Source organism: Centruroides vittatus, unplaced genomic scaffold, assembly GCF_030686945.1.
Source record: "Centruroides vittatus isolate TY-2023 unplaced genomic scaffold, ASM3068694v2 contig_885, whole genome shotgun sequence".
Classification (NCBI taxonomy): domain Eukaryota; kingdom Metazoa; phylum Arthropoda; class Arachnida; order Scorpiones; family Buthidae; genus Centruroides; species Centruroides vittatus.
This window is the reverse complement of record NW_027122577.1, coordinates 202,930-347,108: the sequence shown is the minus strand read 5'-3', so window position 1 is coordinate 347,108 and position 144,179 is coordinate 202,930. Positions and strand designations below refer to the sequence as shown.

The 144,179-nt window shown below is 30.3% G+C and overlaps 5 protein-coding genes and 2 long non-coding RNA genes across 13 annotated transcripts in view; 4 read left to right on the top strand and 3 right to left on the bottom strand.

Annotated features, from left to right (window-relative positions):
- LOC136983724 (phospholipase A2, membrane associated-like) overlaps nucleotides 1-1,666 on the top strand; it is a 9,705-nt gene extending 8,039 nt beyond the window's left edge. Inside the window, exons 3-4 of the mRNA XM_067280550.1 lie at nucleotides 410-528; nucleotides 1,304-1,666. Of these exons, the coding sequence (XP_067136651.1) occupies nucleotides 410-528; nucleotides 1,304-1,434 (250 nt within the window). The 3' untranslated portion in view covers nucleotides 1,435-1,666. The remainder of the gene's footprint in view (nucleotides 1-409; nucleotides 529-1,303) is intronic.
- An 8,223-nt stretch (nucleotides 1,667-9,889) lies between these two features.
- On the top strand, nucleotides 9,890-58,450 carry LOC136983740 (probable ATP-dependent RNA helicase DDX17). 5 transcript variants are annotated; one of them, XM_067280578.1, is made up of 15 exons: nucleotides 9,890-10,030; nucleotides 19,970-20,150; nucleotides 28,912-29,017; nucleotides 33,163-33,296; nucleotides 35,317-35,382; nucleotides 35,558-35,699; nucleotides 39,977-40,137; nucleotides 40,227-40,399; nucleotides 42,040-42,085; nucleotides 48,724-48,788; nucleotides 48,866-48,927; nucleotides 51,084-51,143; nucleotides 54,931-55,167; nucleotides 55,241-55,395; nucleotides 58,362-58,450. In XM_067280578.1, exons 1-15 carry the CDS (start codon nucleotides 10,014-10,016, stop codon nucleotides 58,368-58,370), a joined length of 1,614 nt encoding a protein of 537 aa, XP_067136679.1. In that variant the 5' UTR covers nucleotides 9,890-10,013; the 3' UTR covers nucleotides 58,371-58,450. The 5 variants fall into 5 exon arrangements, with proteins under 5 accessions (XP_067136679.1, XP_067136678.1, XP_067136677.1 ...); XM_067280577.1 differs by lacking the exon at nucleotides 58,362-58,450 and adding an exon at nucleotides 55,717-57,263; XM_067280576.1 differs by lacking the exon at nucleotides 58,362-58,450 and having other exon boundaries at nucleotides 28,921-29,017; nucleotides 55,241-57,263.
- Nucleotides 18,296-19,361, bottom strand: LOC136983726 (uncharacterized). Its single transcript, XR_010882081.1, has 2 exons — nucleotides 19,276-19,361; nucleotides 18,296-18,566 (listed from the first exon to the last, which is right to left on the bottom strand). It is a non-coding gene; the product is annotated as an uncharacterized lncRNA (long non-coding RNA).
- A 10,154-nt stretch (nucleotides 58,451-68,604) lies between the features above and the next one.
- Nucleotides 68,605-92,497, bottom strand: LOC136983743 (septin-2-like). The gene is made up of 11 exons (XM_067280581.1): nucleotides 92,346-92,497; nucleotides 83,105-83,252; nucleotides 82,878-82,991; nucleotides 79,856-79,937; nucleotides 73,968-74,108; nucleotides 69,968-70,085; nucleotides 69,789-69,878; nucleotides 69,604-69,700; nucleotides 69,323-69,534; nucleotides 69,143-69,232; nucleotides 68,605-69,078 (listed from the first exon to the last, which is right to left on the bottom strand). The coding sequence occupies exons 1-11, from the start codon at nucleotides 92,373-92,375 to the stop codon at nucleotides 68,902-68,904; spliced, it is 1,299 nt and encodes a 432-aa protein (XP_067136682.1). The 5' UTR covers nucleotides 92,376-92,497; the 3' UTR covers nucleotides 68,605-68,901.
- Nucleotides 92,473-128,722, top strand: LOC136983744 (diphthine methyltransferase). Of its 3 annotated transcripts, none has more exons than XM_067280584.1 (8): nucleotides 92,473-92,499; nucleotides 98,782-98,927; nucleotides 107,665-107,972; nucleotides 112,055-112,215; nucleotides 113,423-113,495; nucleotides 118,345-118,410; nucleotides 121,777-121,943; nucleotides 128,483-128,722. In XM_067280584.1, the coding sequence occupies exons 2-8, from the start codon at nucleotides 98,790-98,792 to the stop codon at nucleotides 128,686-128,688; spliced, it is 1,119 nt and encodes a 372-aa protein (XP_067136685.1). In that variant the 5' UTR covers nucleotides 92,473-92,499; nucleotides 98,782-98,789; the 3' UTR covers nucleotides 128,689-128,722. The 3 variants fall into 3 exon arrangements, with proteins under 3 accessions (XP_067136685.1, XP_067136684.1, XP_067136683.1); XM_067280583.1 differs by lacking the exon at nucleotides 92,473-92,499 and adding an exon at nucleotides 92,852-92,909; XM_067280582.1 differs by lacking the exon at nucleotides 92,473-92,499 and adding an exon at nucleotides 93,067-93,135.
- Nucleotides 128,723-134,834: 6,112 nt separating this feature from the next.
- On the top strand, nucleotides 134,835-135,479 carry LOC136983782 (uncharacterized). Its single transcript, XR_010882090.1, has 2 exons — nucleotides 134,835-135,050; nucleotides 135,138-135,479. It is a non-coding gene; the product is annotated as an uncharacterized lncRNA (long non-coding RNA).
- Nucleotides 135,480-143,220: 7,741 nt separating this feature from the next.
- LOC136983725 (tRNA-specific adenosine deaminase 2) lies at nucleotides 143,221-143,872 on the bottom strand. Its single transcript, XM_067280551.1, has one exon. The coding sequence runs from the start codon at nucleotides 143,829-143,831 to the stop codon at nucleotides 143,262-143,264; it is 570 nt and encodes a 189-aa protein (XP_067136652.1). The 5' UTR covers nucleotides 143,832-143,872; the 3' UTR covers nucleotides 143,221-143,261.
- Nucleotides 143,873-144,179: the final 307 nt, after the last annotated feature.

Genomic DNA, 144,179 nt, shown 5'->3' with positions numbered 1-144,179 from the left:
GATATTTTTCTAAATTTATTGAATTTATTTCATTACAATAAAACAATTTTGCTATTTTAGAGAAATTATAAACATATATGCATTTAATCCTTTACAGTTATAGTAATATTTTTATCGTGCAATGATAAAGATATTACTTTAAATCATTGTTTAAAGTTATAATTATCGTTTTATTATATATTTGCATAATATAAAATAAAAATTATTTATTATGTTAGTTTTCACAGTAAGATTTAAATCGGAATGATTATTAAATCTCTCCTTCAAATTTGTAAATTTTTTTTTTCTCTAATGGTAGATTATATCAGAACATTTACAAATTATTGATAAATGTTGTTGTTATTTTTAGTAATGTTTTCATTACTTTTACATTTATTTCAAATATATATACTTTTTAATTTTTCAATAGTTGTTGTCGTCGTCACGATCTTTGTTACATAGATAAACTCGGAAAAGAATGCAATTCCATTTTCAATCTCTACGTCGCAAATTATAAATGGAACAGCTCAGGAGGAAAAATTTCTTGCTGTAAGTTTTTCTTTGTCTACGAGTAAATTTAAAATATAAAAACATTTTTAAAATTTTAAAACATATTTAATACTAACACAGCCATTTTTCATGCTTATAGTAGATTAGGTCAATCTCACAATAGATATGGCCGATTAGTGAAAGATGATTCTCGATGTATGAAAATTTCTGAATCGACCTATTCGAGGCAGTCAATCCCGACTGACCATTGGCCATTGAAAATTTTAACTAAAACAAGTGTAATACTAATATATTGTTAAAACAGCTTCTATTGATATTATTAAAAAAAAAATTAATTTATAAAGATTATTTTACTTATTCTTCTTAATAGTTAAGGCTAAATTTATCCTACAAGTCAGAATTTAGATGTTTATTTTTTTTAATTCCTAATTGAAGAATTTAAGTGATTCTTAAATGATGATTTAAGGTATGAGATTGTATAATAAGCTCTTTTGGATTTTGATTAAGCGTACATTTTTATGACGTTGTTTATAATAACTAATGTCTATAAACAGGCAGAACAGTAGTTTGATTGAGGTATTTTTTGTAAACATATTCTGTTTTTAGATTACAAAATTATATTTTTAGACACGATCTTTTTCAAAAATCCGAACAATCTTTTTACACAACTTTGTTTTTATTCAAGTATAAATTTCAAATTATTTTTGTATAATTTGAATATACTAAAATGGCTAATGAAAATTAATGACTATTTATTTCTTTATTATTACTTATATTATTAGAAATTAAATCTACTTTTACTTTTTTTATTTAGCAATTGAAGACACTAATTCTTGCAATCGAGCAACATGTGCCTGTGATCGAGAAGTAGTATTTTGTTTAGCCAAAAATATCAAGGAATATAAAGAAGAGCACAGATATGTTAGATCTGCATTGAAGACTTGATGTAATAAATTAATATTTGAAATATTAAATAATCATAATCATTTAATACAAAAATATATTTTAAAAAATTAGAAAAATAAATTTTTAACATCCATTCGAATGAAAATTTCTATTCAACTTCTTAGCACTTTGTTCGTATATGAAATTAATATTTTTAATTTTATAAATATATTCAAAACATAATGCTCTGATTTTAAATGTATATATTATAATAAAATGTTATTTAACAAAATTATATTTCTGATATATTTTGTGTTTTATTCAATTAATTTTAGTGAAAAAGGTCCCATCTAATCCCATCTAAAGTTAGCCTATATTAAATTATTTCGACCTTGTATATTTTATAAATTAATTTTGATAATTTAAAATGAAATGACGAAATCGATTTTTGAGAAAATATTAATACTTAAAACATCATTAACACACTGTTAATATTTGCAAATTATTTTATTAATTAATTTTTATATACTGTATTTTAAATCGACATATCTTTAGTTCAACATAAAATTTTAAATATTTATTATTAGTAGTGGAAGAGGAATCATGTACAAAAAATACTTGGTTGTACTATATATTAATTGTTTCTCTTTCAAAAAAAAAAAAAAAAAAAAAAATCCAGCAAAGAGTTGCCTAACTTTCCGGCAAAAACATTTAAAATCGTATGTAGTGCCATCTGTTATGATAATTTATTTTAAAATAATTTTTATATAATTAATTATTATAAAATGATAAAAAGCTTAATTTTGGGGGTAGAAATAAATTTTATTTTAAAAAAAATTGTAAATGTAATAACGAATAAAATCTTCATTAGGCTAAGTCCGACCCTACTTGAGATATGACACGAGACTCCCTCTATCTCCCCACCCCTTAAACCATCAAAATTCGATAGCTTTAATCCCCTCATACACAAACCTCCTTGCAAAATTTCGAAAATTTTCCACAAAAGGCACAAGAGCTATTAAACGTCAAAGAGGATGAACAAAATCGTGCCATACACATACATACACTAACATCGATTCATACAGAAAAAACATCCGGACTCTTTTGTATTTCGCGATATTTCAAGGTGCCTGAGTCCAAAAATGTAAAAATCTTGAGAGGTCTTATTTTTGACCTATCGCCATGCTCTCCTCTATTATATAGGCCTACGGCAGCCGAGAAAGTAACAGTCGCTTGAGAACATTCTTAAAGAAACATATGTCACAGACACGATCAGCGGTAGATCTAGAAAATTCGTGTAAAAAGTAATATGAAAATGATCTGTAGTAAAAGAAACATGAACATTTTAAGCATTCCTAAATCTTTTCTACTGTCATTAGCTTAGTTTTCGCTTCTTAAAAGTAGACCACACAGGAGATAGAAAAAAAGAATTCTCCTCGAACGAAATGACAGAAATATAATCCCCTTCCACATCGCCACTCGAGCGTTTTCTAAACATAATTTGAACTAAGGTCTGTAGAGTCGTAAGTGTGTCAATAGTTGACGCATTTTGTAAAGTTTTTGTTATTTAAAACCTTTGTAATATATTCATTTCATTTTTTTTTTAAAATATTGTAACCTTAACCCTTTTTTTTCTTTTGTGTTGCGTTAGCACAACGCTTACTCTACATTATTGTTAGAAAGCTACATTAACATTGTCAAAAATATACGTTTTATTATGTAAATTTTTAAATAAATTAAAAAGCTAATTTAAGATGCATTTGTTTTCTTTTGGCTAAAAAGTTATAAAGTATGAAATATATTTGAAAATGTATTTAACAACTTATTACATTAATTGAGACTGTATTAATTATATAATAAAATACAAAATAAAAGTGTAAATTTGATATTTAAAGCACTAAATAGAATATAACTTCATACTTTTGAACAGCTATTATCTTTGTTTTTAGCTTTTTCTGCCTTTTAAGCACTAAAGAAATTTTTTTTACCAGATCCATCATGGATTGGTTAGGCTCATAATGAGGGGCGGCAGAATGAGAGATAAGACCCAACATATCCAGGACAGATCACTCATGAAAAATTCCCATAGTCCACACCCCGATTCGATTTCAGGTCTCTCAGACTATAGATCTTTAATGTCTCGACTGGCTGTTCCTCTGTACTTTAATACTAGGGATATTACGGAATAATAGGGATATATAAAAGAAAAAAAATTCTCTTAAGTCTTAATCAATATGGCTTTAAAATATTTATTTCATATAATTTAATATTATAGTTTACATCTTTAATTCATTTTGACTCATGTTTATAAACTGTATAATTTATCAAGTATCATCCACAAAATCGACAATGAATTAAATTTCAACACATTCTGTGATGAATTCCTTAAGTTCTTACATCATTGTTGAATTTAATTCGCGATGAAAATATATGTATAGACGATGTTTTTTTCTAATGGTGTATAGTTTGGATTAACAAGGAAGATTAACATCTAAAACGTTAAAAACGTTTTAAAAATAAACTTATTTTATGTATTCAATTTTTTAAATAATTTTATATATACAGAGTGCCTCCTAAAGGTGATCGTGGCTAATAAGCTCAGAAAGGAGTGCCAGATTATGCAAACACTGCTTGCTTTCAAACATTATCGAAAATGATTTATTTATTGGTGCATTAGTGAATTTCTTCTACCACCCCAAAAAAATCCAGCAACGAGTCGTTTATATTTCTCGGCAACGTTTAAAACTGCGTGTGTGGAGCTATTTGTTATGATATTTTATTTTAAAACTTTTTATATTTTTAACTATTATAAAATGGCAAAAAGCTTAATTTTGAGGATAGGGATGGGTTTTATAAAAAAAAAAAAAAAAAAAAAAAAAGATGTAAATGCTAATAACGAGTAAAATCGTCATTAAGTCCGACTCGACTCGAGATATGGCACACGAACCCCCTTTATCTCTCCGTCGATCTTTAATTAACCATCAATATTCAATGACATCAACCCCCTCCCCCTAATACACAAACGTTCCTGCAAAATTTCAGAAATTTCCGACAAAAAGCACAGCAGTTATTAAGCTTTAAAGAGGATGAACAAAATCGTCCCCCCTCCCCACACACTTGACATTCATACACGCAGAAAAAACTCCAAATGGTTTTTTTTTCTTTTTTTTCATTTCTCGACGTTTCAAGGTCCCGAGTCCAAAAATGTAAAAATCTTCGGAGTCATTTTTTGACCGATCGCCATACTTTCCCTCTATATATAAAAGAGCAGGGAAAGTAAAAGGGACAAATTATCTCAGCTCCTATTGCAGATAGAATTACAGTTCCAATTGTAAAGTTGTATATAAGTCGAAATTAGTATATACTATATTTTGTTCTATTAACAACAAATAAAGAGTGCGTGCCACGTCCTCTTGAAAACCTGAAGGGTTATGCAAGTTCTGCTTCTCTGTAGTGCTGAGCTACTTTGTGTTTGCTTCTCGAGCTTCAAGTATAGTAATTTGTAATAAATACGGCTGTCAGTGAAGAATACATTTTTGTTTCGTTAAAAATCTCACAGGACAGAAAGAAGGCTATAATTTGAAACTTATCATTTAGTTCCTCTGTTAGTTCTTCTTAGTTCCTCTGGGAGCTACAGAATGATAGCTCCCAGAAGAACTAAAACAAACGAAAAAGAATAGCGAGATTGCGGCCGAAGTTTTCAACGCGAAAACGTGAACGGCGGACGTTCAGCGCCACCATCATGTAAGCCTAGAAGTTTGACAATGGCGTTTAGAACGTCAGTGGAATCATGCTCGACGTTCCAAATGCCATTGTCAAACTTTTAGGCTTACAGGATGGCGGTGCTGAACGTCGGACGTTCACGTTTTCGCGTTGAAAACTTCGGCCGCAACTTCGCTATTAAAACAATTTTACCTGATCATATAGTGTTTACGTACTTTGTACAGAACGTGACGAAGTGACATTTTGATTAGATATGTATTTTTTGATCTGGAAAAACTGTTTTATTTTTTCCATTTATTTTGTCCCCTCTGGATGCAGTAAAATGCTGTTCCAAATTATAAACTTTTTCCCTCCTGTGAGATCTTTGAGAATTATTTCTGTAGAAAGGAACATCAATGCACACCAACGTTTGCCTTGATTTTATTTCACTATCTTTATTTTTTCAATTGCCATAGACACATTTTGGGAACTTTTTTTCTCTTTTCAGTATGACGCATTTTTTCTTTTTTTCTTTTTTAATCGACAAAACATTCATTCTGCAGTAAGCTTGCGTAAAGCTTTGGCATGTCTATTGGCCATTTTTTCTGCGCCTATATCTAATACTAAATCTTCTAATTCTAATACTAAATCTAATACTGCTTAAATCTTTTGGTTTTGAAATCATCTTTGAACTTCAATACTGTTTAAGGCTTAACTATTTCCACTCATTCAAATTTAAAATTAAAATTTCTTAAATCTAGAAAAACTCTTTAAAAATATCCTCTTAGTGCTAATAAGGCGAAATGAAAAAGAAAAAAAAATTGACCGTGTGGATAAAACTAATGGCTTGCTTTCTGCTCTTTTCTGGGTTTTCTTCACGCGTCTGGCATCTAAGTAAGGATTAGTTCCTATAGATTCTCGGGGGGACTTTCCATAAAGTCTTTCTCGGAGGCACATCCTTGGCAGATTGTCCATATGTTGGGTTGCCTTATCCCATAAAATAACCCTAAAATGACACTCCCGTTGGTAGATAGCCCTCGTGTCGCATTGCCTTATATCAACCAACCAAAACCCGTTTTCGTTTAGATTAGATAATCGAGACTTTATTACATTTAATATATACTGGGTGGTCATTTTAATCAATTCACTGGATTAATTCAAAAATACGCGTCCTGCATAATTTGTTACATCAAAAATGTTAGACTTCAAGGAGACCGCAAGATGAAATTATCAGTTTCATCATAGATGGCACTACAAGAGGTGAAAGTGATGTCAACTTCATTTTCTTAAATCATAATTTTTTTGTTGTATATTATCATTGTACATAAAAAACAAATTTTTATCAAATACATTTTTTCGAAAGTTGCATTTATCGGAAGTTATGAGTGTTTGAAGTTTTATTCGGCCACCGCCACATCGTTCACGCGTGAATCTATAGATGTGTGTGAATTTCACTAAAAAAGGAAGAAAAGTCATTAAAAATCACTAGGAAATTATTATTATTCGATGGAATCATTCTTTTTCGTCAATAATGAACTCATACAAAACTAGTGCCACAACATACTAAAACCTCCATGCTTATGATAAAGAGAAAACGTTGGTCTCGATTCCATCAAATAATAATAATTTCCTAAGGATTTTTTAAAGCATTTTTCTTCCTTTTCTCAGTGAAATTTACAGACATCCACAGATTCACACCTGCACGATGTGGCGACCGTATGAAACTTCAAATACACATAATTTTGATAAGTTTATATTTCGAAATATATTTTAGATAAAAGTTTGTTTTTATGTACAATCGTACTGTGTAATATGCAATAAAAAATGGTGGTTTCCATTTAAGAAAATGAAGTTAACTCCTGGTAAAATTATCATAGATAATATCATCATAGATGAAACCGATAGCTCCATCTTATGTGAATTGATTAAAATGGAAATGGGGTGTTTGGAAAATAAGCACCCTCATTAACTCCTGAAACCCGTTGGGAGAATGCAAAGCGATGTTAAATACATATGAAAAAAAATAAAAATAAAAATAAAGAAAGAAAGAAGTCGAGACAAAAGGCATAGGTATACGGCTAAGTTGTAGCCGAACCTTAGAAGATAAATAAATTTGTTGGTACAAAATAAATTCGTTTTTAAATATATTATTTATTTATTTACTTTTGGCTGTTTTTGACCTGTGGACACTAAGAGGATTTTTTTCTAAGCCCATCGTGGGTAGACGACCGATTGGCCGAGCGGTTTAGGTAGCAGCCTATCGCTCTGAAGAACCCGGGATCGAATCAGGACGGGTCGAAAAATCCCCAGGAATTTTTCCGGTGTGGTCCGTCCAGATATGTCGAGCCCCGCCCTCATTACCCGGTTTTCCCATTGTGGGCCTGGCCACAATGAGGCCGCCGGGGCTCTTTTAGCAAGCCCATTATGGCTTGCTAAAAGAAGTCCTCTTAGTGCCCGCAGGACAGAAAGAGTAAAAACAGAAAAGAAAAAAAAATGCCCATCGTAGGTTCGACCACAATGGGAAAGTCGGATGGTGAGGAAACGACTTGACATAACCGGCAGGGCCGGATTTACATAAGAGCATTTGGGGCCTGTGCCCAGGGCCCCCACAAAACTAAAAAAAAATTATGTTTAAACATAATTTTTTTTCTATTACCGCGACAGCCTAGTGTGGCCTAATCATGAGGGCAACAGGCAGAGAAAACCAAACCCGGGAAAAAACCTAGGAAACATCGGAAAATTTCGGGAAAAAATTTCACATAGGTATTTTTCAGTTAAATTAAAATAATTAGTTTTACACAATAAAATATATGTATGTTTACAATAACCTTATTTTTAAATGAAATTTACAACTTCCTAGTTCAAATCTAATTGAAAGTACAGTATTTTGTGTAAATTTTCTAAATCATCAAATTTGTCTACTCTTAAAGGGGGGACCCCACCGAATTTGTGCCCAGGGCCCCTGGATTGGTAATTCCGGCCCTGATAACCGGTAATGATTACCCAAGGAAAATTTTTGGGGTGCTTGCCCAAATTTGATCCCGAATCCTCTAGAGTGGTAGGCTGTCGCCCTATTTGTCTCGGTTATCCGCTGTTCTAGGTAAAAAAAACTTCTATCTAGAACATATCTAGGCTGCCAGGGAAAAAGAGTACAAGTCAGAAAATGGTCAAAATAAGAAAAGTCCACGGCCGGAGTCCTGGAAAGGATTTCAATCTTTTGGTCTAAGTAGTTTAAGTCAGACTTAAACTACTTAGACCAAAAGATTGAAATATTCTTATTTTGACCATTTTCTGACTTGTACTCTTTTTTTCTAGGAACCTAGATATTTTGAAATATAAACTTATTGAAGTTATGAGTATTCGGAAGTTTCATTCTATAAATTGCATTGAAAAAAGGAAGAAATTGATTTAAAAATCATTAGAAAATTATTATTATTTGTTGGAATCGAGACCAACCCTTTATCACAGGCATAGCGGTTTTAATATGTTGTGGCTAGGGTTTCACAAACGGGTTCCCGGTTGTTTTTCTAACCCGGGAAATTCTTCTCATTCCGGGAAATCCTGCAAATTTCTTAAAAGTTCACTTTTTTTTTTTAAATTTTATGTTAAGGTTGTGCAAATTGGGCCAGGATACAAACGAGTACAAAGTCTGCAAGTATGAAGTTTTTCTTCATAAATCTGATTATTAAAGCCAAACGAATTGCCGAATTATCGGACTATAAAGCTTGATGCCGCTATTAAAGCAGCCGAGGAAGACAAATCAAGAATACTAGAGAGCAAAAAAAGTACTACAATCTCGAAAACGAACTAGAAATCTTCCAGGCTACAGGTAAAAAAAACACATAACATCTGTTTTAAATGCATTAAACGCGATTCCATTCATATCAATTGAATCGGAAAGAACATTCTCGGTAGCAGGACTTTTCATTACTAAAATAAGAATCAGATTGAGTTATAGGAGTATTGACCATCTTTGCTTTTTAAAATCTTATTATAAAAAATTTACAATAATATTTGTATTATGTTTTATTTAAATTACGAAAATTACCTTTTAAGTTCATTTTTTTAAAATTTTCAACTCAATTCAAAGCATTTTTATTGTTGTTGTTATATGTAGTTCCCAGCAAACTTTAATAAATTTTTTCTATTTGGAAAATTTCTACGTAATTCAAAGGTAATTTTTAATATATATCTTACACAGCATTGTTAATATGATTTTGGAGGTTGCAAACGTATTAAATTACTTTAAAAAATGAAAAATAATTACATCAGTTGATTTCAAGATATTTTGTATATCTTAAAAATAATTAATTCTATCTCGGGATTTCGGGAAACAGTTCACTTTTATCCCGGAATCCCGGGACAAACAAAAGACCGAGAAATGAGAAACCCTAGTTGTGACACTAGTTTTGTATGAGTTCATTAATATTTAAGAAAATGATAGAAATAATTCTCATCTAGAAACTTCTAAAATAATGATAAAAATAATATTTTACGTAAGAGATTAATTTATAAATATTAAATTCTAATTATTGAATATTAATTAAATCTGATTTTATTATTCGATCTCTATTAATATCATTGCGATATTTTGTCATACTGCCATTTCCGATTCTATTGCAGTAAAATTCGTCCGAAAGAACATATAGTCCACAATTTGTGTTAAATAACTCTAAGAAAGGTATGTTATTTATTCATTTTTATAGCTATTTATTGATATTCGTAAATAACTAATGTATTAAATTTAAGAAAATTTCAATAAATTGGTCATTATCGATTTTAAAGCATAATTTTATGATTTGCGGAACGATACTCGTTCCTTTTATTGTGCCGGTTCTGTGGGGTCTGTGGCGTTGTTATAGCGTTCGTCGACATCAATCAGATTTTTGGAAATTTTCAGTAAAATTCTATCACTAGAATCATTTTACGAATTCCTAATGGCAGATAAAAGAAAGTGAGTGTAGTTTTTGTTTGATCCGATTCTTATTTTATACTTATTTTAAAGGTTTTTTTCAGGTTAGGCTTAATCATTCATTACGGATGTAATGATCTGGCATTGTTAAGTTGTGATTGGTTGATTTGTGACACGTGGACAATTTCTTTTTTCTGAATATGTTCCTTGTTTCGTTATTGTTCTTTGATAGGATTGAATGAAAATTTAAAAATTTGTTTCGTTTTGTGAGATTCTGAACGGTATTAAAACTTCATTTTTCAGTTTTTTTGTCATAATACAGCATATTATCATATATAAAATTACATAAGATGAAAAATCTTTTGTCCTGTAAAGTTTTATGAACTATGTTCATAATTTTAATATAATCCGAAAATTATTCTAATTATAACAGCCCAAATAATTTTATTATTTGGGCTGTTATAATTAGTAAGCAATCATCTATCAAAGTTGAATAACAACTATGCTAAATTGTGTCATGGTGTTGAAGCACCACTTGATTATAGTAGTTGATGACCATAATTATACATCTAGCTGAAAAGAATGCTGTTTTGAATTCATTTTATGAGTAATGAGTTCTTTTAATTATGTATGGTAACTTGGTATAATATATTCAAATAAAAAAAAATACTTTTATTTTTTAATATTTAGGTTATTGTCCTTGTCTACAGCTTTCTTAACAGATAGACTAAACCACCTAAATTTTTTCTGAGCATAAACCTTTTTATTTTATTAACGTTTTTAACCTGTTTTCTATATAGGCCATTCTCAGGTTTTAGAATACAATATACGTGTTGCAAAATGGAATGTACCTTTTTTGAATTTATAACATTTTTACGGAAAAAGAAAAATGTTATTAATTTGAAAAATGGTACACTCCATTTTGGAACATTTATATTGTATTCTAAAACCTGAGGATGGCCTATATAGAAAATAGGTTGAAAACGTTAGTAAAATAAAAAAATTTATGCTCTGAAAAAAATTTAGGTGGTTTGGTGAATTGATATGATTCAGTTTACAATACATCAGTAATCATTGATTTCACAATTGCTAATATTAATGATTTAAGTTTCTAAAATAATAATATAACAATTGAAACTTGTAATTCTGTCATTGTTCAACAGGATTGCTCAAGGTTGCTGTAATGTGCTTTCCTCAGAGATAAGGCTTGTATTTTACTCAGCTTTAGGCTTGCTAACTCTTGAAGAGTTGATTTCAGGAATTTTCTGTTTCAGAAGTAAAAAGTTTTTGAGAGATTTGATGTTTTTTTACTTGGAAATATCAAAAATTCTGCTGTCTATTCTTTAGTCAGTTTTAATATATAGCCCAAAAATTTATTGGGGTGTACTATAGATTACCACCTATGGAATTTCAGGACTTTGATTATATATTTGAACTCGGGACCGAGACGAGTTCAACGGTACCCTATTTTTAGACCGGAGACGAAAAATAAAAAAATTATCATGTTTTTTAAGTTACCATACTTTTTTAATGCTCTCGTGAAGATGGCACCATAGTTGCTAGTACTGCCATCTTGTGGTAAAGTCTGCAAACCATGACATCGGACTACGGTCATCTCCAGTAGGGTTAAATACGTGATATGAGAGCGGAGAAAGCGATGCGACTTCCGATCATTGCGCGATTGCCAGTTTGATTAATGTTACTTATGGCAGCGAACATGGCAGCCATTCCCACTGTTCGTGCTCCCGACTGACCTCCCGGAGAGGAGCCGCCGGCAGGCCGCCATGTGCTAAACGTCACTAGTTATTGATTCACGGTAGTTCTTGAACAAAGTAAAAAGGGGGGGTCGTCTACTAAAGGCAATTTTAACGACAAGCAATGCTACTCCCGATTGCGATAGTGAAGCCGACTTAGCGGAGAGAGCGACGCGACTCCCTATCATCGCGCGATTCCTGGTAAAAAGTATGATAACTTTATTATTTTTCGTCTCCGGTCCAAAAGTAGGGTATCGTTGAACTTGTCTCGGTCTCCTGAGTTCAGATATATACTCAAAGACCCGAAATTCCATAGGTGGTAATCTATAGTATCCCTATTGATTGTGTTGTTGAGTAAATATGGAAAGAATAGATCTCATTTTAGGAGTCTAAGAATTTTAAAAATCTTTGCCAGATTTCAAGACTTTGTAAATATGGGATAGTAGGCAACCTACTCAGCTTTGTCATAGACCAGTATTTACATGCAAACATATAATATGGTAAGGGCTGGGTTATAAATTTTATACTGTAACCATATCTGTAATTGTATCCATATGAAACCATGTGCTGTATTACACAAAAGTTTCATCAAACTTTTGTGGTATGGATATGGAGAACTAAGCATGCACCAAGCTACCATTAGTTGATACAATGAGAAGTCTGAAGCAACTGATGAAAAACAATGGATTAAGTCAAAAGTAACTTTTGATTGACTCCTGTTATTTCTGGACAATATAAAATTTAAAGTAAGGGTTACTTTGGTCACAAAAAAATAAATGAATAAACAATTGTAGTGATAGATCTGGCAACATCAGCTGGAGATATTTTCTCTGATTTACATCAAGAGTGCACATGCATACAGCAGATTACTTTGTACACCATAAAAAAAATTTAATTCCTTGTGGATATGGTTACAGTATGGAGTCTATAACCCAGTTCTAACTGGTATTCACATTACTGTTTTATAATGTTATGAGGGTAATCCCAAAAGTAAGGTCTTCTATTTTTAAAAAAATACAAAGAAATGTTTATTTTTAATAATGTTCATATCATTTTAAAGCTTGAACATTTATCTATTTTTCTACCTAATCGCCATTTTGGTCGATGCATTTTTGTATGCCCGTGTCATCCCAGCTCGCCGCCATTTCATGTTAAACCGATTGAAATTCATCACCAATTGATGGAAGTGTATGGCGACCAACTCGCCGTATACTTCCATCAACAGCCTCAAGTGGTGTAGGGAGTTTGCAGTTGATCGTACTGAAATTCATGACAAAGAAAGAAACGGGAGACCATCCATTTCTGATAAGTCGCGAAGGTTGAGCAAACCGTGCCTGAAGATCGGCATATCATTCTGAATGATCTCTGCGTTTTGGTTCTTGGGGTTTCTCCAAAGCACCATTCATAGGATTTCAACGGAAAAGTTGCAATATCAGAAGGTGTATGCAAGATGGGTCTCGTGACATGGCGGCGAGCTGGCATACAAAAATTGCTACAGCGCCTACAAAAATGCATCGACCAAAATGGTGATTATGTAGAAAAATAGATGTCATTTTAAAGCTTGAACATTATATGAACATTATTGAAAATAAATGTTTCTTTGTATTTTTTTAAAAATAGGAGACTTTACTTTTGTGATTACCCTCGTATTTGTTCAGTAAAATAATGGCTTATTCAAAACCTAATAATTAGGTTGTGAATAATGAGATAGCTTCAATGAGAACAATTATTGTTCTCATTGAAGCTGCTTGTCAACATAAACTTTGATTTTTCAAAGTATAATGTGGTACAAGGTCTTATTAGGTATTGAAAGTAGAATGATTTCCCAATAATTATTGTCTTTAGTTAGATGACCTTTCTTTAGATGTTTAATTTGTAAATTGTCCACTCTGCATATAATTTTTCTTCCTTTCAAATGTTGAGCATTGATAGAAGTATGTTTGTTGTGACAGATCTGCTGTCAGCACTTCAGGCACAGATTAGTATGCTTGAAGTTTTTTTGCTTGTTTTGTGTCAATATTACATCTTTGCTTGTAGGTTACAACATAGCTATTGAAATAAGTTCTTTGGGTAAAATATGGAGTTGCATTTAGTGTGTATCTTTCAATCTAATGACATTACATTTTCCATTCAGACTGTTGTTAGAATGTTTTTACTGCCAACATGTTTTCTTATTGTTCTGAATATTTAATAAAGAATGTGTTCCACATTCTTCTGATTTGAAAAATGATCTCTGAATTTTGGCACCATTATCAAAGATATATCAATCTGTTAGTTAGGAGAGGTTCATTTTGCCTTTCAGACAGTCCTAATGTGGAAATATTGTGCATCTTGCTTAATTCTAGTGACCTTTGTTATTATTTTGATTTCATATTCCTTGTCTATCCATTGCTTGTTCCAAACTAGTGTTATCATTTCGTGTCTTAGTATTCAGTTTCTATTATGATGTCTCTTTTTCTCACCTTTTAATTGTTCTTGTAGTTCAGTGTTCCGCAACCGGTGTGCCGTCACATGGTGAAAGGTGTGACGGCATAACTTTTACATATTCTGTTAATTTCAAGTTTTATTTATATATTTTTATTACAGTTGTTGAATTTCTTATTCTTGTATTTTATTTTCTGCTGCAGCACTGATGAAATAAGATGGTGTTTGTTTATTACTTATTACAAGCCATGCATTTTTAAGAAATTATATGTAAAATAAATTTGCTCACAGATGTTGATGTCTGTTTAATAATAATAGTAATAGCTTAGTGGCATTACGTAATTCTATTAATAGTATCATATCATACGTTTTTGAAAAGAATAACATTTTGGTGTGTCGTGTTGAGTCATGGATGTGCCGCAAGTAGAGAAAGGTTGTGGAACACTGTTGTAGTTCACTGTTTTCTCCTCCTTGGAAAGTCTCCTTCAGCTTGTAAACCTGGACAATGGTGGAATGCATCTTTTATGATGAAATTCAAATTCTATTTCAGAATGCATCATTACAGTGAAGTTCACTGTAATGATGTATTCTGAAATTACCATTTACTAGCTCTCTACTCAAGTCTATTTTAGCAAATAGTTTGCTTGCAACCTCTGCTAGAATTAACTGGGAGAATGACATTATCATAATCTAAATTATTCTTGAAGTCTGTGTGAACACTATCTTTACCTTTATTCTTGCTATTTCCAATTAACTTAGTTAATACAGATAAGATATATTCCAATTATCATTGTATAAATATAATATAAAACAACAGCTGTTATCTCTCTTACAGTTAGGATTTTCCATGTCATAATACATCTTCAGCCTTGTATTATTTTTATTAGAGGCCTAAACTACTAGATATCTTGCAGTAATCTGATAGTATTGCTCATCACAGTGCAGGATATCTCACACCTAGGGTCACATCATGAGTAGTAACACAAATATATTGGTAGTGTTGTGTATTGCAAAACCTTGTTTAGTAAATGGTTTCACTGAACAAATTCATACTGTGTGATATTACATTTGTATTGCTATTCATATAGGCCAGTGGTTCCCAACCGGTGTTCCGTAAGCATCTCCCAAGTGTTCCGCAGATTTAGTCGCAAATCGGAAAGTGTACAATTGTATTCAAACCGCCGAATATCAAAAAATTAAAATCATAAAATTTTCATAAACTTAAATATATATGTACGATTCGTACTTATGGAGTGTACTACTGTTTTGAATAAGATAAAGGCAATGATAAAAACTGAATGAAATATGTAAAAAACATCAGGCACAAGTTTCCCATTAAAGTTATTTAGGTATATTTTTTCCTGTCTTAGAATTGACGTTAATAATATGAGTAGAGATTTTGAATTATAACTGCTCAATTCTAATAAAATAACTGATGACAAGCTTATGTATTTCATATTAACTTAAGTAAGTGTTCCACTAAAGAAAATTGCTCACAAAAGTGTTCTGCATCCTAGAAAAGGTTGGGAACCACTGATATAGGCATTCAGGGCTGCTTATTCTGGTTTTCTTATTTTTGGTATATCTGATGACAGTTTATTACCCTGTTTCCCCGAAAATAAGACAGTGTCTTATATTAATTTTTTTTCTCCCAAAGATGCACTAGGTCTTATTTTCAGGGGGTGTCTTATTTTTCCATGAAGAAGAATTCACATTTATTGTTAAACAAAAAAATGAACATTTATTATATACTGTATAGTAATTGTCATCACAAACCAGCATAACCAGACAAACTGTGAATCCTATCAAGAATTTCTTGTTATTACCATCATTTCCATGTATAACAATCTATGGTACAGTACATTTACCGATCCTGATATTTATGAACACAAAGCAAGATTTATTCAGTGACAGTAATGTCATTATCTTCTGGAACATCATCATAACAATCCAAACCCTGAATTTCTTGTGACTCCATTTCTTTCAGAATCATTGGCCTAAATCTCATGTCTAGCAATAGCACTGTCCTTAAATGAGTACTTCTTGTCAATGTAGCCTGCTCATAGTGCATTTGCAATGCAACTGTCAGTGATTTTTCTCCCATGAATTCTTCACCCAAGTCACAACCTCTTGCAGTTTAGGCTTCACAAAGTTTCCAAGCTGATTTCTCTCCATTCTATTTTCAATGTAGTCATTAATTTCCATGCGCAAATTGTCCTTAAATGGCTTGTTTATTGCAATATCAAGAGTCTGGAGATAGGCCGTCATTCCTGCGGGAATCACTATTTGATCTATTTTTCTTTTGTGAAGAAATTTCTTCATGTCTTTAGCACAGTGTGTGCTGGCTGCATCCCAGACTAGCAGACATGGTAGGGGTAGATATACACGATAGTCGTATCTGAACTTTGTTTAATTGGGAGATGGTCATAACCTGGGGTATGCTTGCATTGCCTATTAAGATACTTGCACTAATGGCATAACCTGGAAGTGGAAAAATCAATATTCTTATTCTGTTCTAATATCTTATTATTCATATATCATTCTTCTGCTTTATAGACACTAAAAAAACTTTTTCCAGTTCATCAATAGTTCAGCAAAATAGGATTGCTGGATGGTGAGGGACAAGGTCTAATCACACATGAAAAATTTCTGAGGCCTTAACCCAGAATCAAACCTAGATCTGCCAGAACAGCAAAGCTTTATCATCCTAGCCATCCAGCTGTTATGCAGATTATTTTTAAAAAAATGAAAGATCTTTGTTGTTGGAAAAGTAAATATCCAAATTGCTTTAAAAAAGTTGTTCATTTTCTAATATAAAAGTATAAATGACAATATTTTTTTAGAACAGTTGCAAAAGTCAAATAAAAATATGAAACAAAGAAAAATTCTCTGTTTGATTGGTAACTTGCAGCTTAATTATTCAAATAAAACTGAATTCTGTAATAAGGCAGTTTTCTGGGCAAATTTTTTCACCAAAACAGAAATGTTCATAGTGATAGCACATGACCTAACAAACTGACAAGACAACACAAGTCATTCAAGACAACCTGTGATGCCAAAAATGGATGTGATTATAAATTGAAGAAAAACACTGAGATCGGCGTTATACTTAGTATGTCCTTTTTCTGCAAGCACTTTCGACACACTTATGGATGTCGTCATCAGGCGAAAACGAAACTTAGTGAAAAAATTGAACAGAAAATAATTCGACAAAGAACAGAACGCTTAATAATTTGAATTAAGCAGTCTGTTCTTTGTCAATTGCCGATCTCAGTGTTTTTCTTCAATTTAGAATACAATATTTGGCATGGGAAACATCCTATTGATCATCAATGGATGTGATTAATGTCAGGTGAGGAGGGACTAGTGACTAATAGTTCATGAGAAGGGGAGAATCATTACATGAAAGTATGAGAGTTTTGCCATATATATTGATAAAAATCAAAAGTACAAAATAGCAAATTGTATGAAAGTAGAGGACTGCCTGTGTGTCATTTCCTCCAATGTAATAGCACAGCTTTAATCTGAAGATATGAACATACAGTAGAGCATTGATTATTCAAACACCAATCAACTTTTTTGAGTCACTGTCCTTGGTACTATAAAATTATTCCCAATGTCCCCCAATCATATCCCAACACTCCCTAACCCATTTTCCCTTGTGTGAGAAAGGCTTGGAAATATTCTTAGGAAAACTTTTCTATAAACCACATACTTTGTCTTTACCATACCATTGTTTTCAACATCTGGAAACATTAAATGCATATTTTTTCTTGCCTGTTTTAAAGGGGAAACAAAGATTCAATGATCCCAACCTTTGCCTATGGTCATTATTCAATATTCTACCTCCAGCATTTCCTGCCACTCACTTGCTTATTTTGCCCCCTCCCTAGATTTACTCACTGCCCACAGGTGAGTAGTATCACATTTTGGGAACAATTGGTTTAAAATGTTAAGTCTTTAGATTTTTTTTACTAGTCTTTTAATATGGAATCATTGATTTGAATGCTTCTTTCCCCTCATACCAACTTTCAAAATAACTCTATACTAAGTATAATCTTAAATCTGTAACCATCTCTTGTCTAAATTAAAAAAACAAGTTTTCTCAAAAGCCAAACAAAGGACAAAGTTTTTCCTTTAAAATAGGAGTGTTTATTGGCAATGTTTTGTACAGTTTCAAGCCATTCAAACAAAGCATTCTTGATGATATTATGTTGTAATAATATAAACACTAAAATAAGTTAGTGTTATTGAGAATACAGAATGATCTCAATTTATTCGTTAACCACTTATATTGAGACCTTGATGGACAATTATTGCTTTTTGAAAGATGTTTTATTCAGTAACACTTCTTTTTACAATATTTGGCCAAATTATTAGTTCGTTTCTCTTCAGTTGCACTATAAATTAAAGTACATAAAATTTAATTATATTTATAAATTATTCTAAGAAGGTATTTTTAAAAATTTTATGATATTACGTACATTTAAACTGTTTACATATAAAAAAAAATTGTCTTAATTTTTTCTTTTTTTCATTAATAATAATTGAAATTCTATTTACTAGGGTACATCAAAATTTGTTGTAGTACAAGATATAATCTCTGCTCTTGCTTATTCAGACCCAACACTAAACCATTACTTAGCCAATACTTTTAATTAAAACCTTTAAGGAACAAATCTAAAGTTTTTAAAGTCTTTTTCCTCTAATTTTCAACATCCTAAAATACTGAAAGGATAATCACATGTTAAACAGCTGTGAGATAAGCAGAGGGTCAGGGGGAAAACCTCGCTGACCACTTACGCTGCACGGGTTGGTAAAACCCGACCTCGTTGTCGTTGGATGGCTAGGAGGGCAAAAGTGAGTGGTGAGGTGCGTCAGTAAGTCGACAGGCATCCTTACTTTGACAGGAGACAGGTTTGACAAATAACAATAAAGGTTTATTAACTAACAAAAGCGCACATACAATAAAATACACATAAAATAAAGATATGCAGATAACTACTGCTAAAATGCGGATAAAATATCCCTGTCGCTAATCGCGATCTAACCAATAAATTAGTCACGGGCCTAACCTCGAGTGGGAGAGAGTTTACAAAGTCAATATACCTCAATATGTGGTCCGATGACCGTATTCGATGACCTCCTGGACTATGGAAGCTGGAATCAGTCTTATGTCCGGGACTGGAGACACTGGATTCAGACCTTCCTGGACGATCGCGCCCTTTCCAGAGTCGATCAGGTTTTTATACAATCGTTGTTGGCATTGAGCCAGTCTATTATTCAATGTTCGATGACTAATTGGCTGACTCAGGATGACTGGGACTTTTGTTTTCTCTTTCTGATCGGATCGGATGTGTAATCAACATCCGATCGATTTTCCTTCGAACTTGCGGCTCATGAACCCCCTTTTAACTCTCGAATTTATGCCCTGAAAACCTGCGAGCTCACACAGCAAAGCTTATTTTAAAAAAAATCATTTTCAGTCTAATAGACCATCCTGAGGATATGTAAGTATTCTAAGTACTAAAACTTAAAATACCTTCACAATGGAACAGATTTTATTAAACATTAGACTTTAAATTTTAAACAAAAATGATGATTTGATAGAATAAAGCATTGGCTCCTTAAGTGATAGTTTGGTGTTGAGTTTGTATGATGATGATAGAATATATGTTGCATTATTTTGAGATTTTTGCTTAGGCTAAGTTTTCTCTAATATAAATAACATATATTCAGCATGAACTAAAATAGATAAAATGTTTGTTTTATAGTAACCAATATTGACATTCTTTCATTTTAGCGGTTTTCGTCGTAATCAAAACATGAATCAAAGCAAATATGGTTCGTTCACTCGGCATAATAGTTTGAAAAATAAACAACCCGGTGGCAAATTGACCAAACCTGATTGGAATCTGTGTACATTACGACCTTTCCAAAAAAATTTTTACAGAGAAAATCCTAATGTTACTAAAAGATCATCTGTGAGTATCTATATGGTTTAATGCTGTAAATAAATAAGTTTATAAAATAATATAATTTAGTTGTACTCTTAGCTAGTTCAGTTTATTACATTTAAGTTTGAGATAAAATTTTTGTCAATTCATATAATACTTTGCTTTTAGATGTAAGAGATTATTGATGTTATTTTAAAAAGTTTAAATAAAAGCTTTTCAAAGTATAGATCTTTTTAATTAAAAAATTTATATCTGAAAACTTTAAATATAATTTTGTAATTTCTTATTAACAACTGACTGTTATGTAGATCAAGATAAATATTTTGACAATGATGTCTTTGAAGATTCAAAAGAATGAATCAAACTTACAACAGTGGAAAAGAGAGTATAATAGGAATGGTGGTGATTGTGAATTGGTTATGAAGACTCATGAAATATTAATTAACCTTTTTTATTAGGTTCTTTCAAGAAATGGAGATGATACATTTTATTTCATCAAAGATTGGAGTTTGTTTCAAAAAAATTTTTAGAGAACAATGAATAATGCTATATTATAAAAGAAATTCATCATTTAATGATTTGAAATTATAGAGGGGGTGAGGTTATATATTTTCTCTTGGTACATACAGTAAGATCCCACTTAATGCTGATTCGATATAACGCTGTCTGCTCGAAGCCTAAAAAATAGCTCAAAATTTACGCTGATTTTAATTTTTGTGGCATTTTGTTGATTCGTACATTATACAATTATTTACAAACACGAACCAATCAGAAAAAAGTGCACTTTCTTTAAATCTGTGTTTGTTTGGTGCAATTTTGGAAAAAATATATTATCATTGATGCCATAGGAAATATCGACTTGGCTTGGCACGAATTAACTAATAAATGCGTGAACAGTGTGTGGAAGAAGTTATGGCTGAAGGTATCCAAGAATTCTCAATGAGAAGAGCCTATTGCTGTATTGTTAGGTTGACCAAATTTTCAACCTAATTGATACAGCATGACTAGGAGATGTGTACGAGCAGGATATTCAGGAGTTACTGCAGGTTTCTGGTGAGAGCCTTATTAACGACGACCTTCAAGAACTGGCAGAATAAGGAATTCGTGTAGAACTGGAAAATAGAGATTCTGAAAATGAAGAACCCAAAGAATTTCTCTACAGATTTCCTTAGTAAAGTTTGGTAGCAATAATCAAAATCATTGATCAAATTGTAGCGAATGATTCAGATTTTGAAAAAAGTGCAAAAGCAAAACAAGATGTTTTGGATGCAATCGTAAGAATTTCAGAAGAGCCAAGACCTTCATCACAAAAAATGAAGTTTACATTTCTGTGTGCATATGTTAATGTATTATTTAACATATTATTATGCAAATTAATATAAAAATAACCTTAAATTAAAGTAAAATCTGTTTATTTTTGGTCGCGTGTTCACCTATCCCTATTTACTCTATGTTAAAATGACTTCGTTTAATGCTGTTTTGCTTAGCGCTTTGTCATCTAGGAATGCATCCCCTGCGTTAAGCGGCGTCTTACTGTACTTCAACCCTTGATCTTTTCTATTTAGATCCAGATTTGCACAAACACACTACGCAGTTCTCTCCATGTTTCCTCTCATTCTCAAAATGTTTGCATATATGCACTTTTTTTATAGCATCTCCTAGTTTCCCTTTTGTAAATAGTTCATGCATGTGCACTAAGGATTTTTAGCTACTATAATTTTGAGGTACAGAATATTTCCAGGATCCAAAATTTCCCTGAAAATTATTTTACATGAATTAACACACAAATTAAAACAGTTTATGAACAAATTAATGATAATTACCACATTGGAAAACTCAAAATAAAGCATATAAATCATAAGTTTACTGTATAATTTTTCAAACTGATAATTAAAAAAAATTTTTATAACATTAAGCATTTTCATTGTACAATCGTATGTATGTTATGGCCAAAGCCCAAAATTGGTCAAATTGGGAAATGGCCAATGTCTGATTTTGGGATTTGGCTGGGTAGTTTGCAAAATGGCATGGGGCAATCAGCCAAAGTTGGAAGAAAGAAGTTATGAGCAGATTTTGATGGGTCTGTATAATTTCTTACTTTATATTGATTACATAGGTCTGCAAATTTCAACTAAAAAAGCTGTTTGGACTTTGAGATGTGATTTTTACTAACAACTATTGAGAGATTGTTTTTAGTTGTATTCAATGTTTCCATCATTTAATGTTTTGATACAAAGGCTTTACAAAGTTTTGTCAAAAATTCATAAAACCATATTATATACATATGTATAATAGTGTTTTAATTTATTTTAATGTGAAAAAAATTAACATGTATGGGTACAAAAATACTACACAAGTCACTAATTAGCTTTAGCTATCAGTTCTGATTTTTTTGCCCTAAAACTGTGTTTCATGGATCTTCTCTTATGTTCTGCATCTGGAATGTCCCTAACAGTAATCTGCCCTCATACTGACATCCCATTGTCCCTGGTATCTTCTTTCCATCTCCTTAATGTTCTGATGGAATCTTTTGCCCTGTTCTTCACTTACAGCCCCTAGATATTCAGGAAAGTATTCCAAGTGCGAATGTGTACCTTGAGGCTCGTATTGCAGCCCAGTTCATGGTATTTAGTTAACAAGTTCTTTACTATTTCTTTATAATTGGAATCTTTATCGTTTGTCTGCATTCATGTCATTGTCATATTCTAAACATCCTGGTTGGAACATTCAATGGAACCTTGGCTTTAGCTGTTTCTCGGTTTTTCGTGTACCAGTGTTAGTTCAGACCACATGTTTTTTAGTTCATTTATAACTTGTTTTGCAAATTCTCTCCCATTATCTGATTGAAGCACACTTGGAACACCTATAGTGGTGAAGGTATCAAGTAGCTGGTAAGCAACTACTTCTGCTCTTTTGCTTTTCAGAGGTTGCAATAATATAAACTTGGTTAAATGGTCCTGATAATTGAGTATAAACTTGTACTTGCCATCGGGGTTACTTTGCATGTCTATAAGATCTACTTAGCATCTTGAGTTAAATTTTTTAAATATCAAAGGTTTAGAAATTAGACCTTTCTTAAGATTTGACAATTTGGTCTGACATGGCTTCCATAAGTGGGGGTATAATGTAATAACTTCTTTGGTGACATTTTTGTACTTAGTTTGTAGCTCCTTTCGCATCTGTGTGCAACCTTGATGTCCAATTATCAAGTGGGTATTGTGCAATATGTCGAATAAATCTGTATGTACTTAGTACAAAATACCACTATTGTGTCTTGTTACTGGCACAATAAGTTTTTCTTTGCCGTGAACTTCAATAACATCATATTTTCTTAGTTGATGATAGTCAACACTTTCTTTTTTCTGCATTGCTTTACCTGTTTAACGTCCTCTATAATAGTGCTATATTTGTCTCTGGTGAGGATCCTACTATTTGCTTTTTCTTGCAGTAATGTATTCAAAGTATCTGAGAACCTGATTTTCATATCAAATGTTGGTTTTGCATTTACATGTAGTCCAACTTCACCCAGCATATACTCATTCCATCAGAACTAGCCATGGGACAGCATATGGAATAACGATTATGAATACTTGAAATTGAAATACCGTCACATGGGATACAGCCTCAGTAAATCGTGTTCTGTTGCTAATTTAGCACATTCCTTTAAAGGAAAATGTGTTGTAGCGAACAATCCTTTATTAACCTCAGCATAACTACTGTATGCCCCTTTCAGAAATGTGTCATCACATGTACCCCACAACACACACGTGCTTTACAATTTAACCTTTGAACTGAAAGCATTCATATAGAGTAGTATAGAAATACAAGGAATACAGTACTCACAATGAAACTACTAAGTCAGAATAATAATAACTCAGGCAGGACCTTCTCCAAAAAGCAGCAGACATAGAGTATTATTGTCGCAATGTGGTAGTTTCCTTGCTAGCACATGCCCACCATCATCACACCAGAAGCAGATAATGTGCCACATACCAGACAATCTTGTATCAGCATGTCAAATTTTGACCAGCCACTTTGCAAAATGGCCAGTCAAAGTAACATACACACTGATCATTTCAAGTACATCGGACTTTAGGCTTTGACTGTAACATATAAAATTATAAATTTTGATGTAATATGTTGATTGACAGAAATAAAATAAAATTGAAGTTATTGCCAATTGTATGAATGACCTATTTTTACTTTCCTGGCTGTTATAACAGATGGAAAGTATGGCAGTCTGGAAAACATGACCCCCCAGATTTTTGCATTTTTGGGCTTAGGACACCTTGAAATGTTGAGAAATGCAAAAAACTTTGAGGGCAATTTCTGTATGAATGGTATTTGTGTGTGTTTGGGGCATGATTTAGTTCACCCTGTTTGAAGCTTAATAATTCCTGTGCTTTTTATTTCTGAAATTTGCATGGAGGTTTCTGTATTAAGCCTGGTATACTTACATGAGGCAATGGACGATGGAAACTGTTGACGGAAACAGTTGCCGTTCTGTCATCTTTCTGTGTTGCATGTACTCACATGCAGAAATTACCCTACAATTGAAACGCACCATCTGCCAGCCGTAAATATAAACAAGCTATTACAGTAGTTAGGCCACATGCCAGTAGTCGAAAATGGTGTCTACCAGAATTGCTTTGTTATATCAATTAAACTTTTTAAGTTTGCCTTTGATCTTATCGCAAATAAAAATAACCTCAAACGAATAATTTGGATATGAAAAATATTCTGAAGTTCGATCGTCGAAAGTTAGCTTTCGTCACCGAATTTCGATTACACCATTCCCAATACTTTACGCAGTAAGTACGTCTATTTGACGTTAATATTTAAATCGGATAGTAATATAGCGTATAAATGAAATATATTAGCATATTAGTGTACAAATAAAGCTTTTTAGCTTGCTGACTGCCATAGTTCGAATGCTATCGTCCAACATGATCTTTATGACGACATTGCTAAACAGCCTTCCTATTGGTCTAATTTTTTCTGTTTCACTTTTTGCGACAGCAAAAGTTGAAAATTTTCAACTTCGTATTCTGTCGGCTTTGACAGAAAAAGTGACATCATTTTGCCATTCTGTCGACAGTTTTCATCGTCCATTGCCGCATGTGAGTACCAGGCTTTAGAGAGATTGATGCTATTGAATTTTGGTGGTTGAGGGGTGGGTCAATAATGGGGGTTGTGCATATCTCCTGTAGGGTTGAAATTAACAACAATTTTACTTGTTAATTTTGTTTATAAAAAATTATAAATGCTAATAAGTTTTTTGCCATTATATAATACTTAAAAACAAAACGTTTTTAAATAAAATATGATAACAGATGGTGCCACCAAAATTTTAAATGTTGCCAGGAAAGTTGAGCAACTCATTGCTGATTTATCAGCATGGGTGGTACTAATTGATGGACGACTTTATTTCCAAAAATGCAAAATTTCTTTGACAATAATCATGGTTTTTTTTTTTTTGAAAATTTATTTAACAAATGCATCAATATTTTGCAGAGAAACTTTTTAGAGGTTTTACTTTTTCATTATTTATATTTTTTGAAAATAAGATCATACTTTCAGATTGTTAAAATATATTTCAAAATTAATACTTTTTGTTTTATAATAAATCTATAAAAAATATATGAAAAATAAAGGAAGATAAGATTTATAAAATTATGATAAAATTTCTATTTAGGTATTTAATCAAGACAGTTATGAAAGTTTTTAAATTCAGTTTATTGATTGGCAGATTTTTTTGTTTGGGGAACAATACTTTTTAATTTGAGCCAACATCAAACATGAAATTTTACCCGTTAAATAGTATCAAAAATAGTTTTAAAATAAAAATGAATTTTTCTTTTTTTTAAAAGCTGTTTTGGTTTCAGTTTTTTGTAAAAATAGAAACTGTGGTAGCATATAATGTAAGTAACATGTCATGTAAGTAGGCAGCAATGTAACAAGTGACTGAACTGATTGGAAACAAAAGTAAACAACATTTCAATTTCACTTTTAAAACACAAGATCCCTGCATTTTTACCAATTTTTCTCAATGTTTAGACATTGAGTTAAGTAAACATCAAAAACTCGGTTAAGTAAACTTGTTTATTTAGATGCTCTGTTAAAATTTAGAAATTTAAGTGATATGCTTCTACATTTTTTTGTAGTTATTGTTGTGATATTGTTAACCAAATAAATACAAAAAAAAAAATATAAAAATATTTCCTGTACTGAGGGCATATTTTTAGTTCTACCAAAGCTAGAATATTTTTGTTGTATGTGTAAACAAATGTAGTAAAAAATTTTGAATCATTAAATATTTGCTTAATACAGGTATACCTCGTCTTATGTTGGTAATTGGAAACCAATTACCAACATAAGACGAGCAACGTAGGAGAAGCAACGCAAGTCATAGTTTTGACTTACATCGTAACTAAACGCCAATAATGAGCACTTAAAGATCGCTAAATAAGACGACAACACAGAAACACAGATGTTTTCATGTTTCGTTCTCTAGAATTTATGATGATTATATTAACATTTACTGTAAATATACATATTTTAACCAGTTGTTTGCGGAGTACTGATATTGGAGTAACCAGTTTTCATTAAACTGTTGCGGTGTACTCCAGTTGGAGTAAGTGTCAATTTTTTTCGTAATTAACTAGTTGGTGGCGATTTAAGCACTGATTGGCTTTTATCTACATAGACTAAGTCTGTTTCAACGAATAAGATATTTGTTACCACCCCATATTTTTAAATTTAGGCACAAAACTCTTCCATTCCATGTTAAGTCTATGGAAGACTCTTCTTTTGTTCATTTGACAATAAAATCCTAGTTAGCATGCCCGTTAAGTTCTAATTGGTATATTATAGCTAAATGACTATCCTTTGACCAATAAGCATCGACTTGGGTTTGTGGGGTGGGAAGTTTCTTGGAAAAAGTTATACCAACTTCAAGCTACATTGTCAGCTACAAACGTAAACAAACAATTATAAATCATTATTCTTATCTATTTTTAGCGTGAATTTAATAAAGTTTTATGTATATTTAAGCTATTTAACAAATAAGCTTGTTTTTTAAACCATTTAGTCATAAATCTTTCAAAAAACAAAGTACTTCCGGTTATGGTGGTACTTCCGTAATACATAAGATATACATGTATAGTCATTATTATAATAAAGTAATAATCACTTATTATAGTCTACTATTAGTACAATAGTTTAAATAACGTATAAATAGGATCAAATACACATCAATAATAAAAGTGTATTAATCTATATTTAGAAAGGCCACCACCCCCCCACGCCGATCGGCGTTATAATCTATAGGCTGTATTATTTCTCTACGTTGATTTAGAAAGCTGCAGTTTTTTTTATTTGACAGAAAATAGACATGTCTAAGTAACGTATAACAAATTAATGGAATATTTATAAAAAAACGATTTTTTAAAATATTTTAAAATCTTAAATTTTATTAATTTTTTTAAACATACATAATATTTTGAAGTTAACAATCGTAAAGTGTAATATGTACGTGATAGAAAACTGAAAACAGATTATATCTACTACAATTTTTAAGCGAGATATCGCAAATTGAAAAACCACTTTAAAAACCCCACAACCTGTACGCAACAGCGGTGTTGTTTCGGATTATCGAGTGCTCAGCTGACAGGTTAATATGATTTCATGTGCTTTTAATGCTTTTCTAGTGATATTACGACTTCAATATTTGTGGCAGACAGATGTAAAGTCAAATAAAATGACTTATATGGAAAATTAAAAATCAAGTTTACTTTTTTGACAAACAACGTATAATCGGGAACGACGTAACTCGAGGTATACCTGTAGTAAGACATAAGAAAGAAGATTAGCTTCTTTAATGATTTTCTTATAATGAAATAGAAGTGAACTAGGATGAATAAAATTTTTTTAGCACATCCAATAAGAATTTATACTCTTAGGTTGGCATCTAATGTAAACAAACACCTTATAGGTTGCTGGAGATATTCAAGATTTATTTTTGTTAACCTAAATGGTAAATGGCTATATAGTGTTCAAGCAATAAAAAGGCTTTATTAAAAAAAATGTGCTCTCTGCAGTTTGGATGATTGGTTTCATTATAAGACAAGTAGAAGTCTGAAACTGGTGTTCTTTGGGACAAATGGCAAATATTAATTTCTAATCGTGTTTTAGGAAGGGGGCAATACAACATAAGTTTTATTGAAGAGAGCAATGATTCATTAGAGGTTGAGAAACACTGCTGTATATGATGGGATAAAATAATTTTGGTATTTTTTATCTGATTTCTTTGAAAACTTTTTATTTTTAAAACATTTTGCTTGTATATTGTAAGTTTTTCAAAATAAAACTTGATATTACTTCTGTAATTTTTAATATTGAATTAGTAGAATTTGTTAATTTGGCACCAGAAGATCAGAGTAGTACCATATTATTGGGCATTTTTGCAAAATTCAAGTTAGATGTGATGTGAATGTTGCTATACATTTTGTATCAGTACATACTATTGTATGCTTCTGATTTGTTTACACATATATAGTGTGTTAAGATTGATTGATTGAAAAACCTACAAAAATGTTAATGAATATATTATTGCCTGGGGTTTTATGCATACCATGTGCTCAGACAAATTCCTATTTGCAAAAAATACTGTCATGTTGGATTTTCATTAAACAATTCCAGATTATTTGCTACTTTTCAGAAGGTGCCATATTAATGAACTTCTACTGTAATATGAAATTCCTAAAGTGAGGTGTAATCATTTTTTGAGTTCTTTCAGGTGGAAGTTGACGCTTTTAGAAGAACTAATGATATAACTGTACGAGGAGAAAATATTCCGAAACCTTTAACTACATTTGATGAAGGAAATTTTCCAGGTAAGAATTTCTTAGGTAAAATTTTTAATTCTTCCATCATTATTGATGTATGCTATACATAATAACAGTTATATATATATATATATATATTTATCAATGAAGTCATACTAGTAAAATAAGAATAAGTGTTACTAGTAGGAAGAAGAAAAACTGTAATTTAAATTGTTTATATATATATATATATAACAATAATTTAAATTACAGTTATATATATACAGTAGAGCATTGGTTATCCGACTTAATTGGGGACTGTGGTTGGTCGGATAACCGAAAAGTATGAAAAAATACATTATAAGCATAGTGTAATTAGGCCTGGTTTAAATACTAGCCTCCTTTTCATGGTCGAGCCAGGTGCCAGCTAAAACACGCAAAAATTTAACAAAAATAATATTAAAGTAGCCAAGACATAGCCAAATATTGTAGCGCCACATCACTAGCGGACAATTGAATTTGCGACTAGAACGCGGTCAGTTAACCGATAAGTCGGATAATCGATGCTCTACTGTATATATATACATACACTAGTGATGAACGATTAATCAGGAATTGGAAAAATTGGACATTTTCTGGTAATTGGAATCAAACAACTCTTGAAATGATTTCCAATTCTTCCACATTTAATAAAAAAAATCAATCAAATTAATTGTATAACTATAATTCTAAAAAATTAAAAATTTGTACAATAGAGTTCTTTTTGCTCAAAGACTATTAGTACCAACTTTGAGGGACTTACAATCTAGACCAGTGTTTCCCAAACTTTTTTGTGCTATGCCCCACCTAAGCCTTTATAAAACTCTTATACCCCCCCCTAACATATATGTTGAACTCTTTTGGAAGGTCTCTCGTTGTGTTTGTTGAAGTTTTTCTTGCACTTAATTGCCACACTGTTTTATTGTAACTACGATAAAACCCAATCCTTTCATCAAAGTCTCTGCACTTTCCAGTCATTGCCAAATGCAACCTGGAACACTACAACCCACGTCTGCCCACCTCGAGGTCTGGGCAAAGAATGTCCTTTCACCAGCCTCAGGGCCTCATTCATCTTTGTTCTCAGTGGTTCCCAGAATTGTTAATCCCACTCCAAGGGAAAAGGGTTATGAAAGTTCTAGAAGGAAAGGGAAACAAAGAACAAGGAAAATTAAAACTAACTTAAGTCAACATTTACAATAAATATGGTGTACAGTGGCTATACGGTTAACTTAAACTCTGGACGAGTCCATTTTCAAATTACCCCCCTTAACAATCAAATTGCCCCCCTGTGGGGCATGGGCCCCACGTTTGGAAACACTGATCTAGACAGTCAAGTTTTAAAAAATGTTTATTATACTTGTACTTTTGCTCCTTTATCCTTTAACTTAATTTTCTTATTTATAATACAAAAATTATTAGTTTCAGTTGAAGATTAAAAATTTTTTAACTTATGATATTAACAATTAAATATTAGTTTATTGGAAACTTTCAAACCACAAGTTGACAAAGCAGTACTTACACAATGCGCCCCTTACATGAGGTGATATCTGTTATAGTGCTCTTTTCTTTTGTGTATTTGGAGCAATGAGAGATTGCACTTGGTCAGTACTGATTGTCCCCATTTTGCCATTTTAGGGGAAACAGGGTAACGAGAGTTGTCACCCAGCCAGTATTGGATCAGTTTGACCAGTAATTTCAAATCAAGGCTGGTACTCGACAAAAATATTCAAGTATTGGCAAAACAGTTTAAAATATAAACAAAATTATATTTTAATTGAAAAAATATATAAAATTATTTTAAATATTTAGTGTGTGTACTTTCTCATTATAATTATGAAAGCCTCTGTTATGATTCATAAATGATGCTGTAATATGTTAAATTTTCAAATGCAGTTTGCATGATTCTAAGTAAAAATACTTGTTTGTGCTAAGTCTGCTGCTTTTTTAAGTTTCAAAAATTAATTTTTTTAAGATGAGTCAGTCTAGACATTTGTGGCTTGAGTGAATGAATTCAAAAATTTGTTGATTTATGATGATGATTTGTTTAGCTCATTCCATCATTTGCCAAACCACATTTAGTGTTAAATATTATGGAATTAAAGCAGGGTATGCTGATTGCAAGAAGCATGAAAAAAGAAGTGCATCTTCTCATTTACCCTTTTTGTTTCCTTGATCATTGCATCAGCCAATGAAGCAGTTTCCTATGATGATGACCCTAGATAACATGATGGGATAATTCTTGAGTAAAAGAGAATTATCTGTAATTTCTTTGGGAGTAGTGTTGGAATATTAACTTTATCTGAAATAACATTACAAATTTATTTTGTAGTACACAATAAGTGTGCATATCCATGTATAAATGGAGAATTTTTGGGTTTCTTTTGAAAGATTGGCAAATGATTGGAAAATCCAGAATCATTCTTAAGCTTTGTTTATTAATTAATGAATACCATGCTATTAATTAATCTAAAACTGTTCAGTCAACTCATGTTAATATGAATCATTAGGGGGTTTCCCTAGTGATTCGTATTAACACAAGTAGTTTGCTTTATCAAAAGTTCATATTAACAAATTTCAGGGTCAAGGCCAAGGTCATATAATATAGAGTTAAGGCTTAACAGACTATTGAATTCTCAAAAATATAATAGAGTACTTTGAATTAATTTACTAAATAAATTTAATTTTATTTAACTTTATGTTTCTGTTTATAAACACAGAAACAAATTTATGTTTATGTTTTATGTTTCTGTTAATTATTATTAACTATTTATGTTTCTGTTAATAAAAACAGAAACAAATTCTAAATGATTTTTTAAATCAAACAAAATGAGGAGGATACTACTGTATATTTGCCATTTAAGTATGAAATAGTATATCAGTGGTTAAACAAAACAAAGCTAAAAGAAATTTGTAATTTTTTTTTTTTCTGTTGAAAATATTTTTTGTGCAAAAGGAGTTAAAAAGGGGAGGACCAAATTTGGCACAAAGTAGTCAAACCTGGCATTATCATATGCACTCCCATATATGCAAATTAGCACTCATGTGCATGAAACTGTGCCCATTTAAAGGAGGTGGGTGTTCTTAATCTTTAGTCCCTATTTTCTAAGTACGGTAGAATGGTCTAAAACCAGATGTTTGAATTGTTCTACAATCAGAGGTCGAACCCATTGGTCTTTACTAGGAGGAGAAAATTTAGTCTACTGAAAATAAAATATTTATTACAATACTAATTTTTATTGTTCATGACAAAACCTGTAAAAAGCAATCATAACTGGAAATAGGGTTATTTCTTAAGGGTTATGGAGTTAATTTACAGTTCAGTTTAATGAATTCTGACAACACTTTTGTTCACTTTATTGCGTGAAAATTAATGATGTGACAATGGCATTTTGCTGGGGCAGTGGCAAAATTTGCTTTATCTGTTTGTTTTAAGGCGAGTTGACTGTATTCAAAAGAATTGGAATCTGGAGTTTTTGGCATAATCAAAATCTGGAGAAATTTTGGTATCGTCTATCATTAAAAAGAATTAGCATCAAAAAATATCACACAGATTTTTATTGTTCAGAGCCTTTGGAGATCTGATTTATCAAGAAATTGATGAGAAACTTAAAGGCTGAACCTAACAATTGAGTTGTAGATCATTTTATTATTTTATTTTATAGAACAAAATTTTATCAATAGGGTAGAATTAATTATTTGTATTAAAATTTTTAATAAAATTGGTAATTCCTCATTATAAGAGGCAATATAAACAAACTTAGATTATTTTTTTAAAAATATTAACTTTAGTGTTTAGTATATTTTGAACCAAGTCACATTTCTTGTTATATAATTTGCATTTAATGTTTATTAGTAATAATCTAATTTTTGATTTTTTCTGTGAGGTAGCATATCACCAATTATATATATATATATATATCTTAAAACTTAATAACAAAATTGAGTTTCGTCTTAACTTTTAATGTCTTAAATTTTACAGGAAAGTGACTGATTTTAAATTATTGATGTTTTAGTGTATTTAATTTTACTGTAAATAGTAATTATTCTTCAGTTTATTCTATTTTTAATATAAAAACATAGAGAAAGCTGTTTTTCATAATTCAAATATTTCAAATTGATTTGATTTATAATTTTGATAAAAATATTTTAATTGAAATAAATCTTTTTCCTTTCAGAGTATGTATTGAGAGCAATTAAAGAACAACAGTATGAAAAGCCTACAGCTATTCAGGCACAGGGCTGGCCTATTTCATTGAGTGGAAGAGATCTAGTAGGAATTGCACAAACAGGTTCAGGAAAAACTTTGGCTGTAAGTTTAAAAATATATATTTACATATTAAAATGTGACAATGTATTGACATATTAGTAAAAATCTTAGTCAAAGAGTTATTGTTAAATGAAATATTAAAGATTTTTAAATTATGAAGTATTGATTATATATATAAAAACTGTTTCAGTTTCTAAGTTTTTGATTGCTTACTTATTTTGAATATTTTACAACTGATTTTCCAAAAATTTATATATAAGTTTTTCTTAACAGGGCTTGCTGGTATTTTATTAATTATATGATGTACAAAATTATATTAAAATTTTTATATTAATAACTGAATTTTTTTTCTTTTTAACGTTTTTTAAAAATTACTCATTTGTTTTATTATGTGTTGTAACTTGATGCCGTATTATTGTTTCTGAATATGAAATTTATTCTGTGATTCTTTTCATAATTGTATGTATAATTTTTCTGTCAAAATTTTAGTAGTACCAATGAGATAAACTCAAGTTTACTTATAACAATTGATTTAAACTTTTATTTTAGATTTTAAAAAAAGTACGTTATGCATTTTAAATATTGAGTATTAAGTATTGTTAAATATTAAAATATAACTTACATAACAATCATTTTTATAGTTTGAAATGAAATAAATTTTGAATTAAACTTTTTATTTGACCAAACTAATCTACAAACAATTACATAGAGCATCGTTTATCCAAAAGCCGGTCAACCAAAAGCTTTCTAGTGGAACTGTGTCGTGTCGAAGCGAATGTTTTTGATACTAGATTAACTTCTAAAATATTAATTTTTTTGTTTTTATATTTTTCAATATATTTATTTTGTACAAGATAAAGAAATAATTTTTAATGATACAATAGCCTTGATTATTATTATAAAAATTTTCATTTGGCTTAAAATCGACAAAAATTCAACACGAAGTAATACGCAACAGAAAAAAAATTTCAACATTGGATAGGTTAATATATTTTTTCGTACATAATCAGTTATCCAAATAACCCCAGTTCCCATTTGATTTGGATGAATGATGCTCTACTGTATTTTAATTTTTTTCCAATTTATTATGATTGCCTGTTAAATCATATCTTTCATTAATATTCTATATTCAAATGAATAATTTAAAATTGAAAATGAGGTACAATATATATAAAAAGTAAAGTTTAGCATTATAGTTTATCATTTTTAACTTTTATTAGTTTTATAATTTCATAATTAAAGTATATGTACAGTACATACAAACACTACAAACACAACCATCTTTGATTAGCTGTGGACACCAAAAGTGTAGTGCAAGTTCATTTTCATTACTAATGCAACATCAGAATTCTCAGTATGATCTGAAGTAATATTACTATAAAAGATGTTTAGCAGAAAAATATTTGATTGTATTTAGAAGGCTTAACAGTTCCAATGTATAAAAATGAAAATCTATGGTTCAAACCAGACAAGTAGTTGATTGATAAATTAGTAAGAGATCAACTACTCAACAGAAAACATTGTCTAAGGAATCTAGATTGGTGAAAGTATTTTAATTATTTACAAGCTTTATAACACAGTTGTAACAAATTATGTTATTGAATGATTTAACTTAATATTGCTTTTTATTTGTAAAGCTAAAACAAAACCCTTTCTGACCAATGAAAAAAAACTATAATAATAATAATAATAGCTTGTCCTGGTTTTATTTTATTCTTATAAAAATATGTATCTTTGGCTATTAGTTTTGGACTTATCCCATTTTTTAGGAATCTTGTCTTGTGCTATTTTTCTCTTTATTTTTTTAATACATTCCAACTCCAATATGTACTGTAAATTTCAGGGTTTTTCCCCTCCTTTTTAGTTGGAGTAATACATTTAAAATAATAATTTAAAAGGTTTTCTCATTAAACTAAATTTTCTTTTAAAATATGATGTTGTAGATAAGTAGTATTGTATATTTACAACAAATGATTGCAACAAATTACAGATGACAGAAAAACTTTATTGAATAGTTATTAGTTATAGTTCAGTAAAATTTAAAATTATTTTTTTATTGTAGTATATGCTCCCAGCAATTGTGCATATTAATCATCAACCTCGTTTAGAAAAAAATGATGGACCCATAGTAAGTTATTTCAGTTGTCTGCTAAAATATGAAATATTCTTTATATGTAATTCTTAGATAATTCTTTAAAATAACTTAGTACTACTATAAATGTTTTTACTTATCATAATTCATATGTAGAATTATATTGTTCATTTAAAGTTATAAACATTAAATTCTTAAAAATTTTCTTTAGGTATTAGTTTTGGCACCAACTAGAGAACTAGCACAACAAATACAACAGGTAGCTGCAGATTTTGGTCGTACTTCATGCATTCGAAATACTTGCATCTTTGGAGGTGCACCCAAAGGACCTCAACTTCGTGATCTGGAAAGAGGTAAATTTTGCATAAATCTTGACCTTACCAAAAGCATATTGTTTCAGGATTATAAATTTGTCTTGGAATCAAAATAAAAATCTGGTCTACAGCATATTTGTTCATTTGACAAAGGAATTTTAATTTTTATGACACTGCTTGATTAAAAGTGTTAACTTTGGTTTTTACAAAAATCTGTGAAATATATGTATAAAATTGGTTATGTGAAAAATGTAAAAATAATAATTATTCCAAAAATATACTAATGGAGTGATTGATTTGGTCTGTGAATGACTCGTATATTAATGCTTTTAACAATTGCTAAAGCCTATAGAATAATTTGCTCAAAAAAAGCAGCTTATTACTATTTTGTATTAGTAAATATAAAGAATTTAGCAATATAAAATGTATTTTAATATGATTTGAGTTTTAAAAAAATTTATGTAGCAATAATATAATTAGATCATAATTTGAAAGAACTGTTGTTTGTTCAATAGGTTTTGTTGTTGCCAATTTTAATTTTTCTTTTCTTAGGGTTTGTGTGTATGAGTAATATATATATATATATATATATATAACACATCACTCAATAAGTCTCCAGTCTAACTAAGAAAACAATATTTTTTTTTTTTTAAGAAATTCAACTTTATTCATCAACATGCTCCTTTAACTTTTCGATGCCTTTTTTTTGTAGAACAATTTGTCTCTGCTCTCAAAATAGGCCTCAGTTTTGGCAATCACTTCTTTGAGCCAAATTTCTTTCCCTGGGGCATTTTTTTTTTCATGTCTGCAAAAAGCCAATAGTTGCTAGGGGCCAGATCTGGAGAGTACAGTGGGTGAGGAAGCAATTCAAAGTATAATTCATTCAATTTAACCATTGTTTTCATCGACTTTTGACATGGGGCATTGTCTTGGTGGAACAGCACTTTTTTCTTTTGCATGTGAGGGCTTTTTTTTTTATTTCTACACTCACTCGATCCAATAGTGCCATGTAATATTCGGTATTGATAGTTTTACCTTTTTAAAGATAGTAGATGAACAAAATACCATGCGCATTCTAAAATACAGATGCCATAACCTTGCCAGCTGACTTTTGAGTTTTTAGCCATTTTGGATGACTTTCGCTGGCTGCTGTCTACTCAGCTGACTGTCTTTTTGATTCAGGTGTGTAGTAATGGATCCATGTTTCATCCATTGTCACATACCAACACAAATCCTTTTTATCTTGCTTGAACAGCTCCAAACAGCACTCAGAATTGTTGACACGTTTTTGGTCCCTTGTGAGCAAATGTGGCACCCACTTTGAAAACAACTTACGCATGCTCAAATTTTCATGTAAAATTGTAAACACACTACCTTCTGATATCTTTGAGGTGTCAGCTATCTCACGCAACTTCACTTTACAGTTTTTCAAAACTATTTTGTGGACTTTTTTGTTTTCTGGAACAACTGCTGATTTTGGGTGACCAGAGCGTTAAGCATTATCGGTGTTTGTATCACCATGTTTAAATTTAGCATACCAGTCAATAATAGTTGATTTCCCTGGTGCAGAGTCTCCATAATGCTTATCAAGCCACTGTTTGGCTTCAACAGTATTTTTCCCCATCAAAAAACAATGTTTAATCAACACACGAAATTCTTTTTTATTCATTGTTTTGAAAATTACAAAACTGGGGTCACTAAAACCACTGTAACCTGTAAACTAATTGTCAGAATGTCATGAAATTTTGACATGTATTGTTTGAAGGTTGGTACTATCCAGAAATCATATAGTTCTGTCAACAGTGTTGCCATATATGTGTCAGACTGCAGACTTATTGAGTGATTGTGTGTGTGTGTGTGTATATATGTATATATATATATATATATATACAGCGTGGGCCAGCGAAAATGAAACGGCAGAGTGTTCGTGTTCGTCCAAGCAAAGTGCTCGGACAGGTCGATTTTACTCTCGAGGGGACATCTTTTGCAATAAAGTTTTTGCGATTCTGAATATTAACTAAACAAACATTTTTTTCGAAATAAATGCTTGTTTAGTTAATACAAAATAAATGAGTTTTTAAAATTTATTGTTGTTTGTTGTATTCAGAATCGCAAAAACTTTATTGCAAAAGATGTCCCCTCGAGAGTAAAATCGACCTGTCCGAGCGCTTTGCTTCGACGAACACGAACACTCTGCCGTTTCGTTTTCGCTGGCCCACCCTGTATATTAAGAATAAGTAGTTTCTTATTTATTCTTATTACATAAAAATATAAAACCATATATCACTTGCTAAGAATTTCATTAAAACTGTATTTTCAAAAAATTTAGTGAATAATCAGTATCATTAAAATTAATTTAGTAAATTTTTTTGAATTACATTATAAGTGTATATTATTATACTATTTATAACAAAAATGTTAATTGCTTATTCAAATCAAAAGTAATGATTCAAATTCATTTGTAGTAGTATATGGGTACTACTATGAGTCACATCATTGTTTTCAAAATCACCAAAAACACGCCATTCTTTCACCATTCATAGTTATTTTTTAAACAACAATTGAGATCAAATTTTCAAAAAACCTTTAATTTTTATATTAAGTTAGTTAAAATTACCTTGAAAATGACTACAAAGTATTAAAATTTCAGCATGTTTTAGAAACTGCTAATTTTCAGACAAAAATTCATCAAAATGAGACCAAAAAAGATTACAGAAAGGTATTTTGTCAACAATTGCCTGTTTACTTTCCCACATCTTTGGTTCCTTTCTAAACAAATTTGAAATTGCTCAACTTAAATTTTTTTTTCTGTTATAATCTTATTGAATCTATCTGGAAGAAAAACTTGAAGATCATCATCATTAGAAGCAACTAAAATAACTTCAACTTTCTTACCACATTTTTGATTTTTTCATTTCAAATATTGGATATTTGTATTTATAATCTTAAAGTAATTCTTTAATTAGAGTAGATTGAATAGCTTAGTAGTCTGTTTTCGTCTGGTTAAATTTATCTTTGTTATAAAATAAAATTTTTGGATAGATTCTAATGATGATTGATATTAATAATTTAATTAGTGGTGGTAAAAAAAGCTGCATTACTCTGTTTTTTGCAACTGTTGGTTTTGTGAAAGGTAGTAACACAGTTAACAGAAAATGTATCTGAAATTATGTAAAAGTAATTTAATCAACTGCTAACTGCAGAAATGTAATGTTTTTTATTAATTTTATGTAAATACAGGGCTTAAACTGTACAATAAAGGTGCATCCAAGTGGCCAATTGAATGACAAAAAAGCAAAACAGAAATGTTGTTAAAACTTTAGAATTAGAATTTAATATTTGGTTATTTCTCTTAGTGTTAATTATGACTTCACATCTTTGGGGCATTGATTGGCTGAGTCCTTGAATGTATTTTTTACTCAGTTTGTGAGGTCCATACACGAATTAGTGACTCTTGGAGTTGTAGAAATGATGCTGACTTCTTTTTCATTACTTCTATGCCTATCTTATTATAACAATTTCCAATAGGGTTAAGGTCCAGACTGTTCCTGGGCCAAGTCAAACTGTGAATTTCATGGTCACTTTTACATTTTTGAACCTGTGTGCAATTTGAAAAAATACAAAACAACAAAGCTTTTAGTTAAACTAAAGTTAAATGCCTAGGAAAGATATTGAACATACACCTTACCAATTTGGCCCTATGACATGGAGCAGAATCATCCTGGAATATGCAGTTGGAAATTGACCAAAACTGTTCCCAGATGATGGGGAGTAGACTTTAGCATTGACAGTTCCTTGCACAAATTGTAAGTGACCAACTCCTTGATTGGAAATACAGCCTCAAACCATTTGGAAAACAGGATGCTTGATGGTATGGAAATAGTCTATATGGTGTCCTCCCTGTTACATCTAACGATCTGCTGTCCATCTGGACCAGTTGTAGACATTGTAATCTTATTTCTCTTTTGGATATATACAGGAATGTATTTAATATTATTTAGGATCTGTGTTGGTTGTTGGTATTTGAAAACTGCCAAAATGAGGTTGCCTGGGACAACTGCTAATTTCTATATGTTATTTTCTTATCTCTTTTCACTAATTCACTTTGCTTGAAGTCTACTTAAATACAGTACACAAAAGTAGAAAATAAAATAGGCACTGGAAGATTTTTTTTTGTTTGCAAATTTAAACTTAATTTATATATATGGTATTTTTTCTTCATTTAATGTGATTTTAATGAATGGAATTATTTGTTAGAAATTCTTAATTGAATCAAATATGAATTGCAATTAAATATTTTTTAAATGTATTTATAGGTATTGAAATTTGCATTGCTACACCTGGTCGACTGATTGATTTTCTGGAACTAGGCAAAATTAACTTCAGACGTTGTACTTATCTTGTTCTGGATGAAGCTGATAGAATGCTTGACATGGGTTTTGAACCACAAATAAAGAAGATTGTTGAACAGATAAGAGTATGAATTTTTTTTACTACAAAATTGTGTTAAATTTTGCTGATTTTTTTCAATAAATTTGACCAATTTCTGAAAATTAAATTTTGCAGCCTGATCGCCAAACATTAATGTGGAGTGCTACTTGGCCAAAAGAAGTTAGAGCTTTGGCTGAAGAATTTCTTCAGGACTATGTTCAATTAAATGTTGGGTCACTTCAGCTTTCTGCCAATCATAATATTTTGCAAATTGTTGATGTTTGCCAAGAAACAGAGAAAAGTGACAAGTAGGTTAAATTTTTCAGGAAAATTTGCTAAATAGTAAATAAATTAGTCATAGCCTACAAAATTTTATGTAATTTATCTTTTGTTAACTAATTGTTAGGCAAAAAAATTTTTCACTTAACTTAATAAATTAAGTTAAATTCATGAAAACTGGCTACAGGTTATGAATTTTTTCTTGCAATTCACTAAATACCCATTATTTCTTATATATATAAAAAATTATTAAGGGTTAAAAAATTTCATACATAGCCAGTCAGAATTATTTTCATCCATGACACAATTTATATAAAATCTGCTAACCATACGAGTTTGACGTTGCACTAAAAACAAGAAGTGTTCCCATTATTTTTCATCTGCTTTCAAGATTTAATTGAAGATTTAAAATAGTTGCTGTACATTTTGAATTAATATATGCAGTTTATAACAAACTTTTTTTTAAGGATAGTTTGTACAGATATCCCCATATAACACAGTAGTTAGGTTCCGAAAAAGTGCTTTTATTCAAATTTTGCTATACTAAACAAAGTACTAGTGCAAAACATAGGGTTGGGTTTTAAAAGTTAGCAAAAATATACTATTCTATTTTGCAATTAAGAGAGAGATGTTTATTAAAACAATTAACTAACAATTGCAATCAAAAGCATTGCATGTTAATGTTAATTTTTTCTTTGCTTATCTTTAAAAAATTAATCTTTTTATGTAGTAATTTTTAATATAATCTATAAAACAAAGCATGACAACAGTTGGGTTCATTTAGAGCACTATCATCAATGTTAGCAGTATCTGGTTTATAGGAAGCTAAAAAACAAGGAATAAGAAAAATTTTACAATCAGTTCTCATTAAAGAAAACTGGGTGAAAGGCATGAAACATTTGCTCATGGACTTTAGAATATTGAAATTTTCAAATATGAGGCAATACACACACTTGCTTCAATAAAAAGATATCAGTTGGTGGTATTTATTTAAAAACTGTGAATTTCTTATGAGGATATCTTTAATTCTGGAACCATGTTATACAGGGGATTTCCCAATTCTCAAATCATGTTGGGAGTAAAACTGTGTTGTAGGAATGCTGTGTTGTGTGAGAGATACTTATATTTTTTAAATTGTTTTTTGTGTTTATGGTTGTTTGAGATCATTTCTATTCCAGATGTTTAAAATGGCAGCATATATTCCATTATAGTGTGGTTCTGTTTTCTAAAATTTTACTATCTTAATTTTTTAGAAATGACTTTTTAATTAAGATTTTTGTTTCATAATTTTTTTTCTCAAGTATCCATCTCACCAGTCAGTGCAATGCAATTGCAATGCAGTCAATGCAAATGATTTTTTGTTTTATAAACATAAGGGTTGTCATAAATTATATAATGCATGATATGGGTGAATGTGTAAAACTGGCCCCACTCATCAATTGAATAAATCTGATTGCTTTAAATGTCAATGTTGATTATACAAGCTTCCATAAGGTTTTCATGTTTTTGTCTTGTCCCTTTTTTCCCAAAATAAATATTACAATAATTTACTCAATGAAGAGGGCTGGTTTTACATGGAACATCCTGCAATTAATTGAAGTTATTCAATTAATTGCAATTAATGTGATGTACTATATATATTTAAAAAAAAATAATTGTTTCTTTGCAGACTATTTAAGTTGTTGGGAGAAATTATGTCAGAGAAAGAGAACAAAGTGAGTTATAAAACATTTTCTAATTATTTAATATTTAGTTTAACAATTAACATCAAGATAATGATTAGGATCAGATAATCATCATAATCATAAAAATTTTATTTGATTACATTTGTTTTTATCAGTTAATATATTATTTTATTCAAATTTTTGTACTTTGTGAATGCTTAAAGAAAAATAGATCATATTTTTTTCAAATATTAGAAAAAATACTAAGTACAAATTTTGTATTTAATTAAACAAAAGGTTAATAAAATTTTAAATGTTAATGAATAAACCTAATATGTAAATTGTAATAGTTAATGCATACTATCAAAATATACAAAGCCATTACTTATTAGCATAAAGATTAAATTTTTAATTTATTCTGATCCTAAATTCTTTTATTTCTTTGGTAGATTAGGTTTTCAGATAAAAATTGGCAGTTTGATAAAATTTATCAAAAATTGTCAGCTATCCACATAGACACTGTAGTATTTATGAGAGAGGTGCAGACAAGTCCTCTGTAGCATATAATAAGTCAAGGCATTAGCCTACAGTTGTAGTTGTTGCAACTTCACATTCCCCATCCCTTTCTAGCTATGCACAAGTCCACAATAAACTACACAAGATCAAATCTATAAAAGAAAATTGGACACATAAGAAACAGTATGATGATAGATCTGAGGTCATTCTTACTTGTTTAAGAATTGGACATACTCGACTGACTCATCAATATCTTCTGAAGAGTGATGACAAGCCAGTATTGCAACTGCCCCCTAAGTGTAAAACACATACTGTGCAATTGTTCTGTCTTTGAGAGGATGTGTAGACAGTATTTTCGAAATGCAAGTCTGACAGAGGTTTTGGGCCAGAGGCCAAATCTGGACAATCTACTGGACTTTCTGAAAGTCATTAATATGCATAAAGAGATTTGATTATTTATTTATTATATAGTTTTACCTACTTTGTTTTGCTTATTTATATTACTGTATATATTTGTTGTTTTTTTTTTTGTCGTTAATTTTTGTCATATGATTGTTATTTGTCTAGTTTAAAATTTTTCACTGTTTGCCCTGGCACAGCTTAGCTTGTGCCAAAAAACCAAAACCAACCAACAGTATTTAGAACTAAACCATAGTACTTAAGAATTAAATACATTTTAATGATCATATTTAATCTAAAAATTTTGTTTTTTAAACTTAATGGAATTTTTTATATAAGTTCTTTATCAAGTCTCAATTATATTTTGACATTTTGTTTTAACATAATAATAATTTAATAAGTAAATACAATCTTCATAATGCTATGATAAATTATTGATTTTATTGTTTGGAAAACTAAAATTTCCAAAACTGGAAAATTTTTCATAATTTTATTTACAATCATTGATTTAAACTTTAATAATTTTATCTTCCAAATTACCAAAAATGACTTTTAATTTAAACTGAGTGGAAAATGATCTACCATATCATTTGCTAATAAAATACATTTTTTTTAAAATACAATTTATGAGGTGCATATTCAAAATATTCTGCCAACATTGAACCAAAACTGGTTGTAATACTGTGATGTTCTGATAGATGGTGATGCACAGGTGTGACAGGTAAAATTGCTGACCTCGGTCAATGTATCTAAAACCAACTGATTATTGATTTCAGGAAACTTTTCTTAATGAGCACAAGTAGTTTCATATGGGGGCTTGGGGTAAGAGAATGGGGGGAAGTTGAGAGACGAACAACCTTGATGTGATTCATTCAATTAGTGAGTAATATTAAGACAAACACATTTATTAATGACTGTCACCCTAACATACATAGACTGACTAGTGAATACACTAATCTATCAATTAACAGGTGAGTATTGAGAGAGAGAGAGAGAGAGAGATTAGTTGGTTTGTGAGGAGTAAATACCTTTTGATGTGATTCCTTGTGGTTCATTACAAAATGTTCATTAATACCCTAGTCATTTAACCTTGTACAATAGTCAATGGCAAACAGTTCTGTGACATAAAAAGGATGGACTTGGGAAGAGAGGAACTCTTCTTCCTCAGGTAGTCATTTTTTATCTTCTAGCTGTGATCTCATCTCCAACCATTGACTCTTGACCTGATTTGGTAAAATCTCAATTGTTATCCAATCTGAGATATTCTGCTAACTTCCCTGAATGAATCAAACTCAAAGGAAGATGTATAATTTAAACAGAAGTTAAAGTTGAATTTAACTTTAAGTTTTACAAAATATTAATAAAAATATCACTATACAAAAAACAAGCTCTGGATTCTCACATGTACATTGAGAGTTAGTATGCCAAACAATGAGAAATTTTGTGTGTTTATAGTTGCAAAGTGTATTTGTTTGTTGTCATGTACATGGTATCTGGTGATTTTGAAAATGGATCCAAAGAAGGAACAGCAAGTTTGCATCAAATTCTGTGGAAAGTTCCAAAAATCCACAACAGAGCCTGAAAATGATTCAGCAATTTTTATTGGATACAGGTCATTGAGATGAAAAGCAATGTGAAAGATCATGCTGATCTGTTTCTTTGATATCAAGGGAGTTGTACACAAAGGATTTGTTCCAACAGGCAAACTGTCAACTCCCAATTCTATTGTGTTTTGCAGAAATTGCATTAAAATTTGAGAAGGCAATGCCTGTCTCTGCCAATAACAACTTTCTGCTTCATCATGTCAATGATCCAGCTTACTGAGAACTGAATGCCTAAATGTTTTTAGCCAAGATTGACATGGTTGTTATTCCTCACCTTCTTACCAGATTTGACCTTTTGTGATTTCTTTTTATTCATGAAAACAAAATTGAAATTGTCATTTTGACATGATTGAAGATATTCAGAAGGAATCACAGATGGTGTTGAACCTGTTAAATGTCAATGATTTTCAAGAAATGTTCCAGTCATAGATGAAACACTAGGATCATTGAATGTGCAAGGGAATAACTACAAGGGTGATGGCAAGCAATAGGAGTTAAACTGTCTCATTCCAAAAAGTAAATGATTGAAATTGTCTTCTGCTCTGAAACAATTATATGAGGTAGTATTCAAAATACACCTGACTAATGCTGTAAAACTTAGTTAAACTAAGTTAAGTAAATTTTGCCTGCATATCACTTTTAATTCTTTCATTCAGAATGAATAAATTTTACTTTGTGTAAGATCTTTGCTAATCTTCAATTAAACAATTTATCATATTGTAAATACAAATAATTGGCAATAAACCATTTAACATATTTTCACTTAACCCTATTAAGTCCAAATTAATTTCAATTCCAGACTTATTCCATCCCAAAAAAATGGCCAAATTTACATTGGATAAAATTTTATCTTTATATCTGATTATCAATTGTCTCCTCAAATCTTTCTTAATTAGAAACAATAGACTCCCTCCAGGTGACCAGGATTAATTAGTATAAAATTATTACCTTATCACAAAGTTAAGAATAGTGATAAATTAGTTGTGTGTGTGAATTATATAATTCCTAATATGTATAGTTTTTAAAATTTGTAAGGTTAGAAAAATGCTATTTGTTTTTAGAAACAAAGAAACTAGTATAATTAAATTAAAATAAATCCTGTGTTCCAGCATTTTGTTAATTTATGTATGAAATTAAATATTTTAATTATATGAGTAAATAAATTTTTAAATTATGATTTTTAGTATAGAAATGTGAATTATTTGACTAATCATATCGAAAAAAACTGTTTAGAGATTGTTTAATATTTTTGTGTGCTAAATTCCAAATCTTTGTATTATTTTTATACTAATCATGTAAATGCTGCTTCTTAGAGTTAATGAAATATTGCCAAAAATATTTGTTTGAATACTGTAAAATGTTATCTGATAGTTTGAATCTTTAATTTCTCTACATTTGTGTTTCTAATTTATACTTACAAAAATTGATACTCTTCTGTTAATTTTTCTTTTTGTTAATACTTTCTGTTAATTTTTTTGACTGATATCAAAATAGGCAAGGGCGTCGCCAGGGGGAGGGGCAGAGGGGCAGTTGCCCTCCCCTAGAAATTCGAAAAAGTTATTTAAATGCTAAGTTTTAATTAAAATAATCTTCTTAGGCTTCTTGTAAGTTAAAGAAAATGTTTTATTTGAGATATTTCTTTTCCAGTACATAGTAAATGATTAAAACTTTATGAATCGTTTCTATTTTACCTACATACAATTCATATCCTCTATCAATTTACATCATCTTGCCCCCCTTACCCATTGGCTGGCGTCGTCCTTGAAAATAGGCTATTTTATTGCTTGGATTTATTAATCAGTCTTTTTATTAAATATTACATTTTTTCTTCATGCTTAGTATCATAATCAGAAAAATTTTCTTCCATGCAGTTTTACTTCTCTTGCAAAACTTTTATTCTATAATTAATATTTGATAAATTAACTATGAATTGATTGATTTTTTTAATTCAATTTTTTTTTCATTTTATTAAATAATAGAACAATTCTATATTAGTATTTTTTTATAAGAATCCTGTAGATCATCAAAATCAGGTTATATAAATTAAAAAAGACACTATTTAATTATCTGTTTAATCTTTAAATTTAAAATTATCAATTATGTTTTCACATTTTCATTGATTGCTTGTTGAAGCATAATGTTCTTTATTTCACAAGTGAAAGTCATCAGCATATCTTTTCCATTTGTTGCTTCAAGAGTAGTTTTTATTCTTGAAACAAGCAGAAAAAGTATATCAATTAAAGCCATTACTTTGATTGATATTCTTTTTTTGCTGGGGTTTTAAACACAGGTCCAGGATTTAACAAAATTTTAAACTGCAAAATTAAAATTTGTATTTTTCACTTAAGAATTACCAGTTTTACCATAGACCAGAGGTTAACATAATTTTATCACAACCTTTTTCACCTTAAGAGCTGCCACAAACTAGTGCTTTGCGAGAGCAAAATGCTAGCAAACGTGCCCTAGCACAACTGATGACGTCAAAGGCTCTGCCCCTCTCTTCTTTCTCACGTGGTTTTTCCTTTGCTAGAGCAGTGATACGAGAGTACTCTCACTGTTCACAGAATTCAACAACGAGAGCAGTTATGCTAGCAATAGAGAGCAGGGGAAAATGGATGACTACGTAAACATGCCACATGTCGAAAAAGAAATAATAGGATTTTTTTGATGTACATAAATTACATGATTAATACATTCGGTATTGAAAAGAAAATGGTATAAACGTTGTATATTAAAATAGTAAATAGTTATTTATAAATAGGCTTAACTAGTAGGCCTATTTTTTCCATGCTGTTTCAAAGTTTGAAACGAAAACTGACTGATTACAAGTATAGGTTATAATAAAATCTTTATCTTTGTTCTATAGCCAATCCACATCTGTGGAATCCATGTCATGTGAACTATGTTACGCAAGCAAACGTTGTGTAGTTTGCAGCTGCTTTGTGCCCACATAGCTTACCTAGCAAAAATGGCCCACAGCATCAGGGGGGAGGCAGGGCTTGGGAGTGCGACCAAGCATATGCTAGCTCTCGCTTCCTGTAGTTTGCGGCAGCTCTAATAAAAATTGTTGGACTCCTGACAATAACAAATGTTGAAATCCTGCAGATACTGAAAATAAAACTACAATTAAAAATAAAATTAATTAAAATTGAAATCAAATACAGTAGAGAGTCGTTAATCCAAATCGCTGGTTATCGGAACGATTTTCAGTCGGACTGTGTCATGCTGAATCGAAAGTTTTTGATACTAGATTTACTTCTAAAGTATAATTTTCATGTTTTTATATTCTTCAATATATTTATTTTGTTTGTACAAAATAAAGAAATAATTTTTAATGATACAATAGCCTCGATTATTATTATAAAAATTTTCGTTAGGCTTAAAATCTATAAAAAATTTGAACATCGGACAGGTTAATATATTTCTTTGTACATAATCGGTTATCCGAACAACCCCAGTCCCCAATTGATTTGGATTAACAACTCTCTACTGTAGATAGAAAATTAAAACAGTGTTTTTAAAAACTTTTCGAAAGTTGTTTTGAAATTTTCAAATTGAAACTCAAATTTATTTTTAAATTTACATTATTTGTGTGCAGTGATGACAGAACATTTTGATTATATATATAATTATTGTATTTTTATTTATATGTTTGATTCTTTTTATGGTTATGATTTTTTGAATGATTTTCTAGATTTAGTTTGTTTTACTGTTTTTATGGTTTCCATTACCTTGTCAAATATTATATCATGATAAATTACCGATCCAATACCGATAAACTAGTCCCAACTGTTTATAAATCTATAAATAACTAACACATAGAGTTTTGGATTGAGTCCTTGTATGCCAATGCAAGATTAGAACAATTATGCCTAAGGTTCCCAAATATGCATTGGTGCATTCATACATCACTAGACTTGGTTGATTTTATTGTGGAATCCCAAATTTTTATTGGCAGAACCCTAGCATTCTGTGGAACACAAGTTGGGAATCCTGCCCTAGACTAACAAACCTCTGACAAAAGTTCATTAATAGTCAGTGACTAAACCATTTCGGAGTTTTCTGTACTGTATATAATAATCAGAAAGTTCTACTTTTTAATTTTAAAATAAGCTATGTATGTACACTAAATTCATTTATCATTTTTTTATTTAATACCCTTTATTCTAGACAATTATTTTTGCTGAAACCAAAAAACGAGTAGATGATTTAACAAGAAGAATGAGGAAAGATGGGTAAGGTTTACATCATTTTAGTAAGTTCAATATTTTAGTTCATTAAAAAATCTATAATTGAATATTATATTTAATAGTTGGCCTGCAATGTGTATTCATGGAAATAAATCTCAACCAGAAAGAGATTGGGTTCTTACTGGTATGTACTTGTAAATTTTATTAATTCTGCATACATATATAGGTTTACTGTGGATAAACAATAATTTTAAATTTTAATTAAAGTTAGTTAATTTGAAATATTTTTTCAGTTCAGCAAAACAATTAAGATTTAAAAAAATTTTAAATTTAGTTAAATCAAATTTTATAATTCAATTAAATTTATACTGTATAGTAACTAAAGTATATAATCAAAATTGAATTGAAAAGTTGAAAGATGCTTCTATTTTTCACAATATTTTTGGTCCCAAGGAAGTGGAATTTGGGATACTTGTATATAAACAACATCTCTAAACCCGATATATTAAAGCTAAACACCAACCAAATGCCTTAATTCTATCAGGCTAACTTAAGGCTAATTATTAAATAAATTACGTAAGCAATTTGACTTTAGAGGGAGACGTTAGGCGCCATCTCATATTAACATTAATAATTATAATTTTTAATTAATTTAAATAATTTAGAATTGCAGAAGTTGTGGGTTCAAGTCCCGGTCCCGCTGTGGGCCAATTTTTTTTTTCTTTCCAGCGGTTCTAAATTATTTAAATTAATTAATTAAAAATTATAATTATTAATGTTAATACGAGATGGCGCCTAACGTCTCCCCCTAAAGTCAAATTGCTTACGTAATTTATTTAGTAATTAGCCTTAAACTAGCCCAATAGAATTTCATTTGGTTGGTGTTTAGGGATACTTGTAATTTTTATTTTCAAATAGAGTGCAAAATACAGGGCTTAAAGTAACTTGCTTTTTTCTCTTTTAGCCTTTTATGAGGCAAACTTGCTTTTTTTCACTTTCCATGTGGAATTTTTTTTTTCGTAAATATGCTCGGTTGCGAAATAGCGACCGGCATGCCTCCATAAGCCTTATCATGTGGCTGTGCATAAGGCACTGTTGTGTACACATATCGTACATGTATGTAGGCTAACATAACAAGGAGCTTCCCAAGGCTTGGGTGCTTCCACAGCTCCCCAGGAAGCTGTGGAAGTGCCACTTCATTTGTATTTTCTAAAATATAAATACACTGTGCAATTATTTTCATATTTTAACGTAATTTGAATTAATTAAAATTAATATTTTATTATAACTGCATTATTTATTTTATTACAAATTTATATACATATGAAAAATGATAAGTTTGAAGCCGACTTCCAGGGGCAATCAGTTAATTGCACATCAGAGTGACACACAATTAACTTATTGCTCCTGGAAAAATAATCTTACAGAAACATGGCTTCTCTATCATCAAATGTCATGGCAAGCCACTGGTAAATCGTGAGCAAGGTAAAGTGCATGCTTAGGGAAGACTGGGTTCTGTGGTTTCATCTTGGGGATGTAGGTTGTCTGACTCGGAGCTTTTCTGCACGTTGTGTGCTTTCATCAGTGTATCTAGTAAAGGTTTCCATTCAATCTTCCAACGTTCAAGCTACGAGAAACATATAAACAAATGCTATGAAGCATTTGGTTCCAACCAGTTAAAACCCGTCACATGCATGCTCATTTGAACATAAATTGCACACCAGCAGTCAATCTGGCACCAAATTAAAAAATCAATTTGTAAATATTTAATATCGAAAAACTACTATTTTCACTTTAATCTAGCTTTTTGATATGTTTCTAGTTGAACTCAATCAAAAAAAATATTTAATTATAATTTATTGAAGATTTTAATTTTTTAATACTAGAAGGTAATTAGCATAAATTACATGGTGTCATGTTTCATCTTCACTTCCGTTCAAATTTATTGTTCTAGATGGTCGTTGATGTTTTTTTAATAATGCCTCTTTTAGTTTAGTTTAACACTATTAGCTTTTTTAGTTTTTTTTTCAATGTGCACTTTTTTCTCACTTATTTTCACTGCCATGACTGCTTTAAGCCCTGAAAATAATTAAGCTATTTTTGATTTTATTTTTAAAATTTAAGCATTTTAATGTACAGTAATTTTAAATTAAGCACCATGTTAATTTTTTTCAGTTAGCTGTAATTAAGAAATGTCAGTTTCATCCAGTATATTAGAAGATAATGCTTGCTTTATTTTTTAAAATTTTATCTTATATTTATTTAAAAATTTCTTAATAGTAAATAAACTGATTAATCTATGAAAATATTTTTTAATATATAATATACTTTAACTTTTAGAATTTCGATCTGGACGTTCACCTATACTTATAGCTACAGATGTAGCAGCTAGGGGATTAGGTAAATATTTATTTGGAAGTGTTTGGTTTTGAGCAATTTATTTTAAATTATAAAAGTTTTCAGTTTAAATATTATAATTTTAAAATAATATTTTGAAATAAAAAATTTTATTTTTGTTTTTTCTATTTATATTTAAGAAAAAAATTAAATTTTAACTTGTAATATTTCTTTTTTTTCTCTTCCAGAGGCACTAATGATTGACATAACAATAATTGTGCCTCTGTTGCTGGGATAATGTTAATCTTATAGTGGGTGGATTTAAGGTTTGGTCAGATATGGTTTTTTTTTGTACTTTATGTTGTTTATTACCTGTGGTTAGCATTTTAACTCCTTGACTACAAAGTTTATAAATTTGATCCATATGGTTATTATTTGAATAATGCTCTTAATCTTTAAAAACTAGCATTGCATTACAGAAACATATATTTTTGCTTATTGGAAAATATGATGGAAGTAAATGTAAGCTGATTGTTGTGGGAACAAAGAATCAGTATTAATTATAAGGGTGCAGATAGACTGGCGAGTTACTTTCAACAGATCTTGCACAAGTGACTTACACTACTAGCAATAATCTGTGAGAAGCGTCTCTTGAGTTCTTGCAAAACTGTTTATACTCTCAGCAACTTAGATTTGTGGTAGTGCTATTTGTCCAATATTGAGTCCATTTTTCACTATTACCTGACATGGTGTCAATAATACATATGAATATTTCAGCAGCATTGTTAGTGTTAAGTAATTGTTACAATTAAAAAAGAGAAAGAAAGTGGATATGTTGTGTAAAGAATGGGTGTTAAAAGGAAAAATTATGGGGTATATAATAATTTGTTTAATGAGCTAAAAATTGAAGATTCACAACAGTTTAAAACTTTATTTGGGTGTCCATGGTATAACAGAGCAACAGAAAAATACAGCCAAGTAGATACAAAACTTCACTTCTCTCAGCTACTATTTATTTTCACTTTGTGTAAACTAGCTCCTTATGTAATTTCTGCGAAATTTTGTTGCTATTGCTATTTGTTACAATTAATTTTAATGTGTTTTTTATTTAGATTTCTATAACTTACAGTAGCTTGTAGAACACACATTTCACATCGATAATTTTCTTCATGTAGAGATAGTAAAAGTTTTATTTCTGCATTGCTTTGTATCTTGTCTTCTGACATGTTGAACTCTCACTGGTTAACTTGCCAAATATCAAAACAAACTGGAAGTATGCATGACTACAATTAGGTCTGTTTATAAAACAAGTAATATAAAAAAAAATTTTTAAAGTCAATTCCTACTTAGGTCAACAAAGAAAAATTTTATTCTGGTTACTTTTTATTAAATAATTACAATTAATATAAATATGTATATACATATGCTAAATATCTTTATATAAGAGAAATTTTTTTCTCCCATATAAAACTAAAATTAATTAATTTAATTTAATTAATCAATTAATATTTGAAAAAACTGTATTAACATCAAGTGACATCCACTACAAGTGTAAAAAAAATGTATTTGAACTTGAGTGGATGAATAAAAAGTATTTTATTAACAATTGAAAATTTGAACAAGATATATAAATATATATATATAGGGAGAGTGTGAACTAATAGTAGGAATTTAACAAGTGTGTGTGTTGCATGTGGAGTTTTGAAAGTTCCAGGAAGTCAATCTACAGTACATACTGTTCACACTAGCAACAGTGATGTTGAACAGTAACTGGTATAAATTTTCTCGCTAGTCTAAATGCATCCTAAGTTTGAGAAAGTCTCATTTTTATTAACTTTACCCAATATTGAAAGCATTAAACAAAGTATACAAAATGATAATTTAAATGGTATTATTTTTCATTTTAATAATTTTGATTGTGTAACAAAACAATTAATGATTTTTTTTCCAATTTATTAATATTTTATAAAGTTCAGGAAATTTATTAAGAGAAATTTAATTAATATATACTTTACATGAATTATATAGAATTTGTTAATGAATAATAATAAAAAATTTTTTTTCAAATTCATATAGATTTATGGTTGTGGATTAATAACAGAATTTTAATAAAAAATTTAATTTTGATTTTAATAATTTGGCAATTATAAAAATATATAACTGTTAATTAGAAAAAATAACTAATTTAAACATCAGAGAATCAAAATGTATGTGCATAGGAAGTCACATGATTTAAAGAAAATTATTGTAATTTTGTATACCTAATTTAGTAATCAAATTTTTAACATTCACAAGAAATATGTATACTCTTTCTAAACGATTTTCCCCTGTAGTTTGTTAATATGTTTAATATTAACAAACTACAGGGGAAAATCATGATATTGTGATAAGACTACATTGTATATCACTTATCACATTTAGTCAGCAAAAGTCTAAAAATATTGATTGGACTGCAACACAAAACTAATGCACTAATAAACTAATGATAAATCTGGAACACTCAGAATTATCAAAAAGATTTCTATAAATAAATTTTTCTCCCATAAAAATTTTATTATCTAAATCATCAATTGTCAGTTTAAATTATCTCATTACTTAAAAAATTTATTAGATACATTAGATGGACCCATTTGATATTAACAAACTTTAATCATTACAGAACTACATTGTAAGATTGTAATTACAAAATATTTTTGGTGCATTCAATACAATAATAAGTCTAATAATTATAACACAGTTTACAGATAATTTGACTAATAAACAATTAAAATTTAAAAGATCCATTTGTCATCTTAATATAGGAGTAAGACTAACAGTTATTTGTTTAAGACATTTCATTGACTATTTGAATTATATTTAAATAAATTATTTTAAAAAACTAGAAAGATTCCTTTGATTAGAAAACTTGATTCTTTTTATATTCACATAAGCATTAATAATTAAACTCTTATGCTAATTTGTTCAGGAATTAATACAAACCTACATTGTGCATGTGTAAAATGAGATTTATGTAATTCAGATTTTCCATATGATGAATTTAATATTCTCCATTTACATTACATTCTGCATTAAAATAAAAACAGCAGTCAAGGAGTTAATTAAATATTAATAACAACAGATTTTAACAAATATAGTACCATCCTGAACTTTAACTGGTGAGAAGAATGAAAAAATGAGCAGCAGTTTAAAGGGAGGGTATGTAGACTATAGAAAGAGCTTGCCAGCCAAAAGGCTCATGCACACTGAGGCCCTGCTGGAATCAGGTCCTGTAAGCATCTTGCCTAATGGCCCAACGCAAGCTTCAGTGAGAACTTGGGGCTAGCAGTCTCATCTGTGACTGGAGTTGTCCCATATCAATACTGCCAGATTTAGGAGGATGGTAAACCACAGGTAACATGGTTGTTATTTTATTACTTTTCATTTTTATTTAATTTAGGAAATAATAAACAGTTATTATTATTGATATTTAAATTAACTGTCAAATTTCCATTATATATTGATATTTTATTTTAATTATAGTGATTAATTTAATCGTGCTTATTAGTTTAACAGATTATTTTAACTTAGTATTAAATCAATAGAATTAATTTTATTTTTAAACCCAGCTGTATACATAAGTTTTTAAAGAAATAATGTGAAATTTTTATAGATAGCTCTCCTAGAAGTGGTATTCAACCTATTCACGTGTTAATATCTATACCATAATCTAAATATTTTAATAACTTTTTAAATAAAAGTACTAAAATTAAATAATGCTAGTTCTTTTTATCAAAAGGATGAATATCACATTCTAGTTGAATCAGATTATTATAAACTTTTAGTAATTGTATTTTTATCTCTAATATTAAAGATATAGACGACATCAAATTTGTCATCAATTTTGATTTTCCAACTTGTTCTGAGGACTATGTTCATCGTATTGGTCGTACTGGCCGCAGCAATAAATCTGGTACGGCCTACACATTTTTCACTGACTCAAACGTCAAACAGGCAAGTGAGCTGATTTCTGTGTTGCGTGAAGCCAATCAAGTTGTTAATCCAAAATTACAAGAAATGATAGAAATGACCAGAGGTTTTGGAGGCAGAGGTATTTAATTTTTTTTTTTTTTTTAAATTGTGAAATATATATTCAAGTTACATTTCATTGAAAACTTCTGTAGGAAGACGAAATGGCTGGAAACAAGGAAATATGAGATTCAAGAACAGTTTCAGTAACACCAGTTCTAACAATAGAATGAAGAGTGTTTCATCTTCTCGGGACCAACCCAGGAATGGCCATATCAGATTTGATGAAAATGATTCTTGGGCTGAAGGAGTAAGTTACTTTCAGGGATTTCAGAGTCGCCCACTTTCTCAACAAAATCAATCTAGCAGTTTAAGTAGTCTCGTAAATAGACAGAATAATGGGCAAAATGGATTTGGACAGTATGGATCCAGATTAAATAGCTGGTTTCAATGTCACCAAAGAGCCTAAAGTTGGTAATATAATAGTATATATGAATGTAAAAAAATATATATACTATTTATTTACTATTCATTATATGTTGTACATCTTTCTTTTGACTCATTTAATTTATGAAACTGTCATCTTAAACATTCCACACATTGTCTAAAAATTTTCTTTGATTTTTAACAGGGAACTTTGTGTTAAGTTTTTTATGTAGAAGAATTGGCTTTTATGTTTGACTAGAACTCTTTAAGTCAAAAGATGTTGCAACTATCTTATATTTCCATTGTATAAATAAAAGTTTGTTATTTTATTTTAAATTCCATATTGAAAATTATATATGCGTAAATTCAATAGATGAATAAAATTTGTGAAAAATGGAACATAAATGAAGTAATAAAGTCTACTTGTATTTATTTCTAATTCTGGAATTTATTTTAATTATTTACATACTTCATGTCATAAAAAGCTAATATTTAAAATTGCAAATTTATTCTTACATGTTTATAGAAAATGTAATATAATCATAATAATTAAAAATTGGATGCCAAAAATTCCAGTAAATTTATTAGATAAATACACAGTATCATTAGAGACTGCAGAAAAGGTCAAATGTGATAGCATCAAATCTAGAAATTCTTGCTTATTTTAAAATTCAATCAAAACTTTGATCAAAGTTTCCTATTTTCATTGTTTAAAAAGTCTTGAAGCAAAATATAAGTTGGCCATAATAATAAAATCTTGTATTTTTATTTATAAATTACTTTTCTGTAAACTCAAATTTCACATTTTGGCTCAAATCTGATTTCTGTTGAAAAAAAATTTTTCAGTAGGACGACTTGTAATATGGGGAAACTAGAAATATTTTATGCTTTCTTTCTTTGTTTTTATAAAGGCATACTGTATTTTAATATTGCCAGATTCTTGTTAAAAGAAATTGTTTGAAATAATGAAGTGCTTATATAAAAAAAATTATTTTAACTTTTATGTATCCATTAAGTTAAAGGTTTCTTATGTATTTTGATTAAATATGATAAATCATACTGGTTGTTAAAAAACCATCAGATTAATTTGGCATACTAGCTAATTCTTAGGAAATGAATTATTTACTCTTCAAGATACACTGAATGACAATCTCTTTTCATTGATAATACTTCTGATGGAAATATTGTAAACCTGCACTTCTTTATAGTGATTTAAAATAAAAATGGTTTGTGAATATGAAATGTCATTATTCAAATGTAAGTAATCAGTTTTTTCAACCAGGATGCTGCAATGGCACTTCAGTGGTGTCACAAAATGTGACGAACAGCACCAAAATCCTTCTTACATATATTATTAAGTTGTTATATATTCATATGTAATTAAAAGTATAAATTATTTAATACGTTTGTAACGCTATTCCTTCTCACATTTGTATGTGTAATGAAAAATCATGTGAATAACTAAAAGGTAACTTTTAAAAAAGAGATTTTCTAAGATAATTTTACGCTGTAAATCTCCAAGTTTTATTAGTATTTAATCTAAGACCCAATGAAGATTGAGAGAGGATCTTTGCTCCAGGTTTTTCTAAGCTGTTTTAGCAGTTTTCTGTTAAATCAGGAGAATGTAATAGAAAATTGATATTTAATTAAGAACGTTACTAAATATATTAATTTCTGCTTTTATTTGCACAATAAGGTACTTTGGTTTTGTGTATACTTTCATTCTAATAAAAGGAAAAAGTTTGCCAAGTTTATTCTTGTTTCATTTTAACATACAGTTAAATCCTAACATTTCTTGATCTAATGTTTTACCTTGACTGTACATTCATTTATTTGTAGTCCCAATTGTCTGTGTAGTCTCCACGAAAACAATGAAATTTAGGTTTTAATTTGGCTTTAGTTGATTTTACATTAAAGTTTTATTTTAAGAGTTCTTACTTTGCAGGAACAGATGCTTGTTCACTCTTTTAGAATAACTTCTGCAACCCTGTTCCATTTATAATTTTTAACTTTATTGTATTCAGTTAAAAAGAAAGGCAGGACAAACAAATGGGGGGAAATGAATATTGAACTATTGTATTATTAGACTATATATATATTGTTCTGACTGCTTGCTTTTTTTGTATTTATTGTAATTAACATATTTTAGCATATTCTGTTTTTTCCCCATATATTCCCAAATTGTTAATAATGAAAAGTGAAAGCCTTAACATATCCAAGATTATTATTTCATTCATTGATGAATGACACTTTTTTGCAGGAAGTTTTTAATTATACCACAATTTTATTTTTTACACTAAAGTAACTTGTTAATGAGAGAATATTTTATCAAATGTATTGTAGATTATTTTTTCACAATACATTATCCAATATCCTCCTGCAAATAATGATTTTTGACTATTTAAATTTATCCTAATTTTTTCCAACTTTTTAAGCTCTGAAACACTGGAAGTGTACTGTGACACATCTCTCTCTCTATTCTTCATATATATACACAGCAGATTGGAGTTATTGTTACTAAACGTTTTTGAGTATTCAAAAAAACCTAATAAATTATTTTTCGTATATCTATATTTTTCTTATTATAATTCTTTTAATTTCCAAAGAAATCAAAGTACATAATTTTTATTTTTAATATATCGAATACTTAAAAAGACTTCTTTTTAAATATTCAATTTATTCTTTTAATGTTTGTTCTTGTTTTTCATTATCGATACTGATCTAATTTCATATTTTCTGAATATAATTATGTGATCTGTATTTTATAAATGAAAAAAACTAACAAAAACATTTCTACATGCAAATTTTAATTTACATTTTATATCTCATATTAATATTTGAATTTTTCAGGTGAATTAAGTGCAACAAAAAATGACACAGTTGAAAATTAAGCGGTGAAGTAGTAGTAATACAGCAATAAAGTATTGTGATTTATTGGATTCTGGTTTTTAAATGAACGGCAACATGGAACAATTATTAACAGGTTAAATATTTAAGTTACATCCTAAGTTTGTTATTTGGAATACATTAGTTTATTTGACAAAACATGCGTATAGCTTGAAGTTTACAGCATTAAAAATATAATGGAGCTATATACGGTGTAAATTACAACTACCATCAAATTACAAATTAATGGTTTCTAAATTTTAGCCTTGGGTAATGGTGGTTCCATATTATCTTCGAAGAAGAAAGTTAATATGAGGAGAAGTGCATTCGAGAAAATCCCGTATGTAAATTTATACCGGATTTCATTACGGAAAACAAAGATATTGGGTGTATCAAAATGTTTAATTAATGGCGTCTCAATATTTTTGAATATTTTTATATTTGATCCATTACGTAACGTAATGGATAAAATGAATTTAACCATTGTTCATTTCCAAGATTTTGAGATAAATTGACATTATTTTTAGAACAGATTTTTGATGATGATAATGCTTTAGCCGTTGTAAACAAACTATCCTTGTTCACTATTTTTTTATTTTAAAAAATTAAGCAAAACATAACACAAGAGATAAACACATCATTTACACAACTGGACGATTACGCATTTCCCGGATTACTGGGAGCCAAAACAACTGTGAAATTAATTTTGTGATAGGTCAAAAATGGAACTTAAAATTCCGACAGAGAAGGTCTAAAAACGGGTCTTGAATTTATATGGATTGTTGCCCTGGAACAAATTTCCTTACTATAAAATTATTTTTTCGGTTAAGTATTTGGGTTTTGGTTATATGTATGTATTTTTACTTTTCCTTGTGTATGTATACACAAGGAAAATGTAACAGCCCGGAAAGTGTTTGAATCGTGTTAAATTTGAGCTTTTGTTTTTTTTTTTTTTTTTGAAATCTCCACAACCACAAACCCAAAGACAGCAAAAAAAATCACGTGTGTGTAGGGGCAGATCTAGGTTTTTCGGGTCCTAGGGCTTGAAGTCCGGTGGGGCCCCATTTTTCATTAATACAAATCTATATACAGGGTGGGCCGACGAAAACGAAACGGCAGAATGTTCGCGTTCGTCCAAGCAAATCGCTCGGACAGGTCGATTTTATTCTCGAGGGGTCATCTTACGCAATAAAGTTTTTGCGATTCTGTATATTAACTAAACAAACATTTTTTTTTCGAAATAAATGTTTGTTTAGTTAATACAAAATAAATGAGTTTACAAAATTTTTGTTGACTGTTCTATTCAGAATCGCAAAAACGTTATTGCAAAAGATGTCTCCTCCAGAATAAAATTGACCTGTCCGAGCGATTTGCTTCGACGAACACGAACACTCTGCCGTTTCGTTTTGGTTGGCCCACCCTGTATATAATCGAGACGAGTTGATGATGATAATAATCGGCGCAGAGCCCAAACGGTTAGGAGTTGAAATTTGGTACACACGGTACGTCACGAGAACGCACACTAAGAAGGGATTTTTCAAAATTCCTCCCCACGGGGGAGAGGGACAGGATTAAGGCTTAACACTTCGTATCGACAATGGAAGTGTTACGAGAAAGCGACGTGCAAGACACAGATTCAGTTTTTTTTCGTTTTGCGGGAAATTGAACATATTTTTAGATCCATCAGAAAATTCTGTAATTAGTCTGGAAATGGGGACCCAATTCTTGCATTCTGTGAAAACGGTAAGATTGACTATAACGTAATAATCTTACTCTTCGCTAAAATGGTCAAGAGTTCAAAGTTGAAATTTGGTACTAAAGTGTTAAGTAACAATGGAGAACAAGAGAAAGAGACGTGCAAGATATACGGGCGCTGGAAAAAAAAGAAAAAGAGTAATATGTTAGAACATATTCGATTTTCAAATTTAAACAGATTAGTTTGGTTTTCTCGACCTTTCTTCTTTAGAACATTCGATGAAAATCGAACAATATTAGAACATTCGACTTTTCTTTAGAAATACAGTAGTGAACCGAAAATCGGAATCAATTGGAGACTGGGGTTGTTCAGATTACCGATTATGTACGAAAAAAATATATTAATCTATCCGATGTTGCAATTTTTCTCCGTTGCGTGTCGCTTCGCGTTGAATTTTCGCCGATTTTAAGCCTAACGAAAATTTTTAATAATAATAATCGAGGCTATCGTATCGTTAAAAATTATTTCTTCATTTTGTACAAACAAAATAAATATATTGAAGAATATAAAAACATGAAAATTATACTTTAGAAGTAAATCTAGTATCGAAAATCGTTCCGATTAACGACTCTAATAATATCGAACAGGGTTTTGTCACTTCAAAAAACTAAAAAATGGGTTGATGAATATACCGTGCTGTATTTATACAGTATAACATATAAAACTAAGAATATCACAAATATAGAATCGAGCAAAGAATAAAATATCCACTATTCTAAACTTTTTATTTGAGTTCTCGGAAAGATCAAATATTAAACTGTTGTCCAATTCCGTGAACACAGTGACTCCCGAAACTGCCGATACCGTTACTAGGATTGTCCTAATACCACAAAAGTATCGATACCGGTATCGTGAGTAGTTTTAAAGTATCAATAATTAAAAGAAAAATAAAAGTTTGGTGGGAAAAAGCTATCCTGGTCTGGTTGCCTGGTTGATCCCGTAAACTTGGTGATAATTCGATGAGCCCCAATCCAAAGCAAATGTAATTAATTTGCTCGCCAAAGAAAGTTTGAGAAAGGAGTCTGGGAAAGACCTCTAAATACGAGTAACTAAAGAGACAGGAAGATGATATCGGCAGCTTCGGAGAACCTACAAACCAATTCTTAGGATCCAAACGACCGATATTAAAAGTTGCCATTTTTACTACTACAGATAAATCACTTCGCTACCCCGTGTAATTATTTCAGAGAGTAAATCACAATTATTATGCGACTTGAATGTGGAACGTCTTATTTGTACGATGCCAAAACCAAGCTCTATATGTCTGGAAGAATATCAGTTTACAGGTTTCGAACATCTTTCTGAACCCATAATGTAATTATGACTGTAAAAGCGTGTCTCGAAACCAGAGACGTACAATAATATAGTTAGTTAAATTTAATTTTGTTCTTGAAAAGAAAAACGAATTTGCTTTTTTCAATGGCTATGCTCTTTTCCACAAAAAAGATTGCCTTATTAGCATGTATTTAATTATCGAATCCCAATATGAGAAAAAACCCAGCAACGAGTTACGTAACTTTCCCAGCAAAAACTATTTAGGTATAAGAAACAGCAAAGTTTAAAACTTGTGTGTCATCTTTTACGGGATTTTATATTAATCATAATAAAAAGGCAAAAGGCTTAATTTTGAGGGTAGACATGATTTTCACTAAACTAAAATTTTCTACGAGCAAAAAAAAAAATATCTTGGAATCTTTCTGAGATATGGCTCCAACCCCCTTACATCTCCCGAATTAATTAACTGTCCGATTTTCTAGAAATATTTCTCTGTAATACGCCAATCTCTACAAGATTTCAGAAATTTTCGACAAAAAGCACGAGTAATTGGATGAAAAAATCGTTTCACCCACATACACACTAACATCCATACATACAAAGAAACCCCTAAGATGTTTGCATTTCTCGACGTTTCGAGACACCCGAGTCCAAATATGTAAAAATATTAGGAAGTTTTATTGAACCGCCCGCTATACTTTTCCTCCTCTAAAGTAGGTTTGATTTCACTAACCGACCAAGCCAGATGGGCGTGTAGAACTTTGCGATCGCACTGTATTGCAGCCGGAATATTAGAGAGATGGTGTTATTTAGACCGTTTGTTTACATCATCATCTTTTCTTGGATAATAGATAAAAAGCCATAATGTTTCTAAAATATCAGGGTGAAATTTCTTATGTTTAATATCTTCTTATAATAATTCTTACGTTCGAGACAATTAAGGCGTCGGCCTACAGCACTGGAGGACTTGTATGGAATCCGGGTAGTGTCAAGCATTTATTTAATGTGGGTCCCGTCGAGACTGTCTACGGCTCAAGTTGTAATCGCTCGTCTTCAAATTAAAGTTACAAAATACGCGTTGTATAGGGCCGAATGTCGGCACGCCTCGGCAGTCAACAGAATTTTCAAGTAAAATTTTGAGCAGGAAAAGCCGCGTTTGCCATGAGCCAGACGTTTTCCGTTCGTGTATGACGTCGATAGCACTGCACGACTCGCCCGTGTCTTTGTTGTTTATTTTGGTCATGTAGACCCAAGGTCCAAACAATGTGGGAATAAATTTGCGCTTTGATTAATAGATTTGAAAATGGTTGATCTTTTTAAACTCCGCCCTAGGGACACCAAGAGTGTCTTTTTAGCGAGCCCGTTGAGTTCGACCGGGCACAATGTAACTATCAAATGGTGTACGAAGCCCGACACATCTGCACGAACCACCCCCGAAAAATTCCTAGGGATTCTTGACCGGTCCGGATCAACCAGAACGGTAGGCTGCCACTCAGCCATCTTTGGTCTTTGACTGTGAGAAAACTTGCTGTTGTTGTCAAAACTGAGTTGTCTACTAAAATACTCTGACTGGACTTTGTGCGTACTACTGTGTATTTGCACAGATTTAGTTCTTACCAAGTAGGTCAAACAAAAATGTTTCTTGCTATGTTTGAACCGAGGATGGCCGAGAACTTTAGCGAAATTGCTTGAGAGATCCGTGACACGATGTCTACAGACCTCGAGGGCACAACAAAAATGCAATTATTTTCCAATAGTTAAGGCAGGCAAAATAAAAACATTAAGATGATTTGCCAGTCAGCCTGATTTCATGCCAGTGAAGAAGCACCTCTAGCAGTGACAGAGGAGACATTGCACGTTCTAGTGACCGCACTTTCATTTCTGTTCCATATTGAGTTTTCGGTCTAATTGAAAAAGAAGTACGGCAGACAGTGACAATCTGAAAAAGTCCAAACACACATCATTGAAAAACTTGGAACAGTACATCTAATTGGCCAAGAGAGGAAGTATTATGATTGAAAGTTGTCTGTAGAGAAGGCGCCTCAGAATTTGCACTTCTATATTTTCGACAGCAAAAGTGTGGTTTTGATGAAGAATCAACAAAAAAACATTCTCCTCCCTGGGTAACCAACATACAATGTTGACATCTATCCTGCAAAGTGTTGTTCTATTGTTTACAGCGAAGAGAGTGCAACAGATTCGGCCAATGAAACACTCTGCCGTGATTCCTGTTAATTCTAAGCAGGCATCTGATGTAGTGGTTATTTGAGAAGTATTTTAAGGACAAGTGAGATGAAGATTGCCGTTTGAAATATTGTGTCAGCATTTGCAGACTAATATTGAAAATGGATCCAACATGCAAAGCCATACAGAACAGATCTGAATGCACTTATTATGAAAATGATATTATTGTCAGACTAACATCATGCAGCTTGTTTGTCATCCATCATTAAATTAGCGTTGACTTACTTGTTAGTAGCAAAACATACCATATTCAATGTTTTATGCACTTCCAGGTAAACATAATTTTGTATTTGTAAACGTTTTAAATGTACATAACTTACAAGTGTGAGTATGAAATATCAAGTGAAACAGATCTAGTTTTTGCCATTTCTCCCCAAAACTTGATTTTGCAAATACTGTGGTAGATTTAGATTTTAGACACACCAATTATAGCGAGACAATGTACAAAAAATGAATAAGAGAGGACTAAGGCTAGGCCTCCACTTGCGATTTCTAGTTGCAAAAATAAAAAACTCATTGTTTCCAATACAAGTGAATAGGGGAGGGTAGGGATGAAAGGGACGAGATTCATATTTTTATATTTTTATTTTTCACTGAAGAACTTTACTTCTAATCAGTTTTATTTTTAGTGCAAAAGATTCATTAGACCTTTACTTTATTCTGACCATATTGTGAATTCATCCTATTATATCGGTAGTTGAACATGTTCATATTTTTAAAGACCTCTCCAGGTGTCCCTTTCATTCCCACATCTGGGTTGAAAGAGACTACTTGCATTTTAATGTAAAACTTGGAATTAGTTATCTCAATGTTTTCAAATTTCGTTGTAACTGAAAAGTGATAGGCTAGAGACTAATTTTTAAAAATTTTAAGTTTTAATAATATGAATTATGTGAAATCACATTTATTTTAAACAGTTAAAGATTATCAAATCTTTTCAAAGAACAATAACTAAAGAATATCACAATCAGTAGGCTATCACATAATTAAACCATCTTTCCTTGGTCAATAGAATGTTTTTTGCAATCTATCCCAGCTGATGAGGTGAAATCAATGGGAAATGTAAACTGTTTGCTTGCTCTTGCTGTTTCTCCTACTTGGGATGGATGGGGGTAGCTTTAGAACTATATCTTCTATGGTGACATCACTGATATCATCCTCCTCAGGAAACAAACTAGAAACATCCCAATATTTTTTTCATAAACTTGACTTTATGACCAGGAATAACCAACCAATCTAAACCGGCTTGGTTATTAGTAAACCAGGTTTTAGGAATTGTATTTGATTGTATAAGTTTTGCATATTGAAAAGCCAATTCCCTCATTCGCAGTGTCATTAAACTGTGATTCATTGATGATGCTTGCATTAAATACAATGTTAATTCTGCCTCCTGCTTTATAGCAAAAACTTTCCTGTTACCCACATGTGGTGAATACACTACATTGTCTTTTTTATATTTTGAAACGAGTCTAGCCAAATGCGATTTTGCAATTCCGATTTTGCAATTCCGTGGGCACTGGCTGTAGCCCTGATTGATGCTTCTTTTTCGACAACTTCAATTATTGCCCCTTGAATCATTTTTGGCGTCACACATTCTTTCTGTTTCCTTATTTTATACTTTCAAGGCATTTTTTTCTATTAAAAAAATTTTGCATTAGAACGTGCCAAAAAAATGTCAATATGGGATTGAAAGGGACATGTCCCATTCATTCCCTATTTTACTGTCCCTTTCAACCCCAGGCCTCAAACAACCAAAACTAAAACTTAACTTTCTGACAGTGAAATATAATTTAAAACCAATTGAAACCTCTAGAATATGTTTACTTAAAGTAATTATCCTGATTTAAGTCCATTAACCAGTGCCTATTTTTGAGATTTTACCCCTAAATGTAAGAAATGAAGAAAACTTACTTTTGCATGCATTTTCTGCTCATCTGGGCATTCCAAACACTGGTGCTATGTATTGGACCCTACAGTGTGAAAACTACAAACTACTAGTGTCATCTATCCGTGAAATAGCAAAGCTTCATAAATAATTTAGCAGCAAGTTATAGAGACTGTCCCTTTCATCCCCACCCTCCCCTACACTTGCAACTAAACAATCGCAGCGATTAAAAAATTTATAACCAGTCCTATTTTCGCTGCGATGTGAATGTCGCTCTACCCAATGAATCACACAGACAGGCATGGACATGCATCCACTCGCAGTTTTGAGTATGGTGGTATGGACTCTCTCCACGTTGTGTTTGGATTTTCCATGTTATTGATGGACCAATTATTCCCAACAATTTGTCAAAACTACTTTTTGTCATTCGGTAATACTGGAAAAACTTTGCAGTGTGCTCTCATAAATCTTGTAAAACTGCCCTTTCAATAATCTTTGACTTGTTATTGGATGTACCCAATAACGATGCTTCTGCCATTTACTTCTCACCCAAAGCAAAAGAACGATCACGTAAGTAGTTTCAATGACATCCATTGGAAAACTGCTTTAATTCAACGATTTATCTATCAGTGTGTGTGCACCTTGTAATTTTCTGCGGCAGCGATTTATTGGTCGCCACAACTAGAAATCACAAGTGGAGGCCTAGCCTAAAGGAGAATTATGTGTATGTGCGTCTTGAACAATTTTTTCCCAAAACCAGAAACACCCCACAAATATTCATCAGCCAAAGACATTTTTCGCATTTTCTAAAGATGCTTAATGACTTTAGATAAAAACGAAAAGCTGATGCTCTGAAATCAGCATATAACCCCCACAGAAATATAACTATTTCTGTATAATAAAACTGATATTAGTGTGAAGATTTTCAATAAATTACCTACAGATCTTAATGTACTGTACTTCATCTCATAAAAAAGATCTTACAGAGTTTTTTCATCTTTTATTTTTAAAATTTTCCAAACTTAATTTCTGTATTGATTTTTTATATTGATTTTAAAAATCTGACGCATTGGTAGTGTCAAGTTTGAAATACAGTATTTAGGATATCGACCATTATATTTTTTACATTAAATATAAATTCGATTAAATTATAATGAAACCAAAATATTTAAAATACAGGAATTTTCCAAATTCTACACACAATTGCTATAAACAAGTTTTTTTTCTTTTTTTCCCCCTGTAATGAAGTTACTGTGTAAATGGACACAAGGAATAAAATATGCAATATTCAATGGAAATTTGCTAAATCTATACTTTCTAGTTTAAAATCTCTTGCTGAAAACTTTACTTGTTCAGTAATCAAATCACTTAATTTTCACCCCATTGTGTAAAGTTAAGATTATATATATATATTTGTAACATATATTGGTATCATCTTGGATGATTTTAATCCAATTGGATTAAAATCATCCAAGATATTTTGGATGATTTTAATTAATCATCCAAAATATCTTGGAAAATATACATCTTACGAACAAAAGGTTCTAAATCAAAGTGTTCTGCATTGAGAGGGGACACGATATGGCACTATCGGTTTCCTCATAGCTGGCATTACTATTGCTGAAATGAACATATTTTCAAATAGAATTCGAATATGAAGTAAAAAAAATTTTGGAAATTTCTAAGGAAAAAATAAGATATTTTTCAATTTCTGCTTTTATCCTTGTCTATTTGGACCTTGTTTATTAATAGGACTTATACTGGTGTAGTTTCCAACTAGCAAATAGATCTTAGTCAAACAAATTATATTCCTAAATTGTTTGAAAGAGTAAAGAAACTATTATGTAATAAAATAAATTTAATACCTGACAAAATTATTTATTTACATATTTATATAGGAATAGAAATAAATAGAAATGAAATAATAAAAGAAAAAGGAGTGATATATTCTTTTCAATGTAGTTGTGGACAAGAAGAAACATACTGAACTGTACTGTACATAAATTTGCCCAGTAATCCTAGTTATATTTGTATTAACATATATGTATAATATTTCTAATTATTCCATAATTTTATTCAAGTAAATCACAGCTTGATTTCTGACTTTACTCACAGGATGTTTAAAAAAATCTTTTTTAAACATCCTCTGTGGTTTATTTTAAATTTTATGTTGGTATAGAGTCATGGTTCTCAATCCGTGGTCTGTGGAACACAGGTGCTACGTGAAGCCACTTCAAGTATTCCATGAAAAATCAAATATACAATTAAAAATTGTTGAAAAAGAAATATCAATACAATGTAAAATAATTTTTGCATGGGAATGTAATCAGCAAATGCCAATGACGTCATCTACTAGACTGAGTGTGCTTGATTTCAAAAAGGTTTACATCAGCTTTAAAGCCGGGTGGCATTGACATTTTTTTTCTGCAGAACACTTACAAAGTTTAGCGTTCCCCACTTCAAAAAGATTGAATTAAATCTAGACTTTTTCATTGACTCTCTATACCAGTGGTTCTTTGTTCACTGTTTCTGCTCTTTGGGAAACTTTTTAATCTTTTTTAATCATATTCATCTTGGGTTTGGATAGACCTACAATAAGGACAATTGGGCCTAATATATCTAAGACAGACCATCCATTTATAAATTCCCGGGTTTGAACCTGAGTCTCCCAAAGTGATAAGCTGATGACTTAACTGCCTTGGCCATCAGCCATCTGGTTTTGGAAAAGGGTCAATAAGTAAAAAACTATTGGCAACAAACTATTTAAAATATAGACACCAAAACAATATTTTCAATTTAAAATTCATTTAATTAGAATTGGTTTTAAAACAACTGAAGTTATAATAATATTAAATGTTTGGGTTATGCAGAATTCTAACAAAGAAGTTTTGTTATAGTTAAAATGATATAGCATTATCAACAACTTTATATAGTTCAGAAACAATTTACAATATGTTTCTGTATACAGTACATAAGTTTGGTTTACAAATAAATTAACTATTTTTAAATATGCAATAAAAATAAAATGAAATATAAGACCAAAAAAATCCAACAATTTTCTGAACAATTTATTACAATTAAATATATCACAATATATTAAATACAAAAGCAATGCGAGTATCATTTTGACTACCTTTTTATGCAGCACAAGTACAAATGATATAAAAACTACAATTATATTAATATTAAAAACAATTATGACTGAGATGACTAACTTGAATGAAAAAGTGGAAGCATATGACATTTCATTTGTACTTCAACATTTATATTTTAAAAAAAATACATTAATAAAAAAATGCAGTATTTTAATTTGGTCAATATAATTACCTTAAAATTGTGGAAATTTATTTTTTCTTGCTTTTACCCAAAGTCTGGGTCGCTAATTGGGAGTTCTGAGATTGTATAGTGGCTCGTTTTTTGTTAAATTGATTCATTTCATCTTCCAATCTTTTCTTTTCTTCATCTAACCGTCTTTTCTCTTCTGCATGTTTTTTCATAAGAGCATCAAATTTCTTATGCAACTGTAATATAATAAGATTAATAAATTTATCTCAAAATTTCTGATCCTTGTCATATAATTATTACCTCTTTTTCTGCTTCTTTTAATTCAGCTTCTTTTTCCTTAACACGAGCTACAAACATCTCTCTCATCTCTTTTTCTTTACTTTGCAGTTCCTTTTAATGATATATTTAATATAATTTAAGAAACTAACTTAAAGTTAACCTATAGTTAAAAAAATGAAACAATTATAAAAATGTCCTCACTTCTAAATGCTCCAGTCTTTTCTGCTCATATGTCTCTAGAAAACTTACAGGCTTATTATCTGAACCTACATCTGAAAATCCCATCTGAGCTAATCTCATTCTCCTATACAGTTCATAATGGCGTATATGTGTTTGCTCCCTCATATCCTCCATATTAGTTCGAATCAACATCTCTCTCAATTTCACAAAATCACAATGATTTTCGTTTTCCACTGAAATAAAATTAGCATTTATTCAGGAAAATTAAAAAAATATATAATTTTTAATCAAATTGCAATTACCTTGTACAGTTCCCCAAGGATATTGGCGAGCTCGTGCTAATTTATTTCCAATTCTAACAAAATCAGTGCTTCCCACAACTGCAAAGGGAATGTGTGCCTGGATACAAAACGATTTTGTTACTAAATCTTATACAGCATAATAATAATAATAATAATAGAGGGGAAAAAATTATAATTGTATTTACATTCATAGAAGCATTTATTTCTGAAATAGCTTCATCATCAGTTGGAAATTGATATATCTGTACCCCATTGCCAACTAATTCACTTGTTATCTGTTATATATAGAGGTCCATTATAAAGTGCTGTATTTTACCAATAAAATATTAATATCATTAAATGCATTACATTTGAAAAATTATACCTTGATCTTAAATCTCTGCAATTCTACTTTGGAAATAGTATCAGCTTTAGCTATTATTGGAATGATATTCACTTTACTATCAAGCTTCTTCATACAAATTAAGTCAATGGATTTTAAACTGTAAAAAAATTAATCTTATATATAAAATTCTCGTGTCACAATGTTAGTTACCGTACTCCTCCGAAACAGCTTTACCGATTTTTACCAAATTTTATATGCATATTCAGTAGGTCTGAGAATCGGCTACTATCTATTTTTCATACCCCTACACCATTTCCCCCTTTCAAAAATATATTTATATATGGATTAAGGCTTTTATGTCCAACAGATGGCGCTAACTTCCGACGACCTAAGTTTGCTTTTCTGTGAGGCATTCTGCTTTTCTGTGAGAATGGACTGAAGCAGATCATTTTCTATCTATCTATATAAATAAAATATAACGTTCGTTTGTTCCTACCGATTCCTTTGAAATTTTGACACAACGTTGCATTCGAATACGCACGTGTTTTTATATAATATACATGTCGAAATCCCCCCAGTGGGGGGAGATGGACGGGATTAAGGCTTACCGTGAAGAACTCGGCTTCTATTATACTATTTTACATGCGGTTTTTTGCGTTTTTAATTGCGTTTTAATAGGTTACGTCAACAGAATATACACTAAAAAGAGATTTTTCGATATTCCCCAGCGGGAAAAATGACGGGATTAAGACTTACTGTGAAGAACTCGGCTTTTATTATACTATTTTAGATGCGTTTTTGATTGCGTTTTAATAGGGTACGTCAAGAGAATGTACACTAAGAAGGGATTTTTTGAAATTCTCCCCACGGGGGAAGTGTGATACATTTATAATAGATACATTTTGAGCCACAACAACGCGTGGCCGGGTCAGCTAGTAATCTATATATCTAACATATATAAAGGTGTTCTCATTTGTTTTTTGATTATTTATATATAAATAAAATGAGTAACTAGGGTAGATGTACCAGTTTTGGCCAGTGTAGTACCAGTTCTGGCCAGAAAACAAATTTAACTTAAAAATATAATCACAAATGAAACAAACTTTTATTGTTAACTGTGTGAACAGTTAACAATAAAAGTTTGTTTCATTGGACATATTTGAATATGTGGTGATAATATTTCTAAGTTAAATTTGTTTTCTGGCCAGAACTGGTACACTGGCCAAAACTGGTACATCTACCCTATACATGAGTTTATATGACCCTGTTAAAACTAAATTATTGTTTCAAGTAAAAACAAACATAGTGCACTCTGATTAATCTGAACCAGAGTTTATTTTTTTTGCTATTTTTAACCAAGTAATAGTAAATTTTATATGATTTTGAATTGCATTTAATTTTAACAAATTAATGCAAGTATGCAACATACTTGCATTAATTTGTTTATATAAAAATATGACATTTTGGAAGAAATTTCATCTAAAATTTATGTATTTATAAGGTTTCCAGTTTGATGAACAAATTAATGATTAGCCCATATTTTAACATATGGTAACTATAAATGAAAATAATAAAAACTATTCCTAACTAAAAATTCTCCCATCAAGCATGATGGAATATTTTTTATGAGAAAGTAAAGATTGATGAATTGAGAAGAGCTTCAAGTTGAGCTTGACGTTGTGATGCTGTTTCTGCAGACCTTGACAAAGCCAAATTGAATAAAAAATTGTAATCAACTTAAAATTTCAATCTTAGATACTCTCCTTGAGAAGTTTTAGAGTAAATATGAATTAAAATAAACTGCTATTTTAAGAACTCAGCTGCACACAACTTTGTAATATTGATTATTATGTTATAACTAGATTTTATTAACTCTTAAAGCTGTTAATATAGTAACAGTTGGATTTTTATGTTCAATTTAAAACAAAATCATAATTATTTTAAAGTAAAAAATAGTATAATTTGAAAATATATTTTCAGATTTTTTCTCACACATAATTTAAATAATTTAAATTAAAACTATATATTTAAAAGAAATTCAGTAACGAGTTGCTAACTTTCCCAGCAATGTTTAAAACTGCCTGTGGCACCATCTGTTATGATATTTTTAATTGTTAAAATTAAGCTTTTTGCCATCTTATGAGGGTAGGGATAGATTTTATAAAAACTAGCAAATGAGCCCCACATTGCTCAAGCAAAAAGTAACCATAGCCAAGATTAAGATTATTACATTATAGCCGATTTTACCAGTTTTTACCGAGTGCAAGAACTAGGATACCCCTCTTCCCAAACATATTAGAGAATTTTTAGATGGGTCTAAAAATATGTTTCATTTTCCGCAAAAATCTGCATCTAAAATAGTACAGTAGAAGCAGAGTTCTTTAGGGTAATCCTTCAGCCTCTCCCCCTCCCCCGTGGTGGGATTTTCAAAAATCTCTTCTTAGTGTACATTCTCATGACGTACCCTAACTGCATACCAAATTTTAACTTTCAACTCCTAACCATTTGGGCTTTGCGCTTATTATTATTATTATTATCATCAACCCATCTCGATTATAAGATTACATCCCGGGCCGTCCAAGCCTAGATATATTGCATCTGGTCGAATATGCTACGTTCTTATGGGAAGGCGTACGCCAGTCGTAGCAGTTACACTGGTTAATTTCCACACACACAGACTCTGGCATCCAATCGGTTAAGGCGTAAATAATACTCCGTATAAACAAGTATAAACATAAAGAATGAGTTTCCGTACGTTTCCAGCCATTAGCTGGACGTAGAGTCAACGTTTGAAAATTCGATGTTTGTTTCTAAATAAAAATGTTTCCCGTGGGTTTTTGTAAGTGATAATAAAGTTTATCTTTGTAATGATACATAAAATCAAAATATTCTTTTCGGATTCTCAAAGAAGAAATGAACAAAATGGAAATATAATACATAAAACTAATCACCTATAAAGAAAAATTCTTACAACGGCTGAAATATTAACCCAGATGTAGAGACCGGCTTCCCACCAATTTAACGCATGGCATTTATACTGGATTATATTCAGTCACTGTATCACCTTGACTACCCATACTTCACTGTTTGTTTTTATTCACTCACTGCACTACTTTGGAATTTTCACTTCTTTTTCGGTTCTTCCCTTCATCACTGATAAGAAACTGACATTCAAACCCACGACAGATCTTGCTTTATATACTTTCACCAATGGGTAGTCCCACCCATACAAAAAAGGCTTCGAATGGTCCACAGTGATCTGAGATGTTCCCAAATGTTCCAGAACACCTGGAACATTCTGGAATGCTGTGGAATGCTCTCGAATGTTCTGGACTGTTCTAGAAATTTCTAGAGAGCGAAACTTCCAGCCCTTATATCTTCAACAGCACGCCCTTCAGGTAAAAATGGGAACCTTCTTCATGGATGGAGGATAGAGGGCTACCACACCATATAACTCCCTTGATCGTACTGGGACTCGTTTTTGAGTTTTAGCGGCACGCACATTATACACTTACTTTTATAATATATATTGATGATTATAAATGCTAATAACAAGTAAAATCATCATTAAATACAACCGTACTCGAGATATGACATACAATCCCCTTTACTTTCCCACCTTGTTGACCTATAACTACCAAAATTTAATAGCATCAATCCCCCATTATACAAATCTATGAAATTTCAAAAATTTTTGACAAAAAGTGCAGGAGTTATTAAGCTTCAAAAAGCATGAACAAAATCATGATTGACACACACACACACACACACACAAAACAGAAATTTGTTTGTATTTAACAGAGCTAGAAAAGTAATAAATTTGATAAGACTGTATATGTATATAAATTAATATGATTTTACAATTCAATCTAGTATAAAAATTGATTCACTAATAAAAATAATTAAATTTTATCTTTTATATTAAATTCATGAAAATTGTAATAAAATTATTATTCAGAATTCTTTCAACTTTAATCACACAATTTTCATTTTTTATATGAGAAGGGTGTTAAAATATTAATTACAGAAGAATACTTACCCATGGCCAGTAGGTGAAATGAAATATAGGCAAGCATGAATACGAGTATCATGATAGGAATCGAGGCTTCTCTTTATTTTTAGTTCTTCTTGAAGATATGCTTCAAATTGTGTGTCAATGTAGTCCACAATTGGTTTAAAACTGCAAAAATTTAAATTTATACAATTATTCATACGTGGAAGAAAATTTTAAATATCTATCTAATTCTTAACTAAACAAATTTTTATTCCTGAAATCAATAATTTTAAGATAACTACCAAAATGGATTAAATGTAACAAAAACCTAGTGAAATACTTGGATTACAGAAATGCTTAATGAAATGAACAAAATTTGATTCACTTCGGTTCTGAAGTTTTTCTTATTTAATACATTTAAATAGTCACTTATTCATTTTCAGTTCCTGAATTCATGGTGTCTGGCAAAACTAAATTTTACATTTCCACGATTTTCAGGTTTTCCAGATTATGAAACAAAAATTCCAGATGTGCTCTAAAATTTCAAAATTTACCAAAATCATGATTAGCAAGATAAATGCTTATAAAATAAAGTAAATTACACTCAGTCCTCAATTTACAATGATCCTGTACTAATGACAACCAAAAAACTCATAAAAATATATTTTTGAATTCAAGCAATCATTTGTTCGTGCTAATTACATGGTACAAAACTGCATGCACTCATTCTTCTTCCTCAGAGAATGTGTAATTTATTAGTCTCTATTATTGGGCTACAATTTGAAAAATTGTAGACCTATAAATTCCTGTCACCTGTCCCTCTTGTTTTTCCTTAATCTTGAGAACAGGGTTAGATAGATGAAACACAAAATTAGATCTGGAAACCTTAGGGCATGAGGTCCTGATTAACTATATAAGAACTTCCAATGCAAACCAGAATTCATGTGATTTCAAATCAAAAATTTTCTCCTGAAAGGTGTTAGATGACTGGCACAACTATTGTTAAAAGGAAAAGTATGATGTACGTGAGCGAGTCACTACTAATTTGAGGTGGAGAGAATATACTTTAAATAGATTAATTAAAAATACAATCAAAAATTGCAGCCCAGCATTGTGACAATATCACAATAAATAATTACTCACTAAAGATTTACTAAGGTCCATATGCTTTCAACTGGCTACATCCATAATGAGAGAACATATTGCCAATTATACATTTTTGCCTATTTGTGATATCCCATCAGATATCAAGAACTGAATTTTGCAAGTAGATTTCACACAGCAGACCAGAGCCTGTGGTCATGAATCTCTTCCCTCCTTCCTTTAGCTTTTTCCATTAACTCAGGAACACTCTTCCAAGGGAAAGTAGAGATAGAGAGCTTAAGATGCAGATGTAAAGTCTCCAAAATAGCATCTCTATATTATTCTCATATGACACTATGCAATAATTTGATTAAAGTAACCAATTAAAATACACATACACATACTATTCATAAGTTTTACATAATACTACATCAAGCACAATCAACAAGTTGATTGCTGCAGTGTTTGGTTGATTACAGATAATATGGTCTGTTGAAAGTGAAAACAATTTGTAAATTACATGCAAATATAAGTTCCATATTTTCCACCTTAAAATCGTTTAACTGTTGCTATGGGTTGTTAGCATTGTACTGTATGAAGTAACATTTAAGATATATTTGTTTCTGACTAGGACACAATGAAAATACCATGTGTAGATACTGAGAAACAAAACAAAATAAATAAAAAATACTTTGAAATCATTTTGAGATTATATTTTAGAAATTGCTTTGTTGTGCTAAAACAATTTCAGTAGCATGCAAAATAAGTATGCCAAAGAGAAGCAAAACTTATGCTTATGATTTGTACAATAAATAGAAATAAAATTCTGCTTTGTTATGTAGCTGTGAGGAGAACCAGGGGTATTGAGTTAGTTATCACTCTTTATACCATTTACTCGGCTGCGGATCTGTAGGATCCATCCAAAAGGTCATAGGATGGCGTTAAATGATCAAAAAGGTTAACCGAAAAATGTGGAGACAAGGCAATCCTGAGATTGTCTTCTGTCAGGATTCCCAACACCAGATAGGGATTTGCACCCTATCACACGTTTACATTATATATCTTAAAAAGGAATAGGAGGGTTATTTGACGATAGTGAGTGGGGAGAATCACGGGCACATGATAAGTTTTGACTTAGAGTAGAGTTCCAAGACGAGACCATATTTTTTTAGCAAAACAAGATTTGATAAAACAACAAATAAAAATACAATGATATCAAGAGGATGATAATTACTACCTTAATCGCGAGAACAACAAAACCTATCTGCTTCTTAAGAGAGAGAGAGAGTTTACAAATATATCAAATATATACTACCTCCACTTGTGAAACGTACGTTGACTCTTCTCTCTTTTAAGACATCGAAATGGTGGGACAGTTCTTGGTGAATACACGGCAAGGAGGATGATAGAGGATCTTCAATGAATTGTGGCACACAAAATAAAATATTATGTCGAGGAGATATTGTGGCCGACTATGGCATGTTCAGATTCTGTTGAACTGCCAGCATCTATATGGCAAATTCCTTTCATTGTGGAATGCCCCAAATAGCGTGAAAATCTCCCTTTTTAATGGGCTATCTGCCCAATAGCATCCAAGGGACACACGAGATGTGTAACGAGTGCAGATAGGGTAAACTGACATATGACCGTTCGTAAGAGATAAGGCCATGTAAGAAAGGAAGTTCGTTTCTTTTTTCTCCAAAAATGATGAATAAAACTTCCTTTCATATAAACAACTTATATAAAAAATTAATGTATTCTCTCTGCTAAATTAATTAAACAATCCCAGTTCTCACATAGCTGATAAATGCTATTTATGCCATAAGTGCAACATTTCAACATTTTTAAGCCCAAAGACCAATAAAATGTCTGAAAAAATTGCACAGACCACTAAGTTAACATTTTTTAAACTTATATGGATATCACCAACATTTGGGACATACTGTGCCATTTATAAAATAGTAAATCTAAAAGCATATTTGAACACAAATGGAAACATAATTAATTAAATTGGAAATACTCTATTAAGAGTGAATCATCATTGAACAAAGTTTTAATCTTTATTAATTTCAGTCTGCCTGCTGACCACTTGTCCAATTATTGCAGACCACAGGTAGAGAAATGCTATATTAGCATTTTTACAAAAAAAAAAACCTAAAATCTTATTTACTGTGCAGTAAATAAAAGTACAAGTGACTATGTTTTTCAGCATAATTTTATAAGAGTAGGTTAATAAATTTTATATAAAGAATAGAAATGTGATGGTAGGTCATTGATACTTTTCACTTTGAAAGATAATCACATCCCACTATAGATTGACAGGCTTGGTCTATTTAATACTATTCTAACAAGTCTGTTAAGATAAGTCTTATGACTAAGATTTATGCCTACAATAGCCCTGACTGCTGTCAAGCAATTGAGAGAAATTAACTAGACAAATATACAAGTTATTTTAAACCACAAAAGTTTCATTATGCCTTAGAAAAACAGATTTTCCAGTTTTTATGATAAATTTCCAACCTTTCCCTGACTTTTCAAGCCTTATCAATTTCCTCAACTTTTCTAGATTTTCCAGCCAGCCTTGCTTTTTGTTTTTTTTTTAATAATATATTTAGATTTAATTGTCAACTATAAGATAGAAAAATACTCTAGATATTCAATTCTTCATCTAGCTTTTCAGAGTTGTTATTGATTTACAGCTTCCATTTTTTTAGTACGACAGTAACCAAATACAAACAATGAATTTTTGCATAACATTTATAGAATTCATTTTATAAAATTCAGACTCGACAAGACAAAGAAGTGTAAACAAACATGATAAAAACATTCCAGGAAAACCTTATCTGTGTGTGGCTAAGTAATATCTTGCTGGAAAATGGCTGTTTGTATCCCTGCCATAAAAAGCTATGAATGAGAGTGCATAATTTCCTAAAATGTACAGTACCTTTGCACCTTAGTGGCCGGATGGCCGAGCAGTCAAGGTTAGCAGTCTGCTGCCCTGGGGACCTGGGATTGAATCCGGACGGGCCGAAAAAACCCTAGGAATTTTTCAGGGGGTGGTGCATCCAGATATGTTGGTCCCCGTCCCTCACCACCCGGCCGCCCCTTAATGGGCTTGCTATCAGAGACCCTCTTAGTGCCCACAAGGCAGAAAGAGTTAAAAAAAAAAGTACTTTTGCACCACCACTAATTTATGTTATACAGAATGGCTCCCCAAATCAGCACACCAGCAGTGCAAGCAGTATACCACTCAATAATAAAGGCAAGACTGAAGCACTCACTAATATCCTCCTCAACCTAACATGAATCAGCATTCATTACTAAAGACAATATGCTACTAATTCACAGCAGTCCATGCATTTGTCATAATACCATTGCAAATCAAACCAATGATGTTGGGATGCTAATGGCAAGATGCATAGTGGTTGTTGTGCATGCAAACTTACCTCTGTTAGTTATATGCCAATGGTATGGAAAGAGAGGGTTCTGTAGCAAAGTTTCCACCTGTCTCTGAATAGTGGACTGAGTCACTGTAGTTGTTTGTGCTTGTCTCACAATTTGATGATCATGTCTTTTGATGGTCTGTCTGGGTGCCCAGACCTGCCTGACATATATATGTGAATGCCCTGACATTATCTCCAGACATCAACTCACAATGGCTCAGATAACAGAAAATTCAGCAAATGTCATCCTGCTTCCCTCAACCTAATGATCAACTCCATTAGTGGTGCATAATGTTACATAAACACATTTGATGTTCAAAGACCTCCATACAGCAAGTACTGTACATTAAAAATTCTGAATATAGTAAGCATCTATGAACCTTCTTATAGGATATTAGAATAACAATTTTAAGGCACTCTAGTAGCATTACCAGGCATGTAATCAGACTACAACTGTAATCATTTACATACCTATCTAAGACACAGCTGTAAACTGAGTTTTGCATTAATTGGACAATTCTATTTGAATGTGCAACTTTTGGGTGTATTTACTGGTTTAAAAAACACTAATTTATACTCATTTACAATATATTGTAAGTTACTTAATTTTTGACATTTGAATTTTATGAATTCAATGAACCAAAACAATATTTATGTTGTTACAAATTACTCAATGTTAACAACAAAAATAAAATGATCTATAATCTTTGCAAGTTCTCATACACATTTTTTACAAAAAATCATCTCGTTTTAATACTTATTTTATGGTTGAAATGATTAAGTTGTTATAAACTATGTTAAAATTTTATGAGTGGAAACTGTGTAAGTAAACTATTCATAAAATAATTTTCGAGAATACTTATAATAGAAGAAAAAAATATCTCACAATTAATACAAAGTCCTGAATAACACTCATCAATCTAAATTTTCCACTAGTAATATAACTATTCTATATTAAGCACTAAATGTACAAATAAATTTAATTTAATTAATAACTGAAAACACTGTAATTCAAATTTTAAATATACAGTAGAGCGTCGTTTATCCAAAAGCCGGTCAACCAAAATGTCGTGCTGAATCAAACGTTTTTGATACTAGATTAACTTCTAAAGTATAATTTTTTTGTTTTTATATTTTTCAATATATTTATTTTGTTTGTACAAAATAAAGAAATAATTTTTAATGATACGATAGCCTTGATTATTATTATAAAAATTTTCGTTAGGCTTAAAATCGATGAAAATTCAACACGAAGCGACATGCAACGGAGAAAAATTTCAACATCGAATAGGTTAATATATTTTTTCATACCTAATTGGTTATCCAAAAAAATCAGTTATCCGAACAACCCCAGTCCCCGATTGATTCGGATAAACAACACTACTGTATTGCTAAATGAATACATACCTATCTTCTTTGTTGATTTGATCTCCATATCCAACAGTGTCAATCACAGTTAATTTCAGGCTAACATTAGACTCCTGGAGATCTAAATAATTTAGAATAAAATATTTTAATTTAATCATGTATTTTTAGCAGAATAAAATTTAATCTTTCCTCAAACTATCATATAAATCAAAAATTATTGTTATTATTATTAATTTGATAATCTTATTTCTTATCACTTCTTTTGGTATACAGTCAAACCTGTTTTTATGCGGTGGATAGGGACCGCATTAAAAAAAAAAAAAAAAAAATTGCACGAAACTTTACAAGTGGCTATAAAATATAGTTTTCGCAACACAATTAAAAAAATTTTTTTTATGTGGTCAATAGGGACCGCATAAAAAAAGTCTCACATAGAAAATAACTCAAAACCGTACGAAATAGAATTTATTGACAACAGATGTCAGCACTTGACTGCATCTTCTCGTCTATCGTCTGTTTTACATATTTTTGTCCAGGTGGTGTTTTGTTGACTTAAAAAATAAATTATTTCATTTTTCGCATATTCATACAATAATATTACTATAATAAGTTCATTTATGCTATAATAAGTCAACGTGAGACATGACAAATCGCTCGAGACTAGTCGCCAACTATACCGCACAAAAAAAAAAAAAAAATCACACAAAAAAAACCGCATAAAAACAGGCTTGACTGTATATTACAGAAAGATTAATACCAAAATAATATGAATTTATATTATCATTTTGCATATCTTTCCTTATTGTTAGTGTTGAACACCATAAAAATTTTCTTAGCGTTTCTCAATCTCTGGTCCACAAATGTTTTAGTAAAGGCATGAGTTCTCAGAAGAAAAAAAAAATCATATATTATATTATGAAATTTAAAAAAATGCTTCTCATAATATTTACCACCATTTAAGTTTAAATTTAAAAAAATGTAAGTTCATTTAAATTAAATTTTTTAAACAAGACAGTGTTTTAAAATAGATAAATTAATAATAATAATTATTGAATTAACTTTTTTCAGACACAAGAATAGAAAGTTTGAGAAACAATGAGAATGCATGCAATTGGAATATTATACACTCATATGCCTGTAGTTTTTCTGATTTTTTAAATATTCGTATTTAAATTTGTTTTTCTCTCTTTGAAATTAAACAAAGAGAGATATCATTCTTTAAATCAGAAGCATCAACAATGAGAATATTGAAACTAATTAACCATTATGGTATATAAAAATTAGTGAAATGCTGAGTTCATGTGTGCATGTGCCTTATTTAGAGTTCAATTTGGGAAAGCATGCATAAATAAGAATACAGTAAGACCCCGCTTAACGCTGATTCAATTAACTCAGTCTGCTCAAAGCCTAAAAGAAAACGCTCAAAATTTATGCTGATTCAAATTAATGCAGCATTTCATTGATTCATATATAATACAATTATTCCCAAACGTGAACCAATCAGCAAAAGGTGGCAATTTATCATAGTGCTGTACTTCCCTTAAATCTATGTTTGTTTTGTGTAATTTTGGAAAAAATATATCATCATGGATGCCATAGGAGATATCCACTTCGCTTGGCAAGAATTAACTGTTAAATGCATGTGGAAGAGGTTATGGCTGAAGGTATCCAAGATTTCTCAACAAGAAGAGCCTATCACTGTATTGTTAGGTTAACCAAAGTCAACTTAATCAATACAGCAGGACTAGGAGATGTAAACGAGCAGGATTTTGAGGAGTTATTGCAGGTTACAGGTGAGAGCCTTACCAACAACCTTCAAAAACTGGCAGAACAAGGAATTCATGTAAAACTGGAAAATAGAGATTCTGAAAATGAAGAACCCAAAGAATTTGCTACAGATTTCCTTAGTAAAAGTTTGGTAATGATAACCAAAATTGTTGATTAAATTGTAGTGAATGATCCAGATTTTGAAAGGAATGCAAAAGCAAAACGAGGTGTTTTGGATGCGATCTCCAGCTACTGACATTTTGCTTAAGGAAAGAAAAAATAGCAACAAATGAAACTACATGACCTTATCACAAAAAACAAGAATTTCAGAAAAGCCAGGATTTTTGTCACAAAAAATGAGCTTTATATTTCTGTGTGCATACGTTTGTGTTATGTAACACATATTATTATGCAAATTAATATAAAAATAACTTAATAAAAATAAGAAGTCAACTGAAAGTTACTTGTATATTATTTAAATTTTTACTTTATAAGTACCATTTACTGATTTTTTACATTACAAGAGAATAGCTTCATGTATATATTTTACATCTTAAACAAATTTACATAGTGAGTTAATTTCAACATGTGTAATAAGACTTATTTACTGTTCCTTTGTATTAAGAGATCATATTATTTTAAAATAATTCAAAATTAGACTCAATAAATCATGATCACACTTTACTTTTTGACAATTAATGCAGATGCTTACTGTTTTTACTGACAGCTTCAGATGATTTTTAAAACTTAAAATTTAATGACTAATTTTTAAAAATTTATTTTAATTATTTCATTAAAGATTTGATCCATCTGAAAGCATCTGTAAAGAAATATGTTTTTATGATTATTAAAACCAAATGATTGCCAAATTATATCTGACTATATTACTATTACTATATGCATTTAATTAATAATAGTAGTAGTAGTAATATAGTCAGATATAATTTGGCAATCATTTAGCTTTAATAATCATAAAAACATATTGCTTTACAAAATGCTTTCAAATGTTTTTTAAAAAAATGGATCAAATCTTTAATGAAATGATTATAACAAAATAATTATAATTAAATTTTTGTTTTCTTTATTTAAACTAATCAAAACAACACAACTATGTAAAGGAAAACAATCTTTCAAAATTTTACTGGTACTGAGAATATTAATATAAGAATCAAGAAGCTGTTTGTTTGAATGTAAAATATATATTTACATGAAATATAGCTTATTTCACCTGCAAAAACTGCATTTATTACAGATAAGATATCCTAATAAATATCATAACAATTTAATATTTTACCATATGTCTTAGTTTTCAATTTTACTCCAGGCAAATTATGTGGACATTCAGGTGTCTCAAATGAAGTGTTAAAGAGTGTATCCATCAGTGTAGATTTACCAAGACCAGTTTCTCCTAAAATAAATTAATTTGTAAATTTATTAATTAATAAAATAAAGATGCAAGATTTATTATAATTTTTAAAAATTTGTAATTTAATAAAGAAATAAAAAGTAAATTTTAGTTACCAATGCATAATATATTATATGTGAAGCCTTGATGAACACATTTGTTAACAAGCTGATCTGGAAGACTATCAAATCCTACATGACCTTGCAATTTTAAAACTCTCACATTTTCATTGAGTCTATCATGAATATTTTTTGTAAGGGGACTCTGTTGAAAAAAAAATTATTCAAAATAATTATTAATTTATATGCAGATATTATACATAAAAGTAGAGCTTCTCAATTTGTCTTTTTAAAATTGTTAATATACTATGATAAATATATTACATGACAGGTAATAGATCTCTTAAGTATATTTAACAGTTGATATTAAAATTGATTAAGAGAAAAATATAGAGAATTTAGAATTCTAATATAAATGGTTAGTTTAAAATGAATAACTTATCAGAATATACTATTCATCTGATCATAAAATTTTTAAAATTTGAATATGGCTTACATTTTTACCAATTTAAAAAAAAATTAAAATGTAATTTATATTACTACTTTAGACCTCTATACATACATACATAAACATCCCAAAGCCCGATATTCATAACAAAGCTAAATGACTGCTGGATTAAGTCAGGCTACTTTACCACTACTATTAATAATTAAATAATTTGGTACCAGAGGTAGGCATTATGCACCATTTATTATTAAATTTAACAAATTAATATTAAATAATTTGGAAAATTCTGAAAGAAAAAATTTGGCCTGGAGTGGTACTCAAACCAGCAACTGTCACTTACCATGTGAATGTGTTGTTAGTTAAGCTATCAGGACCTACATCTGATCCCTCACTTCTAGACATATTTAATAGGGTTTGGGAAGTCTCGACATTCTCAAAATCCTGGGACACGAGACAACCCACGATCAAAATCCCGGGACTTCGAGACTTCTCAGAATAAAAAAGCAATTTTAGTAAAAAATCAACATTTATTGAACATAAAAGCAAATCCCAACATCTATAACGTTAAAGTCTAAACAATTCGTATGTTTAATTCTTATAATCATAGATTCATTTTTTGACAGCAAAATCTTATAATTATAAAACCAACTTAGTAATCATACTAATCATTAATAATCATCACCTAGTCTCTATTCATTAGTCATATAAATAATATAATAAACTATCAATTAGACTTTTCTGATTTAATAAAATAGGCATTTTAAAAAAATCAGACCATTTACAGCTTTGTCTGACAATCTGTTTCTGATTTTTGTATCATCATAATGCTTCCAGACAAGGAGAACACTCGTTTTCAACAGATGTCGGTCTTATTGTTTTTAAAGCTTTATAAATTAGTTCCAAACTTTCAGTACGATTTCTGATTGCTTCAAATAACTGAAACTCCTTTTTTAATGTTGCTCTTGATTTTTTTGCAAGAATTTCGGGTACATTTTCTTCGATTTTTTGATTGCCTGTTCCATTTGACTTTGAAATGACTCATAAGGTTCATTGTGTACTGTGGAGCTGCTGGTATTGGGTTCGGCGTCCATTATTTCCAAAACTGGCGTTTGGATATGAGGGAAGGGATATTTTCAAAAAGTCTGCAATACAGATCTTCCACAAAAGCAATAAGTGCAGTTTTATTCAAATTCGAAGTAAAAAATTCCGTATTTTGCGACTGACGCAACACAACCGTGCAAAGCACTTCACCTCGTAAAGTGAAATTGACAACTGACTAACTGAGCTGATAGTGCTGACACAGATAGTCACAAATGTCACGATCTCATAAACGAATGTCATAAAATAACAATATGGCGGCAAACGTATTTATTGTGTACTCATTCAGTAAGTTACGTAAAAGTATCAAGTAATTACTCGTTAAGCTAACAGATGGTGCTCTCAATGACAGTGTGTGGAAAGCTAATAAACTTTATTATGACCTTTTAAAAATAAAATTATTATCAATACAATTTCGACAAGCGTGTCTCGAGTCTTGACCCGAAAGTCCTGGGACCCAAGACAATTAAATTTAGAAAAAGTCCCGGGACTTCGAGACATGAGACGTCCAGAGACACGAGGGACCCAAACCCTAATATTTAATCTAGATAGAACCATCCTCACTTAATTATGGTGCTTACTGGGAACAACTCTTTGTCTGCGCATATGATCACCATTATGACACTCAGTCAGCTATCATTTTACTCCAACATGGTGTTATATTTATATAATCATTATTATATAAATATAACACCATGTTGGAGTAAAATGATAGCTGGCTGAGTGTCATAATGGGTGATTATAGGTTGCAACTATATTTATATACTTAAACATCATCACTAAAACCCAATACATAAAACTACAAGCCAATCAATGCCGTATGTCATTGGGCTATATAATGGCTCTGACACCAATAAATTATGAAACAATTAGGTATTACAGGGAGGCATTAGGTGCCATCTCATAATAATTATAATTTTTGCCAATAATTATAATTTTTTAATTAAATAATTTAGAACTGGAAGAAGAAAAAAAAATCAGCCCAGAGCAGGACTCAAACCCACAACCCCATAATAACCAACAATGGTTATAACATAATGTTATATATACTGGAAGATGAGATTGAACTGGAGGTCTGGATAGAGTAATTAGCAATGCAACTGTATAACAAGCAGGTGTTGTGGGTTCGAGTCCCACTCCAGGCTGATGTTTTCTTCCAGTGGTTCTAAATTATAATTATTAAATTTATTATGAGATGGTGCCTAACACCTCCCTCTAGTACCAAGTTGTTTTATAATTTATTAGTGTTATAGCCATTATCTAGCCCAATGACATATGGCATTGGTTGGCTTGTAGTTTTATTTATATACATATATAAACATCCCGTTTAATCTGGAAACCATTTGGCTTTATTATAAATATTGGGTTTGGGATGTTAAAAAATTGACACACAATGCCCATCTCTAGTGCCAAATTATTTAATTATTATTAGCAATAGTAACCTGATTTAATCTGGCAATTGTCTGGCTTTATTATGCCTTTATACATCACACAACAGTATCTGTTGCATTTTGATCACCAATCTATGTTAAGATGCTGAAGTCAAGGTGTATGCACATAAAAAGAGCGCATAAAAACAGGTTTGACTGTATTTATGTATTTTATTTATTGCTTTTATGTTTTAATTTATTATCAGGGCATTTAATTATGTTATTTTTACTTTAAATTATGTGTATTTGCTTTGGGTTTATTGAAATTAGTCTGGGAATGGATTAATTTGCTTTATGTTTATTTTAATGAGAAAATATACAGTATATGTAAAACCTGACCTTAATAAAATGAAAACCTGTCTAAACAAAACAATTCTTAGGAATGCAGCAATTTTCCGTGTAAAAAAAATCTGTTTAAAACAATACTGGAAAAAATATTCAGTGCTGCACAAGTCCAATTTACACATAATTTACAAGGCCCAATAAATAAATATATATTTATTTATTTATTGAGCCTTAGAGATATAAAAGAATTTGAAGAAAATAAAAATATGTATATGCATTTCAGCATTTTTATGTTCCATTTCTATACAGTATTTTTTATTTTTTTTTTTGATACAAAAAATGTTTGAATGATTTTTAGTAGTAAGAAAACAACTGCATGAGACTTCTTCAAAACCAAATATGGTTTGACTTAATGGAAATTAATGTCTTTTCGAGCAAATACATATAATCAACTCCTTTACAAAGTGATGATATATAGTTTTTAACAATAATATTTGGGAAAATTTATGATCAGAACTATTACCAGAGCTTTTGTTTACTTCTATTTTTATGCATTAAATTTAATATTTCCATAAATTTGACTCAACATTTTCACTGGCAAATCAGTTTGTGACTCACTGAAATTTGATTTTGAAACAATCGGTATGCTGTGTCTGATATGTGAGAGTACAGGATCAAGAATGCCAATACTGTATGACATAGTGGCCAACAACCTAACCAAAGCTGCATTGCCCTCCATTAGGTAAAGATTAAGGTTTCACAACATTCAAAACTTTTAAATTTTTGTTCTTTTAAAACATGCATTCTATTAGTTCTAAACCTGATGATGACCGTTAAAAAACAGAGGAAAAAATTTGTTTTTTGTTTAATTAAATCTAATTCATGCTGGTTGTTGGTAATTGCATATTCTAAGGTTAAGATGTGCACAACTTGAACAAGTATAGGCTTACCAGATTGGCTTTGCAAGCTTAGGCATATATAATTTTCTTTTATGCCCAGACAAATTCTGGGCAAATTTTCACTTTTCCAGAAAAAAAAGGACTAAAATTGCAAAATTAAACACAAAAATATGAGAATTTAGCCAAAAATTTTCCAAAATTTAGTGTGAAATAGATGTAAAAGAAGACATGAAACAATGAAAAAAAATCTGGCCACCCTTAGTTTTATTTATATGTATGTACTGTACCAGTACTGTATTTCTTAACACTTGAAATATCTGCAATATATTTCAATTTGTAATGTTGTACAAAGTATACAATAAATACATTTTTCGAAACGGACTCATGTAACTCCTGGTTGACTCACATTTACAAACTTATCAAGTTACTGTGACTCAAAATTTTTAAGCTAGCATACACATTTATTAAATGTGATCATTCTAATAACAAATTTATTAAATATGTTGAAACTGAAATTTAAAGTGATCAAAAAATATAAAGAAATAATGCATATTCATTACTAATATTTCAAATTCATAGTTGAATACTTATTTAAATATTAAAAAAAAATTACATTAGAAATTTTAATAACTCCTATGAAACATTATTTGATTAATGTGGAATAAACTAAGCAATATGAGCAATTGCTTATTGTGACATTGACACACTATAGGGCTGCGATTTTTTATATTTTAATTTTTAAAAAAAATCATGCAACTTCTGGTCCAAAACAGTAGTTTGTATATATCAAAAAAGGTAATTGGGACATTCAGTCCTTAAGCTTTTCATATCTACTCTTTATTGACATCTATCTAACTCAATTCTTGAAATTAAGGAAACTTGGATGAACAATCAGATAATGGGAATCTAGAGGTCTGCAATATTTAAATTGCAGCCCAGAAATTTAAGTCATAAGAGAATTAATCTGTGAAGTTTTGGTAAGTTTAATAGAGAATGCTTTTTTAATTTAATAAAGGAAAAATAATTTATATAATAAGACAACATAAAATGATATCTTTCAAAGTTTTTACATTTGATAGTATATTGCTTATTTAAAATACAGTACATTATTCCATTAATAATCAATCAATCAATTCAATCTTTATTCACAGAAGGGAAAAGTTTCCCTGTTGCAGAGGGTAGTACATATGTTAGATAATGATTAACAATAGTCATTACAAAAATATTGAAATTACTTCCAAACTATCAAACCTGTACAGTTATTTTACAATAGATTCTATAAATAAACCCGTTATAAACATAAACAAGAGAATGATTTTAACAATAGTGACAGTGAAGAAACAGTTAACTTTTGTAGAGTACAGGTACGTTGAGTTTCCTTACTTTAGGTCTTTAATTTTTTTTACAATCTTGATGTAGTAGTTATATAGTTTGTAAAGATCTTTTTTTATTGAGATTGTTTAAATTCTTTCTGAATTTGAGAGGTGAACTGTAGTGGAGTATCCATTTAATGTCATGTGAGCCATATGTGCTTGTAAGGCCTTGACAGTTTTGTAGTAAATGGTACGTCAAGAAAGCTTCAGATTTGCACCAAAAACATTGAGTATTTGAAAAGTTAATATAGGTATTACTAATGAAAAGTGAATATTTGTTGAGATGTAATTGGGCTATTAATCTTTTCACATTGAGATTTATTGATTTAGACATGTATGGTTGAGAAGATGGTATTTGTAATAAATTTATATACCAGGGGTGATAGTTGCTTTGACTTAGGTTAGTTTGGTCTTTGTTTATAAATTGAGATATAGCAGATTCTAATAAGAGTGTATAGCCACATTTCCAATCCAGAAGGTTATCTTTAAATAACAACTCTGATACTCCAAATAAATTCAAGATTCTGCGGAACTAGTTTTGCCAAAGCTGCCCGGTTTCTGAATTTTTGCTTTGTTTAATTATTTCCTGATGTAAAAAAAGTTATCATTGCTTTTAAATTTCAAATTGGTAATAGAATTTTATTATTTGTTTTAAGAAAAAAGGAAAAGACCAGATACTATTAGTTTCGTGGCATAACCAGGAACAGACCTTTCTAAATGTAGTAGTTTACAAAGGAAGTAGACATGGAGACTTTCAAGTTTGTATAGATAATCTATATCCCAGATTGGACTTGCATAATAAATGATAGGGTTGATTATTGAGTTGTAGAGTTTCATATGAATATATAAGTTTGAAGTTTTCAGAGTTGAACATAAAAGCAAAAGGTTATTGATAGCCAGCCTTGCTTTGTTATTAATTCTGAAGAAATGTTCTTTAAATGTTGCATTCCAATCAAAAGTGACTCCCAGAAAGGTTACTACTTTTACTGTTTGTATAAGTGTGTTATCTAGATATATCTTAAGATTCTTTTTCTGACATTTTACTGTTGTTGCAAAATATAATGACTTTTGTTTTTGCAGGGTTTATCATTAAGTAGATTGATTTAAAGTATAAATTTAATTGGATGATTTTTCTTTGGAGAGAGATTTTAGTAGGGGCTAAAATTACCAGATCATCTGCAAATTGAATTCAATGAAAAACTTTATTGTTAACTTCAATGCCATCCGTAGATTTACGAAAAAGTTAGTCTATTCCAAGTAGATAGAAGTTAAACAAGTAAGGCAAAAGAGGTTCTCCTTGGAGAATATCACGTGAAAGGTCTAATGAAGGAGATATATTTTTGTCCTGTTTAATTTTTGCACTATATTTAGAAAGAGTTTTAGTATTGTTGAAGAAAAATGATCTCCTGCACCACTGGCTTTCAAACTATTAACTAGTAGAGGAACGTAGACTGAGTCAAAGGCTTTTTGGATATCGATAAATGACCCACATATTTTTCTGTGTTTTTTAGTTAGATGTAGCTGTATTATCATTTATAATAGAAAAATTGCAGATTCTGTTCCCTTATTTTTAATATAGGCATATTGAGATTTAGCTTCTAGATCCATTGCTTTTGTCCATTGTTGAAATTTGGTGGCTAGTATTCTGAAGAAATGTTCTTTAAATGTTGCATTCCAATCAAAAGTGACTCCCAGAAAGGTTACTACTTTTACTGTTTGTATAAGTGTGTTATCTAGATATATCTTAAGATTCTTTTTCTGACATTTTACTGTTGTTGCAAAATATAATGACTTGTTTTTGCATGTTGTAAAACATTTTCTTAAGAGTTGATAATAGAGCTATAGGTCTATAGTTGTTTGGAGAAAGATCATTATTGCCTTTTTTTATATATCATCGTTAGTATAATCAAGTTCCAAGAATCTGGATATAAGGTTGCTTTGTACATTGAGTTAAATAAATTTAATAGTTTTGTTCTTGCTTGGTGTGGAAGCATTTTCAGGAATTTGGTTAGAATGTAATCACTGCCTGAGGTTGAGTTGCTTTTAGTTTTGTTGATGACATCTTCTAATTCATTAACTGTAAATTTAGAGTCTAAATATTCGTTATAAGAGTTAGTATTAGATATTGGTGGTGAAATTAGTTGGATATTTGGAAACCGCTGGCAAGTTTTTCCAAGTATCATAGTCTATCATTATAGAAAGGTTTTCAGTTAGATTTGAATTAAAGCAAAATCTTTGTATTGTGATTCAAATTAATTTATTGTCTTTGCTATTCTTCATTAAAGCGGATTCGAGATTCCGGAAGTAGTTTTTATTTTTGGCTTTAAGTAAGTTATTATAAGTTTGTTTTGCCTTCTTGTAATTAAGGTTATTCCATTAATAATTAAAACTTTAGATCAGTTATACATTTACATATATTTATTTACTCTCAATTTCTTGGAAAAAAAATATATACATTATTCTAACTATATGTCAATTTAAAAACTTCCTCCTTCATTTGTAAAACAACAATAATAGAGCAGTTTTTTAATCTAGCACCTATGAGACAGTGCGCAGCCACATTATCAAAATGCTAGAATGAATTCCTGTAGTGTTCAGATTGCTTGTTGAAATTTGCAAAATTTCAACAAACAGTCTGAACACTGCAGAAATTGCTGTACATTTTGAACAAATGGAAGTGTTTGATCTAAAACAAACAAGTTACTGTAATAAAATGAATAATTTTTTTTTTTTAATCACATTGCTCTTGGTGGTAAGGTTGACTTCTGAAGATGAAGGCTGAACCCCTACCTTTACCTCAATTTCCACCTAGGATTTTTAGTACACTACACATCCAAATAAATTCCAATTCACAGAATACTAACATGCTAGATTATTATTGGACAATTCCAAATCATTTGCTATTTTTCACAGGATGACAGATTGGACATTCTGGATTAGTGTGTGTCAGATTAACAAACTTCTGGAATAAAACAAAAACAAACAAGAACTCATGTGGAGGAAAGTTATCTTAAATTTTATTTTAGAAATTGTTAAAGCTAAATAAGTAATGGATGTGTTAATGGCACACTATTCAACAAACCAATTGAGTAGATATCTACAATTGTAAAAGTTAGTAATTTTATGTGTCACAAAATCAAGCTAAAACTGGTTATTTTTACCAAGATTGGTAACTTAGCAACTAATTCTTAGTAAATTTCTAAGATTGGAGGGAAAAGGTGATCAGTATAAATGAGCACAAAAGATAAGTAGTGTAAACTTTTGTAATAAAATATATAATTTTAAGTATAATCATCTTAACCGATCACCCACCGTATTTGAAATAAATACCCGTAATAATTTGTACTATTTGATAATCAAAACAATGCCGAATTAGCCATCGTGCACCGTATTGTAAAAATTCTTTATACAGGCCTATGGTGTATTTAATAAGATTAAATATTAATTTTATTTAATGTATACCATATTTAGCCTATGATTAATTAAACGAACGTACTGTACTGTACGTTGTACAAAGTATTGCAATGTATAAACTCACTTATCAGTTTACTGTAACAGGATATAAGATATAAGCAAACGATAAATTCAAAAATTAAATGCTAAATAGCAGAATAAATTAATTTCTTATTTACAATTTGGGCGTATCGAAGTATTTTTATTATAATGCAATTACACAGAGGAGTAAAGAAAAACAAACTGAAAATTGCTGAAAGGATATGACTTGGGTGGGGTCTAAAGATAAATTTTGATGAAATTAATACTTACAGGACCGCGTTCCACTTCAGCTACAGACATTTTGTCTTTTTAAAACGCCTTTAACACAATATTACCGTAAACTATTCAAATTTTACAACTTTTCAATGAAATCAAGTTAGAAGTTGACTCCAATGACAAATTGATATTCTGTGAATATTGATTGGTTAGTACTCGTCACGTGATATTCATTAAAAGCGAATATTAGTATTTTTTATAATTAATTTATATTATTATTATTATAAAAACAACGGTATTAAATATTATAAACGTGCTTTTAAACAATGATAATATATTACTACTTATCTAGTGAATTTATTCAATAATAATGATTTTAATTATATAAGAATATATTATTTCAATCTGAACATTTCCAGTTAATAATTTGTATGGAAAATTATTTCTAGTTGTTTAATTTTTATTTCAAATTTAAATTGAACAATATCAACATGTCGGCGGACTCCGGCAATCACGTGGTAGCTTTCTACATGTGTTTAAATTAATATTTGGAAGTTAAAATTCTGTCAATCTTCATATGAAACCATAAACAAAGAAGAAGAAGAATTCTGTCTAAAAGTACTAAGATAGCTTTAAGTTTATACTAAAATTTAAGAAAATAATTTTTTCTATTAAATGTTTTTTTAAATTAAAATATTGCACAAATGTAAGCGTTGGAGGTAAAGTCCATTATCTCACTTCCATTGTTATTGAAACTTCGTTTACAACTTTTACCGTGAGATAATGGATTATTGATTCGATCCAAGAAGTGACATACTATCTCTTTTTGAAATCTTATACTTGGGTTCTTAAATTTTTATTTTGAAATTCGATGATTTTTTTACGTGAAATATTGTTTGGAATTCTAATAAAACATGAGTAGTTCTACAGAATCGATTAATACGAGTTAATTGAACAATATTTTCAAGAATATTTGCTTTAATTAAGTTTAGGCGAAATAAACGTTGAATGTATTTAAAAATTTTTTAAATTCGTTATTTATTTATTTTAAACTTTACAGAAAATCCAAAATGAACTTATTTTGAAAAGTATAAAATTTAAATTTTGTATTTCAGTCTCTTCAAAATAAGATAAGTTGCAAAGATTTCAAGTCTTTCTTGAGTGATGTAAATAATGCAGTGGCGTGCAGTGACATTTGACAGTAGGGAAGCTGTGTTTTTGTAAGAAGCCGACTTCCAGGGACAATCAATTAATTGCTTGTCAGTGATGGTGTAGGGTCCATTCGTATGCGAGTGGTGGTGGAGGAGACAAAGACGACAAGTATCTAACAAAAACCATTTATTTTAACATAAAATAAACTTACACTATGTACAAAATAGTATGCTTTAGGACAATCAGCTGTTCGGATGTCCTGGGTTAGGTTCTTTGATCTTCTATCAAAGGTGGCTCCGGGGCAGTGGCGTTGACAAGTTCAAAAGACAGGTGGGGAGACGCCAACAGACAAAGTCTGAAGTGGCAGGGTTACAGGTCGGCAAAATAGACGAGAAACACTTTTTTTTTTTTGCGCATTAATACACAACGTTTTTGTTATTCGGAACGTTAACCGAGTGTGAGGTGTCCTTGATTGTCAAGGATTATATCAATTCCGGCCCTTCCAGCAGGGTTTTATTTATGTCCCCAATTCCCTAATCTCTTAATTATTTACTACTTAGTAGAAATAAGTTGAAACCAGTTACTTTGTACTTGAATATCTGTAGTCTTGGGAAAAAAGTGGAAAGACAAATTTTTATGACAACAGGTACATAAATTGTAAATTTAAGGAAAATAAATTCTAGAGCTTTTTTTTTTTTGTATCATTGTACATCTCATTCATTAAATTTGGTTGTAAATGATGCTTCCATAGTAACAGTTAATTTTTTAACATTATAGAAGAATTGTACACGTTTTTCTGCATTCCCTTATAGATGGGACATACTAAATCGTAATATCACTGGTTTAACATTGAAATCCGTAAGTAAAATAAGATGGGAGAGCAGAATCAATATATCAAATATTTTAATCAATTTTTTTTAACTCCTGTCAACTATACAGAATTATCATAAAAACATGCCAGTAAACTCCTATTGGTTGGGTTAAGTTATAAATCTAGTCTACTCATGATTCACATAATCGGGTGAGGGCGGCCGAATATCTAGTAGGCAGGCAGCTAACAGCCCAGAACCGGTCCTGAGAAACATTGGAAGCATTACACATGTGTAGCTTTCACCAGCTAAACCATGTGAGGTTGGTGCTTTGTAAAGCACATGTGCCAATGCCTATAATCCGGCTGCTTGGAAGCTGACCCGGTTTTGACAATACAGCGCTTTCATTCCGCCACTGATATTCGAATATACAATAGCAATCTTATCATTTTTTTCACATGTAGTATAGAAATTTGTAATAAGTTACATAATGCAGTTATAATAAAATATTAATTTTAATTAATTCAAGGTACGTTAAAATATGAAAATTTATATTTTAGAAAATACAAGGGAAGTGACACTTCCGCTGCTTCCAATGACAGCATGCCACTGAAATAATGCAACTCTAAACTAGACCTGTATGATTTGTGTTCATTATCTGATTGCCAGTTTGACAATTATCAGTTTATTAATCCTGTTATGAAATTCTCTTAACATTTTTCTATGTTTAGTTTTTTCCTGAGATTATTTTTAATGTAATAACAATTTTTTTATTTTACAACATGATTGATGTTATTAATAAATTATGAAAAAGTAAAGATTAATATTTAATTATGATTGGATATTGGAATGGTTATTTCTTCCTCCAATGTATTCTGCTAGAAGACAAAATTGATTGTAATGATTTTGTGACGATCGTTCGCCATGTTTTTCCTATATCAGACAATGCCCTTTGTTTGTTGCATTCCTGAATGTTCCATAATCCATTAGACCCAGAAGGGGCGATGAAACAGCAGGGGGGAGGCAGGAGAGTATAAAGGGTGATAAGGCCGACGGAAAGGGATTTTTACGGACTATCTCGGAAGCAAGCGGGACGAACAACAAGGTCAACAGCGAGAAAAGGTGATCGACGATCAAGCTGGAAGGTGAACAAAGAGTGGGAAGAGAGCTTCTAGATGGTTTCGCCCATGTATAAAATTGTATACGGTATATATATATATAATTCATGTGTAACTTACGCGTGTCGGGAGAAATTAATTGTCACGAAAACTGAGAAGTTATTGTAGTACTTATTGAGCCAGATGTTAACTCGTTTTCCCGTTGAGAAAATAAATCTTACAGTTTCATCGTTAATTCATAATTATAATTTATTTTCTAAAAAAATTTGTTGAAAATATTTCATCTTGTGTATAAAGAAATAAGAAGTGACTTGGAAACCCTTGATATGAGGGTTATTTATTTTTTTCAACCTCCACTAATGCATGAAAAAAAATTAGAAGCATGTGAGACAGGGACAGGGTGCACACCTAGTGAGTAGTATATTCCCTCACCACTTAGTGTTGTGCCAAGCTATTTTAGACATTTGCTACTCTACAGTAAATATGTAAACATGATGCCACCAATCCAGTCTCCTACCAACTGTGAAGTACGAATGGTAATTCGATTTCTACAGGCCGAAGGGCTGAATGGAGGTCAAATTCATTGAAGAATGTGTAATGTGTATGGTGAGAACTTCATGAGCTATGGATGCGTGCGTGAATGGTGCAGGAAATTCAAACTAGGATGTGACAATGTTCATGATAAGGGCGATCAAGAGAGGAAGTGTGTGATGACCGACAATTTGGTGGACAAAGTGGATCAATTGGTGTGAGAAAGACGTCAGTTCATGATTTCTGAGCTCAGTGAGGACTTTCCTGAAATTTCAAGGTCCACACTGTATACTGCTGACTGACAGTGTTAAAGGTTGGCTGAATGGCCTGGCAGCAACGTTTTCCGAATGGGTATACAAAAGCTGGTGTCACGGTATGATGTCTGCCTGAATCAAGAAGGAATTCCTTTTACAAATAAAGTGGTTTTGTTCTTCATTTTTGTTTTTTTTATTCTGAATCGGTGGAGGTTGAAAACAAATAACCCTCATATATAGATCAGGGTTTTCAAGCTTTCCTTGCACTAACCCCCATATAGAAAATATTCTTTTCAATCAACCCACCCAAAATTTGTATGTTATTTTCCAAGATTTTGCATAATATATCAAGTAAATTTTTAAATTAGTTAAAAAAATTTCCTACATGATTATTATTATTCCTATTTGAAAATTATTTGAAATTCTTAAAAAAAAATACAATGAGTATCTGATTTTTTCATGCAACTGCAATTGACCCCTTGAGTTCCATCAGTTCCTTTCAAAATTTCATTGATTTCCAAAGAGTCTATATCAATCCCATTGGGAATCTCTGCTATACATAGTAATAGGATTTACTGTGGAAAACATAAAAATTTATAAAAATTAAATAATTAGCCTATTTTATAGATTAAAAAAATATGTATATTTTAAAATATTTAATCAGATATTTAGTAAATAAAATTTTAATAGTATATGATATATAAAAAATATTGATATGGAAGTATCAAGTTATATTATTTACCAGGTATATCATTTCATTCTTTAAAATATATATATTTTTGCATGTTGTATAGATTACTCCCAGTGAAATTTCAGGACTTTGAGTATATATCTGAACTGAGGGGACTGAGATGAGTTCAACGGTACCCTACTTTTGGACTGGAGACGAAAAAAATAACAAAGTTATCAATATTTACGATTTCTTGCCTTTCACAATGCATTCTATGCCATTTTAGAGTTTTTCACTTTCTGATTCTTTATATATATATTGTCCCTATTAAAAAAGTATTTCATTATCTCATCATATTTATTGACAATTAAACTTTAACAACTTACATCACAATCGGGAATCGTGTTTCTCTCTCTGCTAAGCCTTTCATGTATTTAACAGGCAGTCCAGCAAGCCAGCCATATATTCTAAAGACATATCGGCAAAGACTAAGGAAAACTGCCCATGTAAAAGTGTAAAAATCCAAGAAAACAGATTGTACACTCACCTTCAACAGAGGCAGATGTTGACCCATGAGCGTGTTGGTGAAAGAGAGGTCGTAAGCCCTGACCCCTCTTTTGCCGACATGCTCACTATCACTTGCAGTCGGCTAGTACTACGCACCGCTTTTGCGGCTTGTCCAAAAAAACCTAACCTATCCCTTCGACAGGTGATTATCCCTAGTTAGGCTAATAGAAAATCTTTTATTTCTGCTCAATTGATATTCAAGTCTGCAAGTCCACGTGCAGTTGGTTTAAATACATTACCATGGAAAACCCTAAAATGGCGTAGAATGCACTGTGAAAGGCAAGAAATCGTAAATATGATAACTTTGTTATTTTTTGTCTCCAGTCCAAAAGAAGTGTATCGTTGAACTCTTCTTGGTCCCCTCAGTTCAGATATATACTCAAAGTTCCAAAATTTCACTGGGAGTAATCTGTACAACATCATTTTTTCGAATCAGTCTTATTTCATTATAAAATATAAGGCTTGCCCAATTTAAAAGTGGACACATGTCATATTTCATCATGCAGGGTAGCGATATGTTGAGCTTACTTTATGTGTGGATAAGCTCAACATAGGCAAAGCATTGCTGCATTAAGTATTGGTGAAAATACATTTTGTCTCCAGTAATTGGCAGAATAATGTTAAGTTAGTTATGATGGAAACATCCAGAATTGAACAATGGCCATTAGTTCAGTTTTTAAATGGCTGAAGGGAATAGAAATTCCAACAACTATGGATGATCAAAGTACTGTACATTCATGGTGAACATTGTTTAGGAATGGACAGCAGTGAATAATTGGTGTAAGAGTTAAAGAGAAGGCCACAAATCAATTCATGATAAACCAAGACCAGGTCAAACATACCATAATCTCTGCTGCATCAGTTGTCACTGTGGTTGACATAATCAGAAGTGACAGACAAGTTACATATGCACTACAACTTTTGCATTTTTGGATCTCTCAAGAAAGCTTTACAAGGGCAAAAATTTATATTAGACAATGAGGTGAAAGAGGGTCAAAGAATTTGTTTGCCAGCAGCCACCAGAATTCTATGCAAGGGGCATCAATCTATTTGTGAGATGCTGGAAATTTTCCAACACAAACATGGAGATTTTGTTTAGATTTGCAATGATTGCAAGTTCTGTGTGTCCACTTTCCACTTGAGCAACCCTTATATATTAAAAGCAAAACAGTAATAATTTATTAATGAAGAAAACTTATGATCCTCTTTGATGTAATTATCTTGGAATACTAGAATATCATAACTCAATTATATGATTGATGAAAACTAAAAAGAACTAAGAAAGAATTCATGAAATATTAGATATCTGACAATAATTTAGTAGTAATTCTTTTATTGTAAATTGCTTTCTAAACAAATAAGGAATTTCATTACCATTATATTTTTCAGTTAAAAAAATGGCTACTTTAAAGCAAGAAAATACAAATGTATTACTTCTGTGGAATACAAATACTCCATATTTTGCTGATTCTGTTGAATGGTGTCCACATTTTCCATACCAACATGTGTTTGTTTGTGGAATGTATCAGTTGGAGGTATTTTCAAACATAAAACTTTTATTTATTGTTAATCATAAAATGCAATTGTTAATGTAAATAAAATACAATTTGATTCACTCTTTCATAATCTATTAATTCTGCAAGAGAAATTATAATCTATGTACAGTACCTACATTATATTAAAGTGGGTATATAGATTAGAATTACAATCCACTCTCAAATTTAAACTCATATAATAATAATACATATTATTTAAATATAACTTAACTTATAAAGAAAAATGTGTTCTATGGATATTCACTACAAAGTTAAGTTTTTTTAATTTTAATAATATTTTATTTATTTACAAAATATATGCAGACAGTGCAGCGTAACATCAACCTTATAATATACAACAGCAAAATCCAGATAAAAATATTAAAATGAAATCAAATACACATAAAATAAAAATGGAAATTTAATAACAACAGATAATAAAAATGAAAAAACTAAAGAAACCCCTTAAATATGAAAATTTTTAGAATATATTTACCAAAATAAAAAAAAGTTATGTGAATGATTCATTGCATGTAAATATGATTTACAACAGTTATGCTTTTAATTGTTGATTGTTAAGATAATTGAAAAAGTTAAAAATAGAACTGACAGAAAAAACATTGAAATTTGAATATATGCTCATAATTACTAAAATACTGTATCTATAAATTAATTGTAATTACCATATTTACTCGCATATAAGACAAGGTTTTTATTCATTTATCACAGCTTCAAATTCCTAGGTTGTCCTATACACACTAGCAAAAGATTCTTTGCATTTTTGCAAATAATTTTTGTGAACCGTGTTTCACATTTTTTACCAGATGCTTACCCTCTTTGTATTTAAAAACAAAACTATTTTATCTGGGTCATTTCAATTGTTCTTGGGTATTGTCAGGAGTAAAAATGAATAGCAATAGGTAAAGCAAAGCTTTTGAATTGAATTTTAGCTTGAAATTCCAAAATCACACGTGAGCTCGATATAAATTTTAATCCATTCCCACGTGAAAACAGATGATTATTCAAAAATCAGAATTTGGAGAAACTGAAACTCATAAGTGTAATCGACGGTGAGTGAATTCGACTGTTAAGAATTGGCAAAAAAAGGTTTTCCTTAAAGTTTAAAATGCCAGTAAGTGTTGCAGGACAATGTGTGCATTTATGTTCATTTGATATTTTACTTGTGATTAAACGAGATAAAATTAGAATTGTATTAATAAATCTAATTTTCTTTATCTTGGATCTTTAAAGTCACACCTCATCCTATATGTGAGGTCGTCTTATATGCGATAAATTGTATATATCTATATATATATACAATTACAATTAATTTATATGTATAGTAGTTTATACATACAGGATGTTTCAAAATTCTTGTTATAAACTTATAGGACTGCTTTCTTAAGAAAAACTAAGATGAGAAATGTTACTAAACATTTAACATTTTAATCTTAATTTTCCTTAAGGAATTTGTTCTATAAGTCTGTAACAAGAATTTCAAAACACCCTGTTTATATACAGTATAAATATAATAAAATTTAGAATTATAAAGTTGTTATTGAACATAAACGTACTCAGCAAAAAACATAAACTCCAATAACCACCACCTTATAAGTTGCTGAGGGAATTTTTAATTAAGAAAACAAACGTTTTCGATCTATTCCATAGATCATCTTCAGGTTTAAACTGACGAACAAAAATAATTCCAAAGAATGGAACACAAAATATTTAAATTCAAAAAACCCGACAACGGAGCAACTAATTAAAATTAGAATTAAAGCGCAAAAAATACCCAAATGTAAATTAACAAACACATAACAATATTAAAGTTATTAGTACACGCTAAAAATCATTTAACAGATAATAAAATATTAAGGTTCTCCAAATACGAAACACATCGCAAATCATGAGCCATTTGTAAGTCTCTTAATTGCAAATTTCCAAGCTGACGGTAATCCCTCAGCGTCCCTGGCGTTAATGCATCTATTCTCGAGTCTACTCTTGTAAATTTCTATTTTTTCGCCGTCTTTGCTAAAGTTGGAGAATATATTTGTTTGACGATTTCCGCCTCTTCCCATCCAACGACGGATCCTTCAGCCTGGGCCATCTGGGCCAGAACAGTTGCGTTAGAACTTTTCCTTACATCATATTTATGCTCTTTGATTCTTACACCTAGGTTCCTTGTTGTAACCCCTATATACTCGTGTTTTAGTCCTAATTGCTGATTTTCATAAGGGATCCTATAGACCCCAGCTCTATCCTCTTTTTTAATCTTCCCTTTATCAGTTCTCAGAATTTTGTAGAGGTTCGGGGCTCGTTTGAAGATCAATGTTGATTTTTGAAGGAGATAGCGGACATTAAAAAATCAACATTGATCTTCAAACGAGCCCCAAACCTCTACAAAATTCTGAGAACTGATAAAGGGAAGATTAAGAAAGAGGATAGAGCTGGGGTCTATAGGATCCCTTATGAAAATCAGCAATTAGGACTAAAACACGAGTATATAGGGGTTACAACAAGGAACCTAGGTGTAAGAATCAAAGAGCATAAATATGATGTAAGGAAAAGTTCTAACGCAACTGTTCTGGCCCAGATGGCCCAGGCTGAAGGATCCGTCGTTGGATGGGAAGAGGCGGAAATCGTCAAACAAATATATTCTCCAACTTTAGCAAAGACGGCGAAAAAATAGAAATTTACAAGAGTAGACTCGAGAATAGATGCATTAACGCCAGGGACGCTGAGGGATTACCGTCAGCTTGGAAATTTGCAATTAAGAGACTTACAAATGGCTCATGATTTGCGATGTGTTTCGTATTTGGAGAACCTTAATATTTTATTATCTGTTAAATGATTTTTAGCGTGTACTAATAACTTTAATATTGTTATGTGTTTGTTAATTTACATTTGGGTATTTTTTGCGCTTTAATTCTAATTTTAATTAGTTGCTCCGTTGTCGGGTTTTTTGAATTTAAATATTTTGTGTTCCATTCTTTGGAATTATTTTTGTTCGTCAGTTTAAACCTGAAGATGATCTATGGAATAGATCGAAAACGTTTGTTTTCTTAATTAAAAATTCCCTCAGCAACTTATAAGGTGGTGGTTATTGGAGTTTATAAAGTTGTTGATTATAAAACATTTATATAATTTTTAAATTACAAGAATTCTGTAATATTTTTAAAATTAATTATAAAAAATAAATGACAATTATTTAGAACAAAGTTTTTTAATTTAGATAAACCTACACTATACTTACTGGCATGTGAACTCTATGTTGCATATAAATAATTTTGAAAAAGAAAATCTGTACAAGTTGTTACTTGCATAACTAAAGGACTTGTTATTTATAGTGGCAATTTCTTTCTTTTTTGATTAATACACATTTTATTTTAAACATTTTATTTATACAGTATAAAGAGAAATATAACAATGTAAGGTACTTTTTGGTTAACAGGATTCTAGAAGACTATCACATTTAACCATTTAGCCCACACAACTATGCCAGCTTTGAGTAGTCCTCTTGACTGTTTGTGGAGTACTTGATGTTATATAGCAGGGGTGGGCAAACTGATTACTGGTACGATCGACTTTAATTTTTCTTATTTATGCGCGATCGACTTCCAAAAATGGGTTAAAATTAAAAACAAATAAAAATTTAATTAACGTCTTTATTAATAATAATATATTAAATACATATATTATGTTTACTATTTTGTGGAATATAGATATACTTTATTGATAAATATTTTGTATTAATTTTTTGATGTAGATGTGTGACATTCCATTTCATCAATGAGTCTTGTAAAATTAGGTTTGTAATCACTGATGCACAATCGAATAGATGCCATTAAGTGGTCATCAGTCAGAGAACTCCTAAATTGCGATTTGATGTTTTTCATTTGAGAAAACGCTGCTTCACATAGATAAGTAGAACCAAAAAATGCAAATATCCTCATTGCCACTGATCTCAGTAATGGATATTTTTTTGGATTTTTCTGCACACTATTGATTTTCATAATTATAATATAATTATGGAAATCAATAGTGACAGCTAGTTGCATCTCATTGTAAGTGCAGTATTAAGACAAGGTGTATTCAGGGAATTAATCACGTCAGTTGTAGTATTGATACATGTTTAATTTTAAATTTGTTTCATTGTCTGCTAAATTTTTAGTACATATTTTAAATTAAAAAATTTGAAATTATTTTAAATGTCTGCGATCGACTGCTGAACTGTTTGCGATCTACCAGTTGATCGCGATCAACCATTTGCCCACCTCTGTTATATAGTTTTAGGGGCCTGCCCCACCCAGGTGCTGATGTGCATGCAATAGCGAGCACCAAGGCACATGTCTACATGTGAAGCATGTAGAATAGGTAGTAGACTGATACATGTTAAAAACTAACCTTTGGAGATAAATATCACACAAAGGGTCAACAATTCTGGAAGTGGTGTGAAACTTCTCATTCAGAGATTGAATCTTTCAAATATCTGTTATGGTAGCTGTTTATTTGTTCCAGAAACGTATGTCTCTTTAATCCGAAAAAAAAACAAGAATTCCAGTAGACTATCTTACAGCCTTTAGGTCAGGAACATCCTTTATTGAAGATACAGGTTACATATGCATTTTGGGCTTATTTTATCTTTAAGCCCCTCTTCAGTGCTATACCAAAGAAATTTAAATAAAAAAACAATCAGTAATATAACAATATCACACGTGTAGATTATATCTTCTGACATAAAAACTATTTTATCACACCAAAAAAGATTTTGGTTTAATTTATTTAGTATTAATTTAGTTTTTATAATTATTTATTTAATTTTGCCTACATTTTTAACCTTCAATTAAAATTTTAAAAATTAATTGCAACTCTTTTTCCTTTTGCAACATAACTAACTATAGAAATCAGACTAACTAGTTCAGTCTAAAAGATAAATCCATGATAATGATTTTTAAACTATCGAAAATTTATTTTAAAATACAATAAAATCAGTAATTAAGTTAAAGTTAATACTTAAATATATACAATATACAGTATATAAATTTAGATATTAACTTTAACTATTCATAATGATATAGTTATATTACCAACGATCACCTTAAAGATTGGGCTATAATTTGTCTAATTAAATGATTATTAATATAAAGTAGTTTTGTCACTAGAGTGAGGCGTTAAGCACCATCTCTTAACTAAATTAATAAATAATTTAGAATATTCTGGAATAAAAGAACTGACCCGGGGCGGGGCTTGAATTTTTTCTTTCAAATTCGTCTGTCACACTCATATGACACTTCTAAGTCTTTTTTTACATTATTTACTAGTCCTTATTCAATAAACATAAAAATTTAATATATAAATATTTTTATAATACATGGAAGTCTTCTCTTTTTTAAAAAATATATTACTTTTAAAATGGGTGTATATCATATAACATAAAATTTTTTAAACAATCACTAAAAATTTCTGAAGATACATTTTTAAACAGTATTAGGGTAACTGTAATTATAGTAACATTCTAGAAGTTATTTACAAAAAATAAAAACTTTTCTTTAAAAAATTACGAAGAATACATGCTGACATTAATATTTTTTTTTCAACTCGCAATACATCGTACTTTACAGTGTATGACATTTACATTATAGGGAACTTTTTGTCGTAATGCCCTCTATCAGACTATACCATTGTTGATCTATTTGCATATCATTAGAGATATTTATTAAATTTTTACTGTTAGATTTTATAATTTTGATGTGTTCTTTAAATTTACGGTTATAAATGTTTTTTTCGGAATGAAGGATTTTAATGTTGTTTCTATTAATCTGACAGTAACTATTTTTTATATGACTAAACCAAGGAGAATTATTATATTTTAACCTTATCACTGCTTCATGTTTTTTAATTTTTAACTCTAAAGTCCGACCTGTTTCACCTATGTAATCTTTTGGGTTTTGACAATTACAGTTAATTTTATATATTAATACAACACCTGTTTTTTTTTCAATTTATTAACACTAGTTTTATATTTTTCTCCCCTTTCATTATAAACATTATGTGAAATTTTATTGGTCAAAGATGGGGCCTAAACTATATTGTCCTTTTTTAGGATTTTACTACAATTGTTATAAATATTTTTAATATAGGGAAAGGCTTTATAATTTTTATATTTTTTATATTTTGTGTTAAATCTATTTTTATAATATTGTTTATGCCAAATTTTTAAATTATTCTTTGAATAATTATTAAGAATAAACTTATATTCTAATTCTTTTAATTTAATTTCACGTTCAGTATTATTAGTAGTACAGTCAAACCTGTTTTTATGCGGGGGATAGGGACCGCATTAAAAAAAACGCATTAAAAAAAATCTCACGAAACTTCACGAATGGCTGTAAAAAATAGTTTTCGCAACACAATTAAAAAATATTTTTTTTATGCGGTCCCTGTTGACCGCATAAAAAAAGTCTCACATAGAAAATAACTCAAAACCGTAAGAAATAGAATTTATTGACAACAGATGTCAGCACTTGACTGCATCGTCTGGTCTATCGTCTGTTTTACATATTTTTGTCCAGGTGGTGTTTTGTTGACTTAAAAAGTAAATTATTTCATTTTTCGCATATTCATGCAATAATATTACTATAATAAGTGCATTTATGCTATAATAAGTTTATTTAGCTATAATAAGTCAACGTGAGACATGACGAATCGCACGAGACTAGTCGCCAACTATACCGCACAAATTAAAAATTCGCATAAAAAAAATCGCACAAATAAAAATCGCACATAAAAAGAGCGCATAAAAACAGGTTTGACTGTACTTGTATATATATTTTTTAAGGTCATTGTGTATGTATTCTTTTTTATAGTTTTTGGAATGTAAGAGAGTGATAATTGATAGTTTTATTTACATTACATGGTTTTTTATATGTTTTAAATAAGAATTTATCCCTTTCATTCGTTATTGTTATATCTAAAAAATTAATTTGGTTATGTTTTTATATTTAATTTTAATTTAATTTAATTTATTTTTAGATATTAATTAATTTTTTAAAGGAAAGTTTTTATTTTTTGTAAATAACTTCTAGAATGTTACTATAATTACAGTTACCCTAATACTGTTTAAAAATGTATCTTCGGGAATTTTTAGTGATTGTTTAAAAAATTTTCGTGTTATATGATATACGCCCATTTTAAAGGTAATATATTTTTTAAAAAAGGAAAAACTTCCATGTTTTATAAAAATATTTATATATTAAATTTTTATGTTTATTGAACAAAGATTAGTAAATAATGTAAAAAAGACCTAGAAGTGTCATATGAGTGTGACAGATGAATTTGAAAGAAAAAATTGTGGAAAACCTTTTTTGGTGTGATAAAATAGTTTTTATGTCAGAAGATATAATCTACACGTGTTATATTGTTATATTACTGATTGTTTTTTTATTTAAATTTCTTTGGTATAACACTGAAGAGGGGCTTAAAGATAAAATAAGCCCAAAATGCGTATGTAACCTGTATCTTCAATAAAGGATGTTCCTGACCTAAAGGCTGTAAGATAGTCTACCAGAACTCTTGTATTTTTTCGGAGTAAAGAGACATACATTTGTAGAAGACTGAATCTTATCCATAGCTGTACATATCAGCTGGTGTCTCATTAACTGAAAAGTACCCAATGTAAAAAATATTTACAGTTTACATTATCCATGAATAAATTACTAATCTAATAAAATAATAATTAAATTTTTAAGCATTTTTATAATGATAATCATCATTTTTTCTTTTTTTTATTTATATACTGAGTATTATTTTATTATTTCAATAAATTTGTTTGTAAAATTGCTATCTTATTTATTATTTTTTGTTATAAGAATTGCAATGAAACAAACTATTGAAAGAGTTATCTAGAATGTCCATCTTACAAAATTTTTCATTATTTTATTTATATTATTTTAACTGAAAAATGTTTTTAGGCTTTATCAATTGTATTTCTCCAGGTTCACAAAACATAAATGTATAGGTCAATTTTTTTTTATAGTTTTCTTAATCATAGTATTAAAATATACAGATAAACCACAAAAATTTAACTATAATTTATAAAAGCATCTAAACTTTCACTATTACAACTATAAAGTTTTTACTTATTATCCATATTTGCATGTAAACAAATAATTAGAAGCTCAGACAGTTATTTGTACTATACTTCTAATTATTAATAAAAAACATTGTTTTCTGGAAATAAAACTGAATATTTTATTGAAATATGGTATGTAAATGGTTAATACAAAATGAGAATGACTTCTTCAAGCCAACTTCTTGGTTTCACTTATGATTTTGTTTTGCATTTATACAGCTTATATGTTTTTCTACTTAATTTGCATATTTTTTGATCATTAAGAATTACCTTATATAAACTGTCATAAAGAGATTATTAGTAAATACCAAAAATTTAAGTGTTAACTTTTGTTTATGGCATTATTAATTAAATATTCTTTTAATATTTTTAAATCCATGCACGGAAAGCTAGAGCTTCTCTAAATAAGTTTCACAAAACCTTTCACTCTTTCTCTAGCAGTTTCTTTAATCGTTTGTTAATAATTCGAAAACGTTTGTTCTCCTATCTTATGGATTAATGAAACTGCTAGAGAAAGAGTGAAAGGTGAAAGGTTTTGCGAAACTTATTTAATATTTTTTCAAGCATTTAATAATGCTATTATCACATAATTTTTTCTTCTTGCAGGAAAACAATACTGAAGGTGAACAGAAGCGATTAGGTGCCATACATTTATTTTCTGTTTTAGAAAAATGTATTTGTTTGCAAAAATTACAGCTATCAGGAATTTTAGACATGAAATGGTGTCCATATAAAGTGAATGAAAAATGCTTATTAAGTGTGGCTAATGCAAATGGAACTATTGGAGTTTTCCAACTAATTCAAGATGATAAAAAAGAAAAGAAAATTCAATTAGAACATATTTTATTTTCTGAAATTAATCCAGTTTTTCCCAATTTAATATTATCACTTGATTGGTATCAAGAGAAAAACATGTATGTAATATCTATATTTTTTTCTTGCTAAGAAAATAAAAAGTAATTTTTTCTTTAACTTTAATATTCATATAGATCAGTGGTTGGCAACCTTTCTGACCTCACAGACCAGTAAACTCACAATTTTGAATCCCGCAGACCACTATCGTGAATTTTTTTAAACGATACAAAGTCTGTAGTATAATAATGATCACAAAAGTTTAATTTTACTATACTAATATGAAACTTGCGTGTTTACTTAACAATTTAATGCAACAAATTACATAATAAATTACATAACAAATTAATGCAAGCCTAAAGTTTATTGCTGCATGTTTGAAAGAAGTTTATGGATTCTTAGCGCTTTTCCAGGAAGGACGACAATCACACTCACAATATTGTTTATTGTTCCTTATTTATTGATAACAGTCACTTCGTATTTGGTTTCAGATTCGAATAAAAACCCCCAAAGAGTGAAAAAAAGCAATTAAGCATTTTGCATTTCTTTTGTAATACTTCACGTAACCTTCAGTTGAACAATGTCCAAATTTCTCCACGGACCACCCACATTTTCTCGTGGACCACTGATGGTCCGCGGGCCACCAGTTGCCGACCATTGATATAGATCGTAATTTGAGATTTAAAAATTTATATGTATTTTTAGTTGCAATATAAAAATAATTTAAACAATTTTATTTTTATACAAAAATTTTACAAATAAGTTAAAAAAATCATTTTTTATTATCATATGAAAATAATATTTGTTTAATATTATTATTATTTGTTAAATATTGTTTAATTTTTTTGCTTCATATATTAATTTTATTTATATTTTAAAGTATTGTTGTATTTAGTTCAAATAAATTTTTATTCTTATTTATGTATTGTCATTTGTCTATCAATTCTTGAAATTTTTTATCGAAATACTGTACTACCTTTGAGAAAATAATTGTACTAATCAAATGAAATTATGATTTAGATGAAATTTATGATAAGATGTTTGAGATAAAATTTTTAATTAAATATTATTTTACTTTAATTTTATCAATTATTATTATTATTATTACTTAAATGTGTATATAGAGAAAAGATTATCTCTAATTATACTTTAGAGTAATTAAAGAAACTAAAAAGAAATTAAAGTTTAAAGAAATATCCCTTTTTAGAGATTTATGCTGGAGTATTAAAAAGTATGTTGACTCTGGTGAGAATGATATTATCAGAGGAACATGCTCCTGATCACTTAGATTTATCAAAATAAATATCTTCATTTTTCTGTTCTCGTAGAAATCAGAGATAGATAGATAAAATCTTATGAATTTAACAAAAAGTTTTATAGTAACAAACTTACATATCCAGAGAAAGATTACAATGAAATTTCTCAAGAATTTTGTTTATTATTTTTTAAGAATATAGAACAGTATGAAATTCTCATGATAATCTTTTGCCTTTTACTAGATGGAGGATTGTTGCGTTGTGGAGGGGGCAGCCTAGCCTGGTTCTGGACCAGACAATGATGGCTATTTTTTTTGGCGAAAGGTCACTACTTGCTGACACCATAGACTGGGGGCGGGTTGCGATAACTTAACTTCTGGTAATTAGGGGTGTTGTAAAGGAGTAGTTGTACCGAGATGCAATACTGGTGTCACTGGTGGAGCATCAAGTAAACAGTATGAAATTTATTAAGAGCTGTAAAAAGTATTCATGATGTTAATGTTAGTAGCTAACATTAAATGTAGAGAACTTAATTTAAAAAAAAACAGTTGAATATGATTTATTCTCCAGTAAGATCAGTAAAAAAGCATATTTAGTAAATTTTAATTTATTAAGCAAAATGGAAATGAAGATTAAGATACTAATTAATGAAAATAAACTGTAAGAAAGATAATATTACATTTTTGTTTTGTTTTATTATGTAATATTTTTAATAGCTACTAATTTACTACTATTCCGAAGGACTTCTCAAACTACAATTATCTAATTTTAAAGTTGACTAAGAGATTTCTTTATTAAACCAATATGTATGTCTTGGGTTCATCAATATCCTTCATCAGTTGGTTTGTTTTTTCATATACTGTGAGGTTGCCAATAGGGAATGTGATGGTCAAGACAGGCGAGGGGTTAAGAGGATCATATGTGGGTGCAGTCACTGAGATAGACTTTGTAGTTACAAAAAACTGTTTATTTGATCCAAAAGAAGCTTACAAGATTTCTGTGATCTTGGATGTTTGAACTTCCAAGTGGCAGTCTGGGTCTTCCTCTCTTTTCCAAGATAATCCCAGTTGAAGGAATGTTCCTGGTTTATGAATGAGAGTTTCTTTGATGTCTTTAAAGTTCTGAAACAGTGTGGTTGATGTCTGTTGATGGGAAAATGCTGATCTAAGAAAGAGAGACAGAGGTAAAGATAGACATGAAACATACACACAATAATTGTTCCCACACTTGGAATTTTTAAGAAAAGAAGCTCTTGCATCCTTGAAATTTAGGTTTTTATTATTTTCTGTTTCTGCTTACTATTTCAATTGGTTGCTTTTACTCATTCTTGTTTTCTAAATAGTTAGTCTCTTGTTGCTAAGTGAAACAAGATCTCAACTTAGATCATGAGAGAGGTCAAAATCAACATTTAATTCAATCCAGCATGAGATACTTCATCTTGGGACACGCATTCTTCTATTATTTATACATTTGCATTATGTTTTTCATACAAAAAATTATTTCTAGTTTCTTCTTTCTTTTTCTTTCAAAAATATTGTAATGCAAATTTTAGTGAGGGTTTGGACCTGTTTGGATTCACAATACATTTTTACTTTTAAAATTGTGTTTCCGAATTGTATAATCTGTGAATTTCTGCTTGTAATAGAATACAATTTGTGCTATATCAAGTTTTAAATACTTAGGTTTTAAATAGCACATGATTTAAGCAGAAATGTCAAAACTTCAACAATGATTGGAAGACTGCAAAATGATGGATGTCATTTATTTGAGGCAAAACGTTAGCTAAGCCTTTTTTATGTGGTTTACAGAATTGTGTTCATTCTCAAAATCTGTTTGATTGGTTTTGATTAAACTTTGCCATTTTTCATTAATTGCAATGAGGAATCCAAAAATGTAATAAAAAAATGGATCTATGACTGTTTTTGAGATATAAAGTTGTTGCATGAGTGCATGTGATAAAGCATTATTGCTTGAGCATGAGTCGCATGGCTTTGTCGTGTGATTTTCCGTGGTCACTAGCATGTCTTCTATGAGCTTTGCTATAGAATCAAGTTTGTTCTCAAAATTTAATGAGCTGATTTTGATAAACTTTACCATTTTCCATTAATTGCAATGAGGAATCCAAAAATGTAATGAGGGTCTATTTAAATGTAAAAAATAGGAGTCCATGACTTTGTTTTCAATGTACAGAGGTGTTAAAGTGTCAATGCTCTCTTATGCAACTGAGGGTGCCTAACAGAATTTAACTTAAGTTTAAGGATCAAAAGTAAAAACAGCATTGCATGCACCTAACAGAAAATATGTGTGAAAAATGAACAAAACACATGAACAAAGCAATCAATGGCGATTGCTTTGTTCTTCAATCACCTCTCCGTGTTGGCAAATGTAAGCATTGTCTCTCTGTACCTGGCCAGTTCAATAATTGTCTCCCATGACCGGCAGGTACGAGGATCACTTCTTCTATGCCTAAAACATGTGCAGGGATTGCTTCTTTCTTTCTGACTCCATTTCAATTCTATCACGATACGACAAAGTCATGTGATGTCCTAGTTAATGTGATATTCAAAACTTGCATACTCAAAACTAATCATTATACAAACTGTGTGCTATTGTAAACATAAAGTATGTATAGTAAATAACTGAACACTGTAAAAAACAAAGAATCAGTATTCTACATATAATAAAATGATATGAAATAATGATCAGTTCTGTATCAAAAAATTACTGTATATTTAGTATTAAATTTCACTTAGGCATAGTTATATATGTTTGAAAATAGGCAGGGTTTTCTGCCACACCCTGTGTAATCTCAGTTAAAAGCAGTTAAGATATAAATTTTTAATTTTCTTTATTTCTTTGGTTGATATTTTTCTTTTTTTTTTTTTTAGATTGTCTTCAAATTGTATGGTATCCAGTGAATCTAATGGAAATATTGACTTATTACAATTAACTGAAAGTGAGTTGAAAGTAAAATTAAAATGTCAAGCCCATATGCACGAAACTTGGATTGTTTGTTTTGATTACCATAATAATAATATTATTTATTCAGGTAAGTTTTGATATATTTTTATATAATTATTCTAGATTTTACTGTATTACAAGTGTAAAGGCATTAGTGTAATACAGAGAAAAACTATAAGTAATTTAATAATTTATTTTTTGGATTTGTATTGTAGAAAGTAAGATAAATTTGAACACCAATTAAACTCAAAATAACAAGAAAACTGAACTTATTGGTTTAAATTCCTAAACACAAAAAAAAATCTAATGCCTTTGAGTCTTGCTAGCTCATCACTATGGTTACAAATTTTTTAAATGTTAAACATTTCAAAAACATTCCAGAAAAATTTAAAAATTTAAATGTTCTTTTATGCATCTGCTGACTAAACATGTCCAAATTATCTATTTAGATGCATCATGATAACATAATTACATATACAAATAAATTAGAACAAATTTAAAATTTTCACTTAAAATCAAAAAATAAATATCCATACTTTTCACGTGTATTATTATTTATCATATTTATGATTTTAAGTTTAAATTTTAAATTTATTATAATTTGTTTATAGAAGTTGCATTAGGTTGTTCAGAGGCATTTGCATTGTTTTATAGGAGAGTGTAGAAAAGGACATTTTAAGTTTTCTAGATCATTTTTGAAATACATAACTTTTAATGATATTTATATGAGAGAATTTTATCTGTAATGATGAACTTACAAGATTTAAATGTATTTGAGTTTTTTTAAGTGTTCATAAGATTCTAACAAAGCATTAAAGCATATGTTTTTTGCTGTTTTGGAAAATTAATGTTACATAGCATATGAATTCTTTAAAAAAAAATTTATTAAATTTATCAAATAAAATTTCAGTACAAAATTTTATATTTCACTAAATCTTTAAATTTGTTGTTGGTTACTTATTGCCATTGAAACTAGGAATTTAAATACTTTTTTTTGTAAACAATGTATCATTTAATATTAGACTTATGTCACTGCAAATACTTTAGTTAACAGCTTCTAATTATTATTAAATAGTATCTATTTTATAATTGACAAAATAATATCAACATAATGCCAATTCTAATTTTCCTGATTTACATTTTTATATAAATAAAAAGTTAAAATTCATATGTTTTGAAAAAGTCATTAATTTTTTAAAAATTGACAAAAATGATTAAAAAATTACAATATGATTATAATTAAATGAACTTCGTAACTTATCTATAGCATATAAAATTTTATCATCATTTTTTAGGAAGTGATGACACTTATCTTAAAGGTTGGGATTCCAGAACAAACATGAATATACCATTATTTATAAACAAATGGTATGTATCAAATTATACTGAAACAATAAATCAATAATTTTTCATATATTTATTTTTATGTTACTGGAGAGAGATAGTTTTTTAATAATCAACTTTTACAAGTTGTTTCAAATTATATATACTGTACTTGGAATTTTAATTATATCTTCTGGACAATTTACAGGCTAAAAATTATAGTAAATATAAGGCTAAAATATCACTGCATTCTATGTGACCTATTCTTTCAAGATCTAAAATTAATTTGCTTATATTTATATAAAATTATTTCACTCAGTGATTTCATCTGTATTACTTTATGCTGCTTCTATATTGACAATTACTTATTATGATAAAATGGAAATTGTCATTGCTTTATATTTTTGAAGAAATTTTGTTATATAATAAAATTCCAGCTTATATGTTGCATTTGGAGTTGGTATTTCTCGAATATTGGTAACTATAATGAAAGTAATAGTTTTATTTTGGATTAGACTTTTGAAATCAGATGATAAAAGTTATGTTAAACTAGCATATAGCAAATTCTATAAATTGTGTTAAATAATGGACAGTTACTCACATAATTTGGCTTTGAAAAATGAACATGGCTTCTCTTTTCAATGGTTGTCTGATGATCGTCATTTGATTGAAGGTTAATATTAATTATAAAAGTGTGTTGTAAATAAAGTATACAAGAAGATTGGTCTTTGTTGGAAAAAAGCCAACATTTTTAATCATGGTATTAAAACAACTTGTGCAAGGTATATTTGCTTATGGACATAATTATTATGTAAAATAATTAATTTTTCAACTGATATGTGGTTAAAATTATATTTTGATGTAAATTATAATAGTAGAGTAGTAATAGATTATGAGAGAATTTGTAGTAATTGTAGTATGCAAGTATATGAAACTTGGGAACATGTATTATTTTATTGTGTGAAATCTGAAATAGGAAATAGCAAAAAGTAAGAGATATTTGATGAGATTTAAGTCCCAGAAAGAAATAATTAATCTATCATGTTTTTCAAAAATTATTATTATTGTATATCTTATTTTGTATTATCTTGTACTAAGTTATTACATTAAGTTATTAAATAGTACAGTGGAACATGGTTAACTCAAGCTGGGATAACTCAAAGTCATATTCTTTCCCCAAGTGTCCAGCATAGGGATTTACATGTTAAATCAAACTAGTTAACTCTAATTCATCAAACTGTTTAACTCAAATGAGGTTTTGATACAGTTTTTTCATAAACTCTCCAAAAATTTAATTTTTGGTTAAGGAAAAAATTGCCATTTATCTATCAAATACACTAATCACAAACTTTCTATAAAGTGCCATAACTACGTATGACTAAAAATAAACATTGGATTGTGACAACAGGCAGGGGATGGTGGCTTCCAGACAGTGTGAGTGACCTAGATACTGTAACTGCCATTTGAACCTGCTTTTTTTTTCTTTTTGTTTTATTTGATTGCTGATGGATTTCTCCGATAGCTGACATAAATTGATTTCTGTTAAATTAATTTTTTTAAAATGATTATAGACTACTCTATGTAAAAATTTTAATCTTTGTGGCAAAATTTAAAAAATATAGTCGTAAAGATTGGTATGTTTGTGATAAAAACAGATTGGTTCTAGGTGTAGATTGTAATTTAAAAAAGTTCTTACTAAATACTTAGGAGTGAATGGACCAACCATTTGGTAAAGCACTTCTTGGTAGTTTATTTAACCATTGGTTAAGCATTTTAGAGTTTCTGGATAACACTGAGAGGTTTACATTAACACAACAATTCATAATAAGATCCATGGAAATATCATGTGGATAGTTTATTATGGGTCATCAATAAACAGATGCACAAAATCTTGATTTTTAGCCAAACCTCCATAACTCAAAGTCTGAATTTTTTTCCCCATGGATTCAAACTAATTAGGTTTCACTGTATTCACTTTAGTTTTCAGTTATAGTTTAATCCCCTTGTAACAAACTAAAGTTCATGCAATAAAGAATTGAATTGAGTATTTATTTTTAATTTATAATAATAATATTTGAAAGATTTAAAAATCTTCAAATTTTATTATTATTTCTATTATATTAGTTAATTATTTTTAATTAAAATTATTTTGTTAATACAGTAAGCGTCGTTTATCCGAAAACCTGTTATCCGAAAGAGTTCCAGTTGGACTGTGTTGTGCTGAATCAAACGTTTTTGATACTAGATTAATTTCTAAAGTATAATTTTTTTGTTTTTATATTTTTCAATACGTTTATTTTGTTTGTACAAAATAAAGAAATAATTTTTAACGATACAATAGCCTAATTATTATTATAAAAATTTTTGTTAGGCTTAAAATCGATGAAAATTCAACACGAAGCGACACACAATGGAGAAAAATTTAACACAAAGCGACACGCAATGGAGAAAGATTTCAACATCAGATAGGTTAATGTATTTTTTGTACATAATCGGTTATCCGAAAAAATCAGTCATCCGAACAACCCCAGTCCATAATTGATTCGGATAAACGACGCTCTACTGTACTATTAAATAACATAATAATTATGAGAATTTAGGTTTCAATAGTTATTTGTTATAGTTATTTTAATTATAGTTTATATAACAAGTTTATAATTTGTTATTTTATGATTCAGGAAGAGTTAATTATGAACAGTAATATTTATTATTACATATATAAATATTTATATATATATATATATAGTACTATTTTAAAATATAACTATATCAACAATCAATGACTCCTACCCACGTAGGAGTCGTCCCAGTTAGTGCCATGGTTAACCAGTACGGTTATATCTAAATTAACATACTTCTGGAAGCAAAGACTTGCTCAGGGTCCGGGTGGCGCAACTGGCAAGCGGAGGTTGTGGGTTCAAGCCCCGCCCTGGGTCAGTTCTTTTATTCCAGAATGTTCTAAATTATTTATTAATTTAATAAAAATTACAATTATTAATTTAGTTAAGAGATGGTGCCTAACGCCTCACTCTAATGACAAAACTACTTTATATTAATAATCATTTAATTAGCCAAATTATAGCCCAATCTTTAAGGTGATCGTCGGTAATATAACTACATCATTATGAATAGTTAAAGTTAATATCTAAATTTATATACTGTATATTGTATATGTTTAGGTATTAACTTTAACTTAATTACTGATTTTATTGTATTTTAAAATAAATTTTCGATAGTTTAAAAATCATTATCATGGATTTATCTTTTAGACTGAACTAGTTAGCCTGATTTCTATAGTTAGTTATGTTGCAAAAGGAAAAAGAGTTGCAATTAATTTTTAAAATTTTAATTGAAGGTTAAAAATGTAGGCAAAATTAAATAAATAATTATAAAAACTAAATTAATACTAAATAAATTAAACCAAAATAATGATTAAAACACACTGGCCTTTACATCAAAACTGAAACTAAAATTAAAATAAAATCAAAACTAATTAATTGAAAATTAAAACATCTTTAAAAGATCATGTAAAAGTTGTTTTGAAATTTTCAAATTGTAAATCAAATTAATTTTTATTAAATTTACATTATTTTTGTGTGGCAGTGACAAGATTTTGCTTTCAATATATATAACGATGAAAATTATTAAAAATATACAGACTTAGTTTTAGTTTTTATATCTGTATTTTGTATATAACCAAAGGTTATTATTCAAAAATCAGACTTAAAAAATAGTTGCTATGGGAGCAAATGAATGACTATCTCTTCAGTTTCAAGTCTGAGTCAAAAGTGAAGTCTTTTTGTGTTTTCTATCCCTATGCAAAGACCTTCCTTCCCCTTTGTTAACCCTTTCCATGAATTCATGCCGAGTTCACAGAGGAAGTTAATGGGTGAACTTGTTGAGGAAAGAATTGTAGACCCCTACAAGTGACCGTGACCCAGTGTGACCTACTTACGCGCTACTTCTTTGTAAAGTGTTGGTTTTGGTTTCAGTGGGAACAGAACATTTTGCTTTTAGTATATATACGGATTGATTAAAATATTGAAAAATTATAATAATAATTCTATATTTTAAAAATGATTTCAGAAAGATTTATATTACTACAGACAGTATTTCATTGCTTGATGTACTACTAATTTATGACTGAGCTGTGTTTTATAAATTAGAATATTAAAAGCTTAGAATACAATGAAATAATTTATAACTTTGGTTGAAACTAATTTTGATTAAACTTGTTTAAACTCTTTTTTCATTTAATTTTTTGAAATGAACACAAATATTTGCTTTGATTTCAAAAATATGTTATAAATTTCCTTTGTTGTTTGCTATTAAATAAATGTAATTTAGAATGTAATCGAAATCCAGGGCCATTATCTTTATCTATATATAAATATTAAAATCAAAATGTTTTATCATCAAAACCAAAGCTAACACTTCACACTTAATATCACTAAATTATAGAATTGTATATGAGATAAATTTAAGAAAATAAAGAAATTGTTAAAACATAATGTTCCATAATATGAAATGTTATCATTTGTAAGAAAATCAAATTAACCAACTAATATTGATGTTAAATATGATAGTTCGAGTAATCTTGTATTAATTATCTATTATTTCATTAATGAATAACTAAACCGTTTATAAAAATAAATTATTAACTATTTCATTATAAATAAAATTTTATTTTCCATATCAAATTTCATTGTGTGATGAATAATCGTAACTTGACACAATTAAATGATAAAATTTAATATTTATTCTAATTTTTAAATGAACTCTATAGTTTTTAGGTTTTACATTATTTTGCCATTAAATGTAACACTACTTTAACATAATATTAATTTTAACTGAGAGACTTCCAAATAGATTATATTATCTTTCTTTATTTCAGCCATACAATGGGTGTTACAAGTTTACGGTCGAGTTTTAAAAGGGAATTTTTATTACTATCAGGAAGGTATATAAAGGGATAAACTATTTTTATGTGAAGTTTATAATTTTAAAATTTCTAATTAATAATTATTGCTATTTATTATATATAAATTATTTTTGGATCATTTATGTGTTTATTAAATGTATATTTGGGTCATTACTATTTTATTTATTATTGAAATAATAACTTTATTTTATCACAATATATAAAAGTAATTTTGTTATTTTGAAATATATTTTCCAACTATAAAAATATTTGAAATATAATCTTGAAGTACATTGAAATATATTAAATTACGTTAATATTTTAAAAAGTATTAAGAATCATAAAGAATCTATTTATAATAACCAAAATAAAAAAATATATATTTCTTAGAATCTAGATATGTTTAGCTATATCTCTGGCATCAATTTTTTACTTTATAACATAAATAAATAATAGTTATGTAAATATACCCACTTCTATGGAGAAAAACAAAATGGTTGTGGCACTTTCTCAACATAATACCAGCTCAGATTACTGGGTTAACAAGATTCATATTTGTAAGTTAAGAAGAGACTTGCATTTGAAAAATCTGCCACAATCTCCCTTGGTCACCAGGGCAAATGTAACACCCTTTCTATCCTTATGCAAAGACTAGGAATTTATTTTCTATTTTTGTAAATGGAAAAAATTACAAAGTATTATAATATCAGTTCAAATTTTCCAACCAATTTCCTAAAATATAATTAAAACATAATAAAGTTCCTTTGCATAAGTAACAATTATAACAGTATTAAAAATTTGGGTAATTGTTTATATATAAAATCCAAGCAAAAACATCTGAAATGTAAGAAAGTTTCACTAAATAGAAACTTATGACAATTTAGACAACAGTAAAAAATTTTTTTAGGAGTTTTCCTTTGGTAAAGATAAACTTGGCACTTGGAAGCAAAATGTAGAAAAGAATAATACAGGTAGAAATCTTGTGGGTACCACTTCAAAGCATCAAGCTTATCTTTACCATAGGAAAACTGCTAAAAACAATTCTGTCTATTGTCTAAATTGTCATAAGTTTTTACTTGGTGAAATTTTTTTACATTTCAATTGTTTTTGTTTAATAAATGTATTATTATGTCAGGACAAGACGATGATATACAATTCAGTCAGCAGTCATTGAGTGCCAACTGAATGCATTGCTGACCAACACACCACTGACAAATGCACTGCCAATTGAATGCTTTCAATATTGATTTTAGTCAGTGTCGACCAACATGCTCTCAACGGAGGCTTTCGATACACCATTTCGAAAGATCCTTATAAGAAGTGTTAATTGACATATATTTTAGCTTTCATTATTCTGAGTAACATTTTGAATAAAATTCATTTGTTCTGATGCACTTTTATGTTTATAAGCATAAAATTAAGCCATAAAACCAAATTAGCTCTATGGGGAAACCCCTGTGAACTTTGACCTATCACCCAGAAGTTTGAACAGCTGATAACAAGAAAGACTTAAGTTTAAAATTTGAGCTTTCTAGACCCAATAATTTTTTCTCTATGTGCATCTTCAGTGCTGGATGAAGAAAAAGGGGGAGAAGGAAATATAGCTTTTTGGGCAATTTTTGCACTTTCAATTGCTTATATTTCAGCAACTGTTTTATACAAATTTTTAAAATTTTGCACACTACCTAAGAAAACAATTTTATTTTGAATGAGATATTCAGAATCACTTAGGGGGCAGAGAAATTCGACCCCTGAAAATTAGCAACTCTTATTCCTGTATATATAGTTAGTCAGTGACTTTTTTACTTGGTGGGGAGTCACTGCCAAGTTAATTTTTTTGTTATTATTGCAACATTAAAAACATAAAATAAAACAACCATTGTGATGATTTAAGAAGAAAAATGACATATTCCATGATATCTTGATTAATTTTATATATAAATGCACCTTTAACTGGATACACAGAAACAAAACAAAACAACCATAAATCTCCAGAAATTAAATTTTAATACAAAGTTTTTGACCGTTTTGAATGATCATTTTCAGATAACACCCTATAGCATAGAATTACCATTAAAAGAATACAAAAATAGAACACAATTCAAAATATAGGACATAATGTGTTAGAACATTTAAATGAATATTTTTAAAATGAAATATAAAATATCAATATTACAGAATACATTTTTAGCTATTACACTTAACATTAAAAATTACTTTTAAACATTAAGAGAAATTACCATTAAAATACAAAACGTTATATTTTTGCATGTTCTTTTAATGTTGTTCTATTCTGTATGTGGTTAATAAAAATGGTCATTCAAAATGGTTGAAAATATTTCTGGTTATTTGATGTCTGCAATTTCTTTTAATTATTAAGTTTGGTATTTACAAATTCAGTGATCAGTGTTTTCCAACAAGGCAATTTGTAACACAATAAACATCTTCTACTATTAACACTGCAGTGAGTAACACAAAGTCACAGACAAAAACCTTTTACAGTGTTGTATACGACAGAAAACCAACAAACGTTTTCAGCCTCCACCAAGGCTGCCTTCAGGTTGAGAACTAAATGTCATCCCCCTCCAGACCGCCAGAACAATGCGCCTGAGAAATAAACATAGGACATGTCACGTTTCACTCCTCTGCCTGGCTCAGAGCACTAAGTTAATCTGGCAGGCCTTTCAATACGATCACATACGGCACCTGGAGGCCTGGGAGATATATAAAGCCAACGTGGAAGGCACCTGCATCAACTTTAAGGACGGGGACTCGATCGCGCATGCGTGGAGGTACCTGATCGAGGAATTCGAACGGAGCCAGGCAGAGGGGTGAAACACAACACATACTATGTTTATTTCTCAGGTAACTTCTACAGGCATTGTTCTGGTGGTCTGGAGGGGGATGACATTTAGTTCTCAACCTGAAGAAAGCCTTGGTGGAGGCCAAAAACGTTTCTTGGTACAGTGTTGTATACAACACTGTAAAAAGTTGTTGTCTGTGACTTAAGGCAATTCGTGTGCATATGAAAGATTTCTGTGGTAAATTAGAAAATTATTAATTATATTTATACTATATATAAATATAGGTAAATATATACTTATAGTTTAAATTGTATTCAGTTATGTATTATTTTTGTGACCTCCAGCTCTTAGTTTATTTTATATTTTCTTATTTATATGCTCATAACTTATTTTTATTATAATATTTTACAATTAAAGATTTAAAAAGGTTATATCTGCTAAATACTAATAATCCAATTAATTGAATTTCTAATAAATAGCACAATTAGAATTGTTGAATAATTCACCTTTAGGTCAGGACTATTTGAATATTGGACATTTGTATTTTATAAATATTTTGAAAATTTTTTATAATGTATTTATTTATTATTTCATGATGTAGTTATGATGAAATTATCAGATTATGGGATACAAGGAAAATGAAGCAGCCTTTAATTCAAAAAGAAGTTGGTGGTGGAATTTGGAGATTAAAATGGCAACCGTATAATGAGAAGCATATTTTAGCAGCCTGCAATGAAAATGGAATTCATATTCTTAAATTGCTTGAAGGTGCTATTCAAATTTTTATAAAATAAACTTAATTAATAGTTTTAGTAGGTTTAAATAATATGAAATTTGTGTTTAACAAGCAATTACTTATTGTGACATTGTCACAATAAGTCTGACTGCAATTTTTAATCAAATTTTAATTTAAAAATAAGCTTTTCATATCTGGTCTTAATATTCATCTATCTAAGCTATCCATATCTGTGTTCGCAAGATTAACAAAGGATGAATGGACAGATGACAGTGGGAATAGGCCTGCAATTTGAAAATTGCAGCCGAAAAATATTATAATTCTTTACGGGTGCAATAGTAAATAATTATTTATCAGAAAGGATATCTATAAAATATTTTTTTAATAATAAAACTTTTCTGTTATAGAAAGAAAAGGTCTGGTCATAAATTTAAAAAAAATTAAAATATACTTATGAACAAATTTATTTTTCAGACTAAACAAAACAAAAAAAAAAGTACTTTTTAATAATTTGCCTAATTACTTCAAATCATAAATAAATAAATTCTCTGAATTTAAAGAAATGTTAATCTAAAGAAACATATTTAGATTTAAATCTCGAAAAATAAGTGATTTTAGTTATATGAAGCTTTATAAATTAATGAGATTTGTTAAATTATTTAGTTGGTTGCTTTCATTTTTTGGCATAAAAGTTATGAAGGTATAAAAGCTATGCAAAGTTAAAAGATAGAAGAAAAAAAGAAAAATCATGCATGAAAATAAATAAACGTATAAAACAAATGAATATATTTACATACCTCAAAGCCTGTTACCAGTGTGAAACTCAAATAACGTCGAAAAAAAAATAGTTTTCCACAAACATTTTCGAACCATAAATGGTTCTTCTTCAGGTGAAGGTGAATTTCCGATAGATGCAATTAAATAAGAACATGATTTGAAATTCGAATATGTGTTTCTTGATGATGTCCCACTGGGCTTGCACATCTAGTTGGTAGCAATTGATGAGATTTATAGGTCTTTATCCATTAGCACTTGCCATGCTATGGACAGAGTTAATTCCTCGTTGTGGTTGATACAAGTGTTGTTGAGGCTAGATCTATAGATATAAATGGCTTCCAGCCACCTTAGATGTGTGTGTGGTGAGATGAGGATGACTCTCACCTGGTTAAGATCTGGCTCTATGTCTGAATCGCTAGCGTAAACAGCAAAAGCAGTGGTGGTCCTCATGTGCTGTATGTCAGCGATGTGCTCTTTCGTTCTAACCTCCAAGGAGTGCTTTGAGAGCCAATGTAGATGAGTTCTCTATCGAATCTGTGATCCTTAATTGAGATGCTGTACACTCTAGGGAGTCTGTCCCAGTTGGGAACATCCTTTCCATTACAAAGAATGTCAGATATGGTTGGACATCTGTATGCAATGCGAATATGGCTCTTAGCTATCTCGGTATATAGTGATTTGAGATATGGGTTGTAAGTGACTGGGATCCTTTCTTCATCATCAGGTAGGTCTTCATCATGGGAGTGGACTTAGAGTGCATCTTGGGAGCAGTGAAATCTGTCGATTAATTTACAGGTGAGCTTGGGGTACCCATGGTCAGTGTTTATGCGATGAGTATGCATAAAGAGCTTGTTGAGTGGATGTGTAAGTCTGCACTCTCCTAATTAAGACATTATGGGCTGCAATTTTATACTGATGTGGGTCACAAGACCTCACAGGTATGTATATGGATTCTGATCCCGATTTATGGTACACCTCGGTATGAATTACCAACCCTTCAATTCTAATGTTAATGTCAAGGAAATGGACCTCTGTAGGGTACTGTATACTTGATTGATTTCCAGGGTCAAGCCATACGGGTTGTCATTAATGGAGTTGACAAAGGCTGAGATGTCTGGAGTTGTCCTCCATAGAATGATTATGTCATCTATGTACCTCCTATATAAAATGATGATGGGGAGGTGGCGAGGGAGGATCTTGCATTCTAGTTGTCTAATCACCATCTCACATAAGTCCTCTGAGATGGGGCTTCCCATTGGGATGCTTCTTCCCTGTGTGTATACTGTACTGTTGAATTGAAAAAACAAACTGTAGCATAATAAATGTGCCATCTCTAGGACTTGCTGATGTAAGCTGTCATCATTTACAATGTTGAATAGGAAATCCCTGAGGGCACGAAAGGTAGGCAGGCGTTGAATTGAAGGGTATAGGGACTTAAAGTCCAATACCATGAGAAATTGTGGAGAGGTGGTGATCTCCCTGAGGAGGGTTATGAGGTCTATAGCTCTAGCCTTATCGATAACAGGGCATAGTTGTTGTCCCTGTTTATGAGTCTTAGCAAATGCAAAAAGCCTAGGTATATTGGGAGAGTTAACTAGGGTATTTCCCATTTTCAGGCATTTAGCTAATCGGTATTGCTAGCGCTTAACTCAATTACGATTGTGAGTTGCGTTAAGCGCTTAACCCTCAAATGTAATTTGAGGGTTAAGCGCTTAGCAATATTGTTGTCCACAATCTCACATTGTGTTATATTGTCATACTCTAATAACAGCCGATCATACATAGTGCACCTCATGAGGACCAGAGATTTGGTCTTGTCGGAGCTGACCAGCATGACCCATTTTGCTGCATCCAACAGTGTGTGCATTGTAATTTTGTTCTCAACTGCATTATTTCGTAAGGCTCCTTGGTATTTTTAATTCTGTGTGTGGCCATCCATTGGTAGTATTCCTTTTGTATGTCTGGTAGGCCTAGCAGTAGAGTCTCCACGTCAGGGATGAGGTTCAAATTCTTGGTTGTAGGAGAGGGTGCAAACTTAGGTCCATAACTCAAAACTTCTATGATGAAATCAGATAATTGCAAGTCATCCCATGGGATGACTTGAAATTACCTGATTTTGTCATCCCATGAGATGGCTTGCAATCTAATCTGAGCCAACTAATCTATTTCTAAATAGATTAGTTGGTTCAGAGTCCAGCAGTTTTATAGGGTGTCCCAAACGTAATGTAGGATTTAAATTTTAAAAAGAACTTATTATTTATTCATTAATTGGCAAAGTTGTTATATCATTTTAAAGGGTAAACATTGCAATTAAATATGGAATAGAATATCTGACAAATGGCTCCCATGACTCTTCTGACACATATTATTTTGACAAAATTTTCAATCACATTTTCATGCAGTTGCAGCTCAGTTTCATCAATAACTTTTGAAATTTCTGCTTTCAATTCAGGAATTGTTCTTATTTTAGTGGCATAAACTTTGGACTTTACAAATCCCAGAGAAAAAAGTTGCATGGTGTTAGATTGCATGATCTTGGTGGCCAATTCTGATCGCTGTTGCATAAGATGAGTTGCCCATGAAACTTCTGCCACAACAGCTCAGTTGTTTCCTGTGCCTTATGACAGGTGGACACCATCCTGGTGGAATCACATGTCACTCAAATCCATGCTGTCAAAATGAGGCCACAAAAACTCTGATATCATCTTGCAATAATGCACATCGTTAACAGTAACTGCATTTTCAGCCTCATTTTCAAAGAAATTCGGTCAAATCACTCTACTGGTTCAAAATCCACACCAAAATATCACAGGCATGCATTGTTTGTTCTTTACACAGTGATTTCATTGAGTTTCTCCAACTGAAAATGCCACATAATTTGTGCACAGTCACAGCAAAACTTTCCCCCATACTTGTAATAAGTTTTGATAATCATTACATGCTCCTCCATTGTGTCACTTCATATTAACTAACTGCAATGTGTTTACCTGCAACTGTAATGTGCAATGTGCAACTGCAAGATGTCACTCCATATGGTGCTGCCAACCCATTGGAAGAAAAATGGCACAAACTTTTAATTCTGTGTTAATTTTGGAACACCTGTATATGGGAGTTACATACCATGCATTGTTGAGTTACATACCCTAATAGTGCGCATAAATGAGCACATGAAACTAATGTGTAAATTTAATTTAGATAAAATAGAGATTAATGTTGACTTCTAATCATTACTTTGTACATTTCTGGTTTAGGTCATATATGTATACTTCCTGTTGATTGTCTGTGAAATGGTGTTTTGTTATTTTTACCTCCCAATGGTCAACTGTCTATTTACATTGTCTTTTCATATTCACATTATAATTTATAAGAAACCAGTGATACTTTGTTTAGAAGCATATTTACTTATAAGCAAAACATATATGCTTTTGTTTTTTTATCCTTTCTGTCTTATGGGCACTAAGCAGGCTACAGGTCAGATCAAATAAGCCATTCATGGGTTCATCCAGGGCAATAATGGGACAGCCATATGGTGAGGGATGAGGCAAACATATTTATGACAGACCAGCTCCAAAATATTTCTAGCTTTTTCAACCTGACCAGATTTGTTGTTGGATCCCTATATTGGTATGCTAACACTAACTATTTGGCCATCTGACCATTGCTTATTTTTTGGTATATAACTTACACCATATAGTTGAAAACAGTTAATTATCATGGCTTTGATTAGCTTCAGAATGAAACTTGTAATCTTGGTGATAATTATGCTTTTAATGGAAATGTACACAAAGAATTTGTATTATTGCTAGGTTATAAATTAAATAATTTTGTCGTAAGTATATAACAAGCTTGAAATTTAACAATGTTAAGGAAATTTTTGATGATAACATGGAAATTCATGAAAATTTCATGAAAACTTACAATGACAAACTGCTATGAACTCTGATCTAATAATAAATATATTAAATAATTGAAGTCAAAACAAAGAGACATATGCCAGCAGATCAGAAAATGACAACAGGATGATAATTCATATATTATTAAACAACTTTTCAAGATATAAATAACTTTAATACTCAAAAGTAACCATCTAAATGAGGGCAGGGTTATAGATTTCTCTAAAAGTTACAAACAATTTGGCAACTTTTAGAGAAATGTTTCCAAGAAAAGGTATGGATGTTTTATAAAATGTTTTCTGGAGATAACCCAGAATGTAAAGGGCAGAAAAAATAAGTGAAAAATTCTGACACATGAACTTGTTCTTGGGATATTCTGCCCAGGCTAGCATATGCTTTATGATACCAAATTTGTCACTGAGCATATCAGTGGAATTGCATAAGATATAAGTTCTGCAGATGTGTTGCTGATGGCAGTATTTTTGTACCTGTTAGGTTGGAACGAGCTAGATGGTACAGTGGAAGGGAGGGTAATGCAAATTTATGGAACATCCTAAAACATAAGCTCCAATCAGTCCTCTGTATTAAAATATTTAGGAACACAATGATGTTATTGAAGACTTTATAACTTGTTTTGAAAAAGTTTTAATGATTTGTATTGAATTCTTTTTAATTTTTAAATTTTTTTAAATCATAATTTTTTTTTTTTTTTTTTTTGCACAATTTGAAGAATTGTTTTTATTACTATACAGGTACTCTTCACTTTACGACCAAGTTCCGTTCTGTTCCGACGACTACATCGTCAAGCGAATTGGTCGATAAGCGAGGAGCTTGTGCCGGGAATATATGATCGTCGTAAAATTATACAAATTATGCAACAAACTTCAAATTTATTCATAAAAAGACTATTATAGTACGCTCTTTGCCTATTATAGTACTATAAGACTATTATAGTACATTTAGTGTGCATGTCACCATTTACCACTGACTGACACTCAAGCTGAGAAAGGGGATTCCCCATATTGCAGATCGAAACTCGAATGGTCATTAAGCAGATAGGTCGTAAAGTGAGGAGTACCTGTATTCTTTTCCAGAATAAGAATGGAGCCAATGTTCACTATTCTACATATGTAAAGGAAAATAATAGTTTTGTATTTATTAAGAAATAGAACATTATTTATATATTGTAAGACCATGTATTATAAAATTATAAGATAACTTTAAATTGTTATAATATATTTAAAATTCCTGACATTTTTGCAAAGTATTTGAGATTATATATAATATGAAGGTTTGGCTGTCCTAGTTAGACTAATACATAAGATTCAAACAAATGACCTACATAAACCTCAATGTGTAATGAAAACACAGCTGATATTATGCGTGGGTATGATGGAAAGTGAATGCTCAAATATGGTGATTAAACAATTTTATTTGCTAATAAAATTTTTAAATTATTCATAACAATTTTTCTTAACATTATCTAGCCCACGGTAAATTTATGAGAGAAAGAGTTTGCAATAGATCTCACCTGCAAACAAAAAAATAATAACTGATCACTCATAGAAACCCAGAGAAAAGTTTTTCTTGAGAAAGTCCAAAAGAAAATCATACAATGTCATATGATGTAATGTTTGAAGTTTTTTAAGTTTTTATTAAACAGTATATATAGGTTCATTACTTAGCTGAAGTGGTAGAGTGATACATATTCAAGATTTTGTTCATCAGTTCCATTTTTATTCTGGGAAATACTATAATTTAAATTAAACCATAAATGTCAGTAATTATAAAATTTAAAAGCATTATATTACTATCAGATATTTTTAATTCTATAGTTAGTCTTCTAGTTGATAAATTTTTAGGTTTAAATTTTCGTCATTTTTCAATTTTAAATTTTGTAGATACATCAATGGAAGTTGTAGCTTCAAATAAAATTCATTCTTCTCTTGCTTATGGAGCCGATTGGAGCTGGTTATCATCTGATTGGACAAAAAATAATAGCGAAAATGAAGAATGTGAAAATTTTAATTCAAAGAACAGTCTTATTGTATCATGCTCTTTTTATGATCAGTATTTATGTTTATGGAAGGCAGTTTTGGAAGAATGACAGAATTAAATAATAAATTTTTTAATTTAAAGCATTGAGCTTTCCATTCTTGTATAGCATTCTTCAACAAGTTATTTACAATATATCACAGAATTTTTAGTGCTTATATATATCCAGCGCCGGATTAAGCCTCTAGCAGGCCCTAGACAAAATTTAAATTGGGGCCCCATTTAAATAAGTTGCTTCTAAACAAATCTTATATAATGTGACATTAGCGTAGCTAGCATGGGTGCGGATATCGTGGTGTCACCCCAAGTCACACTGTAGTGTCACCCTTTTTAACTCTTTTATAAAACACTATTAAATTGTAATATTTTCGCACTCGAGCAACTTGAACGCTATATCGAATATGCGATGTCGCGACGTATAAGTTTAGATTTAGAAAATAAATCATAACTATACATCAGTACTACCACGAGAGGCGGTCCTAGGAATATTTTTAGATGGTGCGAGAGATCCCGTGGCGTACATTACTTCTGACGCACATGGGTGGCTGTTGACCTTTTTTTAGATAATGGCTAGTCGAGCAGAGCTTAGTAGGAATTGTTAAATACAGCCTTTTCTGTCCTATCGAATTTCTTAAAAAATTTTTAACTTGTTTTGAAACAGAGAAATATTCTGCACTGAAGCCAGGCCCCTCTGAATTACGGGCCCTAGACATTTGTCTACTTTGCCTATTCGATAATCCGGCCCTGTATATATCATTTAAAATTGGTTGTTTAACATTAGAAATTTTGAAAGATCTTAAAACATTTAAAATTTTATATGCATGACTAATGCTGTGTTTGAAAGATAGAACCATGTTTCCTCAATTCTAAGATACCTTTTTTTACACATTTTTACTTGTTCAAAATAGACATGCATCTTAGATCGACATTCCACTAGCATAAAAATGGGTATAAAAACCCTCGCCGTAAATATTTTTAATCACGTGACCATGATATTTTATGCCAGAGCAGGTTGTAAATTGAACATAAAGCAAGTTGAGCGGTGTTTGACTTTTGACACGAATACGGCCATAAAATGGTACCTTCAACCAATCAGAAGTCAGTGGAACTATGTCGTCATGACATCGTGCGAAAATTTCAGGAAACGAGCTTTTTTGTACATTCTGTCATGGCTACTTCAAAAAGACCTCAAATAGATTTAGAAAATTTATTGAAAACATTCGAAAATATCCATGCTTATATGACCTGCATCCTGATTATAAGAATGGATGCCTAAAACATTCAATATGGACGGTCGTAGGAAAATCTTTTAATTTAGGTGAGTACATATTAAAACAGCTAAGCATAGCATGCTAACTATAGTACTTTATTAAAGTATATTAATAATAATATGATAAAGATATTATTTTTACTACATTTGAAATTATAGTACAAAAAAATTGTAGAATATAATTATTGCCTTTTTAAAGATATATGACATATACAATTTATTATTGTATATACACAAATTTTTACTCAAGTTAAATGGGAGAATTTTATTATAGGAATTTGGGTTTAATCACACTGGACATTTCAGATAATTACTTTTCTCTTTACATTATTACAAATTTTAATTCATTAATATCTAATATGCATTTTGGACTGATGTATTTGATTATCAGTCCCTCTTCAGATGGGAATTATTATTATTGTTAATAATATTTCTCTATTATCTACTTAAATATTATTATAAAGTATACAATTCTTTAAAAATTAATTATTAAATGTTGAAATATTTCTTTCTACTTTATTACATTTTTCTTCTTTTTGTGGCAATTTTTTTTTCTGTTTTTTTGATTCTGTTTCCAAAAAGTTTTTAACTGATTTTATTTTAATATAATAATTTATTACTCAAAAACACTTATTCGTTTTAACAATTAACATTTTTTCATGAGGACATACAATCCTAACTTTAATTTATTAGAAATCCATTAACACTTTTTCTTCCTAACTATCATAACCTCAACAACTAATGTGATTCAAATATTTATACCATGTTTTTTACAATCCTGTGCCTGAACAGTCATTTATTCTTTTTCTTTATATAATTTAATTAGTTCCAAATATTCGTATTTCTTTATATTTTTTTTGGTTAATGTTACCTATGGTTCCAAGATGGCGGCTCATCTGATTCCAGCAAGGAAACAGTGGGGACTAGGATTGCAATTGCTGGATCCCTCATCCAGCAATCCAGCTGGATCCAGCGCATTTTTCGGCCTGCTGGATCCAGCGCTGCGGATCCGCAAATACTCAATTAGCTTTCTAAATAATTGCGCAAAAGTCTACGTTGTCGCGTTGCCGCTTTGCTAACTACTAGACTGCTACTAATTACTTACTACTTTACTAACACTAATAATTAAATTACTTATAAATCAACTATACCTTAATCAATCCAGCAAAATTTAATAAAATAATAACGTATTCAATCGCTTTTAACGATCTTCCTCAGTTACAAAAAAATACAACATTAACTATAGAACATAAAATGTGTTTCGAATAAATATAAAAAGAATAGTGCTTAATTACATCCCATTTTTTTAAACAAGATACATAGATGTACTGCTAGGTCTGATAATTTTCGTATTGTATACTGACGTAATCCCACTGTTTTCAATCTTTTAAGAAACGATAAAAAGAAAGAGGATCGGAATTCAACAACGGGTATATATTCGGTGCCTTTACACAACCAACGTTTCAATTCCAAGCTTGTTTATGTGGGTGCAACGATGCGCAGTTTAAAACAAAGGCTCAAGAGCACAAATATGCAATCAGTAAGAACACTGCGCTGGTATCATACGCAAGACACAAGGATGTTAACATCCAATGGGATCAAGCGGCAATTATAAAAACGACGACGAATAGGCAAACGGTCAAACATCTTGAGAGATTGGAAATCTGCAAGGCGCACATGACAACTGGTTGTATGAACCATAGAGATGCGGACTCATTGTCTACCATGTGGAGATTCTTTAACATTAATTAATGTTATTAACGGACAATGCTGGTTTCGTTGTTATATCTTATATACAGTAATACCCCGAACTTACGCGATAGGTGGGACCGAGCGATAACCGCGTAAGTTGAATTCGCGTAAGTCGGGGTATAACTTCGCATATAAATACATACTAATTATTTTTAATTGGGGCCGGAGACTAAAGAAAACAACAATTTAGAAAAAAATGTTTAATAAAATCTTAGATAATACATATGTATAACAAATTATATTATTAAAATCGTAAATCGAAGTTATTTTGTTATAGAAGGCTTCCTAAAATCTAACAAATTTGTCTGACGGCTCAAAGATTTTTTCTCCCGCAAAATTTCCTCGTAGCATGCTAATAATTTTTTTTTATTTTTCGTTTTGTAGAAGAAATGCGCTCTTCGTTGGAGTCTATATTTTCTAAAATTTGTAACCTCTTTTTAATTAAACTGAGGCCTTCTGTCAAGTTTCCAACCGTTATTCGATCATCTGATTGAACTGGGTCTAAAGGATCAAGTTTTGCCAATTTACAAATTTTCATTTTTGTATCGAAGTCTTTGGAATGTAAAGTTAACATTATTAAAGATGGAGTTTTTTCTTTTCTTGTTTGATGCAGAAGAATCAGTTCTACTTCGTTTGGATGACACAGTAGAGTCTCAAGTCTCCGTAGATATAACACAGAAATAAATAAGTCAAAATAAATTGTAGCTATGCGTCGATTCCGCGCGACACGTCCGAACCTGTAAGCTGAACAATAGTTTGGGGGGAGTGAGTAATCAAGGGTTGCGTGGCGCTCAAACAAAAGACGAATCGTCGAGATTTGAAAATCGCGTAACTCCGGGTTCGCGTAAGTCGGGGTAGCGTAAGTCGAGGTATTACTGTACAGGGTGTTTTTTTTAAACTGACGGTACTCAGAGACATCTGTAGAGCAATCTAACAGCCGGACTGTCGCCAAATTTGGGAGAGTGACTAAGGACGACATGGGAAAGAGATTCCGCGAAGAAAAAAGTAGTACCCAAATTTGCCGGTAGGGGTGGATTTGGCGCTGTTGTAGCGAAACAGCTAAGAATCTGCATAAAATTCAGCTGCAATTAACAAACACACGAATGAATAATCAGACAGAGGTTTCAGTGTAATAACGAAAGTTTAATTACTCAGCAAATAACCTTCTCTCTTCTTCAATGTGATCACCGTCCTGCTGGAAAAGGTCATTGCATCCTGAACACCGTGTTCTCTATGGCCGAACGTAACATGTCCGCAGGAATGTTCATCACGGTTCGAGAAACGTTGTCCTTCAAAGTCATCAAGTTTGGGACACTACCAAGATAGACCTTGGACTTTAAGTAACCCCACAGGAAAAAGTAACATGGGGTTAGATCCGGGGAGCGAGGCGGCCATGCAAGTGGAAAAAAGCGACTGATGACCCTTTCTTCAGTGAAGTGCTGGTAACTTTTTCGCTACAACAGCGCCAAATCCTCCTCTACCGGCGAATTTAGGTATTACTTTTTTCTTCGCGGAATCTCTTTTCCATGTCGTCCTTAGTCACTCTCCCAAATTTGGCGACAGTCCGGCTGTTAGATTGCTCTACAGATGTTTCTGAGTACCGTCAGTTTAAAAAAAAACACCCTGTATATACTTTTTCCGCTATTTATTTTGTTTATTTATCTATATTTTGTCCGTTTGGACGTTTTCCGTTAATTTTTATATTTATTCCGAACACATTTTATGTTCTATATTTAATGTTCTACTTTTTTTGTAACCGAGGAAGATCGTTAAAAATGATTGAAAACGTTATTATTTTATTAAATTTTGCTGGATTGATAAAGGTGTAGTTTATTTAACTTATTCTACTTCCAGTACATAGTTTTATATACTTATAAATAACTACAGACTAATATGTAGAGCCTATATAAGAAAACTGGTAAGACTGATAGCCACTTAGCCACTCATTATCCGTCCTTACATTATTATAATATATTAATATAAATTAATCAGTAGAATTACCTTTGCTATTATTTAACTTAAAGATTACAATATAATTATAATCTAACTAAACATTTAAAGTTAATTATCTCTATCTCAAGTGTTAAACCGAACCAAAGTTAAGTTTACTACCTAAATGTGTAAGAAGTTTTACTGATTTATAGTGACCAGTCTAAATAATAAAAGCTTCTTAAGTATTTTTTAAAAATGTTTTATTTCATTTAAAAAACATAAGGATAGATAGATAGACAGATAATACTATTGCACCAAAAATACATCCAGCTGGATCCGCACTGGATCCAGCTGGAATGATTTCAATCCAGCAAAAATCCAGCTGGATTCAAAACACTGCTGGATTGCAATCCCTAGTGGGGACGCACGTCCCTAACCTAACCTAACCTAACCTATTCTAATCATTTTGTTGGTAATAATTATGGTAATTTATTAGAATAGGTTAGGTTAGGTTAGAACATGCATCCTCACTGTTTTCCTTCTTCTATTTGCTGGAATCAGAGGCAAGCCACCATCTGGAACCATAGGTAACATTAACCTTTTTTTCCCTTTTAATTATTTTTTCTATATGAATTCCTTTTATTGTTTTGCAATTGCTGAATTATGATGATTATATTTAATTATAGTTATACCCCATACATTCATTTATGAGTTTTTAATTTTCTTTTTGTTTACCTATATACAAGTATGTCACTGGAATTACACAATTACAGTTAAATTTATATACTAAATTATTCTGTTCAAAAATTAAATTTTATTGTATTTGTGTATATTGTCAGAAATATATCAAGCAATAAATTAAGTATTGAGTATGATATGGAGTATTTTTGTATTGTATTTTAGTGGTTAAAATGCATGTGATTGAATGAATAGTGGAAAAGTTGTACAAAAGCTTTACTTTTATAAACTATGTTACCAGAGCTGAAAGCTGCTGGAAAACATGTGATTGCTACACAAGAGTGTAAAAAGGTGGAAGTTGGCAAAATTACTGCTACTAGTAGAAATGATGTATATGTATTGCAATGATACCTATACAGTGTGATAGATGGGTTTCTGAGGTGCTGTCCAAAAACAAATGAAGAGATATTTTAGATTAGAAAAAGAATACATTTTATGGATGAAGCAAGAATTTTTGTGTGTAATTTTGTATAACAACAGAACCATCACCAATATATCCTTTAGCAGAAGACTATAATGATCCATCACAAGATATTGAGCCTGTGCATGCTGTGTCAGTCAAGCTTTTATGTCCCAATGACAATGAAGCATTTATTTCAAGGTGAGCACTCCAATAGTTATTCACTGATGATGCCTTTTTATCTACTCCTGCTTTTTACCTTCGATAGGCCTGCATCAGCATCAACATCATCACAGTTATCAATGGAAGCTTCAGAGAGCAGGTACTGTACATACATTTAGTCTGTACTATTCTAAAGCTTTATGTTAGTATATTTCACAAATGTATTAACATACAATGTACTTTACAGCACTTTTGAACAATCTTAGCATTTAAAATGGGCTAGAAAATCTTCCGATCAACATATGGAAGAACTGCTATCAGTGTTCAGAATGTCAGCTGAAGCCATGCAACAAGCCAATACTGCAAAACAAAAAAACAAATCTCTCCGTATAAAACCCTTTTGTGAATTTGTTGAGTGTATGCTGGCAAAACTGAGCAGCAGAAATCAGCAAACAGCCGTGAAAAGAATACAAGAAATTCTTTTTGATATTGATGCTGCAAACGATGAAGAAAATCAGTGAATTAAATGTAATAGATGAATGTAATTTATTAAATTTTGTTACATCAATAAATTTTTGTTGAAAATCTATATTTGTTGCAATGTCTTTACCATTTTTCTATTAATCCTGTATTTTAGTCTATTGCCTGTAGCAAGGCCCAGTAGTACATAGATACTCTGCTAGTTTATTCCTTAATTCTCTTGCTTCAGTAGAGTACATGTTGCTACCTGTGTGCAACTTCTCATATGATTAGCTGTTGCTCTCCACCTCCCTGGGACAAGGTTGCCATGTTCATCTTCTGAATCACTCTTTCCAGCATTAATATAGCAAGCTCTCTTACAAGAAAATTGTGCAAGACACAAGCTGCCAATACCATCGTCACTGTATGTTAATGGTCATTTGAAGATGCAAAAACAAGAACTTAAAATGCCAAAAGCATATTCAACTACTCAATGAGCACAGCATAGTCTATAGTTATAGACTTGTGATTGGCTAATAGTTGAATGTCTAGGATATGGTCACATCAAATTTCTTTTCAGCGGGATAGCTTCATCACTAATGAAATAGAAAGGAAATATAATTTTGGAATTTGGCAAGTAATCATCATTAGGCAAGTTTAATCTGCAGGTTTCCATCATTTGGCCAAAGTATACTTTTTTAAATATGCCTCCATCACTCTCACTTACATAGTGTCCATAGTCTATATACAAAAATTTGTAATTGGCATCTGCCACTGTTAGCAACAAATTACTAAACATTCCTTTGTAATTAAAGTTTAAGTTTTGGGACAAATCAATACATGTTTTCTATAATGCTACCACAGCAGTGTGGTAATTGCCAAGCTTTTAAAAAAATTTTGTGCAACAGCTTTCCATTCATTTGGTATTAATAGAAATTGCATGTAATCTGATTTTAACTGAGTTCAAAGAGCATGGCAAGTTTCTGGAACAATTTTTGCTATTGTTTGTTGTCCAATTCTAAAGGCAAATGATAAGCTTCTGTATGTTTCCCATGATGCTAAAAATCTGAAAAAATACATAACATAAACTTTTTAAACCAATTAAAACAGATTAAGCTAGTCACTCATTAGCTCCTAATCATATACAATGTACTGTACGTTAGTTATTCCCAAGCGTTCTCTTGCTGAAATTGCTTCTCTGAAACATGTATTTTGCTTGCTTATATGATTTTCTACTTATCGTAATAACACTTCAAAGAGATCATGTGTCATTCTTAAAAAACTGTCAACAAAATTCACTTTACTACTAATAAAAACTTTTATGCATTGTAAGATTTTGCAATCTTGATTTATTACTTACTCATAATAATATTCCTGGTCTTGAAAACGAAGTTCACGCATAAGTGTACTATGATAACTTAAAGAACTTCTATTCCAAAAGAGCTCTCACCCAAAAACGATGCTTGCATTGCTTTCATTTCATGAGTGTATAAAGTAACAAAAATTGTCCAGCAAAAAGCTGAAACATCATATCAGCTTGTATTTGATCCATTTAAAATGTTTCAAGTACACTGACAATTATTAACAATCAACCTGTGATACTGTCATTTCCACCAATTTACATGCAAAAAAGTATTTACTTTCAACACTAGGGCAGCACTGTCACCATAAAAATGTTGCTAGTGGAGCCGCCTCCACCACAAATGCAAATAGGTCGTGTGATTAAAAATATTTACGGCAAGGATTTTTATGCTAGTGGAGTCTCATCCTAACAATCAATGTTGTCTTACATTCACTGTCCAAAACCAGAACTGGTAGTCATTGTAAATAGATTATATATTTCATTCTGTACTATTAATAATGTTTTTGGTTATGCTGTTCAATAACCACATCAATTCAGATGGGCTTTGGTAATAATGAGTGCTTAATTAAAATTTTTTTTTTTATTGTTTAAAATGCCTTTATGACAACATTATGATGAAACATTAAAATGAAAAGCTATTGATATGCAGAAGAGCATAGAAACAGAGTTGCCAAACATTATTTATTTATGGCATTTATTTTGTTTTTCAAATTAGTAGTTACTTAAATAACTTAATAAAATAATTTTCCTTCCATAAAAAAATCTTAAAACTGTTTAAAACTTAAAATCTGGTTTTCATCTTAAAATCAAAGAAATATAATTTGAAGGATGTTTATAGAGAAAGTCCTCCAAAAGTTTATTAGTCATATACACGTGTATATTAGTTGATGTTTTATGACTCATATGATGCACAAGGTGTCCAGTTTTTGTTTCACAATGTTCACACTACAGTGATTCAATATGAGTGCCAATATGACATGTCAAACTTTGATCCAGTATTCAAACTCCTGCTACACTTTGGGTTGCTATGGCTTCTTCAATCCTCATTTGCAATTCTCACAGATCACATGGAAGTGGCACAAAATTTTGTGCCACTTCCATGGCATATAATTTTTTATTTATCTTTATATTCAATTCTTCCCTTTTGTCATAACTTCCTTTTAGAAGCTTTATGTAATGCCATAAGAAAGTATTGCATGGTGTTAAGCCAGGGACAATGTCATTAAGGCATTGTCATTGCAGCAGTTGCGGCCAACTAGAGTAACTATACCAGGAGACCAGACTAGAGCAAAACAAAAATCATTTGACATATTATTTTGCCTTACATCTGATGCACACTCTGATATAATGAACTATAAATCATTGATGTGGAACTTTCTTTATAGACTACCCGTACTTTTTAATTGACTAAACTAAATATTTTTTTAATATAGATAACTTAATTAATAAAACAAAATTTAGTAAAAGCAACACATTCAACAAATGTATTTTCGAATATAATCTGTTTTAAATATTCCTGTTGAAAAGCAGTATCTATAACATGACAAATTGTCTTGGTATTGATATTAAAAATAAATCTATTCCATTGGCATGCCAAGAATGGACTAGGTGGACTAAGCTAGTCCCTTAAATTCCTTGAAGTTCTGTCTAAATAGTATTTTAATGCATTTGTATTTGAAACCTTTCACTTGAAAAATATGTATTTTTTCGTATTTTTCCCATCTGTTCTCCCCTCTTTTACGCTGAGTTCAATTCTTCCATGAACCAACCTGAACACCCCTCAGAGCTCCTTTAGTTGACTCATTAACAGGACTAGCTTGCAAACACATGTTCTTGTCATACTGTTGTGTTTTGTGCATGTCCAGGCAGTTCTATAATAAGAAATTTTGTTTCTTGTGCTTAATGAAAACAAAGTTGCATTAGTGATTTTTGTATTTCTATTATCATAAAACACTTAAAAGTTTTTATCTAAAATGTGAATCTACTTAAAAGTTGATATATGTGATTAGTAGTGTTACCACCCGTCCGGTTTTCACCCGGACAGTCCGGGAATTGACTCACTGTCTGAGTGAACTATTAATTTTGTCCGGGAATTTCATAGAAATTGTGAAATTACGATGAAACAAAGTCCTTGAAAATATTTTTATAAATTTACACCATTTGAACAGCAAAAGACCTCACACTCACTGAAACGCATGTGCCATTCCGCCATGCTACTCTGTTTACGCTGACATGTGATGCACAACCTGCCTCTCGACCTTGCTTGTACATCCGTACACATCTATGGAGCTAAATTATATGCTCTTTCTTAATTTAGGTTACGCACGTTACTCCTACACAAGTCCCTAGTCCCTAACTGTAACTGATTTAGAACGGCATGCACGTTATTCTTCGCATTGTAAAATGACATTCCGCATGCGTCAGGAACTTCTGTTCGAACAAACCTGACCTGCCGTCCGGGTCAGCAATTTTGTAAAGGTGGCAACACTAGTAATTAGAAAGCTATGAATTAACATGGAAGGGAACTTGTTAGGGGAAGCTGATCCCTCACAGTGAAGCAAAGTGCAGTTTGAATCTGTGAATGATACAGCTGATCTAGGAGGTGAATTGTCACAGCAAAATGAAGACAATCAACTATGGCTGTCGGCCATATTGTTATATGTATTTTAGTTATAATTTTTTATTTATCTTTATATTCAATTCTTCCCTTTTGTCATAACTTCCTTTTAGAAGCTTCTGACCTAAATCTCATTGCCTTAAGGAGGGATTACCCCTTCTCAGAATGCTTGGTAGAACAAAAGGGTAGGGGAATTATTGATTCTCTGAATTTTCAGGGAAAACAAAAGGAAGGCAAGGACCGGAGGCAAAACTGCCAACGGAAGAGTCATTCTTGGTCAAGATCTGAGTAGACAGCAGGACAGGGCAGTGCTCCAAACCATAAAAAGGGACAATGGGGACTGCAAAGCTGAGGAAAACCGTAGAAGTCAAAAAGAACAGAAAGAGAAAGGTTGTAAAGACAGTGAGTACGACTGGAGATCTACGAGGCACCATTCTTTTTTGTTTTTGAAGGAGGAAGGCATCTGAAAGCATAATATTGAAGCGACACCTTTTAAATTGGTACCTACCACTTAAGAAGACCCGGGTATTTTCTACCTTCCTCTGTCTATCTGTCATACTTCCCTAAGTCTCTGTTTCTTCCTTTTCTTTTTTCTTAGGTTTAAGATAGGTATAAGCTCAGTTGTAAGTCGGTCAGGTTGATACTGTATGTATACGTGCGCGTTACCTATATGCTTATGAGAGGACAATAGACCACTCTTTTGTTAATTAGTAATATTAATATCTGTAAAGTTGGGATCTGTACTAAAAGAATCGGTTCAGAGAGAAATAAAGGATATTTTGTTTGTACATCTGTTTTATGTATCCCTCTTAGTAACATTTGTTCACTGACATTACTATCTCTCAGTACAAATAACCACACAACAATTTTCATGCCATATTCTATTTTATTTTAAAAATTTCTATTTTTTTAATCATTATAAAATAGTAAAAAGCTCAATTTTGAAGGTAGAGATGGATTTTATAAAATAAAATTGTAAATGCTAATAATGACAAAATCATCATTAAGTTCAACCTACTTGAGATATGACATGACTCCCTCTCTATCTCCCCACCCCATTGACCTTTAACCACCAAAATTTAATAACATTAATTCCCCTAATATATGAACCTCCTTGCAAAATTTTAGAAATTTCTGACAAAAGATACGCGAATTATTAAGCTTTAAAGGTGGAAAAAATCGTACCCCACGTACACTTGCATCCATCCATACATACAGAAAAAATCTCAAATTTTTTGAATTTCTTGACATTTCAAGATCCTTAATCCAAAAATATAAAAATCTTGGGGTCATTTTTTGACCGAACTTCATACTTTTTCTTCTGTTATATATAACCGAGCTAGAAAAGTAAATTAATGTGCTAATAATGTGTGAATAAAATGAAATTTTTCAGGGTTTTTTTTTAACTAATTGATTTTTTAATAATCAGAAAGACAAGAAAAAAGTTATGAAAATCAACATAAAAACAAATAATTTTAATAATAAATCAACAAAATTTCGGTACATGAAAGCTTTGTATACATTTGTTACCTTTTAAGTATAGATCTGAAAAAATCCTTTGAATAAAGTTTGATCTGTTTACATACAGTTTGGTTTAACCAAATTGTATGAATTTTTAAACTGCAAGACTTCAATATACTCAAGTTCATACAAAAAAATGCAAAATAAAACATGCATAAATAAAAAAAATACGTATGTAATGTCATCTATTATACAAAATAGTGGACTAGTAATTTTCAAATATGTATAATAGCAAGTATTCTCAATAAACTAAAAATTTTCATTTAATTTAAATTTGCTCTGAGAAAGCTATCTTTAATTGTATTAAAGAAATTAAGACAATGTGTTCATATGTGTAATCTATAACATTGTTGATTCTGAGGAGGTAAAAATTTTCCTCTTTTTAACATTTTCAATTAACATGATTTATATAATGACTGACAAAGAAAATTGAATAAGTCTGGATCACTGTAAATACTTTGTTACTAAACTGTGATGAAATATTGATGGTATTCATCTACCTGACAGTTAAAAAATTAATATTAATAAATATTCCATTAAAAATTCAGTTATAAGAACTTGTAACAAACTGTTAATGATAGCAAATCAGACACAATTTTCTTCATAATGAATGAATATGCAGACATACAATTATATCTCTAACAATATTACAAAGTTTTATTATTATTATTTATACCAGTAATTTTCATAGACACGGTTATTCTTATTGATATAATTTTATAAATTAAAAATATAAGATCTTAATTTATCTGAGGAAAATATAGATAATGAAAATGTACCTTAGTAAATGTGTCAAATTATTCATCAATTAAAAAAATAGTTTGACTATTAAATAATTATTTCTTTTACTGTTCAAATAAGTTAAAATTCCTAAATAACTTTTGAAAAATATTAATACAAAGATAATGTTTCTAGATTGTATTAAAACTTTTTATTACCTAACTTCTTAATTTTTTTGATTTGTTTATATTATCAAATGCCAAATTTTTGTAACCGGATTATTAAACTATAAAATTTTATAACTTAAAAATACCATCATTTTGGAGTTTATTTTCATTTACTGTGTATGTAAAAAGGTATCTCTATACACATATATATTTACTTATTGCAGAGCTCTCAACTTGTAATTTTGAAAAAAAGTATCATGGCCAAAAATAGCTAGCATTTGCTCAAAAAACCAACAGTCAAAATCGAAATGTGATGGTTTTGACAATTTGGATGGGATTCTCTAATGCAATACAGAAATGATAATCTTATTTAACAGTTTATTTTATCACATCCATCTTATACTTTTCTTTTTACACTTGTTATACTAATTCAGTGGCGTAGTTATGGTTCTTCGGGCCCAGTGCGGAACCAGATTTGTGGGCCCCCAAAAAAAATTTTTCGGCAGGGGTGTCTTTTTCCGTAATGGTAATCGGGAACGTCCAAATGAAAACAAGTAATTTTTTCTATAAATTTCGGCTTTTGAATTTATTTATTCCATTAAAAACATTGCATTTAGACGTTCAATTTCTTTTATTTGACAAATGATGCATTAGGTATTTTTTTGTTTTGTTTACATAAATGAACTAAAATATTTTTGTGTGGTGGTTTATATAGTGTATAACTAAATTACAGTTGAGTTGCTGGTTTTCCTGTGTAATAGGGGCCCCGGCTCGAGCATCCAAATGCCAAATTTTGCTTTGTTCTCATTGCCGTGAAAAATTTTTTAGGTCTTTTTTTCTTGTGATTTTGGGGTCCCCATGGGCCTATCGCTTTCCAGAGGCCCGGTGCGGACCACACCCTCCTAGCTGCGCCACTGCTAATTCAGTAGTGTAGAACTGCAATTCCCAAATATAAGGTCCAACCACAAATTGGGTCATCAATTCTTATACAGTTGTTTATACACTTTTCATAAACATTCTCCTCCTTTTTAAAAATATAGACAATACTTGACTGTCAGTCACAATCAACAAAGTTAGTGGATATGTTTATTAACAATATTATATGAAAAAAAATATATTGCAGAATTTTTAAAATATGGATTTCTGTATAACAAGGTTTATGGAAAGCATTTTTTTGTATAATTTGTAGTAAAACTTTTGCAAGTTCAAGTTCTCAAAGATAGAAACATCCAATGTATATAAAAAAAAATGTTAATATTTTTTGAAAAACCATCAAACTCCCTAAAATGAAGCCAACTGCTGAACATAACAGACACTCAAAAAGCTAACTGTCTGCATAAAAAGTGGATTGTCGAGAGCTTCAACGTTGTAACATAGTTGTTTTCTAAACTGTCTTGTTTTTTTAACATAAAAATTCTAATTTGTTTTGAATAATGAGCATGAATGATTTTATTAAATTAAACAAGATCGTGTTACTTATCAATGTTTTTAAGAATATGTTTATTTTAATTACAAGAATCTTAATCATTTAATCTTTGGACATGGAGCATTTGGATTCTGACCTTGATAAAACATTTTTAATAACGAAACAGAGTAATCTTCCATAACTCCTTTAATTATTTCGGTCGTAGGATTATTTTGAACGTTGATTACGGATCCGCATCCACCAAACCTTTGATTATCACATCCATATATAATTTTTTTTACACCTAAATTCTGCAAAGCTGCAGCACACATAATGCAAGGTTCGACAGTAACATATACTGAACACTCCCTAAAAATTTCATATTGTTCTTTTTTTGTAGTTCGACAATATTCCAATACTTGGTCTATACAATTAAATTCAGCATGTCTAACCGCAGATTTAGTTTCATTGACCGAATTTTTCCCCGAAGCTATAATTTCTCCATTTATCACAAAAACACAGCCTACTGGTACTTCTCCTACGTCAAGAGCAGCTTTTGCTAATTCGAATGCACGATTCATATATAAATTAGTCTCATTATTATCCTGCGTATTTTGCATCTTAACGAGAGTGACTACTTTAATTTCGATAATCGACATATTACATTCAACCAAATCAATTAAAAACATTCAAGGTGAAAATCCATTTTTTTTTTTTTCCCCCCTGTAAGTACGCCACGCGGTCAGCACTATACTCAGAGAGACAGAGACATCTAGTGTTAGTAAATATTCAATAACTGATACATTGTTTTTTTTATTTGATTGAGATATATAATGTATAGTGTTGAAATATTTTTAATCTATAAAATTATCAGAAAAAAGATAGCCATTTTCTTATTATTATTATTATTTTCCTTATTAAATTTTCATTTCATTTTAAATATTTTCTTAATTTAACGCTCGTTCTACTTTCACAATATTTAACACTGGTTTCTGTTTTGCTTGCAGAATGGATAATTTCAAAGCGTTAAGAAAATG

Coding starts and splice junctions, on each gene's coding strand:
- LOC136983740 (XM_067280575.1), top strand. Junction 20,151..28,911: donor ATGTTACTAAAAGATCATCT/GTGAGTATCTAT, acceptor TCATTTTTTGAG/TTCTTTCAGGTGGAAGTTGA. Junction 40,138..40,226: donor AGATTGTTGAACAGATAAGA/GTATGAATTTTT, acceptor TAAATTTTGCAG/CCTGATCGCCAAACATTAAT.
- LOC136983725 (XM_067280551.1), bottom strand. CDS start 143,831: ATGTTTTTAATTGATTTGGTTGAATGTAATATGTCGATTATCGAAATT.
- LOC136983744 (XM_067280584.1), top strand. CDS start 98,790: ATGGCTACTTTAAAGCAAGAAAATACAAATGTATTACTTCTGTGGAAT. Junction 107,973..112,054: donor TGGTATCAAGAGAAAAACAT/GTATGTAATATC, acceptor TTTTTTTTTTAG/ATTGTCTTCAAATTGTATGG. Junction 118,411..121,776: donor TTTTTATTACTATCAGGAAG/GTATATAAAGGG, acceptor TTCATGATGTAG/TTATGATGAAATTATCAGAT.
- LOC136983743 (XM_067280581.1), bottom strand. CDS start 92,375: ATGTCTGTAGCTGAAGTGGAACGCGGTCCT. Junction 70,086..73,967: donor ATTTCACCTACTGGCCATGG/GTAAGTATTCTT, acceptor ATTTTTTTACAG/TTTAAAATCCATTGACTTAA. Junction 69,079..69,142: donor TAAAAGAAGCAGAAAAAGAG/GTAATAATTATA, acceptor ATTATATTACAG/TTGCATAAGAAATTTGATGC.